Source organism: Talpa europaea (assembly GCF_964194135.1).
Source record: "Talpa europaea genome assembly, chromosome: 9".
NCBI classification, from domain to species: Eukaryota; Metazoa; Chordata; class Mammalia; order Eulipotyphla; family Talpidae; genus Talpa; species Talpa europaea.
In genome coordinates this window covers 10,112,104-10,233,999 of record NC_140076.1, presented here as the reverse complement: position 1 = coordinate 10,233,999, position 121,896 = coordinate 10,112,104, and the positions used below count along the sequence as shown (strand labels likewise).

Genomic DNA, 121,896 nt, shown 5'->3' with positions numbered 1-121,896 from the left:
AACCATTCGGCTATCACTGCTTAATTCCTCCCCCCCCCCCATACTGCATTTCTTCTAACATGGCTGCAGCATCTTTCTTGTATCAGTTCAGACAAGTCACAGGGTTCAGAGCTTGACGCCGTCCACCATCCAGATCGCACACCCAAGCATGTCCTGAAAGCACGCATAGCATGCCTTTCCTTGAGTCAAACCGCTTTGTCCCCTTACCTCTGGCAGCCAGATCTTTTTATCGGCAAAAACCTAGTCCCAGCCTCCCTTCAAACAAACGCTTATCTTCTTTCTTTGCTGGAAGAAAACGGAAAATGAAACTTCGTGACAAATTGCAAAGAGCGATGCAAATGCGAGCTAGAAACACTAAAGCGGGTAACACATCTAGGAGAATCTCGGGGCGCGAAGTAGAAGCTGTTCTGAAGCTTGTGCGGAGTCCAAGGGCCGGCACGTCCTGCGGAAACGCGCGCTGATTAAAGCAGCCGCGGGCGCTGCGGCGCCGCTCTCGGGGAACGCGCGGAGGCGCGGCGGGTTAGGTTTCGGCGGCCTCTTCTCGTCCTCGGTAGCCTCGGGCCTGGCCCGTGTGCGCCGACGCCCCGTCCGCCCCGCCCTGGTCTCGCCAACTGAAACTGAATCCCAGACTCACCTTTGCCGGGCGCCAGGGGCCGCAGAGCGACAAACGTCGCGACCGACGCCCAGCGCGCAGGCGCGGGGGGGGTAAAGCGCCCCGCCCTTCCCTGGGGCGCCGAGCCGCGCAGGCGCAGATCCACGCCGGCGCAGCGCTTCCGGCCCCCCGCCCCCCGCGGCGCCACGCTCTTCTGGGAGAGCCGAGAGGTCGTCCCCGCGTCGAGGGCTGGGGCGGCGACCGAGTCGCGCAGTCTGACGCAGGGCCGCGTCACTTCCGCCCCTCCCGGGAGGCGGCGCTGCGCCGGTGGCAAGCCCCGGAGGAGCCGCAGGAGCGCGACGGAAGATGGCGACGAGCGGCGGGGAGGCGGCGGCGGCGCCCGGGGCCCCGGCGGCGGGGCCGGAGCCGGGCCCGGGCTGGGAGGTGGCGGTGCGGCCGCTGCTGTCCGCGTCCTACTCCGCCTTCGAGATGAAGGAGCTGCCGCAGCTGGTGGCCGCGGTGATCGAGAGGTACCGGCGGCGGCGGGGGAGGGGCGCGGCCGGGCTCCCCCGCGGTCCCGGGCCTCGGGCCCCTCGGGCGTGGCGGGCGCCGGGCGCGGAGCGGGGGCGCCCCGAGGCGGCGCCGGCGGGTCCGCGTTCTGGCCGCTCTCGCGCCCGGCCCGGCGATCTCGGGGCGCCCCCGCCGCTGCCCCCCGAGTCCCGGGGCCGCGGCCGGCTCCGCGGCGGCGGCGTCGGGTCGGGCGGTTCGGGCCGGGCCGCGCGGGGCGTCGGGGCGCGCGGGGCTGGGTCCGCGCAGGGCCGAGCTCGGGCTGCGGCGGGGAGGCGCCCCCCGCCCCCCGGGAGCCCCCCCGGGACCCCCCCCGGGAGCCCCCCCGGGAGCCCCCAGCCCAGCGGGGGCCGCGCTGGACGCCGCGCCCCCCGACCCGGCCGGCTCCCGCGGGACGGGGCTGCGGCGGGAGGGGAAGGTCGGGCGGCGGCTCCGCGGCGGCGCCTGTCGGGGTCGCGCTGCTGGGGGCGCCTCCGGGAGTAACCGTGGACGGCGGGGCTCCCGGCTTAACCGGGACCTTCACAGACGGACTTTCCCGGCCCGTCAGCAGCCACGGCGGCTCCTGTGCCAGCAGGTATCAGAGCTGCTGCTCTCCAAGGATGAGCCGCTTTTATCTCAAGCCCTGGGATTACTGGTGTTTCGCAGGAATTGTACTCGTCGTGTTACTGGTCTTTCCACTTTTTTTATTTTTCAAAGAACATTTGCTTTTGTGTTACCAGGGGCAGCAGCTCAGTAGGTTAAAAAGCCATTTGTTGACACCCTCTCAGACATCTGGTGTCAGGATCTGCGCCTTTTATTCTCTAATAGCCAACTGCATCTTAGCCTTCTGGCCGAGCTTAAGTGTAGTTATTTGCTCTTATCAGTTTAAGCTACATCAGTGGGTCCGACCTACTGTGGGAGGAACCAAACCAAGTACCTAAAACCGGGTTTGAGTTTTGCTTTGTGTTAGTGGCCCATCCTTCCCCGGAATCAGCTAAAGGAATGAGGAGTTGCCTGTGTTTGTAGACACTAGTAAGACCGCTCAGTGGTTTAGAAAAGAGGTTCAGACTGATAATTGTGCAGTAACACATGCTTTTATTGCAAGGTAAGATCCTTGAAATCTGTTCTGGTTTTTGTGCCTTAGTTAACTTTGAAAGCCTGTTATGTGACCTCAGGCTCTGTAGGAAGAGTATGATCTTAGGAAACATTCCAGAAGAAATACCTGGCTTACAAGTTCTTTATGGTTTAAAGAACCAAACATATCAAGTGTTCGTTTTGGTGTAGAGTGGAGGTTGGCGCAGTGGAGGGCCAGATAGTAAATATTTGCTGACCATGTAGTTTCTCTGTGGACTCGTTGGCTTGGCCATTGATTGGTGGAAACAGTCATGCACAGTATATAAAAGAACAGGCATGGTTGTGTTCCAAAATTTTATTTAGGGACACTGAGATGTAAATTTCATATTATATTTCATATCACAAGATAAGTTATTTTTGATTTTTTTTCAGTTCTCCTTAAATGTGGGCTATGCAAAGCTCGTGGCCCTGTCATTTGTCCTTACAGGCCATAGTTTGCCAGCTCCTCGTTTAGAGGTAAAAAATTAGTATTTGGCCATTAATATTTCTCAAAAGCTCTGTTTGCCTCCCCCCCCCCCAAAAAAAAAATGAAATAAGAGTGTGAGAATTGTGGAAGTATTTCTTGAATGTCAAGTTACAGTCACTGGATATAGTACCAGGTTAGAGCCTGCCCAGTGCGGGTGCTATGAGGGGCTAGGTGCCCCAGCTCTACTTTACTTTTGTGGTTATTCTGTTTCTTTCCAATGCCTGCTCCGTTTTTCCTCCTTGCCTCCAGGGACCTTCTCTTTTCTGTTGAGTCTTTTATTCTGTTTCCCTTGCTGATGTCCTGTCTCCCTCATGCCAGCTCTCACTTTCTTCTTGGCATCGTGCTCATCCGTTGAATTTCTTTTTGACTATTGGGGATGATGACACATACCCCAAGAGACTCTTCAGTATCCACCTTTTCTGTTTTCTGACTTGATTATTTTCATAATTTCTTATTTGAAATTAACCTTTTGGTTTGAGGAAAAGGTAGATAAAAAAATTCTTAGGTTCAGAGGCTGCTCTTTAAGGTTGACCTTGTAACCAAATTGTAAAACAAAGGTGATATAGATTAGCATGGATAAATTGGGAAACATAGTCTCAAAAGTATCCTTAGATTTTCAAAAGAAAAAGATACTTGAGTTTACTTATAGGCAGTTCATTTTCATTTCTGCTTCCTGTTGCTAGCTTGCTTTTGGTAATAAAGCTTTAAACTTCACCTTTCCTGACCAAAAATGGACCTAGAACTAGTTTGATAGAACACATACATGTTTAATCCCACAACATACATGTGGAGTTAATTAATATAATTGCTGGATATAGCCATGATTAAGGGTACTATTTGTTTTTTTTTAAAGATTTATTTATTTATATAAGAACCGGGGTACAGGCTAGATGCGCGGGAGGGTGAGAGGATTCACCAGAGACAGAAAAGGGAACAGAACAGGCAGACTGACGAAATACACTGCTGAGGGGAGCAGCGGGCGAGACAGGAGAGGTCTGCTCGCCATGTGGGACCCTCTCCAGCCGGCGGGGATCGAACCTGTGCTGCTGCAGAGGCTGTGGAGAGCTTCACAGTGCTGCGCTCAATCACCTGCACCACCAGGGAAGGCCCGATTAAGGGCACTATTAAACGGTTTTCTTTATTAACTGCAGGATATGTTGCTGAGCATGGTTGTCACTGAATAATTTGACTGTTGTGCCAAAAAAATAGTCCCTTTTAGGGCCTCCCCGGTGGCGCAGCGGTTGAGCGCTGGGTTGCGAAGCTGCCCGCGGCCTCTGCGGCGCCGGTTCGATCCCCGGCTGCTCCCCGTCCACCGGAGGAGGATCCCACATGGTGCGCAGACCTCTCCTGCCGCCCGCTGCTCCCCTCAGCAGTGTACTTCGGTCCTTCTGCCTGCTCTGCTCCCCGCTCTGGCTCTGGTGAATTCTCTCACCCTCCCGCTCTTCTGACTGTGCCCAGTGCATGTATAAACAAAACAAAAAACAAACAAACCAGCAAACAAATAACTAAAGCATGCCTCTATAAAAAAAAAAAAAAAAAAAAAAATAGTCCCTTTTATCCGGAGCCAGCCCTTCCCAGGTTATCTTTGCTTCATTGGTGATAAAGCCTCTTTGAGAGACTGCTTCCTCACTGTTCGATAAAATTTAGGCCAAAGAGAGGTACTTGGGAAGGCAGAAGTTGTTACGTCATCCCCATTAGATTATGCACAGTCATCTCCTAAAAATCCTGAAAAGGAGAGGCACTGATGCCACAATCCTTTTTTTGTGATTGACCTACAGAAAAAGAAATGCCTCCCACCATGCAGTAGGGTCTAACTGTGAGATTAGGCCTCATGTTAATGTTTCCATGTCTCAGTGTCACGGTTATCATAGGTTTGTCAAGCATGTGATGTATCAGAAAGCTTTCCTTTGCCTGGTATGTATTAGATTCTCTGACACAGGAGGGGTGTGTCTGTGTGTATAAATGAATGTAATTCATTATGCTTGCGTGTTTCATGACTATAGCGTTAGTGGATTCTGTACTTGGGAATTTATGAATCTGATCAGGGGAAAGTAGTTTGTGGAGTTTCCACAGTACACAAAAAAATATGAGTGGTATGTTATCTACGAGGGAGAAGGGAGGCAGTCCTCAGTCTTTTGTTTTGCCCTCTCAGATTTCTTTCTTGTCCTTATAGAAGATATTTCTGGACCCTAACTGGTTCTTTTTTTTTTTTAAGCTTAGATGTCAGGGCCTCCCTGGTGGCTCAGTGGTTGAGCGCCGGGTTGCGAAGCTGCCCGAAGCCTCTGCGGCGCCGGTTTGATCCCCGGCTGCTCCCCGGCCACCGGAGGAGGGTCCCACATGGCGCGCAGACCTCTCCTGCCGCCCGCTGCTCCCCTCTGCAGTGTACTTCGGTCCTTCTGCCTGCTCTGCTCCCCGCTCTGGCTCTGGTGAATTCTCTCACCCTCCCGCGCTTCTGACTGTACCCAGTGCTTGTATAAATAAATAAATAAATAAATAAATCTTAATAAAATGTAAAAAAAAAAATTAAAAAAAAATTAACTTAGATGTCAAATTGGATTTTTCTGACCTGGCTGCTTAGCTGCTGTTTCCTGTTGTACTCTGCATCACATTGCTTTAGTATGGAATAGAAAAACTTCAGATTCCATATATTTCAGCAGCATTTTAGGTTCAGTGGTGCCGTTGAAAAGTTGGTTAGAGTCAGCAGGTGTCTGAGGAAGATAGCTTGATTGACCAGAGGAGAGGCATTATTATTTTTTTAAAAAAGATTTATTTATTTATGCATACGAGAGCTGGGGTGCAGGCCAGAGGTGTGGAGTTGAGAGGATTCACCAGAGACTGATTGAAGTACACTGGTGAGGGGAGCAGCAGGCGAGGCAGGAGAGGTCTGCTGTGCCTTGTGGGTCAGCTCCCTGGCTGGGGAACGCATTAGTGCTGCAGTGGCTGCTGATAGCTTCACAGTGCTGAGACTTCACCAGTTGCACCACCAGGGAGGCCCTGAGGCATTATTTTTTAACCTTTAAGTTTCCCTATTTTTCTTCCTCTGTGTTTTATCTTTGCCTTCAGTTTCTTCATTCTTACCCTTTATACTTGACTTCTTGCCTTTGCTCTGTTTTTTTCTGATCTATGCATCCTTTGGTATTTGTCCGATTCCTGAGGAACGAGGGGTGGGGTAAGGGAGTGCAGAAGTACATCTTTTTTTGGTGACTCATGCACACGTTTGTTTAAAATCAAGAGAAACACTGTTGTTCTTTGGGTCACAGGACCACATCTCTCCATCCTTCAAGTCATATTAACAGCCAGTTTTCCCAGGTTTATCTTGAGTTGCCTTAAGTAGAACTCAGGATTGCTCCATTTTTTTTCCCTATGCTGTCCATCTTTCTGCAAAGTGCATTCTTCTGGTTTCTTTACTGGAGTAAGGTAGTGGTGTACTTCCAGGGCAGGAAATGGGAGTTGTTTAGTCAGTGGAGCAGTAGTGCACCAGGCAGCTAATAGAGTTTATTCCTATATTTTGGATATATTTTCATTTTCTGAATGGGAATGAAAGCGGCAGAATAAGTTCATCCTTTGGGGAGTTTTTCTTAGTTTTGGTAAATCTGTCTAGTTGAAAAAAGTGTAAGTACTCTGAGTATTTGAAATCAGAGAAGGTAAACAACTCATTAATTACAATGTGAAAGTACAGGATGAGACAGCCGGATGGGGATAATACATGAGAAAATGCAAGGATGGCAGGAAAGGAGTGACTAAGAATACCAGGTAGAAACAAGGGGATTTAGTGCAGGGAGTTCTCTGCTGATAGGATGTGCCCCTTGCCAGTGTGATGGCCGCCAGAAACTGAGTTCTACTTGGTGTTCAGAGGTTTTGTTTCCTCCCTCTGCAAAATAGGGAACCATGATCTTCGGTGGGCAGGAGGCATGTAATAAGGGCCACATAAATATTTTTTCTTGGCGAAAGATAATTCCAAAGTAAGAAACTGATCTTTAACATATACTCATTTATCCTTGATAAATCCCCAAATAGCAAAGTGTTTGCAGTCCTAGACTCTCAAATGTTGTTTGAGGTGTGTTGCCACTGATGTTGGCACCTTCTGAATGTTGAAGTTGTCTTTTGACTCCTGTATTGGTAGGTTGTAGGTGGATGGGTAGTCTGCCTTTAGTGACTCCTGACTATGTTTGTATTTCTCTTCCTAGGCTGACACTTCCTGCCGGAGAATTAACTCACCTAGAAAACTGGTTACCTACATCTCTCTTGCCATTTAATAAATACTTCTTAGTCTTGTCCTTGTCTACTTTCATGGATTGTAGATTAACATCTGATGTTAGCAGAGAAAGAAGTAAATATCCAGCCCTTAGACCTAGTCAGGCTCCAGATTTTCACAGACGGAGGCTTTTCCTTAGCTGAAGATAAGAGGCATCGTTAATTTGTCCTGATCTGACTGTAATCCCACGTCAGAAAGTGGAAGCCCTGGTAGCTAGTGAATTTTGGATTTTTGCATTGATGAGATGAAATCACTTGAGTTGTTTCTTTCACTTTTTTGCATCATGGGCTGGACTGTTTTTGGCCTTCAGAATGGGCTGCTATACTTCAGAACTTTGAAAATAGTCTCTTTTCTTTTGGCCAGCACATAGCATTATGAGCTTTTGGTCTTTGCAATCAGTAATATTGAATGCACTGGTAACCTGTTACATCTTTACTTGCATTTCCTTAATTCTAAGTGAGTTTGCAAATGTTTCCCGTTTATTAGCCCCTACCATTTATTAAGCCTTTATACCTTGAATAATGTGTTTAATTTTAATTATTCTCCTAAACTTTATTTTCCCAGTCTTGAATATAGGGATGATAACAGTGTTAACAAGTAGGATTGCTGCAAGGATTCAATGAGGTCCTGCCTATGAAGTGGCATCTGGCACACAGTAAACACAGTAAATGCTGATGGGATTACTTTCTTTGCAGTGAATCAGAAATCCTGCATCATGAGAAGCAGTACGAGCCCTTCTACTCATCTTTTGTTGCACTTTCCACGCACTATATTACTACAGTTTGCAGCCTCAGTATGTATCCACTCTTGTCATTCTCTTCCTAGGGCTGGTGTGTGTGTGTGTGGGGGAAGGGGTGGTGTATGGGTAGCCTTGTGTTAGGGTGCCTGAACACTTAGTTAATAGTCTGCATTTTAGCGCTCCTGCCTGTGCACCCAGAGTGGAGACGGGTCCCTGAAGTTCCCTTGCCTCAGGGAACCAAGCAAGAGGAATTTAAAAACTACTAGGTTTGGACACTTGCTTCATTGAGTTAACTTTCCTTGTCTTCTTAATGAATTTTATTTCATTGAGTTCATGCATGTAATTACTAGTGTGCTAATTTCTTTGGCGGTGGGGTTGGGTAGATACTGACCTGGAGTTGCAGCCATTAACCAAGGCGCTGTCCCTTATTTGTTTTTCGTGAGAAGGTGAATTCTCTTTGTTCTTTGGTATGTGAAGGGATTTCAAAACCAGGTCCCCGTTTTTAGAAAGTTTTATACCCCAAAAATGTCCAAGCCCTTAAAAATTTTTGTGTTTTCAGTTTATATTTTAGTCTCCAGATAATGCTGAAGAATTCTGATTATTGGCTTACTTAGTTTGCTAAGCAAGTAAACGGAAAGGAAATTGTAATGTTGCTGAGTAGTTTTTCAGTGTCCAGTGCTGTTTATTTTAGGCACTGGTTACTAATGAAAGAATCATTTTTATCTTGAATAAACTTTGTATAGGAAATCCCTTGCAGAAAGGCTTTTAGAACCTATGAGAAAGGGAATTGCTACCGTGGTTAAGAGCTTGACCTCTAGAGCCAGATTTTCTGGATTTGAATTAACTCTGTGATCTTGGACAAGTCTTTTAGTACTCTGTTCTTAGATCCATGTGTTTTTTTTTAAAAAGAGGGCCTGCCCGGTGGCGCAGCAGGTTGAGCGCAGCGCGGTGGAACTGTCCGCAGCCTCTCCAGCGCAGGTTCGATCCCGGCAGGCCAGGGAGCAACCCACATGGTGTGGCAGACCTCTCCTGCCTTGCCCGCTGCTCCCCTCAGCAGTGCATTTCGTCAGTCTGCCTGTTCTGCTCCCTGCTCTATCTCTGGCGAATCCTCTCAACCTCCCCCCGCACCTCTGACCTGTACCCCAGTTCTTGTATAAAAAAAAAACTCTTTAAAAAAAAAAAGTACAAGGGGAGTGATGATAATAACATAGAATTGATTTAAGGATTTAGTGAGTAAATATATTTGAAGTGTTTGGTACTTACCGTCATATAAGTATCTTGTTATATTTATTTATTTTTTTAAGATTGATTTATTTATACAAGAACTGGGGTACAGACCAGAGGCGCGGGAGGTTGAGATAATTCACCAGAGACAGAGCAGGGAGCAGAACAGGCAGAGTGACTGAAATACACTGCTGAGGGGAGCAGCGGGTGAGACAGGCGAGGTCTGCCGTGCCTTGTGGGTATCATCCTGGCTGGCTGGGAATCGAACCCGCGCTGCAGAGGCTGCGGACAGCTTCACAGCACTGCACTCAACTTGCTGCACCAGTGGGGAGGCCCTATACTTATTTTGATGTCTAGTAAATATAAATTGATCTAGAATAAATTGATGCTCATCAATGCCAAGATGCCTTTGTTTACCCCTTGGGTAGTTGGTCCTGGGAATGTTGGACAAAATACATCCTGGTGCTTGTTTGATGTATTGAATTTTAGCAGTCCGTAGTTAAGTCAAGCTTATTACTTTCTCAGTTCCCCGGAATCAGCTTCAGTCCGTAGCAGCCGCCTGTAAAGTCCTGATTGAATTTTCTCTCCTGCGTCTGGAGAATCCAGATGAGGCTTGTGCTGTGTCCCAGGTGAGTGATGGCCCCATTTCTGGCCCTTATCTTGAGGTAGGAAAATGACTGATTAGTGGAATTGATGGAAGAGGATTGACATAGAGTAAGAATGGGTAAACATTTGCTGTTATGGGCCAGATAGTAAATCCTTTGTGGGTTGTCCAGTCTCTGTTGTGACTAGTCTCTATCTTTTAAGCTCTTCCTTTGTACTGTGAAGGCATCACAGAAAATATGTAAATGAATGAATGTAACACTGATTCAGAAACTTTTTGAATGGAGACTATAGTTTGCTACCCTTGAGAGGGCTGTAGAAGCTATTTCAAGGATTGTGGAGTCTCACGTCTACAAGTGAGAGGCAGGTCAAATGAAGGGAGTACAGTTTTGAGAAGGGGGCGTGACTCGCCTGAAAGGGCTAGTCACCACTTACTTACACTACTTTCACCACTTACTTACACTACTTTCACCACTTACTTACACTACTTTCACCACTTACTTACACTACTTTCACCACTTACTTAAACTACTTACACCACTTACTTACTTAACACCACTTACTTACACCACTTACTTACACACTTACTTGCACCACTTACTTATACCACTTACTTACACTACCTAGTGTGTTGCATCTTAGTCACTACTTAGTGACTTTTGCCATTGGGGTGGAGGCTATTCTAGTGAATTGTTGAGATACATAAAAAATCTGGATTTGGATGTAAAACCTTCCATAACTTCAAATAAAGAAAAAACCCATCAGAATAAGACAAATACGTGAGCCACGTACAGGGTGAGGACCATCAGCTTATAGTCTCTACTTCAGTGCTTTTTCTTGATTTACAGCTTTGACATGAACTGTGACCCTGTGCCATTTACAATTCCCAAAAGGGCAGAATCTTCTAAAAGGCATATTTGAATTTTTCTTTTCAGAAACACTTGATTCTTTTGATCAAGGGCTTATGCACTGGCTGTAGCCGGCTAGACAGAACTGAAATAATCACATTTACAGCAATGATGAAATCAGCCAAGCTGCCTCAAACAGTGAAGACACTCTCAGATGGTGGGTGATCTTTTGCCAGACCTGGTTACTTGGCTCCTTTCTCTGCTCAGCTTTTTCCTGTTTTGCCTTTGGTGGCACTTTCCTCATCTTTTTTTTTGTGTTTGTGTTTTCCAGTGGAAGATCAGAAAGAGCTGGCCTCCCCAGTTAGCCCCGAGCTGAGGCAGAAGGAAGTACAGATGAATTTTTTGAACCAACTGACGTCAGTTTTTAACCCTAGAACTGTAGCATCACCACCTGTTGGTCCACAGACTCCTGTGAGTTATTTCAGCTGCATGTTCTCATCTTGTGGGGCTTGTTAAGATAATATTAGAAAAAATAAGTAACAGATATATTTTATATTGGTGATATTGAATGGTCTTACCAGCCTATGTTAGAAAACAGATTGAAGAATACAAAGCAAAAGAAAGTAAAACCACAGCTCCTTTTGTCCAGTGACTACAGTTTTTTTTTCCCAAAGATTTATTTATGCATACAAGAGCTGGAATACAGGCCAGGGGGGTGAGGGGTGTGTGTGTGTGTGTGTGTGTGTGTGTGTGTGTTCGTTCACCAGAGACAGAGTGGGGAACAGAACAGGCAGGCAGACTGAAATACACTGCGGAGGGGAGCAGTGGGCGAGACAGGAGAGGTCTGCTGCGCCATGCGGATTGCTCCCAGGCTGGCCGGGGATTGACCTCATGCTGCATAGTGTGGTGTTTAACCCCTTGCGCCACCAGGGAGGCCCCAGTGACTAGTTTTGATGACCATTCCTATGGCATTTTTCAGTGCAGATAAATAATAAGGAACATCTTCCCTTTCCACAGAAGGAATTATTCTACCAGTTATGGACACTCTCCGCACACACACACTCACACATACACATACTTTTAAAAGTATATATTTTCTTTTCTCTTGGGGAAAATAACTTGTATTTTACATTCTCCCATGTTCAAGAGCAATTTGCCCCACATTAACTGGGGAGCATGACAAGTGCCCATGGAGCTGCCGCTTATTTGGGATAGTTTGTGTCTGAAGTCCAGGGACGCAGCCCTAGATAGAATGTCTTATGGGCCTTTCACATTCTTTGTTTCTCTTCAGGTGGAAGGAGAAAATGATGAACAGTCATCCACAGATCAAGCCTCTGCTATCAAAACCAAGAATGTATTCATAGCTCAGAATGTGGCTAGTCTTCAAGAGCTTGGTAAGACTGATCATTGTCAAAAGGCTCGTTTTCTTTTTATTTTTTTTCCTCTCTCTCTTTTTTTTTTTAAAAAGATTTATTTATTGATTTATACATACATACAAGCACTGGGTACAAGTCAGAAGCGCGGGTGGGTGAGAGAATTCACCAGAGCCAGAGCGGGGAGCAGAGCAGGCAGAAGGACCGAGGTACACTGCTGAGGGGAGCAGCGGGCGGCAGGAGAGGTCTGTGCGCCATGTGGGACCCTCCTCTGGTGGCTGGGGAGCAGCTGGGGATCGAACCGGCGCTGCAGAGGCTGCGGGCAGCTTCGCAACCCAGCGCTCAACCGCTGCGCCACTGGGGAGGCCCTAAAAGGCTCATTTTCTCTCTTTTCAAAAATTCCTTAAGTGGAAAAGACTCAAGCAGCAGCCAGAATCCTGTTTGTAAGGTCGAGCCTTTTCATTACTCCAGGTGGCTCTGAGAAGCTACTGCGTGTGTGCTTGAACCTGCCGTATTTCTTGCGCTACATCAATCGGTTTCAGGATGCAGTGCTGGCCAATTCCTTCTTCATCATGCCAGCGACAGTAGCAGATGCCACTGCTGTCCGTAATGGGTAAGGTACTCTAGGGTGCATGTGCTTTACATTCTGATGCTGCTCTTAAAAAGAGAAGCTGGTTCGTTTTGATGTCATGCTGATTTTCTTTATCACGTTATAGAAGACATGATTCAAAGGCATTTTTTAATCTTCTGCTGTGTTATGTTCCAGTTTTCATTCACTGGTGATTGATGTAACCATGGCATTGGATACCCTTTCTCTACCTGTGTTGGAACCTCTCAATCCTTCTCGTCTGCAAGATGTGACAGTGCTTAGCCTAAGTTGTCTCTATGCAGGTGAGAAGTTATGTCTTTTCATTTTCGTAGTCAAGCACATGTATGCTTTTTGGAAGCCATGTGATCCTTCTGAGTACTCTCGCTCTCTTCTGTTCACTGTTTTCCCCCAAGGATCATCTGTATGTCTTCTAGGTACCATGCGGTACCAGTAGTGATCTTCACTGCCCTGTTGTTGAGCTGCTGGCATTGTGTTATGTGTACATGTGATTTCATAGTATGTGCATGTAATGTCTATGAAAAGCAAAATGTTAACTGCTGATGCAACATTGAGATGAACACTCTGTACTTGCTGCCCTCCAGAAGCAGTAGAGACCAGAACCGCACAGTGTAGGTATCTGAAATAGGAGATGGTAAAGGCAGTGAGAGAAGTATAGAACGTTGTGGGCACACAAAGAAGGGAGAGACTGACTCTTAACCGTGTGACGAGGGTTGAAGAAGATTTAGTGAACAGGTGGTGTCTGTACAGGTAAATACAGTGACTTACCATTCATGTTCCTTCAAGATTTCCCCTTCCTGTTGATTGTGCTCCCTGTGAAGTGGGCCCGTTTACATTAGGGTTCATTCAGTACTATGGCTTTTGATAAACGCTTAATGATGTGTATCAATCATCACTGTATCATATAGAATGATTTTACTGCCTTAAAGTCCAAGTGCTCCACCTAGTAATCTCACTCCTCCCACTATCCCCTAGTGACCCTTGATTTTTCCATTCTGTGGTTTTACCTTTTCTAGAATGTTGTATAGGTAGAATCAACTTTAGAGTGTGTAACCTTTTCAGATGGGCTACTTTGGTTTGGAATGTGTATTATGGTTCCTCCCTGTGTTTTCATGGCTTGATTGCTCACCTCTTTTTTTTTTAATGATATTCCAGTGTGTGAATGCCCCACAGCTTGTCCTTGCATCTCTTGGAGGGGATCATGATTGTTTCCATTTGTTGGCAGTTATGAATAAAGTTGCAGTAAATATTTAAGTGTGGGATTTTGTAGATGGCAGTTTTCAGCTCATTTGGGTAGATGCCTAGGAGTATGATTGCTGGATCATATGGTAACACCATGTCTTGCCTTTATGGAATTTACTTTCAGTAATGAAATCATGGAATTGCTTGTGGGTGGATTGTGTTTCAATTTTAATGGGTTCTTGGGAGAATGCCCTGATTGGAATCTACATCTTTTTTTTTTCCAGGTGTGAGTGTGGCCACCTGCATGGCCATCCTTCATGTGGGTAGTGCCCAGCAAGTGCGCACAGGGTCCACGAGCTCCAAAGAAGAAGACTATGAGAGCGATGCGGCTACAATTGTCCAGAAATGTGTAAGCCAAGCCTCTGGAAACACCAGAGCCTGGAGTGTTCAAATGCGGGAGTCTGGACAGTTCCACTATTACCTTGACAGAGGGAAGGACTTGGAGTTTTCTCCATACTTCTTCCCCTGGGGTAGAAGGCCTGAGAGGTGGACACATAGCTTGTTTGTTTGGCAGATAGGTTATTCCTGTAGGAGACAGTGGAACTTTGTGGTAGCAGTGGACCTGGTAGAAGATAAGTCATTCAATCAGCAAATACACTTGAAAGCATGTCACTGCGCTTGGTGGAGACACGCAATGAACAAGATAATGTCAGATGAGTGTGTAGGCAGAATAAATCGGTCATAGGTATTCTGATGTGCACCTGGTGTGTTGCTTTCAGTTGGGTGACTGGAATGCCTCCGAGAAGATGACAGGGTAGCACTGACAGGGGAATTAGTGCCACGTGGCATGTGATGGGGGTGCGTTACTGGGAAGTGACTTGAGGACATTGAACTCCTAAAGCCAAGTTAATTTGTGTAAGATATAGCATAATGAAATATGTCAACTTGCTTAGATGATTGTATGTTTTATATTGGATAGCTGGAAATCTATGACATGATTGGACAAGCAATCAGCAATTCCCGCCGAGCTGGTGGTGAGGTAAGAAGCTTGGCTGTGCTCTGTTCCTGTCTTATAGCCTCTAAAATGTGAATATTTTTATCTTTATATTTTTCTTTTGTGCCTTCAACAGCACTATCAGAACTTCCAGTTGCTGGGTGCCTGGTGTTTGTTAAACAGCCTTTTCCTCATATTGAATCTCAGTCCTACGGCCTTGGCTGATAAGGGAAAAGAGAAAGACCCACTGGCTGCACTCCGAGTCAGAGACATCCTTTCACGTACAAAAGAGGGAGTGGGCTCGCCTAAGCTGGGGCCTGGAAAGGGGTATGTGTCTTCTTGACTGCCACGCATACCTTGCTGTGTTCTCTTCTTTGTATTGATGGGAGCTAATGGGACGCCACTTCTCCACCTAAGTACGGTGATTTGCTCAGTAGCTGGTTGAAGGTAACAGCTGTGGTAATGGCAGTCAACCATCTGGTGGCTGGAGTGGATCCCGTGTTCTCTCCAATCTGATTTCCTCTGAAGGAGAAAGTAACTGTGTAATATATATATATATATATATATATATATATATATATATATATATATATAAATTAGGATTTTTATGAAGTTCAAATCAGGAAAATAGCTTCTGTTTTCTAAAATGAACTCATTTGAATTGGAGTTCCATACTCACTTGCGTGTTTAACCTGTAAAGTGAGGAGTCTGTCATGTCCTCTTGGCCTTCTTGCTAAAAAATTTGCTGTTGTCTTGATGAAGTCTGGAGAATACTGCTTGCTGGGCAAGAAGCTAGACCTATGACTTGTGCTGTTCAAGGTTTTGTTTTTTAAGCCAAACGAAGCAGTGTCCTTGCCTTTATGGAGTTTTCTTTCTTTTCTTCGTCGTTGTCTTCTTTTTTTTTTTTTTTTTTTTTTAACATTTTAAAAGGATGGGTTTATTAGGAAAAGGAGAAAGAGAAGGAGAAATAAAGGTACCTGCATAGTCATAGGCGGACAAGAGAGCGGCTATGGAGTTTATTTTCTAATAGGATCAACAAAGAGCAAATATACTAAAGGGGTCATGATAGATTATTATTTGAGTATTGTGAATAAAATTAATCCAGAGCAAGGTGCTTGATGGCGACAGGCTGTTATTTCAGCTTGGATGGTCAGGAAGGGCCCTGGAGACATGTTGTGGAAGTGCAGTGACAAAGTGAGCAGTGCACATATTTGGGGTAGGATTGTTCCGGTTCTGAGCCGGGAGGTGGGAGTATGATTGGTATTTTTAAGGAATAGCAAAGTCAGGGTAGCTAGGATGGTGAAGTGGAGGCGGAAGAGTGGTGGAAAATTAGGTCAGAGAGGTAACCCGGGCCAGATCACCTAGGGCCAAGTAATCTGTAGGTGTTAGGGGGTTTTCAGCTGTGAGGTGACATGATCTGATTTACTCGCAATTTCAGAACCCAGCTGCTGTGTGGAGGGTAGACTATAGGATCATAGACAAGAAAGGAAATGGGTCAGGAAGCTTGGTGGTACCCCAAATGATGGGGGAGACTTGGGGCACGGTGGTCAAGACAGAGGAGAGTCAAACTAGGAATATATTTTGAAGGTAAGCTGACAGGATTTACTGATGGCTCAGATGTTGAGTGTTATAAATATGACAGGAAAAGTTTTTGGCATGAGCAACTGGGTTGTGTCCTTTCCTGAGATAGGGAACACCAGTTTAGGAGTAGATTGGCTGCCAGGAAGGGAAAGAAAGAAACAACTTAAGACCTGGGTTTGAGATCTTTGCTCTCTATGTGAGATGTGGAATGGTGACTGGGAATGCAAGCATAGAATGCAAGAAGGAAGTCAACTTCAACAAATTAGTCACTAAGTATCTTTTCTGTAGCAGACTTCGTGTTTGTACAGTGCTGTGATGAACAGAAAAAGTAGACATTTCTGAGCCATGAGGTTGATATTCATATAAATCTATGTCAAATTGTATCTAGAAAGTATTATAATAGGGAAATTTCACCTGGTCAGAGAAATCATGGCAGACTTCCCTGAGAAGTGGTAATTTAGCAGAAATTTGAAACAGACATTGGGATGGTAGGCATTTGATACCAAAGTAGGGAGTAGCGAGAGTATTCCAGAGAGATGAACAATTTGTTATTTAGAATGTCTGTTTGCATGCCTGCTGTTGTAAAGGGAAGTATGAGAATGCCAAAAGACATAACCTCAGAATAAGTTATGTTTTTTAAAATGGTGCAGTTTCTTCAGATTCAGAAAGAACACATGTGTACCGTGTAAGTTATAAACCATGAGAAAGCAAAAAGAATCATCCACATAGGGAAACATTCTACCAGACATTTCATTTTACTGGGTACACATGTGAAATACATATATTTACAAAAAATAAGATCACTATGTAGAAATATTACAGCTATCCTTTTAGTGACAGGTGTCATTTCTATAAAATTTTTTAATGCCTGACAATAGGCTCCTATATAAATGTGCTGTAGTTGCCTGATGACCCCAGTGTATACATTCATCTGCTCCATGGCTCTTGTTTTGGTAAACCATGCAGTGACAAACCTAAAAAAAATCTTTGTGACCATTTACAAAATTATCCCCTTAGGGTAAATTCCTAGACGTGTAATGTTCAGGACAAAGGGCACCCTACTTTAGCATTTGAACTGTTCCCTCAAACTGCTTCGTCTGCACTTGCGCCAGCGGTGTGCCTGTTGCCGTTTCCGCAGCTCCCTTAGGCTCTCCTGGGCTTTCAGCAGCCCGCACGGTGCTGGTGTTAGACCGGAGAGGCTAGCAGTTGTGTTGCACGTGTTTGTGTTTCTCTGGTTACTCGTGTGATTAGGGTCATTGTCACATTTTGGTCACTTGTGCTTCTTCTTTTATAAACTGCTGATGGCGCTTTGTCCCACTTTTCTCTTCGGTAGTTGTCTTCCCTGCCCCCCCTCCCCGTACTGATTATGTGAGCTTGTATGTTAGATGTGCTGACCTTTGTCATATGGTTGTTTTGAAAGAAGAGGTTTTTTTTTTAATATAATTTTTTTTTAAATTTTTATATTCCCCATACAATTGCGACCGCCTTATTTTGACCCCAATCCCTCCCCTCCCCATCCCCCACCCTCCATAGAGTGTCTCTGGTTCATGGTTGTTTGTTGACTTTGATTTTTACTTTCTTATAGTTATTCATTTTCCTGGTCCCTTATTTAAGTTTTCTAGATTCCTGCTATGAGTGAGACCATCCGGTATTTTTCTTTTTCTTTCTGGCTTATTTCGCTGAGCATGATCCCTTCCAGCGCCGTCCATGTTGCTGCAGGTTGCATGTGTTAATCTTTTTTTGAATGCTGAGTAATATTCCATGAAAGAAGAGGTTTATGCATCTTCATTGTAAAACTATGTAGTTTTAGGTTTGAGCCCAGATTTTTGTATAGAAGCCGGTAATTTTTAACCTCAAACAAATAACTCTTTAGTGTTCAAGCAACATTGAAATGTCAGCATGTTCGCTTGATCCCACGGCTTGGACTTGATAGTTTAAATGGCAGAATTTCGTAGGTTTAAAAGTTTCCAGTTCGGAAATTCTTAACCTGAAGTCAGTCTGTGGTCAACTTCAGGGAGGTTGTGAACTTCTGCAATGATAGGCCTGTTTCTTGTATCTACAGTTTGGGAGGGGGAGGTCTCCAAGGGGTCTGGAATGCGGAGGCAGCATGATCCACTGTTTGTAGGTTTTCATTCATTGCATTTTCCTTTTTCTTTGTGTAGGCATCAGGGATTTGGGGTGCTCTCAGTAATATTGGCGAACCATGCTGTCAAACTGTTAACATCTCTCTTTCAAGACCTGCAAGTGGAGGCTCTGCATAAGGTGAGGAGGTTGTACTCAAGGAATAGCAATTGATTGCTGGTCCACTTCTGGGTAAGCTAGCTTGAGCTGTCAGGTCAAGGAATTTCGTGCTCAGAGTATCTCAATCTCTTTGTTATTTCCAGGGTTGGGAGACCGATGGTCCCCCTGCGGTCTTGAGCATTATGGCGCAGAGCACCTCCATACAGAGGATCCAACGACTGATTGACTCTGTCCCGCTCACGAACCTGCTATTGACCTTACTCTCAACTTCCTACAGAAAGGTGGGTGAGGTCTCGTCCAAACAAATCATTGGGAAGGTTTATGTAACATCATCAACAAAATGAATAAGACTGTGCAGCATGACCTTTAAAAACTCAAAATTTATGGTAATGGTTTTAAAAATGAGAGGAATTCTTACCTGATTCCAGATATTTGAATCAGTTATTGAGAGTGATACATGTTGCTTCTTAGAGATTTGTGGCAATTTGGCATGCTGAAACAGACGTAGGAGCTGCTATGGAAACATTCCTTTTGCAATTCTTGTCCCTAGCTCTAGTTTTGGAGTCTTTCACAGGGTAAAGTGATGCGAGTCCTAAAGGGAGCTGTTAGGCATAATACTTGAAGAAAGAATTTTTTATGTCACTGAGATGAAGTAGGACGGCTCCACTGTGTGATCAGCAGTCACAGAAACCTTGTGTTTTCAGGCCTGCGTCCTGCAGCGGCAGAGGAAAGGCTCCATGAGCAGTGACGCCAGCGCCTCCACTGACTCCAACACCTACTACGAGGATGATTTCAGCAGCACGGAGGAGGACAGCAGCCAAGGTAGCGGCCACTCTCATCTCCTTCCCAGGAGATGAGCTGTAGAGTGAAGCAGGCAATTTCCCTGTAGGTTCCTTGAGTTTCCAAGTCACCATTTTCTTTCACCTTGGGTCTTGGCTGTCTTTGCCCTTAGAGATGACATGTTATTTAAGAGCAAGCCAAGTTCTTGAGGATTGGGTGGTGGAGACTACTGTCCGCAAAGCCCAGGTTGTTTTTCCTTCCTCTCCCCAAAATCAGAGTCCATCTTGACTTGTTCATCTTTCCTTCCATGTTGGCCCATTTGTGCACTCTGCTCTGAGTTTTCCCAGTGGAACTCAGAAGATTGTGTGTGAGGTGTTTGTTTGGCTGGGGTCAGAGATTTGTCATAGATTTCCTGGGGTGGGAACATAGGGAACATAGGGAAAGAAACTCCAGACTCTGTTGTAGTGAGCACCAAGACAGAACTGACATCCCTTCTGTTTACAGAGTCTGAATAGAGAGAAAAATCTCAGATTCTTCATAATCAGGTTTGTGGGAGCAATGTACAGTGTCACGAGTCTCACCCTCAAGTCTTACCCTTGGAGTTTACTGTTGGCAGACAAGTAGTAATTTACTCTTGAAAATGTTTGGGCTCTCTGCCAGTAAAATGAAGTCAAGTTGTTTCTCTTCGTTCTTTGGGCTCCTTTTAAAAAATAACAGTTTTACTGAGGTCCGATTTCCATACAATAAAGTGCTCCTATTTTATGTATACATTTTAATGAGTTTTGACAGATGTATGCTATAACTATCACTACATCAAGATATCCTTGTGTTCTCTTGCTCTGTTCAGATGATGACAGTGAGCCGATTTTGGGACAGTGGTTTGAGGAGACCATCTCCCCCAGTAAAGAGAAAGCGGCCCCTCCGCCTCCTCCCCCACCCCCTCCACTGGAGAGCTCACCCCGAGTTAAAAGCCCCAGTAAGCATGCCCCTGGAGAGAAGGGCAATATTTTGGCTAGTCGCAAAGATCCTGAATTGGTAAGTGTGGGTTTCTGAGGTTTTGGGGAAGGAGAAATGGAAGGGTTGAAAAACAGATCATTTGAGCTGTAACAATTTATAGGCTGGAAAACTGAATGCGGTAGTTTTTGCTTAGGACTTCGTTGTATTGATTGTCTGATTAAATAGTTTATACCCCTCGTGTTGTTTCCTTGATTGAAGGTTAGTAGCCTAGAGACTTTGGAATTAGAAGTGTGTTTGAATCCTACTTCTGCCTCTTGCTATGTGACCAGGGGCAAGAATTTGAACTTCTCCAAAGTTCCATTTTGTCTCAGATCATATTGGAGTGATTGTACCTGCCTCCAAGGATGTGGTGAAGAAATAAAGAGCTATTAGCATACATCAGAAGTGTTTGCTAACTATTTGTTCAACCAGTATTTGTTAATGACACACTGTGTCCCGCCCCCACATACTAATAGAAGCTCTGTCAATGAAAGAATCGGACACAAACCTTGATTTCATGCAGCTTAGTCTAGCTGTGGGTGTGCCATAAAACATTTGAATAATAATTCAATTTAATAAAGAAGTAAATTAGGAATTCAGTAATGTATAATGATGATATAGGCCTCAGAATTAAACGTATTAGTATTTTAAGCTGGACAGAGACAGGGCTATAAAGGAACAAAAGGAATGAATCGATTTACTTGAAAATCGTCTCTTCATACAGTACTTCATGAAGTCTTATATTAAAATGGCTTACCACTTTGTATAACTGGTACAGTTACATGGGAAAGGTGATCGTAATTAAACTTTACTCCTGCTGTAGGGCATTTAAAACATGATTCTCTAATTCATTGTTACTTACTGCATGAGACTGGTGGGCATGTTTTCTTTACTTTTTGTATTTAGGGTTTGTAGGCATTCTGGCTTTATGAACCTGAGATGAACTTCTTTGTCTTCCTTTTAGTTTTTAGGTTTGGCTTCCAACATTTTGAACTTCATCACCTCTTCCATGCTGAATTCTCGGAACAATTTTATCCGAAACTATCTGAGTGTATCTCTTTCAGAACACCATATGGCCACTCTGGCCAGCATCATTAAGGAAGTGGACAAAGATGGACTCAAGGGTCAGTAGACAGGACATATGCCTGGTGGAGTTTTGCTGTTGGCAGGGTGGTGAGATGTATCAAGTAGCTGCTTTTATAATTAGTTTTCCTGTTGTCGTCAAGGTTCATCAGATGAAGAGTTTGCTGGTGCTCTCTATCACTTCAACCACTCTCTGGTCACTTCCGACCTCCAGTCACCCAACCTGCAGGTTTGTGCACGACAACCCTTTAGGCCGAGAGCTCCCTGCGTGACCTCTCAGTAGGCTGATTGCTGAGGAACACAGTTTGTCATGGAATCCCCTCACTGGAGAGAGTGTTGAGAGATTCTTCTCATGTTGCTCTGCCTTCATTGGATCATTTCAAGGAAAAGAAAATGTATTCCCAGATCCCCAGTAAGCTTAAAGAAAAGGAAAAGCCATAAAAACAACTCCTGATGAGTATGCTGGTAGAAAAGTGGACAAATCCTCAACAAAGCAATTGCTAAAAGATAAAGAAATAGCAAGTGGCCAACGAACCTAGGGAAAGTTCAGCAGCATTAGTAGTCTATGTGATACAAGTTAAAAAATGTGTGTTTTAAAAGAATTCTAGCAGATAGATGATCTTTTACATACTCCTAATTGCAGAACCGCCACCAAACGGAGACCTGGGTTCTTGACTGAGGATTTTTAAATATTTTGGTTCTCTCTCTTCGACTGAAGCAGTTGATACCACTGAAATTTCCTAAATTGGAAATTTTCATTTCATTAGTGTTTATATATATAATATATATGTCATATATATTGAATATATAACATAAAAGTGTGATTGATGTAATATACATATTTTGCATTTATATGCCTTAAATTTTAAAAATATATATTTTTAAAGATTTATTTGTATTTATGCATACAAGAACTGGGGTATAGGTTAGGGGTGCTAAGGGATGAGGGACTCACCAGAGACACAGTGGGGAGCAGAAAAGGAGGATCCACTGAAATAACACTGCTGAGGGGAGCAGTCGGCGAGACAGGAGAATAGGAATGCACCATGTGGGTCGGCTCCCTGGCTGGGGATTAAACTCATGCCTCAGTGGCTGGCAATAGCTTGATAGCGTTGAGACTTTAATACCTTTGCCACCAGAGAGGCCCCCTAGTGGGTTTTAAATGGTGTAGATCTCCCATAATTTATTCTAAGATTGTTTTGAAAATATTTTTTGTTTATTCTTAAGATTATTTCTGTGGCTTCTCAGAATCCAGACACAATTCAAGGGCTTGCACTTGTACCTAAAAGGGAAGAAACCCAGGAAGCTATTTTAAGAGGTTAAAATGGATTCTCATAATCCCAAGCCATTTGAGAAATTCTGTTTAAAAAAGATAATTTAAAGCCGCCTTATGCTTACCTACTGTTAAATATATATACATATATATATATATATATTTTTTTTTTTTGGTGGAAAAGGGACTATAAATTGACTAGGAAAGTTGTTTCCTGATCTAAGAGAAGATTGGAAAATGCTTCAGTTAATACACAGCTTTCTTATTTTGTTACTGATCTATGTTCATAGCCCATAGAACTTCCTTAGACTATATAGTTAGGGTATCCTACCAAAGTTACCAGTTCCTTGCCCAGATCTAAGTTTATTTAGGAAAGTTTCAAAGCTCATAGACTTGGCCTTTTCTTGTCCAAACTTGTCCAACCAGCGACAGAGCTATGCTTTTCTAGAGAGTAGGAATTCTTAAGGCTCAGCAAGGATGTTCCTCTTAGCATTTAGAGCTAATTACAGACCTTGCAGCCTGGTGGCCTGTAACTGCTAATTTTGGCTGATCACAGCAGAGAATTCCATTCCATCTCCAAACATGGGACTTTAATTCTTTCCTTCAATTTCTTTGCTGTGATGGAAGAGACTGAAGAGTGGTCAGTGCATCCTGTCTGCTGCTGTTCTCCGACCTCGGATGTTGTTGCAAGACATACATTCTTCTCCAAGGAAAGTTAATAAACAGTAAACATTGTTTACTGTGAAAGTAAACAACATCAGTTATGTCCAACAAATTGTTTTCAACTGTCAAGGCAATAAATTCTGAATTAGTAAGACCAGTAACCTATTCCCTATTTAGAGAAGAAATTGGAACCTATTTATTAATGACTTTGGAATATTTTGGGAGATGTTTTTGTTTGGCATGTCCCCTCTTTTCCTTTGCATTTGTCTGATAAAGCAGTCTACTAAGATACTGTAGCTTCTGAAGGCAAATGAGAAAGTTATTTGTCGATTTTCTGTTGGCATCTTGCTCTATTGGCCTTTGGTGATTAACTCAATCCCTAGCTGCCTTTCTGGAATCTGGGGTGGGACCGAAAGGTCCAACCCTTTAATCGCATGGTTGGTTCCTTTGGCAGCCAGCCCCCATCCTGAGGCTGTCGGGGGGGGCCCCCCAAGAGATCATTGGCATAATCTTAGGTATAGTTGAAAGGGGATTTTTATGAATACAAAAGACATTCCTGTCATCTCACCATGCCGGGAATTGTAAGAGTTTTAAGAGCGCTATGCCAGGAATGGGACAACGACCAAATACATATTTCTTATTCTGTCACAGTCTCAGGGAGTTAGAGTTCAATGGGTACAGACTTTCTGTGGGGAGAATTAAAAGGTGCTAAAGATCGGGGTGATGATTGCACAATGTGTGTTCTTAATACAGCAAAACTGTACACTTCACATGGTAAATTTTATCACCAAAAAACGAAAGTGCCTGTCACACAGTACAAGTCCCTGCTAGATGGTAACTGCCCTGTATTTGTTACTGTTGTTGCAGCAGTGACCTCGGCTCATTCATTCAGTGCATGGGCGTTGAGCCCTAAGCTATGTGTCATGGGTGCTGTTGTGGGCGCCGAGGAAATAAAAATGACTTGAATCTGTAGGATCATGAGAAAAGGGATGAAAAAAAGGACCTCTAGCAGGGATTATAGGAAACAGAAAGGAGGAGTCTTAAGACATTGCAAGGGCTTAAAACCCAAATGAGACTGGAAGGACATTATTGTCTTTAATAGAAATAGGAAGTGAGAAAAGAGAGTTGGTCTGGGGGTAGGAGGAGATATACTTGGATTTATTTTAAATATGAAATTTTGAGAAGCCAGTAGGATGAATGAAATGTCTAGAAATTAGGTGGAAATGTGAGTCTGAAATTCAGGAGTTAAAAAGTTAAGATTGATAGCATAGGTTTGGGGACTATCCTCTAAGATAGTTCTCTTCTAAGATTTCTAAGATCTCTTCTGCTATTGAAGAAAATGAGAAACAGTGAGGTGGGCAGAGGATGGAGAGATGAAGGTGAACACAGGAGTCTCAGGCTGCCTGCTGTGCCGAGGGTGGGAGCAGGGGTGGTGGTTCAGGCCAGGGCGTGCTGCTGAGTGCTGGCTCAGCTTCTAAGAAAGTCAGCTGCTCTTACTTAGAACTGGTCAGAGTTGGACTGGCAGGAAAAACCAGGCTTCTGAGGAATGTTAGCTCATTATGTCTCAGGGGCTGAAAATGTCACCACATCAACTACAAAAAGTCTCACAGAAAAAAATGTGTAAATACCATTATAAAAATATATGTTAACCATGAGCCTCCCACGAAATTCATTTTAATTTTTCGTGTTTCCATCTAGTGCCTGGACCTGTAGAAGCGTAGTTTTACAGTTATAATCACAACTTAAGTCTTGGTTTCTGCTTTTTCACATGTTACTGTTTTGTGTACACACCACACACATACACGCGCGCACACACACACACTTGCTTTACTTTTTCAATGATTTTTACTGTTACAGTAGCTTCCATTACAACTGCACATTCCTTGTTTTGAACATTTAGATGTTTTCTAAATTATAATAGTGCTACAGTTTTTGGGACATAGGTCAGGCATGTTATTTTTTTGTTGTTTTGGAGTCAGGAGTTAAGAAGTCAGTTATGCTGTGCTGAGCATAGTGATTAAGAATGTGAGCTTTAGTTCTAAACCTGGTTTCTCCCATGGTAATCTTGTGACTGTGTTTATGTTCGTCAACCTCTCTGAGCTGTGTTTCCCTCATTAGTAAGGTGGCGCGCATACCCACTTAATGCCACTGTCTGAACATATGAGTCTGTGTACAGAGCTCAGCCTGTGGTTACTGCCCGTATTGTACACTACCCTTGATATTGGTGCCATTTTGGATAATATTTGCAAGGAAGGGGCTCTTCTGGAATGTTTTATAAGACTATAATTTAATTTGACAGACTTGGAGATTTATTTTATATCCCGAGGTGACCGTGATTTGTGTTTTCTGAAGCCAAATGAGAAGACGGGCTTTTGTCTGGTTTTCCATTGGCATCCTGCTCGGTTTGTGTATGTTTAGGAAGATAAGTTGTAGCTTAGTTAACTGTGCTGAAAGTAAAGCTCATTTGAAAGACGTACTACATCTAGAGGCAAAGAACGGCCTTAATTCTAGATGCCTTAACATCTTGCAGGCAAAATTTTTGTGCTGTTAATATGAGTTGTTGGAGCTTCCTCTCGAGTGTTACTGTATCATATAACTGATTGTGAGAGAAAAAACCATTAGCTCGCACAATTGTTCAAGAGTTTTCTTTTGACGGCACAGACTTTTTATGATTCATCCATTTAGACAGATTTCCTGATTCTGTCATCACATGTGGTTTTCCTTCTCAGGACTGCATTTCTCACACTAACCGCAAGCTGTTAATGGGGGCTATATTAGTAATTTTCTTGTTGATATATTTGTTACGTGAATAAACTCTTTCTCCAAGCCACTTCTATATCTGAATTTCTGGGTTGCTCTTTCTTTAAAGTGCAGAAGCAGCACTGGAGAGCAACCTCGCTGTCTTTCCTAATGGTCATTTGTCTGTCTTTCATGTCAGAACACACTGCTGCAGCAGCTGGGAGTGGCTCCTTTTTCTGAGGGCCCCTGGCCCTTGTACATCCATCCTCAAAGCCTCTCTGTGCTTTCACGCCTCCTGCTCATCTGGCAGCATAAAGCCGGCGTTCAAGGTGACCCCGATGTCCCGGAATGCCTGAAAGTTTGGGACAGGTAAGAGAGTGCCAAGAGCAGCCCAATGGAGAAGGTTATTTGCTTTTTTTGTGTGACTTTGGCATTTACCTGTGACTCTGTGATGGTTCTCTGATGGCAGTGTTTAAAGTGGGGTGGGTGGGGGAGGATGTGTTGCTTATATTAAACGGAGTCTTTAATATATGGGGGATTTGGTTATAATTATGAGGCAGAACCTGACTCCTGAATGTATCCTGATGTGGTTTGAAAGAGAGGGCAGGGAAGCCTGCTCTTATTTTACTTTCAGAGTCACACCACTTAGAGTGACTTGCAGTCTTGTTTGGATAACTTCTAAAGAATTTTATACTGGGGAATGCTCAGATTAGTGATCTAAATCCTCTTTATTTTTATTTTTTTTTAAGATTTATGTATTTATTTATTTATACATACATACATACATACATACATACATACAAGCACTGGGTACAGTCAGAAGCGCAGGAGGGTGAGAGAATTCACTAGAGCCAGAGCGGAGAGTAGAACAGGCAGTGACGAAGTACACTGCTGAGGGGAGCAGCGGGCGGCAGGGGAGGTCTGCTCGCCATGTGGGACCCTCCTCCGGTGGCCAGGGAGCAGCTGGGGATCGAACCAGCGCTTCAGAGGCCGCGGGCAGCCTCGCAACCCAGCGCTCAACCGCTGCGCCACCGGGGAGGCCCTAAATCTCTTTAGATGGACCTATATTTGCCATTTTTGTTTGCATGGTTAGGAGTCTTCAAAGCAGTTTGTTTTCCTAAGACTTGCTTTTCTGTTCCCCTTTTGTGATCCAATATTGTTCTAATGCTGGATTTGAGGAACCATAAACCTCTTGAATGCCAAAGACCCACTGTGTTTTTCTGGTGGAGCCTTGCAAAAAGGGAAGGAGGTAGGGGGGGATATTTTGAGCGAAACCCTTATTAAAACACAAATCTCTTCCCTTAATAGCAAAGATAGTAATATGTAGCTACATTTCTTTCTTTTTTGCTTAAAAGCTCTTCTGACAAGCTTTCTGAATAGTTATTTTTTTGTTGCTTTATAGTGCATTATTTTTGATTTAGTCATTTAACCTGTAGGCTAAACACAAAATAAGAATTAAACTATAGAAATAAGTATAGGGAAAAGTAATCGAATTATTTTTACCTGTCCAGGTTTATGAGTTTGAAAAACTCACACTTTTCGGGGAATTTGCAATTCTCGCCCCGCTCAGAAATGGCAGGATAGGTGTTGAACTGCCGAGGCTGCAGACGATAGAGCCGAAGCATTCTTGGGACTGCTTCTGTGACCACATCTAACTTTTTTTGCAGCCGAGGTTTAGTTTCTTCTTTAGGCTTTTTGTCTTCCTTAAATTGTTGCCTTAATGCTTGGGGTTAAGTAGTTTAGCTCTTCCACAACTTGACATTATAACTCTAGGGCCTATCCTGACTTTTTCCCGCCAGACATAGTCTCCTTTTGTCTGTGGTAGGTTTTTGTCAACAATGAAGCAGAATGCCCTGCAAGGGGTGGTGCCCAACGAGACGGAAGATTTGAATGTAGAACACCTGCAGCTGCTGCTTCTCATTTTCCACAACTTCACCGAGAAGGGCCGGCGAGCCATATTGACCCTTTTTGTGCAGATCATCCAGGAGCTGAGTGCCAACATGGATACCCAAATGCGCTCCGTGCCACTTATCTTGGCTCGACTCCTGTTGATCTTTGATTACCTGCTTCATCAGTACTCCAAGGCCCCTGTGTATCTGTTTGAACAGGTACAGATGAACACATTCTTTTTCCTTTACTCGCTGTTATTGAGAGCTTTGTTCTTAGGAGTTAACATGATCCAAAATGACCTACTCACCTGAGATTTTAGGTGTGCTTGTGGTCAGAAGACCACTGGGACTTTGTGTGTGCACCTACAGTTTATGCTTAGCCAGAAGCAATAAATGTAGATTATTTGCTTTGAAGCACTTGTTAAAATGGATTTGAGGCACTGTGCACGGTGTTCTTTCTGAAATCACCGTTTCACCTGTGTCTACCCCTTGGGCCTTTGGTGACTACAGTTGACCCTTAAACAATGTGTGGTTAGGGGAGCTAACCCCAATGCAATGAAATCTGAGTAGAACTTTTGACTCTATCAAAACTTAAACATAACTGCATCTGTCCCTTGGTATCCTTGGGAATTGGTTTTAGGAAACCCCGCCCCCTGTTGCTGCCCCTATCAGATAGCAAAACCCGAGGATGCTCAAGTCCCTTATAGTGGCCCCTCTGGATCTGGGATTCCTCACCTGTGCATTCAACTAACCAACATCTGTGACTGGTTGGATCTGTGAAGGCAGAACCTGAGGATTTTCTCATATAAATGAACTCATGAAGTTCAAGCCTATCTTTTGTGTTCAGCTGCTTCTTAGTTGTTGGATGGTGGTTGAGCAGTAAGTTTTATGGACTAGTAAATTTCTTTATTTTAAGGGTCCAAAATGAGGGCCAGTGAATGGTTATTTTATTCAGGGTTTCTTAAGATGTTTCATCTTAAAAATGAAAAACACTATACTTTTACATATTCTAGCAGAAATTCCATTCTAAGAGAAGTCACAGAAAAATCTAAAATTTAACTGTGGTTTGCGAGTTACCCAAACTTTCATATAGCAGTCTATTATGTCTGGAGTGAGAAGCAAAATGGTGACTATGAATCTCTTCTAATTTGAGTGTATATGTTTTAAAAGGTGCAGCATAACCTGCTAAGTCCTCCTTTTGGGTGGGCCAGTGGATCCCAGGACAGCACCAGCCGCCGGGCAACCACCCCTCTCTATCATGGGTTCAAAGAAGTAGAAGAGAACTGGTCGAAGCATTTTTCATCAGGTCAGAAAGAGGATTGTCATTTAGAAACTGACTCAGTGATTATCCGGGGGGGGGGGGGGGGGTAGGAGGTTTGAATTTAGAGATCTTTGTTATTTGACTTAGTCTACTCAAAATGGGTGGCACATTCTTACAGATTTGAAGCATTTTCAGAACTAGAGTCCACGTATGCCATAGTAATTTAGGAACAACAACCAAAAAAAAACCCATTGAGACACAAGAATTAGGGATCTTTGTGTCTGTGGGTGATTAAGTATAATTTTTGCTTAGGGATATAGTTCTAATCCACCAACTGATTTTCCTTTTGGGTTTTGGTGAAATTAATGGGAGAAAACTTGGCAGTTTTCTGTTTTTTTGATGAGGCAACTCTCTTGCTTATTTTTAACATGTTTGCTTTCATCCTGAGGATTGTTAGATGTCAGATGTATTTTGTGGAAATATATCAAGCCTCTGTGTGAGTTACTAGCCCCTTTGATGTTGGGGACGTAGCTTTAGGGCTTAATGCAGTCAATTTTATGTGACAATTTGTTGATTAACTTGGTGATCATATTATACCTTAGTTTACCTTCTAGCGGTGGTTCTTAAACTGTCCCAAAGGTCATTTGGCTATGTCAGGGGATATTTGGTTGTCACAGGTGGAAGGGAGGATACTACTGGCATTCACTGGGTAGAAGCTGCTAAACATCCTGTAGTGCACAGGACAGCCCCCCAAGCAAAGAATTATCTGGTCCAAAATTTCAGTATACTGAGTTTGGGGAACTCTTGTTCTAATGTGTCCGTTGTTTCTACATTTTATGTTTCTTAACCAGAATTAAAAAGGAAAGCATTGTTTTACTAAGCACATTGTTTTTCAGATGCAGTCCCACAACCCAGATTCTACTGTGTCCTGTCCCCAGAAGCCTCAGAGGATGATTTGAACCGACTCGATTCTGTGGTATCAGGAATTTTATTTTTATTTATTTATTTATTTTTAAAGATTTATTTATTTATGTATAAAAGAGCTGGGGTTCACGCCAGAGATGCTGGGGGTAAGAGGATTCACCAGAGACAGAGTGGGAAGAGAATAGGCAGACTGACTGAAGTACGTTGCTGAGGGGAGCAACGGGCGAGACAGGAGAGATCTGCCTTGCCATGTGGGTTGCTGCCTGCCCAGTGGGGGATCGAAGTCATGCTGCCGAGGCTGCAGATTGCTTCATAGTGCGGTGCTTTAACCCCTTGCGCCAACAGGGAGGCCCAGTATTAGGAATTTTAAAACCCCATCTTAAATATGGGTCAGATGACCTCCACCAAAGTCAGCTTGTGTCAAGAGGTGGGGGGAATGACTTGTTCTGTAATAAGGGAATTTGGTTTATATTAGAGTTTGAACTTCCTCTAAAAGAAAAGTGTTATTTTAGTATTTATTTGCTGGTCTCTACTTTGTTGTCGGGGATATACTCCCTGCTAATTGATACCTTTGACACATTATTCCTGAAGGCTGGCTCTTTTTAAGCATTTGTCACTTGTGGTTATTTTAATAGACAAAAATATATTGCCTCATTCTAAAGCCGACACTTATGTATTCATAATTGCTCATAAACTGAGCTTCCTGAGTGGGGATCTGCTGCAAGGAGAATAACTGACTTGAAGAGCTGTTTTGTTTGTCATGACGTTAAGAGGATAGTGTATGGGATAGGAAAAAATGCTTTTAGAAAAAAGAAAAAAATGATTCTTTCTTGATATTAGGCATGTGACGTTCTCTTCTCCAAGCTTGTCAAGTACGACGAGCTTTATACTGCACTGACATCCCTGCTTGCAGCTGGATCCCAGCTTGATACAGTCAGGAGAAAGGAAAACAAGAACATAACAGCCCTGGTAAGAACACGGGAGCCTAGACTGATTAGGAACAGTTGGGATGTGTTTGATAATTGGGTAGGAGTTTACCAGAAATTTCCTTCTAGACCTGTTCAATTCATTAAATAAATTGAATCTGTGTGGTTTGGGGGGGGGGTTATTCACCTTAGAGATAATTTTTATCATTTTTGTGTTACTTTTTTAGCATTGAGAGAGATGATCTTTGCGAATTAATGGCCTCTTAAGTACTGTTTCTCCTCTGACTGTTGGTTGATGGCTTATGTTGCAAGCCTCACACTTGAGCATTTTCTCTGGTCCTATGAATGTATCTCTATCCCTAAAAGCTGTAACATCAGTTCAGGTCACAGAAAGGACCAGGTCATTATAGGGGCCTGCTGAAGAGAGTCTCCTGCTCTCTTTTGGTTACTTGAATTATCAGGTAGTCACGGTTGTCTTAGAGCAGCTTTTTTTGGCCTGTGACATGTACAGAACATGGAGTGAATTATCAGATTATTAGGTGTGTGTTCACAAGAAAGATCTAGAGAGAAGACTTGAGAGTCAAATCTCAGTTGAGAATTTGGACTTTACACAATTCTGCTTTAAGCTGTATTTGGAAGAGTCCTTAACTGTTAGGGAGGTCTGAGGCTGTTGGAGTCCTGCTTTCCTTGTGACCATTTTTTTGCTTCTTCCAGGAGGCCTGTGCCCTTCAATACTACTTTTTGATACTTTGGAGGATCCTAGGTATTTTGCCGCCCTCCAAGACTTACATGAACCAGCTGGCCATGAACTCGCCTGAGATGAGTGAATGTGACATCTTACACACTCTGCGCTGGTCTTCCCGCCTTCGGATCAGCTCCTATGTCAACTGGATAAAGGTACCATTGTGTAACAGAGCTTGCTACTAAGAGGTCTTAGAGCCTGCATCCTCTACACCTCTGGGAACTTTAATTTAAAGGTAATGAAAGCATTATACTCTGTCTGTATTGATTACCTGAACATGTTTCTCTGTCCAAATAGGATCACCTTATCAAACAGGGAATGAAGGCTGAACATGCAGGGTCTCTCCTAGAGCTGGCATCCACCAAGTGCAGCTCAGTGAAGTACGATGTTGAAATTGTAGAGGAATACTTTGCTCGACAGGTATGTTAGATTTGGAGTTGTAATGACAGAACCTGGCTTCTACCACAGCCTTTGCCATAGCTAATTAACATCTTATGTGTTTTGCAAGATCTCGTCGTTCTGTAGTATCGACTGTACCACCATCTTGCAGCTCCATGAAATCCCCAGTCTGCAATCCATCTACACCCTGGATGCCGCTATCTCGAAGGTCCAGGTCTCTTTGGATGAACACTTTTCTAAGATGGCTGCCGAGACTGATCCTCACAAGTCATCTGAGATCACCAAGAACCTGCTTCCCGCCACGCTGCAGCTTATTGACACCTATGCATCATTCACCAGGTGTGGCCGGCTGCCTGTGTGGAGACCTTGGACGTGGGCACTTCCATCTTTGGGTGGTGCTTTCTTTAGGAGCCTGAATGTTCTTCAAACTGAACTTTGTAATTCTAAGCACTGTTCACTCCGTAGATCCCCAATGACTCAGAATTTTATATTTTTTCCTTTTTATCAGTTTGGGTTGCGTGCTCCCTCTCTCGCCACATTTAACTTGTAGGAAACAAAAAAGATAATGTAGTCTTTCCAAACACTGCCATTTCTGTTCACTGAGATGAAGTACTTTAAATTTCATGGCATATAGTTTGAGGAAAAAAATTGTTTTATGAGTTAGAATATATTTTGAAATTCAGCTCTTTCTATTATAAACATTGCACAATGCATAAATGATGTTTAGGTACTTTAGGATTCATGTTCAGTATATAAAAGTTGGGAATTTATTCAAAAATTGAAATCTCTGGATTTTCTTAAATTGGAAGAGCTGTCAAAACTGGACCTGGCTTCCCACATGGAAGCTTGAGGAGTAGCTGGCCTTGTCCCAGTTCCCACTGGGCCCCCTTAGCTGGTTTGTTTTATCTGGTCCCTGTAGGACTGTACTGATCAGCTCCTGTTCTAGTGTGCTTTTCTGCCGAATTGGACCTGGATCGTTGTCGTTTAACTACATATTTTAGTATGAATGTCTTGCAGTAAAAAAAAAAAAGACCATTGCTTGAATGGAAAGTTTTGAACAGAAAAGAGCAGTCAAAATGAATAGTAAATCTGAGTGTTTGTGATGTGCTCAGTGCTTTTCTAGGTGCTGGGAAGAGGGCAGTAACACAGCTGACCAAGTCACTGCCCTCTGACGGCCCACACGCTCTACTGGGCCTGTTATGGCAGAGCCTCCTGAGCTGAGGTGTTTGATGGGTTAGTTTTTCTTGTGAGGGTTATAGATTCCTTCAGCTTTTTTTTTTTTTTGCAAATCAAGTGTTTTATTTTGTTTTTGTTTATTATTATTATTTTTTTATTTTAACATGTATCTTTTTTTAGACAATATTTGCATCCCCAAGGCTCCCTGCACCATCACCACAGTCCCCTGTGCTCCTCCCTCCCTCCCTCTCATCCCTCTCCCGCCTCCTCCCCTGCAATATATCTCTGTTTATAATTGTCTGTTTTTGTTTTGTACTGTTATTATATATATATTTTTTACACTGATATCTTACTTGGTTCCTCTATATTCCTGTTATAAGTGAAACCATCCGATATTTTTCCTTCCGGCTTATTTCACTGAGCATAATTCCTTCTAGTTCCAACCACTTTCCTGCGAATGGCATGAGTTTGAACAATCTTTTGATTGCTGAATAATATTCCATTGTGTATATATACCACATCTTTTTGATCCAGTCGTCTATTTTTGGGCATTTGGGTTGTTTTCCTTCAGCTTTTATATCTCCCCTTATTTTTTCCTTTAGAGCCTATTTGCTACAGAACTTTAATGAAGAGGGAGCCACTGAAAAACCTTCCCAGGAGAAACTGCATGGATTTGCTGCTGTTTTGGCTATTGGCTCCAGTAGGTGCAAAGCGAACACTCTTGGTAAGTGAATATACTTCTTTGAGTAACACTATTACTACTGGTATTACTGCTACCACTTCTGTCCCCCTTGTAGCTGCTGGAACCTTTCTGTGTGGCAAGCATTGACATAGGTGTATCTGTTTTGACTTTCAAAATCACCCTTTGAGGCAAGTGTCATCGTCATCCCTGCTTACTAATTAGGACACTGAGGCTTAGAGAGAAGTTATTGGCCCCAAGTCCTTTATCTTTCAAGTGGGAGCTGGGATCCAAACCAAAATCGGTTGGTGTCAAAGTGCGAGATCTCTCGCCATCTGCACAGATCTTTATTCTTTTCACTTGCAGAGAGCAGAAAGACCAGCAAGCTACTGCCTTGTACTTGGGAAAGCCTCTTCCCCATGTTAGGAATGGTGGAAATTTAGGCTGGGAAATCAAAAGGACTTGAGTAGAATTGGAGTTAAATTTATAGCCATTTGTATTTCCTTTAATTTCGGTATTCCCACTTTCAGAAATTGAATTCCACTACCTCACTGAATGCTGTTCTCAATGTGCACGAATGACCCCTGCCCTTAAGGTTTCTCTTCAGGAGAAGAGATTGCAGCACCACTTAGTGTTCAGGGGTAGCGGCGGGTTAGGGGTGATTTTGGCCTGATCTTAATATTGCCCTCACAGTGCATCTTGTTTTCAGTTGTCTTCTTTACATGCAAGATTACGAAGTGAGTGTGATGGACGTGAGAATTTTACAGTTGAGAGCATTGACTCTTACGCAGCTAGCTGAGTCTTGGACAGAACATTGCTGTTGGAAGACCCACTTTCGCTCTCTCAGTAATCATTTCAGCAGTCTGGGCTTTGGTGTTTCTTCCTGCACTGGGACTTGGCTTTTAAATGTGTGTCATTCCTGCTTTTCTGTGATGGTCCCTTCTCCTTTTGTCACTTCAAGGCCCAACACTGGTTCAGAATTTACCATCGTCGGTGCAGGCTGTGTGTGACTCCTGGAACAACATCAGCACCAATGAGTTTCCCAACATTGGGTCCTGGGTGAGTTTCTGTCTCCTCCAAGAGTAGAAATGGGGAGGGCTGGCCATTCTATGTTCTAGTCTCAGTTCTTTAGGTTTTAACTAGCTCTCAAGAGACTTTCATATATTGTAACAGTGCTTGCCGTGCTTTGACTCACCCACATGGTAGCCTGTGGTCCTTTAATCACAGACAACCCCTTTATTTCTTTTAGTCTCAGTTTCGTCAGCGTTAATGAAGTTTACTGAAGTTTACTAATGTAAAGTGCCTGTCACATGGGTTTTCTGTTTCCTTTTCTTCTTAAGTGCTATGTCAGGAACCTGCTCCTTTGACCTAACTTGTTTAGGCTTTTAGAGAAGACTGTTGAGTCTTCGTATGTACTCTATGCCTGTTATTCATTGTTATACGTCTTTGGAAAAGTCAAGAATTGCCGTCTTGTTACTCCTGCTTTGTAATCATGACCTCTGTTTACGTCTCCTGGAGCTACAGTGTAAGAATATTTAAAATTTAAAACAGCCCTTGCTGTATGGGAAAATCCAGACCCTCCTAAATTACTAGAGACAAACGATAGTTTTAATGTTAAATATAGTATATAGCAATTATATGAAAAGTGGTTGTGAGTGTATTAACTTTGTATTAAGTAAAATTTGTTAGCTGCTGCTTTAATCCCATTCCGCTTTCCTTCTCAGGATGGATAATAGTGCATGTTGAGGGTCGGCCATCGTCTATAAATCACCATGGGATCTTTATGCCAGTTTGGTTTCTTTTTTGTCCATGTGAGAATTTTATCCTGGTAGATCAGTGTTCTATCCACTTACGTCTGTTTTGTGGCCTTTCAGCGCAATGCCTTTGCCAATGACACCATCCCTTCAGAGAGTTACATCAGCGCTGTGCAGGCTGCTCACTTGGGGACTCTGTGTGGCCAGAGTCTGTCCCTGGCTGCTTCCCTGAAGCATACCCTCCTCTCCCTGGTCAGGTTGACTGGAGATCTTATTGTGTGAGTACCTGCTATGTAGCCCTAAGTGGGCTCTAAACTTGTGTTCTGTCATAGCTAGTGTAGGACAAGGAGACTTTTATAACTCTATAATAATGCTTTTCTTACATGATTCTGTAGCAGAGAGAACCTGTTGCTTTAAAGCAGGATATGAGTACTTACCTAGGATGATTTTTACTTAGATCTGAAGGGCAGCAAAGTATTTACTCCCCTTATTTTGTGTACTGTTTTTCAGAAAAGGCATGTTAACTTTAAATCATACTATGATTTGGGTTTAAATTTTTGTGTAGGAAAACTGGGGTGTAGGCCAGAGGTTTGGGGATGAGAGGATTCACTAGAGACAGAGTAGGGAGCAGAACAAGTAGATTTACTGAAATCTTCTGCTCAGGGGCGCATCGGGAGAGGCAGGAGAGGTCTGCTGTGCCAAGTGGGTTAGCTCCCTGGCCAGGAATCAAACTCAGGCTGTAGTGGTGATAGTGCTGAGACTTTTTTTTTTTAAGATTTATTTATACACGCACTGGTGTACAGGCCATTGGCATGGGAGGGTGAGAGAATCCACACGAGACAGAGCAGGGAGAGAACAGGCAGAAGGACCAAAATACACTGCTGAGGGGAATGGCGGGCGAGACAGGAGAGGTCTGACACGCCATGTGGGAATCTCCCTGGCCGGCTGGGAATTGAACCAGTGGCACCACAGAGGCTGCGGACAGCCTCGCAGCGCTGCACTCAACTTGCTGTGCCACCGGGGAGGTCTGATAGTGCTGAGAATTAAATCCTAGGCCACCAGGGAAGCCAGGGTTTAAATTTTAAAAAGACCATGATTTATTTAAAATATTTCTTTAGCATCATTGCCGGACTTGGACACTGTCATTGTCAGTAGCAGGGCCAGTCAGAGGAGGGACTAGTTTTTCCTTCCTGTGCATAGGTCATGGGTAAAGTCCTTTATCACATTGCCTTAAAAGTGATCCACATTCCTGGAATTCTTCCTAGAAAAGTTGTCTGGGGCAGTTTACTAGCTTAAGTTTCAGCTATTTTCTTTCCTGAATATTTTAAAATATGTCTCATTAACAAATGTAACATTGTCAAAAATGTTTTTTTTTAATACGGGAATTATTTTTGCTCCTGACTTAATAACGAAAAAAGAATATGAATTGAATATAGATAATAACTGAAGGGGGAGAAGACTGGGATAAAAGCCCTTCTTCACAATAAATGATTGAATTGCCCTAGCCTTCCCTTGTAACTAACTACTTGGAGTATGCACAGTAACTTGGTTCTGTTTTCTTTGCTGAAGTTGGTCCGATGAGATGAACCCACCACAGGTAATTCGGACCCTTCTCCCCCTTCTTTTGGAGTCGAGCACTGAGAGTGTTGCTGAGATCAGCAGTAACTCACTGGAGCGCATCCTGGGCCCTGCAGAGTCTGACGAGTTCTTGGCTCGTGTTTATGAGAAGCTGATCACTGGCTGTTACAACATCCTGGCCAATCATGCAGATCCCAACAGGTGAGCCCCACTGAAGAGAGGTTTCTGTCATTTGCTACCATCCGTGAGATGGGGCCACTTCCTTATGTCATTTATGAATAACTTACAGTTATTCTTTTAACAGGTAGTTCTGTGCTTGCGTGCATTAAGTATTGTGGGCATGCATGCAAGCAAGGTTATCAGGAATCGTCTTGTGATTAAGTTTTAGGAATAAATGTTATTGGAAGGCTTAAATGTTCAGATTTGGAAGCTTTAAATAACTTAACATGTGTATTAAGTACTCTACTAGATGTGATAAAATGTGCAGAGGAAATTGGTAAAATTACTTTCTAATATTTTGTGACCCTGGTTCCCATATGGGTCATCTGTGGACTAGATTAGGGCGGTCCCACAGCAATGTTTCACCTTGGTGATTTTGGCCATATTGATGTGGGCAAGCCGACAATTGAGCTATGGAGGAATTTTTCTCTGACAGGCCAACTACATTTCATTTTATTCATTGAATATTTTCTTGAATGCCTGCTGGAAGCAAGTTACTATGAATTCATTATTCTATCTCAGTGTAGCGGCAGGAATGGGCACGGAGCAGATTCTCTGTGACCTGAGCAGATGGGGTAAAGGAGGAGAGAGCCCTGGAGCCCTCGGTGGCTTTTTCAGGCTTTTATTGGTATTTACCAGGTACACAGCAGGCAGGAGTGCTGGGGGACCAGGAGGCTGGCAGGCCTCCCAGCCCCCAGCAAGTCTTCACTCTTTTGGGCTCTCTCTGCTTCTCTCGTGGTTCTTCTCGTGATTCTCTGCTCTTCCATTCGTTCTGCTGGCATCCCTATGACACCGCCCTTATAAGCCCAGTCTCTCAGCTCAGGTGAATCCCATCTACGCATGCCCACATCCTACTCCAGGTGTCCGCCATCAGGCATGCATTCAGGACCGAAAGGATCCATCATCAATCCTAATGGCGGGAGGGCGGAAAAGCCTGATACTTTACTTACCCTACACTCAGGGAATACATAAGGCCTTCTTAGGTGTTTGTGCCTTGAAGGACTTAATAGGTGATTTATATTGATCCACTTGTAGTTGATAACTACAAATAAAAATTTCAAGTATTGAAATTTCCTGTTTTTTTGTGGGGGTGGTGGTGGTGGTGGTGGTGGTTGAGTCCAGGTTTTCATCAGATGATCCTTTTTTTCTTTTTTGTATTGTCCTTCTCTTTTTTAAAGCAGATACGGGAATTTGAGACAATTTAGCTCTGCAGAAATGAAGTGTCTGAAGAGTTCAATCCTCATTTCCCTGCCCCCCACAAAATAAACACTAGCAGAATCAGGTTTAGGCCTCTGAGCTTTAGACACTTTGTTTAATTTTCTAGCAGAATGGGCAATAAGATAAATTAAAGTGCTGTTAATTAGAAATAGTTTGAAATAAAAGCAGTGATCATTTGGATTCTTAGCCAATGATTCTCAGTTATATCAGATTTTAAGAGTTTATTTTGAAAAATGAAGCTTAAGTCATCAAACATTTATTGAGTACTTTCTGTATGTCAAGCTTTATGCTAAGGTTGGGCAAAGTAAAAATTGAATATTGCCTGTAAGGTTTAGTTATAAACAAACTTTGGATTTAAAAAAATAAAGGTTGGAGGACATTGAAACAGACCTTATCTCTAGTAGTTACTCTTTACTTTTGCTCCTCAGTGGACTGGATGAATCCATCTTGGAGGAATGTCTCCAGTATTTGGAAAAGCAGCTGGAAAGCAGCCAGGCTCGTAAAGCTATGGAGGAATTTTTCTCTGACAGGTGAGCTGTATTTCATTTGATTCATTGATTATTTTCTTGAATGCCTCCTGGTAGCAGGTTACTGTGCATGTTTAATTTGGTATTCTTTCTCAGGGAATACTTAAGACCTGCTTAGGTGTTTGTACCTTGACAGGACTTAAGTTAATTGGTGATTTGAGGTTATTGATGAGGGGACTGATTTCATGAATATCTTTTTTTGTTGACTTGTGAATGACCAATTCCTCTAGAGGTGATGAGATTTTGGAGAACTAGAAATGGATGCCTTTTATGTGAGGCTTAATGTGATTCTTCCATTTTCTCCCCTCTCCTGCCTCCCAGTGGAGAACTTGTGCAGATCATGATGGCAACAGCCAATGAGAACCTCTCTGCTAAATTCTGTAACCGAGTTTTGAAATTCTTCACCAAACTCTTCCAGCTGAGTGAGTGACAGCTTTTAGTAATCTTCTTGTGGTAACTTTGATGTCTGGCTAATACTGTGTACATCCTCTGCCCGAGTATAACTACTGTGTGAAATGCTAACAAGTGGAGAGAATCCCTCTGAGAAAGTTGGGAAGGAAGTTGAAAACTTAATTGAAGTCTTTTCCCTTTTCCTGGCCCACAATTGGCACCTGCCTTCCTTTCCCGTGGCCTGCCCTCACTGACCATAGCCTCTTGGTCTGTCCGTAGCTGAGAAGAGCCCTAACCCGAGCCTTCTGCATCTCTGTGGCTCTCTGGCACAGCTGGCTTGTGTAGAGCCTGTGCGTCTTCAGGCGTGGCTCACTCGCATGACCACCTCACCCCCCAAAGATTCCGATCAGCTGGATATGATTCAGGAGAACCGGCAGCTGTTGCAGTCATTGACGACATACATTGTTCGGGAAAACAGGTGAAACAACCGCTTTCATGTATTGTCCCTAACAACCCCAGAAATAGGTTGAGAGCATCTGGGGCTGTCTTTCCTTTAAGCGTCAGTCCAGCATTTTCAACGATTCCCTATTCCTCTCTCTCTAGACTCAAGCAATCTAGTAGAGCTCCTTGATGTTTTCCATAGAAAACTTTTCCAAAGACTTGACCCTGTTAGTTGCAACATGGATGAATGTTTTGTGCTGCAGTAGCCCTGGTTCAAACAAAACAACATGCAGTCATGTTTTTATGTTTAATATAAAACTTCTCTTAATTGCTCTCACAAGGTTAGATGTACAGAGACTTAGGTTCCTGTTGGTCACTTCCCAACTTGCTGTTTGTTTTCTGCCAGCCAAGTTGGAGAAGGTGTATGTGCTGTGCTTCTGGGCACCCTGATCCCCATGGCAACAGAGATGCTGGCCAACGGTGATGGAACCGGTTTCCCTGAGCTCATGGTTGTGATGGCTACCCTGGCCAGCGCAGGTCAAGGCGCTGGCCATCTTCAGCTACATAATGCTGCTGTGGACTGGCTGAGTAGATGGTGAGATGATGAACTTGAAGGGACCCCATGTGTAGGTCACATTAGTCTTGGAGAAGAAGGGGCAATTAGCTGCAGGTTTTCTTTATCACTCAGCATGTATCTAAAGGAAACTTGAGTCTTCATTATTTTTTAGAGATTTGTTTATTTATACATACAAGAACAGGTATAGGCGAGAGGTGTGGGGGGTGAGAGGATTCTCCAGAGACAGAGTGGGGAACAGAACAGACAGACTGACTGAAATACACTGCTGAGGGGATCAGCGGGCGAGACAGGAGAGGTCTGCTGTGCCATGTGAGTCTCTTCCTTGGCTGGATTGAACTCATGCTGCAGTGGCTGTGGACGGCTTCATAGTGCTGCATCTTAACCCCTTGTGCCACCAAGGAGGCCCAGAATCTTTATTTTTATTGGTGATTGAGGGAGTAACCGATACCCCTGTTCACTGTAGACTTAATCTTCATTATTATAGACTTTCCTATTAGAAAGTGTACCAAGTGTTTGTGATAAGATACGAGCAACCCAAACCTGATTACCTGTCAGTTTTATAAGAATGCCTTTGCTTTATATTTTTCACAAATTGATATGAGGTTCATGAAATTGCTTCCTTTTTTATTCTTTAGATGATTTTATGTCTCTCCTTACCCCCTCTTTTTTCTTTTGGGACAGCAAGAAATACCTGTCACAGAAGAATGTGGTTGAAAAACTGAATGCCAACGTAATGCATGGAAAGGTAAGAAAAATAAAGAGTGACCGTAGTCAGGGTGATGAGGATTGTCTTTGTGGCCAGGTGCAAGTCTTTGCTTCCTGTTGACTTCTGTCCCTGGCTCAACTCAGGAGGACAAGGTCCACAGTGTCAAAGACCCAGAAGTGTGTAATTAACTCTCACTGCATGCCCTCAGGCCTATCCTGGGTGGTAGGAAGAGTTAGGAAGGAAGTGTTCTGGTAAACAACCAACAGAATCCTTTAGACAGTGACTTCCTACTATTTTGAGATACTGGTATATGGTGGAAAATTGTTCCTTTCTCCTGAAGTAGAACTGTGCACTCTTGACTGGGTATTACATGGGGCTATAGACTACCTTCTCAGCTCTAGTACGCATGCCAGAATTGTTTGTTAGCGGAAGGTTCAGGTCACTGTGCTGAGAAAAGGATTTAAAAATATCTTGAATTTGTGTATTTTCCCCACCTTCCCAGCTCATGACTCTGACTTAGGTGGCTAAAGGCAGATAACTGCCCTGTGATCTACCTCAGTACTGTTCATTTCCTTTTTTCTTGCTAATTTTGATCCTTTCAGCACCAAATTGTTAGAGCACAGAGTGAAGGAACTTGGGAGTCTGAGGCTTTGATGCCAGACTGTTGGGTTTTTTTAGGCGGGAACTACCTGCAATGATTGGCTGGGAAATTTTTTTCAATTAATAGATGGAACCGTCCTCACTAATGGTTGGGAAAATGCTAATGGGAGTCCAGTCTTACTTTTAATCTAGACTTTTGAAAGATTTTTATTTCCATCTTCATTTTCCTGATTTTGATTTTACTTCATTGCAGAAGATGTGTAAAGCGTTGTTTTCATGCTTTGAATGAATGAATGCGTGCCTGCATACTAACTCAGTAAAATTCACTGACCTATCGTCATAGTGCTAAAAGCTGGGAAATAGATAACTAAACCATGTTATTGTTTTTTTTCTGCTTCTATACCACTCCTCTGATCTTGAGTTTTGCTGGGAAAAGCTTAAGAAGGTATAGTTTGTATAATCAAATACGGAAAACTGAGGTTCCTGTGGTGGTCTTCTCTTGTAGCATGTGACCGTCCTGGAGTGCACATGCCATATTATGTCTTACTTGGCTGATGTCACCAATGCCTTGAGCCAGAGCAATGGTCAAGGTCCAAGTCATCTCTCGGTGGATGGGGAAGAGCGGGCCATTGAGGTGGACTCAGACTGGGTGGAGGAGTTGGCGGTGGAAGAGGAAGACTCACAGGCTGAGGACTCAGTGAGTAACAAGTGTCTGCCAGGGTAACAGCTGACAGGCACTGGCCGAATTCTTGTCAGCAGGTCTTTTGCTAGTGCTTGTGAGCTTTGAAACTCTTCCTGGTCTTTGTTGCTTTCTCCCGGCTTATGTGACAGACACCAGACTGATTTTCCAGGCCGGCAGGGAGGACTGTTTAATAAGCATATATGCTTTTTCCATCCATACCTGTGATTCCTCCAGTTTTTGCATCCCAAATGGGGTTTCAGGCATGAGTTCTTGAGGATGATGGTGAACCCCTTTGTAGAAGATCCATGAGATTTTTTTTTCCTTATCCACAAAACCCCAAGGTCTTACCTGAAGTCATAGCACACTTACAGCCTGCGAGCTGTTTCCACTTGGAATAGGTTTCTACTCGTCATTTGTGAGTGTACTGTTTACCCTGCATAATTGTTGAAGTGGAAACGTATTTTTGTGAGTGCCTGTGTGTGGGGATGTATTTCTGATTAAAAAGGCTTATTATCTCTGAAGGATGAAGATTCTCTTTGCAATAAATTGTGCACTTTTACCATCACTCAGAAGGAATTCATGAACCAGCATTGGTAAGAGTCTTTCTTTTAGGTAAGTGTTTGCTGGGCCTTGATTGTTGGTACTTCTGGGCTCATTTGTTGGTTCTTGGTCTTTGTAGGTACCACTGTCACACCTGCAAAATGGTTGATGGGGTGGGCGTGTGCACAGTCTGTGCCAAGGTGTGCCATAAGGATCATGAGATCTCCTATGCCAAGTATGGGTCCTTCTTCTGTGACTGTGGAGCCAAGGAAGATGGTAGCTGCTTGGTGAGAGATTCGGACATTTGCTGTGCTGTATAAAGGGTGGCTGGCTAGTGACATGGAATGCTTAGCCAAACTGGAAAATTCTGGTAGCGTGGGTGTGGTAGCGTGGGTGTGGGAGTAAGTTCTGGTTCTCTCACTGATCAGCTGTACGACCATGGTTTGAGAACTTCTCTTAGAATAGTTGGACTTGCAGGTTCCTTAGAGATCTTGAGGTTAGTTTTTTTCCATGACCTCCAGTCAAGTTCAGATGCTATAGTTCAGATCTGTTGCTGTGAATGGGTAAAGAACTAGATGTCAGGTGAATGTTGTAAGATCAGAATTCAGGCTTTTCAATATCAGTTAAATGCGCAATCACTTTTTCTTTTGGTCAGATTCCCCTCTGCAGTCTTAGGCAGCATTTCAGATGTGTTTGTGGCAAGATCGTAGAGCCTCTTGACTTTTTCTGTCCCTAGGCATTGGTGAAGCGAACTCCTAGCAGTGGCATGAGCTCCACCATGAAGGAGTCAGCGTTTCAGAGTGAACCCAGGGTCTCAGAGAGTTTGGTACGTCACACCAGCACGTCGCCTGCTGACAAGGCCAAAGTCACCATCAGCGACGGGAAGGTTGCTGATGAGGAGAAGCCCAAGAAGAGCAGTCTGTGCCGGACAGTGGAGGGCTGCCGGGAGGAACTACAGAACCAGGTGGGGCTCTGCTGGTGCCTGCACCATGTGTAGAGTGGGCCTGGCAAGTGGGCTTGCGGGCAGACTGCAAGGACTCTCCCTGCAGTTCTGCTAGTGGGACTTGGAGTCTCCTTTCTCTGAGTCTGCCCATTGACAGTGTGCACACATACAGTGTATGTCAGTCACTGCTCGGGGGTGGGCTTATGACTGAGGAGTGTGGTGAGGGGTTTTGGAGGGTAAATTAATTGTGCAATGCTCTCGTATACCCTTTATGGGCCAGGATTCTTCATCCAAAGCTCAGAAAATTTTTTGAGTGATCATTTTTCTCAATTTTCCCAAGGATAGTACATATTAGATCCATTTGTTGATGCATAGGAGAGAAGTCAACTGATTGTACTTGGTGGGTGCATTTGAATGGCAGGGTGTCTACTTGGGACCCCTGGTTTAGAAAGATCTAGAGTTAGCACAAATAACTGGAATCAAATCCAGTGTTGGGGGAGAATGGCTAGAACATCAAGTTGGAAATGAGAAAGCTGGATTCTGTTAAGAATTATACTGGCAAGATTATCATGATGAGTATGACCCATTGTTTTTGTCTTCCCCTCCCACTTGTGTATTTGGGTTTTTCTCAGGCCAATTTCTCCTTCGCTCCTCTCGTGTTAGACATGCTCAGTTTCCTCATGGATGCCATTCAGACCAACTTTCAGCAGGCTTCGGCTGTGGGGAGCAGCAGCCGGGCTCAGCAAGCCCTCCGCGAGCTGCACACGGTGGAGAAGGTGGTTGAGATGACAGACCAGCTGATGGTGAGTGTGCCAGAGTCCCGAAGTTAGGTGTGTGTAGGGACCAGCAAGTTTTCCGTGGCCACATACTCTAAGTGCTGTCTTCCAGACAGTCAGTCCCTGGGCACTCAGAACTTGAGAATATACAGTCTAAGCTCTCAAGACATTTAGTGTAAAAATCAGCATATGAGGTATGTCCTCTAAAGAAGGGAAATCCAGGGATCATTGTATCCCCAGTGGATAAGTCCTTTTTAGTTCATGTAACTATGTGAACCACCAAGATGTGAGGAACTCTGTTTCTAGAAGATAGTTTATCATCTTTTGCTGTATCCCATTTTGGTCATGTTCCTTTATTTTTTTAAAAAAGATGTATTTATGCATACAAGAGCTGGGGTGTAGGGCTAGAGATTCTCGGGAGGGTGAGAGGATTCACTAGAGACAGAGTGGGGAGCAGAACAGGCAGATCTACTGAAATACACTGCTGAGGGGAGCAGTGGGCGAGAAAGGAGAGGTCTGCTGCGCCATGTGGGTCAGCTCCCTGGCCAGGGATCGAACTCATGCTGCAGTGGTTGTAGATAGCTTCACAGTGCTGAGACTTAATCCCTTGTGCCACTCGGGAGGCCCTGGTCATGTTCCTTTAGCTCTTTCTGTGACTGGGGTGACAGTTGTAAGCCAGGACCCACTGTGAGCCCTGCTGCTCAGCACTGGACCCAGGCTGCTGGCATGGTCCACCTGCCCTGTGAGCAGCATAGCAAGTGGAGGGAAGGAAAGTCCAGCGCTTCTGAAAGGGAAGGGTAAAGAGGAATGAGGAATGTGAATAACCTCATGACTGTTTCTAAGGGGAAATACTCACTTGGAAACACGTATTCTGGTATTTTGTTAAAAATTAGTTTTAGAGCTATGGTTTTTAGACTTAGATAATAAAAATGAGGCTAAAAAGTATTGGGGTGGCACTGGCGATCTATAGAGCTGTTGACTTTTAATTTTTCCAGTAGATCCATGAAAAAAAAATTCATCTGTCATCACCATCTTTTTTTACGAAAAGGATGTAACATTTAAAAAATAAGTTTTTATTAAATTTAGCTTTACGACACATTTACTACATAATTCGGCTCAGACTGACAATAACTTTGATCAGTTACCTAACAGTCCATGGTTTAGCCATGGGAATCCATTGTTTTTGAATGACTGAATTGTGCTTTGTTTTAGTCATACAAATGACTAAGCACGTGTGTCCTCTTGATCTTTTTTGCCTTATTTCTGCCTATTCTGTCTGCTTCTCTTTTTCAGGTCCCTACCTTAGGTTCCCAGGAAGGTGCTTTTGAAAACGTTCGGATGAACTACAGTGGAGACCAGGGCCAGACCATTCGACAACTCATCAGTGCCCATGTTCTTAGGCGGGTGGCGATGTGTGTGCTCTCCTCGCCCCACGGGCGCCGCCAGCATTTGGCTGTCAGCCACGAGAAAGGCAAGGTGGGTCCTCCAGTTCCTTCACACTCGCTTTAGGTCATGTTTATCTTAAGTGCTCAGCAAGATGGCCGGATGACTGCTCTCAGATTGGCCCTAGAGAGTCTGTTGGATTCCAGGAATGCTTTAGGGACAGAGTATGAGCTTTCCTCCTGGAGCTCTGTGTTATGTAATTAGATGTAGAATAATGTGGTTCTAGTTAGTACATTCTCTAAACAGACTCTCCGGGGAACAGTGACCTAAGATGGCACAGTTGCGGGTCTTGCCAGTGTGGTCACTCTGGGAGGCACAAGCTGAGAGCGAGCATCTTTGTAGGGAGACATGGGTCTTCCCTTCCCTCCCAGCCCTCTAAGGACACAGGGACGCATGTATCACCTTACAGAACTAGAAGGGATGGGGGGGTGGTGGTTATCTTTAATGCTTTATCAGCATTAAAGTTGTTTTAACCTTATCTCAAGTGAAAAACAAACTAGAGATACAAATTGTCTTTAAAATAGCTCTGAAATACTTAGGAAAATGTTGTCATAGAAAACTAGAGACTAGCACATATTTCACTATTTTTGTGAAGTGATTTCACAAAGAGTAGTTGGTTTCATTACTAATCTGTTTTTCCTGTCTGCAAAGAGGCATTTCTTTTGGCCAGGAGAAAAATCTTGGATTTTTCATAAGAAACTTACCTGCATTACACTCCCCATTTTGAATGAACTTTCATTTCTCCTCTATGTTCTCTGAGAGGAGAATGAAGGGTTAAATACAAACCAGTGTTTGTTCCTTTTTAGATCACTGTCCTGCAACTCTCTGCACTCCTGAAGCAAGCAGATTCCAGCAAAAGGAAGTTGACTCTGACCCGCTTGGCTTCTGCACCAGTCCCCTTTACTGTGTTGAGCCTTACTGGGAATCCTTGCAAGGAGGACTACCTTGCTGTTTGTGGGCTGAAGGTAACCATCTGATGTAGTTTCAATTGAGTTGTGGATCCAGGTCCTAGTCACCTTCTCTCCCCTCATTTCAGGGAAAGCAACACTTTTTCTTAGTCACTGTCAGATTAAAACAAAAGCCATTGGAACACAAAAGAAATCGCTCTGAATTTCTTTCAGATGTTCTACGTTCTAGATTTTTTTTCAAAAATATTTTCTTTAAGATTTATTTCATTTATACAAGAACTGGGGTGCAGGCCAGATGTGCGGGAGGGCGAGAGGATTCACCAGAAACAGCGGGGAACAGAACAGGCAGAATGACCGAAATACACTGCTGAGGGGAGCAGCAGGCGAGACAGGAGAGGTCTGCCACGCCATGTGGGCTGCTCCGCGGCCAGTGGGGATCAAACTAGCACTGCAGAGGCTGTGGACAGCTTCACAGCGCTGTGCTCTACCGCCTGTGCCACCAGGGAGGCCCAGATGTTCCAGATTTTTATTGGAAATAATCTGTATGTATTTTTGAAGTCTGAATATGTGACTAATCTGAATACTAACTGAAGGCATGTAAGCAGAGAACATTAGGGAAAAGAAGAAAGCATTAGGACTTTGAAGTGAATTACCCTATCTACATTCTGAATATTATGCTTTTAAAAGATTTATTTATGCATACAAGAGTAGGGGTGTAGACCAGAGGTGCAGGAGGTGAGAGGATTCATCAGAGACAGTGTGATCAGAACAGGCAGATTGACTGAAATACACTGTTGAGAGGAGGAGCAGGCGAGGCAGGAGAGGTCTGCTGCACCATATGGGTTGCTCCCTGGCCAGCCAGGGATCGCACTTATGCTGCAGTGGCTGGCAATAACTTGATAGCGCTGTGTTTTTAACCCCTATGCCACCAGGGAGGCCCCCATTCTGACTAATTTTTTCCACTCTCTGCTCCTTGACTTGTGTGCAGGACTGCCACGTGCTGACCTTCAGCAGCTCAGGCTCAGTTTCAGATCATTTGGTGTTGCACCCCCAGTTGGCGACAGGGAACTTCATCATCAAAGCCGTGTGGTTACCTGGTTCACAGACTGAGTTAGCAATTGTCACTGCAGACTTTGTCAAGGTACAGTTCCATTCTTTGAAATGGTACTTGGTGATTTTACTCTATTATGTGCTTGCTTCACCCAGAATTAAATAAAATGTCCCAGCATTTTGTTACGTTATGTAGGTTGCTGTACAGGATTTTGTGTGTGTTGGCAGTACGGAATTGATTCTGGTTCTGCCCCCACGGACCAAGCATACAGCTGTTACTGTACTTGTTACAAAACTCCTAATTGGGTATCTCTCCTACTCATTCCTTGACAGGGATTAGTAATCTTTAGCTACTGGTGCCTAACACTTGGGTGCTTGTTGTTTGGGCAGTGAATGCCCATGAGTCACCAGTGGCAGCCCTTTGGATTTGCCAGGATATTTTGGGGATGGAACTGCAAGAGATCTCCCTTATTTTGTCTTTTCTTTTGCAGATTTATGACCTATCTATTGATGCCTTGAGTCCAACCTTCTACTTCCTCCTGCCGAGCTCTAAGATCAGAGATGTTACCTTCCTGTTCAATGAGGAAGGAAAGAACATCATTGTTATCATGTCTTCAGCGGGGTACATTTACACGCAGCTCATGGAGGAGGCCAGCAGTGCTCAGCAGGGTCCTTTCTATGTCACCAACGTACTGGAAATCAATCATGAGGACCTGAAGGTGGGGCACGTTGCTGTTCCCTTCTCCAGATTTACATAGTTCAGTAACTCATCTGTGTGCCGCAAACTTTCTCCCTAGCAGCAAAAATGTGTCCTTTAGGACCACGCTGGTTCAAATTGAAGTGCCTTTATCCTTTTATCAAGATTTATCCACAGGTTTCATATCTCACGCTTTGAATATGGGTGCACATAATCATGATTTCAGATGAATAACTCACAAACCTGGAAGCCACACGAGAATTCAATGCAAATGTTCTTTGTTCCAACAGGACAGTAACAGTCAGGTGGCGGGCGGTGGCGTGTCCGTCTACTATTCTCATGTGCTGCAGATGCTGTTCTTCAGCTATTCACAAGGCAAGTCCTTCGCTGCCACCATCAGCAGGACCACTCTGGAGGTGCTGCAGCTCTTCTCCATCAACATCAAAAGGTGGGACTGAGTACTTACCTTACCGTTCACCCTTCACAGTGCCCATGTTCAGCGGCTCTCTGCCCTGCACCCAAGAGCTGGTGTCTTTTGTGAATCTGGTGAAACTTGCTTTTCCCCAGTAACCGTCTCCCTTCCCTGCTAGGCCTCTTGAAAATCAAGCAGCACCCAGTGTTGGCAGGTGGGGCTATCTCCATGGTTTGTACCCACTGCCTGCTGCCTAGGGAGACCTCAGACTGTCTCCAAGAGGTGGTTTTTGGGACCCACTGCAGCTCAGAGGAAAAGCTATATCATGGCAGCAAACATACATTTTGAGAAGGGATTCTAAGCCTCACCCACTAAAATGCTCTGTCAGAATCCCTTGGGAGGACTTACATTAAGCAGACTGGGTGTCCGCATGGTGCGGTTGGGGATGAGAGGGCTCCAATAAGGTTTCCCGATGATAGAAGTATGTCAGGTTAGGAGGGTTTATTTAGGGAGGAGGAAGAAGAGGTTTAGGGTCTCCCCATTTTCTCACTTGCTATTGAGGAGCCATTATAGTGCTTTCTCTCTGGCCTCTTTTGTAAATCACCCGATTCGAGATGAAATAAAATGGACACCATTCATGTGTAACTTGGATACTCTTTGAGATCTTTAATAGCACGGAGACTCCTCAGCCACAGGCAGCTCCAGTCTCTAGGCCGTTGATAGCCTCTAGGCATGTGGGACCACCTGCTCCCCAGACAGGGGAACTCGGCAGTGTAGTGCGAGCGAGGGTGCCTGCGCACAGCGGGCGGTGTGAGCGTCCAGCATGGCTTAGGATGAAACTCATGAATATTTTGGCCCCCTGGACTAGTATATTGCTCTGGGAGTCGAGTTTTTCGTGTGAGGATGGCTTTTAGGTCAAGAAAGAACTATTAGAATGTGGTCAATGACCTAACTGTGGCCAGTTTTGCTTATTTGCAGTTCCAATGGTGGAAGTAAGACATCTCCCGCCCTGTGCCAGTGGTCTGAGGTGATGAACCACCCTGGCTTGGTGTGTTGTGTCCAGCAAACCACCGGTGTGCCACTGGTAGTTATGGTGAAACCAGACACTTTCCTCATCCAGGAGATTAAGACTCTTCCTGCTAAAGCTAAGGTCAGTGTCAGATTCTCCCATCTCTTGGCTATGAACCCACTCTTTTTTTTTTTGTTTGTATATTATGTCACTTTCCCAGTTCTCTCCTTGAAGGCTTGTAAAAGAATTCCCATCCATTTTGTCCTGGGTGCCTTTTCTTTGCCACCATTCTGCACATTCCCCAGCTGACCTCGAAAGCCGCTCTGCCACGTGCCACAGTTTCTGCTTTGCAGGTGTGGCAGCGAATGCCTTCCTTTGTCCCCTCCTCCTAGATCCAAGACATGGTTGCCATTAGGCACACAGCCTGCAATGAGCAGCAGCGGACAACGATGATCTTGCTGTGTGAGGATGGCAGCCTGCGCATCTACATGGCCAACGTGGAGAACACCTCCTACTGGCTTCAGCCATCCCTGCAGCCCAGCAGTGTCATCAGCATCATGAAGCCGGTTCGAAAGCGCAAAACAGCTACCATCAGTGAGGCCTCTCTTCAGTGGGTTGTGGGGAGGGCTCCCGTGGAGAAGCAGCCGCTGTCTTAAGTGTTTTTTAAAGATTTATTTATTTATACAAGAACTGGGGTACAGTCTAGAGGTGTAGTAGGGTGAGAGGATTCACCAGAGACAGAGTGGGGTGCAGAACAGCCAGATCTACTGAAATACACTGCTGAGGGGAGGAGCAGGTGAGACAGGAGAGGTCTGCTGTGCCATGTGGGAATCTTCCTGACCAGCCGGGAATTAGAACCCGCGCTGCAGAGGCTGCGGACAGCTTCACAGCACTGTGCTCAACCCTCTGCGCCACCTGGGAGTCCCTGTTTGAGCGTTTTATGAAGGCAGAGATGAGATAGCTAATTCTCCAAGAGCAGAGGCAAGGTTTTCAGGGCACCTGTGTTCCCTGTGGCTGTCAGCGACACTGCATGAATGGCAGGCGTGTGGGCTGCACTTCAGTCTCAGCAGTTCGTAGGAACCCAATAAAGAAGGATATTTTGACCTGATGTTTCAGAGATTTTTTTCTGGGTTTAGGGAAAATGACTTGCCTGGTGGGATGTGCAGGATGGAACTACTGAGGAGTAGGTTCCTTCCGTTGGCCACTTTCTCACCAAGTAGTGATGAGCCATTGGCAGCCTCTGAGCTGGGAATCTGGCTGCCGCCCAGTGGAGGACACCTTGGGGTGGGGCAGTGACATTTAGGAGTGAGGCACCCTGGCTCAGCAGAGACCATTGCAGGGGCTACCGCATTAACCTAGGCTTGTGCTAGAGACTATGTTTGAAGTCTTGGAGCGGCACATCCTCCTATAAAGTAATAGTTTCTGTTGCTCGCTGAGGTCAGCTAGCTACAAGAGCGCCTGTTGTTATTAACTGTCGCTAACACTGGCCCCGCTTCCTTTGCCAGGTCATGCTGTGGCTAGGGTAGTGACTCTTGGGTAGCTAACCGCCCGCTGATGCAAGCACTGTCATCCGGGCTTTGCCTCGAAAGTCTAGAGTGTACGAGTGTGGGCTTAGTTGGGGAGGGGTCTTAGGCTGTGGAGTGGAGGCAGAGCTGTCGCGACCACTCTTAACCTGTGCTCTGGCATTCTGGTGCTACTCTCCACAGCCACCCGCACGTCTAGCCAGGTGACCTTCCCCATTGACTTCTTTGAGCACAACCAGCAGCTGACAGATGTGGAGTTTGGTGGCAATGACCTCTTGCAGGTCTACAATGCTCAACAGATAAAGCACCGACTGAATTCCACTGGCATGTACGTGGCCAACACCAAGGTGAGCACTGGGCCGGGCCGGGTTCGGTCCCTGAGTAGAAGGACTCAAACAGGGTGGTTTAAGAACATGTCTCCTTTTAGAGTGCGGGTGTAAGGGATATACTCACAGTTAAATGGCCCCTGGAAGGAATGAAGATTTAATTCCCATGCAGAAGGGTTCCTGTTCCAATATTACCTGATTATTGTAAGGGCAGCAGGAAGTGGTTATGCTCGAGAGAAGAAAGCCTAAAATTGAAGAGGGTCTACTCCCTGCCTGTTTTTCCATTCTTGGGCGTAAGGCAGTCATTACTGAGGGTTAAAATGGAAAGGGTTTTGTCTGGGATCACACTTGAGAGGGGGGATTAAAAGTTTGCCCTTAAGAACTTGTAATTTTTGGGCCTCCCCTGGTGGCGCAGCGGTTGAGTGCTGGGCTACGAGGCTGCCCGCAGCCTCTGCAGCGCCGGTTTGTTCCCAGGCCACCGGCGAGGGTCCCACCCAAAAAAAAAAAAAAAGAACTTGTAACTGTTGGCTGATGTGTGCTTTTCTTCCCGCCAGCCCGGGGGCTTCACCATTGAGATCACTAACAACAACAGCACAATGGTGATGACAGGCATGCGGATTCAGATTGGGACGCAGGCCATTGAGCGGGCCCCTTCATACATTGAGATCTTCGGGAGAACTATGCAGCTTAACCTGAGTCGCTCCCGCTGGTTTGACTTCCCCTTCACCCGAGAGGAAGCCCTGCAGGCTGATAAGAAGCTGAACCTCTTCAGTGAGTCCCCACCTGGCACAATGTCCTCCCCGTGTGACGGCGGCTTGGGGGCCCTTCTCTGTGTTCCGCATTGTTCTGGAGACCCTCTGTGGGCTTGGCCCTCATGGAAAGTTGAGCTTCATTTGACATATGAAGGAAGCCAGGGACAGGACAGGGGTCTCCATGCGGTTGGAGGGCTAAGGACAGAGACGCTGCTCCAGTGTTTACTTCTGTAGGGTTGGGCCTTGCTGGCGGGGCTGCCTGAGTGTTCAGGCAGAGAAGGGGCAAGGTCAGAGGCTGTCCCAGGGCTTCCTTGCAGCCACCGACGAGGACCTGGGCAGGCAGTCACTGAGAGATGTTTAGCACCTCCTTGCCTTGCCATGCTGTTGGGATCTTCAGACCCTCGAAGTACAAATCCTTGAGCCTTTCATGAGGTTGGCATCCTCTCTGCTCTTTACTGGCCACCTTCAGCTGCTCTTTCTCCCAGTAATGCTGTTGCTAGTGCGGGTGATGTGCCTCTGCTTGGAGACCCCTGGGGGTGACAATAGGAAGACAGCACGGTGATGTTGAGGGGCTTCTGATAGGCGACTCCATGGGCTTTGGGGTCACAGAGCTGTCTCTGCACACATGCAGCTTACATCTGTGATGATGTCAGTGCTGCTGGGGGCTCAGGAGACACAGTCCTTCTGTGACTATAAAATCCAGGCAATTTGCTGCTTTGCCTCAACTAGTGGTCTTCGCTTTGGAGGCAGTGGGGTTAGCCTTCTCCAGAACGTGCTTCCCAAAGGCTTCTTTTGCTCATTGCAGTCGGTGCATCGGTGGATCCAGCGGGAGTCACCATGATTGATGCTGTAAAAATTTACGGCAAGACTAAGGAACAGTTTGGCTGGCCTGATGAGCCCCCGGAAGAATTTCCTTCTGCTTCTGTCAGCAACATCTGTCCTTCAAATTTGAACCAGAGCAATGGCACCGGAGACAGTGACTCAGCTGCCCCCGCTACCACCAGTGGGACTGTCCTGGAGAGGTACCGGCACCGGCAGGGCTTGGCTGCAGTTCTCACCAGTTTTCACTCTCCCCGCAGAGCCTATGTCTTGACAGTCAACCTTTAGTAACAGCCCCACGTCTAGCATGTGATTTTCAAGTTGACACACAGTTTGCCCTTACTCCGTGTCTCCTGAGTGTGCAGACAGTCCCCGAAAGTGCACTCAGAGCTGCCTGACTCCAGGGTCTGCCTGGGGCCTCCTGTGCCTTCTCTTAGTGCTCAGTACCCTTTGGAGTAGCCAGAGGCTGCTGACTGGCAGATGCTTAAGCCAGTGTTGTAGTTGAGGATCCAGTCTTGAAATTATAGGGGAAAGTCTTCCCTTTCATTCTGATTTCATCCTCATCTCATCTTTCTCTGCAGTGGCTACTACATATGTGGTATTAACATTGCTGGCAAGAGGCTGTCTGCTGCATCTGGTAGCAGAGTTCAGTCTCCTAAGGGCTCCTTCCAGTGGCCTTCTTAAGCATTGCGCTTGGCTTCTCTGTGCTAGGTAGCTGCTGGTTTGCCATGGTGATGAAGTAACTCATGATGTAAGATGTTGAGTTTCTTACATTATAAGTCCTAAGAAGAGCCTGGCTTGGCATCATTGCCGCCCACCAGCAGCCTTAAGCCCTTCCTCTTCTCTCTCTCTCTCTCTCTCTCCCCCTCTCTCTCTCTCTCTCTGTCTCTCCCCCTCCCCCCCACCCTACTCTTATATTGTTTGCTTAGGATGTGTTTCCAGGTTTTTCTGAGCTTCACATTTGTTTCCTTTTTTTTTTCCTTTGCTTCTTCCCCAAGTTCTGAAACTGAGTCCCTAACCAAGCTGGACCGGTTAGTATGCCCTCTTTCTTTCTCTGCACGAGTGAGTGTGTGTCAGAGAGTAGTGTAATCCATGGCGTGGCTTTGCGTTGCTCCTGCTTCTGTGGACAAATCCTGCTTCTTTCCGTTCTGGTCATGCATGGGCGCGGAGCTACTCTTCGCAAAGCCGAGTCTGCAGGGGCTGAACGTGCACTGGGTGGTGGCCGCTTCAGACTCGCTTAGCTTTTCGTCCTCACCCCTCCCTCTCTGCTCCCTCTGCAGGGGACGGGAAGGGGTGTGGGTGGTGGGGCAGCTGAAAAAGTCCTCTGAAAACCCCCTGGAGAGTGTGTTCTGCCTAGCTTTGTTGTATGCCTCCATTCCCGCTTCCCTGGTCTTCATCACCTTCCTCTGCCCCTTGACCTTTTCCTCTCCAGCTGCTTTCTCAATGCTTTTCCCTTTTGGTCCAGAGTATCAGACCTCGGGATGTTGCTCTTACTCCTGTGCCACATGATACTTCAGGAGCAAGCCCTGGGTTCAGCACTTGGGTTTCCTGTTCCTTCCCTAAGGGAAAATGGCTCAGTTTTCTCAGCAGCTTTGTAGTACCCTTTGAATACTGGCAATTGGCATGTACCTGACGATACAGTTTGTTCTTTTCCCCAGGTGTAGGGACTCATAGGAAGGGCCCTTGTGCATTTTCTTGGAGGAAGTGTAAGTAAAACACAGTCTTAACCTCCTGGTATGAAAAGAAGATTTTCACTTTCCCCTTTGGGTGTCCCTTTGCCTACTGATGTCTGGGCACCTGAGCTTTGGGTATCATTGCTTCAGGACCATTAAGCCTATCTCAGTGATTCCTGCCACAGGCAGCAGAAGGAAGCACATTTATCCTCTTTGAGGAAGAAAAGCCTGTCTTTGAGTTAAGGATTATGACACGACTTCAGGTTGATCTCCAAGCAGGAGCCGGTGTCTTCTGGCCCGTAATATGAGGAAACGATATGCATGGTGCCCGTGGCACGTCTTAATTGTGCTTTGATTTTGTACTTGGCATTCATTAGCAGTCCCCAAGGTCTTCCCGGCTGTGGTTTGCACAGACTAAAGCATAAGGCGGAGACAGGGGTGGTGGTTGTACTCAAGCCAGCTTTTCTGTCTCCCTAGGCTGGTTGTGAGTTCTTTAGAAGCCCTGGAAAGCTGCTTTGCTGTTGGCCCAATCATCGAGAAGGCAAGTTACTTTTTCAAAGCACATGGGGCTTTCTGAAGAGGCAGGAAGTCAGTGGGTTCACCAGAGACCCTGAGGCCTCGCAGCAAAAGGATATTTATAGCATAATCTTGATGTGCTAAGACGCTCCAGAGGAGTCTTCATCTTCAGGCCTTATGTCCTATTTTGGGGGACCCAACCCATAGTGAGAGAGTGCTTTATAGAATAGGATGAGTGCTGATGAAAGATCTCTGTTCTGGGTGTCACAAGCTTAGACTCACTTTCTGCACCTGTCATGTGAGGAAGATTGTAAGTTTTGAAGTTCTGTGTTCTCTGCAGTTCTTGGCCCTAACAACCTAGGTGGGAGCATAGGGGAGGGCAGGGTGCAGACAGCTGATTCTGCCTGAATTTGGTGGACTAGTGCTAACCCTGCTGTCTTCTCCATCAGGAGAAAAACAAGAATGCAGCTCAGGAGCTGGCCACTTTGCTGCTGTCCCTGCCGGCACCTGCCAGTGTCCAGCAGCAGTCCAAGAGCCTTCTGGCCAGCCTGCACACCAGCCGCTCGGCCTATCACAGTCACAAGGTAACCGCTTCCTCTCAGGGGCACCTTCTGTGGAATGACTGCTGTGGGACTGGCAGTGACTCAGGAAAGTTCACTTTTCCTATGTGGAACAGGCGCGGGGCGAAGTGAACTGGGGCAAGGGTAGCACTGAGATTAGATACAGCCTCATGTTTCTCCTGAGGACTAATGAAGTTTCCTTAGAATGGAGGATGAGCCCACTGATGGAACACTGCTTTGCAGTTACTTTTTGGTGTGTGTCAGTAAGACTTAGAGAGGGAGGGACCTCTGGGTGTGGGCGGCTTCTCACTGGAAAAGCGTGAGGGGTGGGGACTCCCTCCAGAAGTCAGGACTGCTGTGTTTGACTCTTCCCGCTGCGGGATAGTGTGTGCTGGCATGTGAGGACGGTTCTGAATGGTGGTTGAGAGACGTGGACGCGGACTCCTGGGGAGAGGTCTCACCTATAAAAGTAAGTAGTGGTCAAAGGTGAAAAGTTGGGCCAGCTTCTGTCAATGGAAGAGACAACAGTTCAGACCCATGAGGGAGAAGTTACCAGCCGAGACACCTGGTCAGCTTTTGTACCTCCATCCTGGGGAACTGAGAAATGCGAGCTTCTTAAGGAAGAGCCGTTTCAGAATGGAATCTTTGGGTAATGTGAGCTTGCAGAGGTGTCACTCTTCCACCATAGGAAAGAGATCTGGGATGCTGCAGCTCTGGGAGATTGGTTTCTGATTTTCCTGTCACACTTTGGTACTGATTTCATTGGTTTTGATTTTTTTGTGTCTTTAATACTTTATGCATTTAGATGTTTAACTGTCTCGGGTGGTTTTGAAGATTTGTTTTGGGTCGTTGGTGTAATTTAATTCACATGTTACTTTGAGAGGAGGCAGCAATCCTACTGGTCTGCCTGCTTCTCTGTCCTTTCTGCTGTCGTACCCAGCCCTTACTTGGGGTCATTCTCTCTGATCCGTTCGTTGTAGGATCAGGCCTTGCTGAGCAAAGCTGTGCAGTGTCTCAACACATCCAGCAAAGAAGGCAAGGATTTGGACCCTGAGGTCTTCCAGAGGCTGGTGATCACAGCTCGCTCCATTGCTATCATGCGCCCTAACAACCTTGTCCACTTTACGGAGTCAAAGCTGCCCCAGATGGAAACAGGTGAACTTGGCCTATGGGGCCGTGGTCCTGAAATCTGCTTAGTACACTTTTTCTACCCTCTTTACCTCTCACTGTTCATGTTGGCCTCCGACCGACCTCACATTCTAAGTCAGGGATTTTACTCCCTGGTCTTTATACCTTATAGGACGTTTGACATTAGGATTGTGCCATTTTCAGTAAATACCCTTTCCAGTGTTTACACTCCTTGGATTACCCTTGAGTTTATTTATTGCTCTGGAAACCAGATGTAATCTGTCTCCGAAGCTGCTACCTCTTATGATCTTCAGGGTAATGTTAAGCTTGGGCCCTGGTTGCTATAAAGTAATAGGGTCATATCTTTTGCTTTTATGCTGTTCTTTTGCCAGTATCTTATTAACATGTTTAGTGCTTTATTCTGTTTCCTCATCTCTCCTCATGTTGACAGGATACCAAACTTGTTTGACCTTTATTAAATATAGTTTGTTGATGCCTTTAGAATTCTGTTATTTACATGCACCCATATGCTGTCATCATTCTGTTCCTCCTTCTAATACTAGAATCCAGGAATCATTCAAGAAACATCTCAGCTGTTCCTTTAGTTTTTAGAGGTTAACTGTTGGACCTGAGATCTCTGAATCTGCTGCAAAGATCCTGAATGCTCCCCCTCTACTCACTTCTAACATACAATGTTTTCTGTGATATTCCTTTCCCAGACTGTTTTTTTCCTAGATGTGCCTGCTGGAGTCTAGGGATAGTTGGCATATTGATTGGGGCCCCACTTGAAACTCCCTCCCCAGGCAAGCTTCCTTGACCTGAGTTAACCTTCAAACAAATTAAATTCTATCTCAGATTTACCGTCGTTAACAACTTTCTTTCTCCTACCTAGAAGGAGTGGATGAGGGAAGAGAACCTCAGAAGCAGTTGGAAGGAGACTGCTGTAGTTTCCTCTCCCAGCTGGTTAACCACTTCTGGAAACTCCATGCATCTAAGCCCAAAAACGCCTTCTTGGCACCTGCCTGCCTGCCAGGTAAGTGTCAAAAGGGATGCGTCAACCTTGATACATAGTGAAGCTTGAGCTGCGTCTTACGTCTTTGAATCGATTGAACCCTTAGCCTTCATCATCCATTTCTTCCAGAATTAATAGGGGATGGAGCTCTGTGAGACCAATACTGTTCCTGATACAGGAATTTAGCAGTGTGGTGGCAGAGAAAGGGGGTTTTCTTGTGCCTTCTCTTTTTATGTGGCGTTGAATGTTTCACATAAAGAGATGGGTGTGTGTGCACATGTGCTTGTGCATGTATGTGTGATGATTTTTTTTTTTAAACTTTGAAAGCTTGATTAAAGCCAGTTCAAAAGGTAGAAGTTAGGCTTCAGCCTTGAGAATTACTGTATTTCTAATCCACTGCTTCCTTTGTTATCTAACTTCTCTCACTGTCTAAAGTTTAGATGGAGAGAAGGCTCTAAATAGTAACCTAGAAAAGTAGAATGCCTTGGTACTTATTTGTGTTTGGAAATGGCTTGGGCAGTAAAGCTAAAGGGCATGTCAAGGTCATGTGTGCTGTCACCTAAGGTGTGAGAACAGTAGGGAGCATATTGGATCTGCTTACCTTGTCACACTTTTCTGCCCTGTCTTTTGAGGTCCATAGACAATAGTTAACTGCTTACTTCTATGACGTAGGATATCTAGAAAGGCTTCTGAGGATAGTTTGGGAAATTAGGAGATTATTAATAGAATAAATTAGATATAATCTAATTGTAATCTACATTCTGTGTGTTTTGTTTGTTTTGCTGTGTGTGCGTGTCGTTGTTTTGTTAGCTTGACCCTTGTGTGGGGATAAGAATTTGTGCCTTTTCTTAGACTCTCAGGTCGTTAGAAATTTTTCCTCTATATTTCTCCCATTTTAGGCCTAACTCATATTGAAGCTACTGTCAATGCTCTGGTAGACATTATCCATGGCTACTGTACTTGTGAGCTGGACTGTATTAATACCGCGTCCAAGATCTACATGCAGATGTTGTTGTGTCCGGTATGTGTATCTTCACAGCCTCAGATGTCCTTTATAAACCTGGATTTGCCTGAGAATAGTTTGCTTTTATAAATTTGCTAACCTGATAAAATGAAACGGACTTATAGGAAGGAAATGGGAAGTAAGAGTTTTGGACATCAGTAATAAAAGCTTTAAGATCTTACTCATTTCCGGGCCTCCCCGGTGGCGCAGCGGTTGAGCGCTGGGTTGCGAAGCTGCCGGCGGCCTCTGCGGCGCTGGTTCGATCCCCGGCTGCTCCCCGGCCACCGGGTGAGGGTCCCACATGGCGCGCAGACCTCTCCTGCCGCCCGCTGCTCCCCTCAGCAGTGTACTTTGGTCCTTCTGCCTGCTCTGCTCCCCGCTCTGGCTCTGGTGAATTCTCTCGCCCTCCCGCGCTTCTGACTGTACCCAGTGCATGTATAAACAAAACAAAAACAAACAAACAAATAAAAAAAGATCTTACTCATTTCCATAGAAGAGAAAGGTTGGAAAGGGGGGTGAAGTCCGTCTTTGCTGTTCAACCTTATATCCTCAGGGAATATATAAATACATTGGTGGTTGCTACAGGTAATTTGTGTGAAGTAAGTGTTGATTAAATGAGTGCATGAATGAGCTTTATTCAGTTCTGTTTCCAGTGACTGTCAGAGCAGCTCAGTGTCAGACATGCTGACTGGAGCACAGAGCTAAGATGAGTCTTCTCATCTGATAAAAGCCAAAACTCATTTAGATGGTCAGAGTGAGACAGGGGCAGATAACCCACCATTCTGTTACCAGGAAGTGAGAGATAAGAATGCAGCGCCCTGTTCTTATGTGTCATAGATCAGGAAATGGGATTAATTGCTCAACTTGGTCTGTGGGGTTGCAATTGAGAATAGATAGATCTTCCATGTGCATTTAAGGGGTTGGCCAAGAAAGGAAAGGATTTGGAGATAGTTTCAGGGATAATAGAAAAATGAAAGCATGACAACTTCTTGTTCAACCTCAGGATCCTGCTGTGAGCTTCTCTTGTAAACAAGCTCTAATTCGAGTCCTAAGGCCCAGGAACAAGCGGAGACATGTGACATTGCCCTCCTCCCCTCGAAGCAACACTCCCATGGGTAACGTGTGGTCTGGGCTAGGGTGTGTGAGTGTGTGCCTGAGTGTGTTCATGTGTGCCTGAGTGTGTGTGGGCATGCGCGGGAGGTGGGCAGGGGCAGAAAGCAGATACAGCATTAGGATGTGTTGCTTGTGTTGACCAGAGTCTTGGAGACGTGTGTGTGTAACATGTGTTATGTATACATACAGCTGTTGCATCAACCTACCTGATTTCAGAAGGAATTTAAGGTGGCTGTATGGTAAATAGCATAAATGTAAAGGAAATCAGGTCAGGGGAAAATAAAGATAATAATAGTAGAATCAAGCCAAGAATATAAGCTGTGTGTAACACTGGGTCCTCTTCCTTCTGGTTCCCTTTTGTTGCCCTTTAAGGAGTGTGTCCTTGTGGACGTACCTGAAGTCTGACAGCAGATTTCATGAGCAACTTCCCTCATGACACACTGGACATGGGTCATTTTGTTTAGCATTTTTATGTTCTAATGGTTTGCATTTAACACTTATTTTAATAAAAGCAGTTCTGTGACATCTAAATATTAGCATTGTATTGTGGAACTGATTACTTGGTTTGACTCAAAGTTTCCAGTGAAAGTCACATTTGTAACTTAAAATGTTCTGTTAGCCACTTTATAGAGAGTACAATGAAATATATAAGGTTAACTTACTAATTAATCCAGTATGTCAAAAATATTTTAATGTGTAGTCAGTATAAAAAATGATTAATGAATTATTTTACATTCTTGAAAAATATTTTTGGCACTATTTTCAACATGTAGTGTGTAGTTTACAGTAGTATCATGTCTCTATTTGCACTGGCCACATTTTCAGGGTTCTGTAGGCACAGCTGGCTGGTGACTGCTTTGTGGTTCAGTGCCCATCCAGAGGCATATGTGCCACTTCCTTAGGACATCATTTATGTTGTCTAATCTCTTGAAGAGTTGGGTTAGAACACATGCCTCTCTCGTCTTTTGAGAAGGCAGTTTCTGTTATGTCACATCTGTTAGAGCCGTATTCATGTGCTGTCACAACCTGAGGGGAAGGCAAGGCCTCTGTCCTCTTCTGGCAGGTAGGAGTCTGACCTGACTTCTCCCATCTTTGAAGTCTTTGCTTCTCACACAGAAGTGGACTTGGGCTGGGCGTCAGCTTCTGTTTGATGTGTTTGTGTTCCAGTTCTGTGTCTTCTCATAATGACCCCGTTGTTTTGGGGAAAGGCAGTGAATACCCTCCAGGCTGCCATGACAGATAACAGACATATCTTTCAATTAAATAATGTCTGTTTCACCCAAGGTTTCCTGAGAACTGGTGGGAATTTGGGGGGGAGGGGCTACTCATCTTAAATTTATATGTTATGTGGAAATTCCTTGGGATTCCGAGGTTTTTCGTTTTTGTTTTTTCCCCTTCAGCAGCTGGAAAAGTCTTTCCCTGGGGTGGGGGCACGTTGTCACTTCAGCCCTGTCTCCCCAGTTCCTGCTAGGTCCAGGAAATAAGACAACAAGGCTCTGGAGCTTGCTCTGAAGGACAGGGTGTCTTGGGTTTTGTCGCTTATGTGGCTTCTTAAATTGAATGCCGAGGAAGGAAAGAGCAAGCATCTCAGGTGACTGGGGTTTCTTTGACCCAGGAGACAAGGATGATGATGATGATGATGATGCAGATGAGAAAATGCAGTCATCAGGGATCCCGAACGGTGGTCACATTCGTCAGGAAAGCCAGGAGCAGAGTGAGGTGGACCATGGAGATTTTGAGATGGTGGTGAGTTTCTGGCAGCAGGAGAGGGGAGGAGGAGCCTGGTTTGGCTCTGCTCCTCTGCCTCTTACTCAGTCAACTTCTGAAAGCTACTATTTACCATGGGACACTGACAGGGCTTTCTCTCTGCAGTCTGAGTCGATGGTCCTGGAGACAGCTGAAAATGTCAACAATGGCAATCCCTCTCCCCTGGAGGCCCTGCTAGCAGGTGCAGAGGGGTTCCCCCCCATGCTGGACATCCCGCCTGATGCAGATGACGAGACCATGGTTGAACTAGCCATTGCCCTGAGCCTGCAGCAGGACCAACAAGGTAGAAGGCCATGCCAAAAGCACAGCGGCCCATTGGCCTTGCACGGAGAGAGGGTTTGGAGTTACTGATATCCAGCTGACTTAGCTTGTCCCCAGATTTGGGGAGAGGTTGATCTGAGTGAGAGCTGTTGGAGATACAGGTGGAGAGTGAGAGGAATTGTGGTGGGATTTTTCAGACTCGGAGCCAATCTCATAGTTTCTGTTAGTTTGGTCTTTGGATTACTTCCCCCTGAAACCTGTTAGATTCCTCCAGCCTGTGTCCTGCCTGAGCTGGAGGAAACCTTCTCTGTAACCAAACTTGGTGGGTGGACAGCAATGGCTGTTGATTAACTTCCTCTAGGCCAGAGGGGTCACATGCTGGTGAGTTTAGACTCCTGAGGGCAGCAGGTGGCCAAAGCAGCGCTGTGCATGGGGCCTGGGGCGGATGTCGTGCTCACTCTCCACTTGTTTCCCAGGCAGCAGCAGCAGTGCCCTGGGCCTGCAGAGCCTGGGGCTGTCCGGCCAGGCACCCAGCTCTTCCTCTCTGGACGCAGGAACCCTCTCTGACACCACAGCATCAGGTAACTGTCCACAGCAAGGAGCACGGCTCAGGCCCAGGACCCTCAGGCCTGTCTCCAGTGCTGTGAGAGTATAACGGGCAGCTGCTTTGACAGGCCATTCTGGACTTCCTGCTTCTGCCTTGGCTTCAGAAATCCGATGTGGAAGGCGTAGTGACACGGCCTGGCAAAGGCGTTCATGGCTCTACTACCCCGCACTGCATGCTGCCTGGCTTTTGCTAATTCTCCAAGGACAGGCGAGAGTACAGCGTGCAGGTTGACTAGCTCTAGGCTTCAGTCACTTTAGACAGTATTAAAAGGAAGTCAAGAAATAGAGTTCATACCTTCGAACTTTTTTGCTCTTCATTTGCAAATAAGAGTAAAGCTTTAAGAGGCTTAATCACCCCTCAGGTTGGTGTTGCTAACCAGCAGGGATCTGTGAGCTTGGGGAGTCGAGGTTTTGTGGACAATCCAGATACATAGGAAATCTTCAAGCCTCGTTTTATCTTTGTTTTCACTCTCTTTACCAGTAAGAAAACAATATTTCCTGAACAGAGATTTGGACCAAGTAGAGGAATAATCCACTGGAAAATGTACCCCGGAGTAATTTTAGGGTTGCTGTAGTTTGTTTCAGACTGAGGCTTCCCTGAATTTGGTTTTTTTCTTTTCAGTTGGGAGTTTCACCCTGATTAGATAAGCAAGGGAGAAATTGGCTGTCCCCTCTCACCTGCTGCCATGGCTTGTCGCTTTTCTTAGGTCTCTTTAGTTGCTGTCATTTCAGGCTGAGAGGTCACCGTTGTGCTGTGCCAGTTGTGTTTCTACTGTGCTCTGTGGCTGTCTTGGCTTTCCTCCCCCATGTACCTCATCCAGCATTTTCTTCCTGTCTCAGCTCAGCCCTGATCCTGGATGCTGTGGCTGTCTCTGGGGAATTTCCTTGCTTCATTATTAGCATCTGATGAGGATGATTAGGGGGTATGAAATTTTCCCATGAGCTTCCCTCTGGACCACCTGATTTAAAAAAAAAAAAAAAAACAGGGTTGATTCAAGAGCTCATGATAAGTGATTTCCTAACATAAGCACAAATTGATCACGAAACAAATTTCACTAAATTCGGAGTTCTCTGCTTTGAATGCTAATGGATAGTATCTGATCTCAGCAGGTGTCAGTAACACCTAGACATTGGTGACCATGAAGCATTTCAGCTAGAAAACTGAGTTTCCATGTCACAGATTCGCACTGAATCTCTGCCCTGTTCTACTTGCTCTGTGATGTAACAGCGAAGGAAATGCCCAGTGAACTGGGTTTTCACTTCTGTCCAAGTACTGTTTGCAATGCACCATGTATAGTGTTTGTTCCTGTTAACCAGCAAAGCAAATCTTTCCCTCTTTCCTTTGATGATAGGATATATAAACTGCATTGTGTCCTCTGCACTATGTGGTTTGATGCTTTCGCCCCAAGGAGGGGTTTTTTACCTGTAACAGCTCTTGTTACTCTCTCAGCTCCAGCCTCAGACGATGAGGGCAGCACAGCAGCAACTGATGGTTCCACCCTTCGGACCTCTCCTGCTGACCACGGTGGGAGTGTGGGCTCGGAGAGCGGGGGAAGTGCAGTGGACTCAGTGGCTGGCGAGCACAGTGGTAACGTGACTCGGGGGGCAGGGGAGTCCTCTCCTTGGGTGAGGGTGGGGACAGAAATTGAAGTTTCTGCCCAAACTGGGATTGTTTCGGCAAAGGGAGGTTTTGCAGACTCATTTGAAAGTCTTACGTCACACATGCGGCCTCATGCCTGGAGTCTCAGGCATTCAGTGATAAGCTTAAACTCAGTGAGGTTAATTTTATAGGGGGGCTTTTAATGATCTGTTAGAAGAAGAAGCAATGACATGTATAATCTCAAATCATGCTTCATTTAAAATAATTGTGGTATGACCTTGAAATCCATCGTCCTGTGGTTTTTGCCCCTCTCTTGGGGGACGATCCACTGGGCAATTCTTTTGTCAGTACTCTGATGGGTTAACATAGCAGGCCATCTTAGCTGGTAGGGTGGAGCTCTGAACGAGGGAGCATGACAGAGCCGTTGTGATTTGACCTTGTAAATCAGTCTGCGATTAAAGATTGGATTTTGAAGTTTTTTATGGAGGAGGATAATAAGAGTAGTTGATAATTTCTAGATTACTCAAATCAGTGTACATTTTCTCTGGAGTATGAGATGGAAATTTATCAGCAGCGAGGTTCGGGTTGTTTTCATAGGTGGCTCATGTATACTCCCGAAGGATGCGTGGCTGCCATGAGTGATTTTAGCATAGTGCTGTGGGGCCAAAATCTTGACTGCGAGTCAGTCTTTATTTAGCTTCACACAGTCTTTATTTAGCTTTACACAGAAGAAAAGGATTTTCTAACTCCTGCCCACTTTAGAAGGCACTGGATTCCGTCATGCTTTGGAGTTGATTTGTACTTTTTTTTAACCATTTCTCTCTAGTGTCTGGCCGGAGCAGTGCTTATGGTGATGCCACAGCAGAGGGGCATCCAGCTGGACCAGGAAGTGTCAGCTCCAGCACTGGCGCCATCAGCACCACCACCGGCCACCAGGAAGGAGATGGCTCTGAGGGAGAAGGAGAAGGGGAAGGAGATGTTCACACTAGCAACAGGTCATGACCGGCCACTGGCTGTCCAGAGGCTTTCCCCTGTGAAAATATTTCAGGAGTAGGGTGATGGCTCAGGAGCAAGATGTGGTGGAGGATAACACTGTTTTCTCTTCTGAAATCTCAAGGCAGTACACTCAAGAAACACTTTAATAAACTTGTCAGTGAGATCCTAGTTGATTTTCATATTGATCAGCATATTAAGTAACGCTCCAGAGGCCCACATTTAGTACAGAAGTGCAGCTGCGTGTCAGTAGTTGAAGAAGGCTGAGTAGTGGCCATCTGAGTTTATGGGGGGAACTCTTGGCTCCAGTATGGAAAGGGAGGTGATGAGATTGAAAAATGTTGGACGAGGTAGGAACAGGTAAAGCAGTGACTGGTCTTCCACAAGATTTGGAAAGGCTGAAAAAGAAAGGGTTGGTTTACTATATAATGGATGATACAGAATTTGTAGGTAGAAAAATTCTAGAAAATGTCTGGAGACACTAGGACCATGTACTTGCAAAAAGGCATAAAGCTTATTATGTTTAGTTCTAAGAAAGTTTAGTTCTTAGACTGAGAACAGCTAGATCCTGATTGCCTGAGCAGTACTTAAATGTGCTTGTAGTAGGTTTTCAGTTGTATTTTGAAATTACTTTGCTCCCTTTCAACAGAGTGAGATTTCAAATTCCTTGTCTCTTGTTGGTCTACCAAATAGGCATTGCGTAACATTTTTTAATGCTGGGATTGTCCTAAGCAGTTGGCTGCTTGTTTACCATGGTGGTAGGAGTTGAGAATCGTATTCACTCGTTTAGTGTTTGTGTCCTAAACTCATGTTTTGTGTACTTTCCTTGACCTTTCAGGCTGCACATGGTTCGTCTGATGCTGTTGGAGAGACTACTGCAGACCTTGCCGCAGTTACGAAATGTCGGAGGCGTGCGGGCCATCCCCTATATGCAGGTAGACTCCCGTTTCCTTGGGCCTCTCATGTCGTAGCTGGACTGTCCTGAAGCACACTCATATCGCTCTCCCAGAGCTCTGTGAGGCTGGGCTTGGTATCAGGTCTTAGATAATTGATGTGCACTTTTGAACTACGCTTCTCACAGCCTTTCATTTTATAGATTAAAAAAAGCTGACAGAATTTTTTTTTCCCCCTTCATTGTCACCCAGCCTAGTTATTGACTAGGAGCAAAAGCCTGCTCCAGGGATTCTTTGTAGTATGTCTGTTAGGGTTAGAATGAGAGTGTGAGCTAATAGGTACCCTTGCACTAGCTGCTTTCCTCTCAGGCAGCATTCTATAATTTTTAGATCAGCACACTGCCCTATCTTAAGCCAGGTTAATTTGCTATAATGTAGGTTAATCAATTAGTTTTGCAAATCTTAGGCAAAACATTTTCTGTGATGCCGAATGTGGCATATACCAAAATTTGATTCTTCTGACTCTGGACACTTAAACGTCGAAGATTTGCAAGTCTTCCATGGATTATAGTTCTAACAGAGAAATCAGGAAGCCTGGGATTTTCTTCTGAAACACTCTAGAGTTGTTACTCTTTAGAGAATTGGCTTTCATGTTTTATCACTCTGTTGGCTTCTAGGTCATTCTGATGCTCACAACAGATCTGGATGGAGAAGATGAGAAGGACAAGGGAGCCTTAGACAACCTACTCTCCCAGCTTATTGCTGAATTGGGCATGGATAAAAAGGTGACATTTGAGAGTCAGTCTGTGAGAGTGAGAGGCAGGGATTGGCTGAGATCAGTTCTTAGGTTTTCATTCCTCTTTTTGAGAAGCATCTATCTTTGGGGGTAATATCTACTGAAGGCTCTAATTTTATTGATTCAAAAAATACGTTTTTGGTGCCTGTTTTGGCCCAGGTCTCTTTGGATCTGGGCATGAATGAGGAGCAGGACACTGTCCCTGAACCCCACGGACCTTTCGAAGCGTCAGTAGTTCTTTGTATCTTATGGTCGCCTACATGTATCGGGTCTAGGTAGTGTCCACAGATACTTTGAAACTTGGTTTTTTGTCTAATTCCATCTGAGCACATTTAGTGATGATAGGTTTGAGGGAATTTGTGGAGAGATGCCTCAAGCTTAAAGTGAGGACTCTGCTTCTGCCTGCAGGACGTCTCCAAGAAGAATGAGCGCAGTGCCCTGAATGAGGTCCATCTGGTGGTGATGAGACTCCTCAGTGTGTTCATGTCCCGGACCAAATCCGGATCCAAGTCTTCCACATGTGAGGTATCCTTGCTTTGAGCCTTATTGGTGTGGGGCTGCGGGATGGTAAGAGGACGTCTGGCCATTGCCAGGGCCAAGGGCCTAGGGGACAGTCCTTAGTTACTCTGGTAGGATAAGGCCTCTGTTGCCTGAGAGGAGAACATCCAAAGCTGTCACCTCTTCAAGAGCAGGGACTCCGGCTTTTTCAGAATCCTTCCAAGTCTTGATCTCTGGCAACAGTCCCTCCAGTGAGGGTTCCCGAAAGCAATGGCTGATTCTAGGACTGAGACGCTAATAGGTTCAGAAGTCCCGTTATTGCAAAGCAGGACTGTTTCTGCAAGGCACAGGGTGGCTAAGCGGATTCCCTTACTGTATGTTGCTATAAGGTATGGTAATAAAGCAGAGAGAAAGCAGTGTGTGCATGGTGGAAAGGAGATTAACACAAAGCAGAGAAGGTAGAAATGGAGGATGAACTGCATCCAATCCTAATGAGCTTAGGAGCTGTGGGGTTTGTTGGGATTTGCAAGCCTCTCCTAATGGTTTTATTTACAGTGGCTTTTCTCCCACTTTTTTATTCATGTGATCACCCCCCTCCCATCTCCTTCGGAAGCTGGCTCTGTGGGAATAGTAGTCCCTATTGGGAGGGTGGGGTTCTGTGAAGTCCCGGCAGTGAAGTGTTTTCTCTCCTTGAAATGGGCTCCTTTTCTAGTAGCCCAAGGAAAAAGAAAACCCATATCCCCTCCTAGGTGGAAAGGGTCTCTAATCCTCGCCTTCTGGGCCTCTGGCACATGTGCGTAGGAGATTAGGCTGACAACTGGTGTTTCCTTATTTTCTCTTACCACGTGGTGGTTCCAAAGAGTTGGGAAAGTTTCTGAGCTAGTTGGGAAACTCAACACAAGAAACTGAATAAACTCACTTCGTTGACAACTAATTCTGAAACTGTTGTGTGTTTGCACACCCCCCACCCCCAACACCCAGTTGGATTTCTCCATGTTTCACAAGCTGTTCTTACCTTCTCCCTCCCAGTCATCTTCCCTCATCTCCAGTGCCACAGCAGCAGCCTTGCTGAGCTCTGGCGCTGTGGACTACTGCCTGCACGTGCTCAAATCCCTGCTGGAGTACTGGAAGAGCCAACAGAATGATGAGGAGCCTGTGGCTACCAGCCAGTTGTTGAAACCACATACATCTTCCTCCCCACCTGACATGAGCCCGTTCTTTCTCCGCCAGTATGTGAAGGTGAGGTCTTTCCCTGCAAAGAGCCTCTCCTGTTTCTCATGCAGAGCAAAGCACTCCTTACTCTCAGGAATGGGCTGAGGGAGCCAAGGGCAAAGAGCTGTGGGAGGTAGCCCGATTCCTTGGTGGGCCTTACTCTTGGTGAGATTGAATAAATAACCACTCTTCCCAGCCTTGTGCTGGGATTCCGATTCCTGCCTTTCAGTGATCCTGAGAAATTGATGGAATTCAGACATTCATGTACTTTTGTATTAAGTCCCTTCAAGAAAAGAACAGAGAAGGTACAAGGAACATTGTCCTCTTGTGTGTGCCAGACCGGCCCCCTCCTGTCATAGGGGCACTTTAAGAGTTAAGATGGGCTTCTTCTTGATCCCATGCCTGTGGGAGCACGTCCCTGGTTCTCCCTTAACCAGCCAGCCTGGGAGAATTCTAACTTCAGTAAGCCTCACTTGATATGCCTGGAGTACAGTGTCTGTTTTATAGGACTGTTGTGAACACTGAATGAGGTGAGCACAGTGCTTCCAACATGCTTGTCCTCAGCAAATCTTTGTCATTATCTTCCCTTCTGTTCCATTTGAGACCATATAGTGGATCTAGAGAGGTTGGATTAGTTGTGCTTTGAAAAGCATAGGAGCTGTTATTCAGTTACAGGAATTAATAGGCAAAAAATATGAATCTGACATTCCTCTTTTTTTATAACCCTTTGGTGGTTTTCCGTAATTTTTAGACCAAACAGTTCTTAAGAGGATCCAACTACCTACACTGCTGCCACTGCATGCAGCTCAGCCACCCCTTGAGTTTCCCCAGGTGTGGCATATTGTCTTGGGACTTACTGGCCCTTTTGATGGTCTTTGTTCTCCCTCTGCCTCCCCTCTTTCCCCATCTACATAGTCCCTAGTCTTTCTTTAGGACCCAGCTTAAGCGTTAGGTCCTTGGGGGAACCTCCCCCAAGACACACTGCCCTCCTATCAGAGGTGATTGGGGTGGGTTCCAAGAGTGTCCTTTGCACAAGGTCTTCCCCTCCAGACTGTTAGCAGAGACTATATTATTCTTGTTTCCATCCCTTATGCTCACCACAGAGTATGCGAGTCATGTGTCCCTGAAACTCCCACGGACTCTACCTGGAGGAACACACACAGCTTGTGGGATAGCCATTGTTTCCACTGTCCTCAGGTCTCAGTATCCCTGCTTGTTTGTGTGTGGGAAACCCAGGATCTCAACCGAGTTTAGTGATCGATCCTGCTCCCCTTGGTTTATTTAAATGTTTCTTACTACTGTACAGCGTTTTGGTTCTTGGGAATGGAATATCTGTCATTGAAAGTCAGAAGACTTTCTCCAATGCCATTTTGTGCATTTTTGCCCATTCTAACTCTGTACATTTATGTGTCAATAGAGAACATTCAATCCAGTGTCAAAAGCAAGAGTGAAATATTAGAATTTTTAAGAGCAGTGAGATCCATCTCAACAGTAACCTTTGTATGTAATTAAATTGCCCTTGATGCTTGCAACCTTGCTGGGTTGTGGACTTCAAAGGCAGCATCTGCCAACTTCAACATTAGGTGCTCAGAGGGCAGTAGGCTAATCCTTCTATTTGTGATAATGGAAAGCTGGTACTTACAGGCTCTCACACCAATACTCTTCCCCTAGGGTCATGCTGCTGATGTGTTTGAGGCCTATACTCAGCTTCTAACAGAGATGGTGCTGAGACTTCCATACCAGATCAAAAAGATTGCTGATACCAATTCTCGAATCCCACCTCCTGTCTTCGATCATTCCTGGTTTTACTTTCTCTCAGAGGTAAGTGAAGGTCCCAAGCAGTGTGCCAGTCAAGGAGAGAGGACACAGGGGCTCTGGCTGTGTCAAAGCAAAGCCATTTGCTTACGTTTCTGATTCTGCACATTACTTTTTTTTTTATTTAAATTTTATTTTTATATTCCCCATACAATTACAACCCCCTTATTTTGACCCCAATCCCCCCCTTTCCCCGCCCCCCACCCCCCCATAGTCTCTGGTTCATAGTTGTTTGTTGATTTTGATTTTCACTTTCTTATAGTTATTCTTTTTCCTGGTCCCTTATTTAAGTTTTCTAGATTCCTGCTATGAGTGAGACCATCCGGTGTTTTTCTTTTTCTTTCTGGCTTATTTCGCTGAGCATGATCCCTTCCAGCTCCACCCATGTTGCTGCAAATTGCATGTGTTTATCTTTTTTGAAGGCTGAGTAATATTCCATGGTATATACGTACCACATCTTCTTGATCCAGTCATCTATTTTTGGGCATTTGGGTTGTTTCCGAAACTTAGCTATTGTAAACAGTGCTGCTATAAACATAGGGGTGCAGGTCCTCTTTCTGCACATTACTTTGACTCCCTCCCACTGGTAATAACAGGCATGTTGAATAATTTGGACTCTGCTAGGAAAACAAAGTACACTAACTTAACAGATTTTAATATAGGGAATTGTTAAGCATCTACTGGAAAACCAGAACATTAAAGAGGTAACCCAGAAGGTAACCTCAGGAAGCAGCGTCCAACAGCCCTGTATGTAAGAGGAGTGACGTGTGTCTGCAGAGGGATAGCTGATGCTGCCTGCACCTCAGCTCCCAGGGCATGTGCTGTGGTTGAGTGAGGGAGTCCTCAGAGAAGCTGGTGGTTGGAACTGACTAGCTGCTGGGTAAAGGACTGTTGCTGGGATAGCAGCGCAGAGGAAGGAGCAAGTCCCTTCTTTCCCTTCTGCTTTCCAGTATCCGTCTTGCTCCCTGTAGGCAGAACCTAAGAGAGAGCCAGCTGGCAAAGAAGCAATGCAGTTAGCCTAATCTGGAGTGGGCATCACAACAGGAGGTGGTGGGTGGTTTGAGCTGAGAGTAGCTTAATAAGTGGTACAGCAAGTGTGAGGTGATCTCTAGGGAGGATCATCTGTTAACAAATCCATTTAGGCCATTGCAGGTTGCATTGATAGAGTAACCCAGCCTTTCCCCAGCTGTTTCACCTGGGAAAGAGATTCTGTATGTTTTTTCCTTTATAGTTTCACTGTGGATAGGACCGAGTGGACGGCACCTTCCCTGTAAATTCCTAAGTACTGAGGAAGGGGAGCAGAAACATGGCTATTTTTTTCCTCGTTGGCTTCTTTCTTTCTGTGGTTTTCCTTCTTCTGGTCTCTGTAAGAATTCCTCATATTCACTCCAGGCTGTCTGTGCCTTGAGGAGAGGGCTTGGCTTGTTTATTAACAGTTCTCACTGGCAGATCCTGAAACCCAGGGAGCCATGACTGATAGGGATACAGTCTCAGGGTCAGTCTCAGTATCTGAGGGATACAGTCTCAGTCTCTGTCCTTCCTTCCTTTAAGTACCTGATGATCCAGCAAACCCCGTTTGTGCGCCGTCAAGTCCGCAAGCTGCTGCTTTTCATCTGTGGGTCAAAGGAGAAGTACCGCCAGCTCCGGGACCTGCACACCCTGGACTCGCACGTGCGCGGGATCAAGAAGCTGCTGGAGGAGCAGGGGATATTCCTCCGAGCAAGTGTGGTCACAGCCAGCTCAGGCTCCGCCTTACAGTATGACACACTCATCAGCCTGGTACGGGCAGGGTGGGGTCTGATGGGGGGAGGGACACCTCAGGGCAGGGAGCAGGAGGAGCAGCTGAGTAGGTGAGGTACAGGGCTTTTAACTGTTTAGAGAAGTCGTGGCCAGGGTTGAGATCCACGTAGATCCATGATACCTGACCAGTAGTGTTCCCTAGTCAGCTTTGGGTGTGGGATTTCCCTCTCACCAGTCCAGTGCCCACCTGGCATTGCTTCCTCCACTTTGAGGAGACAGGCTGGAGCTTCTGTCCACTCTCATTTGCTCGTATCATGGATACGAGGATCAACCTGAAATTTTTGCACTACTGATATTTGTCTTTGAATGCTCTTAGATAAATGGTTGAAGCTGGTGTATAAAAATAGCATACTGCTTCAAGAGAAATTATTTGGATTTTGAGGAGTGAATTGAATGTATTAATGGAGGCGTCTAGAAAGAATATCTGAGTAGTAACAACTCTAACCTGGTGTCTTTGCTGTTGTGCCGGTGGAAAGAAAGCATAAACTTCAGTATAGTTTCTTAGCTCATGGCTGACCTGCATGCCTTGTGGAGCAGGCTGGAGGATTCCTGAAAGCAAAGGACCATTGTGTGGTGTGGGTTGAGTGTACAAATTTTGTTACGAGCTACAGAGCTTGTGTGGGCCTTGGCCCCAGCTTCACGGGTGCTGGACCACCTGCATAGAGGGCCGTGTTCGTTTTGCACTCCAAAGCGAGGGTGGTGTCCCCACTAGGCAGCAGGTATGATGTTGTCTGGGCGGCATGGCAGGGATACTCGTTTCAGTGATCGGCTTCTCTTTCAGATGGAGCACCTAAAAGCCTGTGCAGAGATTGCTGCCCAGCGAACCATCAACTGGCAGAAATTCTGCATCAAAGATGACTGTAAGCAGTGCTGCTCCACTTGGTTACTGTTCTTCATTCCCAGAACTCCTTACCGTGGCCCCCCACATCTGCTCTGTCGCCACTGGATTCTCATGGTACAGCCATGGGCACAATACATTGGCGGACTCTGCCGAGCAAAGACAACAAGGAGAATCTTAAGGGAGTGATAAGGGCCATGGGAAAAATTTATGGTTTTTGGGAGGACAAAGTCAGAGTATCTGACTTCCAGATTATGGTGGCGAAGCTGAAAAAGAGTGTACAGATTCTTGAGACTTGTCTTTTGCAAATGAGTGGGGGTGGACCACCAGTCTCTGTCTGGCTAAATGTTTCCACAGAGGGTATTTATTCTCCTCGGCACCATCCAGCAGAGAGAACGTGCACGAGGAGGCCTGTGGGAATAGGGCAGTCCGACTTAATGGTGAAGTTGCTCCTGTCCTCGAATGTAAGTCTGGCTGTGGTCGCCTTGGAGCTGAGCCACTCTCTCCTTTGCCGACAGCTGTCCTGTACTTCCTCCTCCAAGTCAGCTTCCTGGTGGATGAGGGGGTGTCCCCCGTGTTGCTGCAGCTGCTCTCCTGTGCACTGTGTGGCAGCAAAGTGCTCGCTGCACTGGCGGCCTCGGCAGGTTCCTCCAGTGCTTCCTCCACCTCAGCCCCTGTGGCCACCAGTTCTGGACAGGCCGCCACACAGTCCAAGTCATCCACTAAGAAGAGCAAGAAAGAAGAAAAGGAAAAGGAGAAAGAGGGTAAGAGTCTCCCTCTCGTCTGGGTCACCAGTGTATTGTGTTCTGACCGTCCCTTGGAACACTAAAGTCTCTTGTTTGGAAAGGTCTTTTATCCTCATATATAGGGGACCTAAAAGCCAAAGGCCCTGTAAGGTCTCTTTCTCAGCAGCGTGGAAGGTGACACCATAAGCAGTGTGACTGCACTGGAGAGTCAGGGTGCATGGAACATTTTAGTAGGTCACGTTTCTCCTATAAAATACTAGCCCCCGCTGTGTGGAGCGGTTGTCAGCATGATGTGAAACGGTGCTCCGCGTGCACCTTGGGGGTGTTGACATAGGCTGCCCAGCCAGCCCTTCCCATCACACAGCAGCAGCCTTCCTGCTTCACTGCTCTCCGTGGTGCTCGGACAGCTAGCTGAGAGGTGACGGGCGTGCTGGCCAGTGGAGGTGGCTCACGTTCTCTTGTTCTCCAGGTGCCTCTGCAGGTATCTGGTAACATATCTCTGTTTTAGATAGCAGACCTTTTAAAAGGAAATTCCTCCTCCAGTGTGACTCTGTTTAATTTAATGCTAGGCCTTTATAGGTACTTTGTCCTGTGCTTTTTGGGGTTGCTTATTATATGTTTCACTTGGGGCAGACCTTCTGTCTCCCAGTAAACAGTTGTTTTCCAGTGATAGCCATTTAGTAGAAAACTTCTAGAAATGGACAGATTTTTTCCCTCCCGCCCACCTGGAAGCATGATGTAGGACCCTAGATTATGTCTTGCTATTCAGTCTCAGCCCTGTCCTGTTCTTGCAGGTGAAAGCTCAGGCAGCCAGGAGGACCAGCTGTGCACAGCTCTGGTGAGCCAACTGAACAAATTTGCAGATAAGGAGACCTTGGTCCAGTTTCTGCGTTGCTTCCTCCTAGAGTCCAATTCTTCCTCAGTCCGCTGGCAGGCCCACTGCCTGACTCTGCACATCTACAGGTAGGGGCCTGCCTGATTTTGGCAAACTGTGTGGATCTGGAACCAGTGCAAGCGATGCAGCTCCCGGGGTTTCACGTTGCGTACTCTTGACACCATGTCAGTATACCAGCCCATGTCCTCTTAACTATTAGATTGTTATCTGCTTTTCAGTTGTTAAACTGATGCCATAAGCAAGAGGTGATCTGTTTTTTACTAAGAAGACTGAGTTATAGTTTGTAAAGTGACTGGCCTTGCCTCTTAGGCTAACAAAGCTGTTTCTACCATTGAGAAATGCTGGATGGTGGGAGTGGACCACCTCCCGAAGGTGGGAGGGGACCGGCTGCCACATCTGGCGGCAGCGACAGTCAGAAGAGCCGAAGAACCACTCAGACTTACTGCAGAGCTGTGGGGAAATAGATACACTCACAAAAACACTGGGGCTGTATTGGTAATTATTCCATCTTGGAGGTTCTCTGCTGTTTGGTAACACGAATTGTTTGTCTACAGAAACTCGAACAAATCGCAGCAGGAGCTTCTACTAGATCTAATGTGGTCCATATGGCCAGAGCTCCCAGCCTATGGTCGTAAGGCTGCCCAGTTTGTGGATCTACTAGGATATTTCTCTTTGAAGACCCCACAAACAGAAAAGAAGGTAACAGTTGATTTATGGTGAATGGAACGAATTTGCCATATTCAATCGTTTCCCCCTTGAGTTAGTCCATTGTGACCAACCCACATAGGAGGTGCAATATGAAATCTGTTTTAGGTTATTTTAAGTGCTCTCTATCAGCAAATATGTACATTCTGAACTTGACTTAGCCACTAAGTGAGCAAGTGGGGAAATAAAAGTAACTCATTAAATTTGCTTGGGGCGCCTCCCTGGTGGCGCAAGGGGTTAAGCATCAGCACTATGAAGCTATCTGCAGCTACTGCAGCACGAGTCAGGGAGCTGACCCACACAACGCAGCAGACCTCTCCTGTCTTGCCCTGCTGCTCCCCTCAGCAATGTATTTCAGTCAATCCGCCCGTTCTGCTCCCCACTCTGTCTCTGGTGAATCTTCTTACCACCCCCCGCACCTCTGTCCTATATACCCCAGCTCTTATGTGCATAAATAAATAAATCTTTAAAAGCCCAAAAATTTGCTTGGCAAAGAAGGTGCTGCTCTGGCTCCCTGATCATGAACGCAGAAGGGTTTCTGCTGGTAGATAACCAGTGCATGGCTTTTCCATAAGAGTAAGAATTGTCTCCCTCCAGTGTCTGAAAAGGTGGAGCTGCCACTGAAGATCGTGGATGTGGAGTCCCTTAAGTGATTAGGAATTAGACCCTGCTCTGTGTGATTTTGAAAGGGGGTAGAGAAGTCTGGTATTTTTGGGTCAGTCTCAGCTAGAAAGCAGAAGACAGAAGCCCTCAGTAGGACTTTACCTCTTCCCCGTTAACTCTGGTGTTTCTGTTGTAGCTGAAGGAGTATTCACAGAAGGCAGTGGAGATTCTGCGCACTCAAAACCACATTCTCACCAACCACCCCAACTCCAACATTTATAAGTGAGTGTCATTCCGCCTTTTCCTATTTGATGCTCAGTCAGCGGGCTGAGTGGCCATTGCCACATTGACAGGCTCTTACCTGTGAATCAGTAAGTCCCCATCTAGTTGATGTTTGACTCTCTTGCATATAGGAGGTATTCAAAGTGTCTGGTATGCAGTCCCTTCAGAAGGTTTCTAGTTTCAAGAGTCTAAATCCCCTTAGTTTATATAACACGACTGTGTTTCCAAAAAACACATTGGATAGCATTGGCTAAGCTGACAATTTATCATTTCTCTGGCTTAATCTTACCTCCCCCCACCTCCCGACTTTATTGAACTATGGTTGATATGCCATCAAACTTATCTATTTTAAAATTCAGTGGTTTTTAGAAAAAAATTGTGACTCTTAGAGTCAGGTTTTAACTTAACTTTTTAGGTTTCCATTGACCTCAGGACAGCTCAGAAATCATAAATGTCTATGGTCAATGAGCTGAAATTCTTTCCTGTGACTTCTAGACCCTGTTGGGCTTTCTCACATTCTCTGTGTACTCCGGGGTGGAATTTGGGGGGATTTGAACCATGGCTTTTTCATGACTACTTTGTGAAAAGCTGTGCTTTCACAGTGAAAACTTCTTTATGCTGAGACTGATTTCTTCCCTAGCACCTTGTCTGGCTTAGTGGAGTTTGATGGCTATTACCTGGAGAGTGATCCCTGTCTCGTGTGTAATAATCCAGAAGTGCCGTTTTGTGTAAGTGACATCTGGAATGTGGACAGTCCTGGGGCTTAGAGGGCCAGCGGGTTTCTTGCTTTAGAGACTGATAATTACTGCATAGGTGTCCTCTCCTAAGTGGCTGTTCATCAGTGGCATGAGTCCTTACCTGCCACTCTTGTTACCCTAAGTATTCATCCATGGAAAAAGAGTTGGTTGCTTTGATGAATTTTGAAGAAGGCAGGATGAGACTTTAGCCCTGAACTAATACAGTGTTTTTTGTGTGTGCTCTTGTGTTTAGTATATCAAGCTTTCTTCCATTAAAGTGGACACACGGTACACCACCACCCAGCAGGTTGTGAAGCTCATTGGCAGCCACACCATCAGCAAAGTGACAGTGAAAATTGGGGACCTGAAACGAACTAAGATGGTGCGAACCATCAACCTCTATTACAACAACCGAACTGTGCAGGCCATCGTGGAGTTGAAAAACAAGTACGTGCTTTTCAGACTTGGGGGTGGGCGGCAGGCTTGTAAGACTCAGCACCAGTTGTTGGCTTTGGTTGCTAGCTCAGGTAAAGCAGCACCTCCCCAGAGGCCCACTGTGTCCTCTTACTCTACTCAGTCGTGACTGAGGGATCACCTTGGAACACCAGCTCCCGAGGGTGCTACTGGAGCTCGTTGTCAATGATGTAGTGAGCCTGAGGGACCTGCGGCTGCTGTTCAGCAACCTGCCTCGGGAGAGAGGAAACTAAGTGAGAGGGCTCCAGGCTTTCCACCAGAGCGGTTACACTTCCATATAAAACATATGTTGGGAAAAGTTATCATTTCTTGGATTGAGACAGCGCTTCCCTTGCTCACAGAGCAGGACGTATACTTCTCAGGAAGCTTCTTTAGTCCACATTCCTTCCTTTTCTGCCTGGTGCTTTTCCTCTATATTTGTTATGTTGGCTCTTCCTGGCTTTCACGTCCCACTGTCTAGATGTGAGCCGGCCATGTGGGCCAGAGAGGACCCTGGCATGGGTTGTGGTTGTTGGCTTTCACGCCACAGCTCTCTGGTTGAAGTCCCAGGCAGTGCTGTTAGAGAACACAGACATAGATGCTACTTGAATGTTAAGATTTGAAAGTGTTGCTGTTATTCCATGAGAATAAAGTCTGTCAACAAATGGCCACCAGGACTTCTGTTTAAGGCCAGTTTTCCTCCTTTGAAAAGCAGAGTTCACATTGGTAACCTGTAAATTGAAGCTGTTCATTGGGAAAACACTTTTCCTTCTGGAGGAGGTAGATTTGGCTTCTGCTGTGTAGTTAGCACGGCTCCTAGTGAGGCTCTCAGTCCCGGCTCCACTGCCTGTCTCTTCGACCTTGGGGAAGGTCTGCAGTTTCTGTGTCCTCAGCTGCAAAATGGAGATAAATTCACATACACGATGTTAGTTTAAGGGTTAATGAGTTAGCACATATAAAGTGCTGGGAGCAGGCTAGCACATAGTAAGTGCTCAATAATTTTTGCTCTGATTGCATGAATACAGTTACTTCTAAATTATGACGCACCTTTTTTCCTGACTCTGTTGGCACTTGGTTCACATCCTGGCATGGCATTCTGCCTCTCCATGGCAGCCTGAGTTTCATCCTTTCAAGGTGGTGGCTGTGATGGGAACTTAGTGCAGTTGTCAGCACTGTACCTTGGGTTACAGGCTTCGGTGTGCTGTGCTTTTGGAATAATGTCTTTACTTGATACTTACTTATGTTGTTTTCTGGAATCTCAAAAGTTACCATATATAACATCTTAGCACTTGATATGAACTCTACTTATTTTACAGAGAAAGGGCAGTAGTAACATTTCTTTCAGAATTAGGTAGCAACCTAATTTGTTTGTCAGATTTCTTTCTTGAGAGTAGACACTTCATTGCCTTAGTAAAATAATTTTTTTTTTTCTCCAAAGATTTATTCATTTTTATACAAGAGCTGGGGTACAGGCCAGAGGCCTGTAGGAGGGTGAGAGGATTCACCAGAGACAGAGCAGGGAGCAGAACAGGCAGACCACTGAAATACACTGCTGAGGGGAGCAGCGGGTGCTAAAGAAGAGGTCTGCTGCGCCTTGTAGGAATCTCCCTGGCTGGCCGGGAATTGAACCCGTGCTGCAGAGGCTGCGGACAGCTTCACAGCGCTGTGCTCAACCCACTGCACCACCGGGGAGGCCCTTTAATAAAATACTTTGGACAGTCTTTGGACAGTCTCATCAGGCTGCCATCCCTGAGGGTTAAATGAGAGGCTCTCAGGGACCCCCCGCCTTTCTATCTGACACTATCTCTCCTAGGCCGGCTCGCTGGCATAAGGCCAAGAAGGTTCAGCTGACCCCTGGGCAGACAGAGGTGAAGATCGACCTCCCCCTGCCCATTGTGGCCTCTAACCTGATGATTGAATTTGCGGACTTCTATGAAAACTACCAGGCCTCTTCAGAGACCCTGCAGTGCCCACGCTGTAGTGCCTCAGTTCCCGCCAATCCGGGGGTCTGCGGCAACTGCGGAGAAAATGTTTATCAGTGTCACAAATGCCGGTACGTGAGTGTTGTCACCCAGGCCTGCGCCATGTCCAATCCTTGTGTTTTTCCCAGGAGTCTCCGTTTGGGCAATTTTAGAGCCTGTGTCCAAAAATAATTAGAAGATTAAAGAAATGAAGTCTAAAGAGAGAGGGGGAGGGAAGAAGATGAGTGGGGGGGTGTGTATGTGTGTGTTGGTGTGCACACACGCACTTGGCTATCCTGTGGTGGGGCAAGGGATAGAAGAAGTCCTTAGTTTAGTTCTGAGTCTTTCTTATTAACTGGTTGCTTGAGTCTTCCTGGCCTGTTCGTTATTGTCCCTCTGGTGGTGCCTACACTAGTTGCCAAAGCATAGATGTGGCAGGGTTCGTCTCCACAGGGCCCTGACCCCACCAAACTTCTGCTCCTTCTGACACAAACCCTTTGGTTCTTCAGGTCCATCAACTATGACGAGAAGGACCCCTTCCTCTGTAATGCCTGTGGCTTCTGTAAATATGCTCGCTTCGACTTCATGCTCTATGCCAAGCCTTGCTGTGCAGTGGATCCCATTGAGAATGAAGAAGACCGGAAGAAGGTGAGGCCAGAGCCAGCCTGGTTACAGGGCAGTGATCTGAACTTGGGGCAGAGTAGGTGAAGTCATTCTCAGTTGAGCATTATTTTCAGGGCGCAGTTTTGGCGAGGGAGCAGATAACAGTGTAAGGCTGGCATGGATTGCTGGCTTTGTTGGTAATGCATTCAAGGGGCCAATACCTTTGGATTTGGAAAGGCAGAAAGAAGTTGGATGACTTACCTTGAAGCTGTTGGCTAATATTAGCTTGTCTTGGAGGGATGTGTTAGAGGAGAATGAGAAGAGGGGACCTCTTGGGGCAGCTACCAGAAGTAGCACGGGGACGCAGAGGACCAGGTAGCTCTGCACTCAGGACCGCTGTTCCGTATCAGCTGTGTTCCCTAATACTGTGTGACAAAAACTCTTTTTTTTCCTCAGCATTGTATGTTATGTGTGTATTGTATTCTCGCTATGTGCCCACAGCATATTACTGAAAATAATATACCCACTTCAGAGAGTTATTGTGAGGAATAGAAACAACATGAAATGCACTGTGTGTGGGAAACATTTCAGTAGATGGCTAGCAGTTCAGTTTCCTCAGGGAAGTCTTCATGCTGAAAGCCCTCACTCCTGTCCTGCCTAGGCGGTTTCCAACATCAACACACTGCTGGACAAAGCAGACCGGGTGTACCATCAGCTGATGGGACATCGGCCGCAGCTGGAGAACCTGCTCTGCAAAGTCAACGAGGCAGCTCCTGAGAAGCCACAGGTAACCCTGGGCCGGAAGGGGCCTGTCGAGAGGGCACTAGATCTGATTCAGGAACAAAGACTGTCCCCGGGGGGAGAACGATGGCAGTTGGCTGACCCCTTACCTCTTGGTTTGCAGGATGACTCGGGCACGGCTGGGGGCATCAGTTCCACTTCTGCCAGCGTGAATCGGTACATCCTGCAGTTGGCCCAGGAGTACTGTGGAGATTGCAAGAACTCTTTCGATGAACTCTCCAAAATCATCCAGGTAGTGAGACGAGAGTAGCTTTAGAGTATGCGCCTTGAGTGTCACTGATATAGTTTTCATAGTAGTCCTGCGCTCTCAGCCAGCAGTTCAGCTCTTGGGCGCTGCCCTTGCCCGCCCAGCTGAAGGGCCCGCATCACAGCTCTGGTGTGCGGTAGAGAAGCAGAATACTGAGAGTAGTGGGGGTAATTATTAAACTGGGTTTTTTTGGACCATTAACCACCTATCTTTTAGGAGAGAGGTTACTGGTTTAAAAAAAAAATTGGGTGCCTTGTTTTCCAATAAGCCCTGTTTGCAGGCTCGAAGTGTAGGGCACCCCCATTCCACTCAGCCAGCATGGGGTGTATGGTGGATGGAACCTTACAGCTCTGATTGCCATGGCACAGAGGCTGGGTCAGACAACAGAGGAGCCAGTCTCTTGGCCTGCCCCCCCCCCCCCCAACTGCCAGCGTGTGCCTGTTCTGACCTCTGCCTTTGTTTCTCATTTGGGAGTTAAGGGCGTGTGTCTGCCAGCAGAGACTGAGTTCTGACTCTGCCTCTCACATCTGGGTCACGCCAAACCCTCAGCTTGTTTCCTCTGTAACATGGGAACAACATACTACTAGGCAGAGCTACCAAGAAGCTTAAATTATATGATGCACATAAAGTTTTTATTTTAAACCAAAGCTAGTTTTCCAGTTAACTTTCTCTTTCTCCTTAGTTTAAATTGCACATTTCTTTCCCATTTGTCTTGATTTCTTCTTAGAAAGTCTTTGCCTCACGCAAAGAGTTGTTGGAATATGACCTGCAGCAGAGGGAAGCAGCCACCAAATCGTCCCGAACCTCCGTGCAGCCCACCTTCACTGCCAGCCAGTACCGCGCCTTATCTGTCCTGGGCTGTGGCCACACGTCCTCCACCAAGTGCTACGGCTGTGCCTCGGCCGTCACGGAACACTGCATCACTCTCCTCCGGGCCCTGGCCTCCAACCCAGCGCTGAGACACATCCTTGTCTCCCAGGGCCTTATCCGCGAGCTCTTTGACTACAATCTTCGCCGAGGCTCTGCAGCAATGCGGGAGGAGGTCCGCCAGCTCATGTGCCTCCTCACTAGGTCAGAGCCGGCGCCCTCCTTCCTCTACTGTTGGGGTTGGTGGCGGCAGTGGTGCTGGGAGCACTGGAGGGTGCAGTGTTCAGAGTAGAGACGAAAGGGGAAGATGGCCAGGGCGTAGGTGAGCAGACTTGGGGAGTGTGGGAAACGCGATTTCATTCTAGTGTCTTGGCTTGTTCAGTGGTTGCCCCTGGTTTTGCTTTCCACAATTTTAGACACCCATGCCAGCTGCCGACTGAAAATATTACATGTTCTTCAGACACTCTTTTGACTGGGGATGGAGGAAACACCACAGTCTCGTACCTTTATTACAGTATATTGCTGTAACGGTTTGATTTAATGAATTGATACTGTCATTCTCTTACTATGTCAGATTCATAAATTAAACTTTATCATAAGTATGTATAGGGAAAGCATAGTTTATAGTAGTGTTCAGTATTAACTGTGGCTTCAGGCTTCCTGGGGTCTTGAAATGTATCCCCTGTGGATAAAGGGAGACTAAGAGCAGTTCCAGTGAGATTCCCTGAGTGCTGGTGAGGGAGGGGAGGGAGTGACTGGACTCACATGAAAGAAGACAGAAAAGCCTAGTGATTAAGGGTGAACTGTGGGCCAGAGAGACCCAGCCCGGTACTGTGTCCGTGTGCCTTGGACCAATTACTCCACTTCTCTGAGCCTAAATTTTCTTCATCTGAAAAACACTGATAATGGTAAACATATAAAAGGCTATGGTGAGGGTGGAATGAAATAGTTCGTGTAAGTAATAACTCAGTTTGGTGGGGCACTTAGCCTGTGCCAGATACCCAGAGCTGTTTGGATTTATCTGTTTATTTATTAATTAAAAGATTTATTTATTTATTTATACAAGCACTGGGTACAGTCAGAATTCACCAGAGGGTGAGAGAATTCACCAGAGCCAGAGTGGGTTGCAGAACAGGCAGACTGATGAAATACACTGCTGAGGGGAGCAGTGGGCGGCAGGAGAGGTCCGCGCGCCATGTGGGACCCTCTCCGGTGGCGGCCGGGGATCGAACCGGCGCTGCAGAGGCTGCGGGCAGCTTCGCAACCCAGTGCTCAGCCACTGCGTCACCAGGGAAGCCCATGTCTGGATTTATTTAATGAGCTTGTGCCATAGATTTCTGGAACATGCTGGTGGTCGGTAAATACTTCTTGCTGTATTTTTTATTCACCAAATTAACAAGTATTTACTGAGCATCTACTGAATGCCAGGCATTGTTCTAGACTCTGAAAAATAGTGGTAAATGGAACAGTCCCTACCCTCTGTCCCCTACTGTCTAGATGGGGAGAAGTAACAGATCCTTCATTGCAAGTACAACATCGGGAAACTAAGAGTAGTTCAGTAGTTCAGCTTCACTTCTCTTGAGAAGTGAAGAGAAGTGAAGCTGATGGGCCTTGATTATGGAGGGGCTGCTGCTCAAGGTGACACGGTCAAGGGAGGGGCCAGACTTGCACAGAGACCTGTATCATGTAATGGGATGATCCAGGCAGACGTTGAAGACGAGGGTGGCATGCATTGAAAACAGCAGGGGACCTGAGGGATGGTGTGGGCATTGTTGGGAAAAGCAAGGTGGAGTGGGGTGAAGGACACCATGGGGAGCAGAGGGAGGGAGAATCAGTGAGAGCTCGCTAGGGACTTTACTCAGAATGTTTTGGGAAGCAAAGACACGAGAGAATATGTGCTTTTTGCTATCACTCATGTAGACTTGTTTACCGATGAGCACAGACAGGGAAAGTGGTGGAGGCAGAAGGCAGTGAGGAAAGAGATGTGGCCACGGCTGAGAGAGGTATTGGACTCTGTGATACGCCCAGTAGTGCCTGGGGCCTCTGCAGTCTGCAGCCGATCGGGGAGAGACTGGCCCGGATGTTGATGCTGCTCTTCTCTCAGTGCCTGACTGGGCACTGTGATGGACCTTTTCATAATGCAGGGGTGTGTGAGGCTGGAACTTTAGTCTTGCCCATGGAAGACCATTGATTTCCTTCTGCCTAGGCTCCTTCACGTGGAGAGGAGAGACCCAACTGATGGGTGAATAACAGGACTATTTCTTTGCTTCCCCAGAGATAATCCAGAAGCCACTCAGCAAATGAATGACCTGATTATTGGCAAAGTCTCCACAGCCCTGAAGGGCCACTGGGCCAATCCTGATCTGGTGAGCAGGCCAGCTTCCCCTCTGACTCCCCACGTTTCCTGGGCTTCCTCACGGCGGGCTTCTGTGATGGCAGAGGGAGGAGCAGCCCCTTTGCAGAGCTCACATCTTAGATGATTTTCCCAGGTCAAGCCCATTTCTTAGGGAAGGAGAAATGGGTGATGGGCTGTACGTACAAGAGTCTTCTCCCCTTCCTCTGGTATTGCCACTTGGAGTGGATGTTTTTAGTTCTGAGTCTCCAGATCATCAGCCCCAGACCTGGGACTGACCCTTCAGAGCCTTCTCTACTCATGTCTCTTGGCCTTTCAGGCAAGTAGCCTTCAGTACGAAATGCTGTTGCTGACGGATTCAATCTCAAAGGAGGACAGCTGCTGGGAGCTCCGGCTGCGCTGTGGTGAGTTTAGGGAACATCTGGCTAGGAGGTTTTTGGAGCGGGGAAAGGTGCAGTCCTGGCCACGGAGGAGAGAAGCAGGGTAAACTATGCTTGGCCAACCTGGCAGGACAGGTCGGGGGAGTTTTCTGGCTGTGACTGTTATCCTTCCCATTCCCAGCGCTCAGTCTTTTCCTCATGGCTGTGAACATTAAGACTCCTGTGGTTGTTGAGAACATTACCCTCATGTGCCTGCGGATCTTGCAGAAGCTGATTAAACCACCTGCTCCAACCAGCAAGAAGAACAAGGTACTGGGCCAAGCTGGGGTCTAAGAGGGAAGAACAGAGGCTCATGCCCCACCAGCCTGGGCCCTGCCTCCTAACAGCCTCTTCCTGAACTCATTTGGGGGTCACCAACACTGCCTTCACTGAACATTTTAAGAATTTCTCAGCCTTTATTTTTAATAAAGTAAATATTTAAAGCTCTTTAGAGTCCTCAAGTGGTATGAGAGTTTGAGGCCAAAAAGTGTAAAATCCACTAGCTGGAGGTGGGTTCTGGTTACTAAGGGCTCTATGCTTATGGGTGTTCTCAGGGACCCTTGAAATTGCATGTTTGGGAAACTGCAGATCAGCCTTGGAATAGGAGCTAGTGTGTGTGGCTCTAGGATGGTCTGTAGGAAGCCAGCTACATCTTAGCTGTGCTGCTAAGGTTGGACACCTTAAAGCTCAGCGTCGAGAGGCTGCTGCCAGGCTGGGTCAGAGTGCTTTAGTGGGAGCATGTATTTGAGCATGAAAGATGGGAATGTTGTTCCTTCTGATTTTCTTGCCCGTTGCTGGTGTCTCCTTGGGGCGTCAGTGCCATGGTGCTGCAGCACTGGCTCAGGTGTGCTCGCAGAGACTGTCACCCTGTCCTGTCTCCTCTAGGATGTTCCTGTTGAGGCCCTCACGACGGTGAAGCCATACTGCAATGAGATCCATGCCCAGGCTCAGCTGTGGCTCAAGAGAGACCCCAAAGCATCGTATGAAGCCTGGAAGAAGTGTCTTCCTATTAGAGGTGCATCTGTCAGTCCTACCCCTGATCTGAGAGCCCTGCAGTGCCCCTCCCCCTTTTCTAGTACTTTCCTTACCCCTCCCTGCACCCCTTTGCCTGGCAGGTTTAGATGGCAACGGGAAGTCCTCCAGCAAATCAGAGCTCCGCCACCTCTACTTGACTGAGAAGTACGTGTGGAGGTGGAAGCAGTTCCTGAGTCGCCGGGGGAAGAGGACCTCCCCCTTGGATCTCAAGCTGGGCCACAACAACTGGCTGCGGCAGGTGAGCGAGCACCCGATCCTGAGCGTGTGTGGCTGCCCCCGCACAGGCTGCTCGGCTTTCTCTTGGCTGTTCTTGCTTCCTTTCAGATAGGAGGTAGAGTAGTGTCCTGTGGCGGGCTGGTCAGATCAGGAGTCTCCGCAGCTTGTCTGCTCTCTGCTCTCCTCCCCGACCACTCGGTGCTACTGGGCTCACTGCCTGTGCTCCGCTTTTCTCCATCTTCTGTTGTCCTGCCCCTGGCCTTTCTAGCTGATGTTTTAAAAGACTAAATGTAGAACAGTTAAGTTTTAGAGCATCTGCTTGTCAGCTGATACATAAAATAAGAGAGACTTGGTTTACATAGCCCGTAAGTGCTCCGCATGTAGGTGTCCCCTGTGGGAGACTTTGCAGAGGAGAATACCGGCTTCTCTTTTACCACGGTTCATCATCTTAGATGCCTTCTCCAAATTACTTGGTGGAGAAGATCTCCAAGAGAAGCAGCTCCTAAGCAGCCTCTTTCCTAGTCTGCACTAGTCAAATCTTATGTTAGCTGGTGATTTTTTTACCTTGAACCTGGTTCTGAAGAGGTGCCAGACTTCTGGATAAGTGGAGGTTGATGGGTGGCTGGGGTCTGTTGAGATGGGCTGTTCCTGAGCCAGGCTTCTCTCCCGTGGCCTGTAGGTGCTCTTCACGCCGGCGACGCAGGCTGCGCGGCAGGCAGCCTGCACCATTGTGGAAGCTCTGGCCACCATTCCCAGCCGCAAGCAGCAGGTCCTCGACCTTCTCACCAGGTATACCATTGGGGTGGGGTGGGAGGGTGCTCAGACTTCATCTAGCCTCTCCCTCTTTCCCGGGGGAATCTGTAGTCCAGGCTGAGGGGGCACACTGGGGTCTGGAACCACCTGTTCCCTGTGAAGATCACGGAACACAGAGGCATTAAAAGCTGTGGTGAGCGCAGCAGCAGCAGCTGGTGTTCACTGAATGCTGCATGCACCAGCCTGCATTTCCTCACTTAGTCCTCACTTAAGCAGCACAGGCTTGAAGGGCTTAATTAGCTGATCTGCCAGAACACATGATTTGAAACCAGGCAGTACAATTCCAGAGCCCACGTTGTGGCACTAAGTATGTGGGGCCTGCCTTACAGTGATTCTGTAACTGCAGTCTCGCTGCCTGCATAACCATTGTGTACTTTTCCATGCTTGTTGTTTCATGCCCTTAGTGGTTTTCTTATTGCATTTCCTGACTTGTGCTCTGAGTTCTTACAAGTGTTGGGGTTCCAAAGTGGGAAGTTTGGGGTTTTCTTGAGTGCCTGCCCTCCATCTTTTAGAGGAAAGGGCGGGGGTGGGGAGAAGACAGCAGGAGATGTGAAGAAAGGGGCTGTTAGAATTGTTGGTGCACCGAGCCTCCTCACACTGCTGTCTCTCGGGGCAGTTACCTAGATGAACTGAGTGTGGCCGGGGAGTGTGCCGCCGAGTACCTGGCTCTCTACCAGAAGCTCATCAGCTCAGCTCACTGGAAGGTCTACCTGGCAGCGCGGGGAGTTCTGCCCTATGTGGGCAACCTCATCACCAAGGTATCCTTCACCCAGCCCGGGGACCTCTCCCTAATTCTCCTTTCAGTGTACGCATTCTCTGATAGAATTCATGGTATTCCATTTTAGTAAAAATAGCTGAAAATGTTTTTATGACTGTATTATATTTGTCGCAGAGATGTAGCATTCTATAGGGGGCGTTTAGGTGGTGGCTAATTTGTAAGCAAGTCCTTGACATCCTAGTGACTGTCCTGGGAAAGGAATCCTGCAGAGTCCTAGTTGGAGAGGGCTTGTAGACCACAGCGTCGGCCCCTGTGGAGTGTCTGGTGCTGCCAACTCCTGGGCCAGTGGTGGAGGCGACTGTCCTTGCCAGGCCTTCACACTCACTGTGCTTATCATTCTGTTTAGGAAATTGCGCGCTTGCTAGCCCTGGAGGAGGCCACCCTGAGTACTGATCTGCAGCAGGGCTATGCCCTCAAAAGTCTCACAGGTACTGTGAGGGGTGCCTGCCTATCTTTTTTGGACCTTGACTCTAGTTTGGGCCTGACGCTTTGTTCTTTGGTTGCTGGGCTTGACTCTCCCCTCCTGTGCTGACCAAGGTGCAGATAGGAGCCCTGCATTAATGCTCCTCATCCACGGGGCACACTTCCCAGTGCCAGTCTGCAGTTGGCCAGTTCCCTGGGCCTGTTCCATGCAAGCACAGAGATAGTTTTTCCCTGCTTTTGAGTTGCTCATTGATCTTTTGAAGACGCAAACATTTCTTGCTTACATTCATACCCAGAGCCTTGCACCAATTTTTTCCTGTTTCCACAGGCCTTCTCTCCTCCTTTGTTGAGGTGGAATCCATCAAAAGGCACTTTAAGAGTCGTTTGGTAGGCACCGTGTTGAACGGGTACCTGTGCTTGCGGAAGCTGGTGGTGCAGAGGACCAAGCTCATCGACGAGACCCAGGATATGCTGCTAGAGATGCTGGAGGACATGACCACAGGTAGCCCTGCCCAGCGTGGGCCTCCTGTCTCCCGAGTCCGCCTTGGTGCCTTAGTCTGATTTCCCTCAAGGCCCGCAGAGCCTGAGAATGGGCGGCAAATGTCTCCCTACATACAGTTGAGGAAAGAAGAGATTCTTCTCAAGTATTCGTTCTTGGGGCTTTTAAATTCCAGAGCTGGGCACAGTTTGTTTGGACTTTTTATATTGAGCTCATAGAGCACAAAAAAGTCAAGTGTTCTCAGATTGGTGTTTCATTGGTTCTGGAAAATTCTTAGCCTTTACCTCATTAATGGCTTGTCCATTTCCCCTTTTCCTTGTGGAATTCCACTCTGTCGCCAGTGTCTCTCACCTCCCTTCCATAGTTCCTCGCATTTTATCTTTTGCTGATTTTGAATAATTTCATTAGCTTTTATTCAGTTCATAAACGTTTTCTTCATGTGTATGATTTGCTTAATCTACCCATTGAGTTCTTATAGTTCTAGTAGACTTTACAGTCTCTTCTTTTACTCACATTTCCCATCTCTCTTTTGTCTTTAAACATCTCACACATGTTTCTGTGTCTGGTAATTGTAGAATTTGAAATATATATGGATCTGATGTTGTAATTTGTTACTCTGGCTGTTGCTTATGGTGCCTTCCAGTCTTTGTATTTTGTGGTTCTTGGCTGGGAGCTCCAGTTTTGGACTTTATTTCTAGAAATTTGTTAGGACCCAAGTCAAAGATGGGTTTCTCCAGAGGGCATTTGTGGCTGCTTCTGTGAGGCGTCTGCCATCTCAGGGGCCGCCTTAGTGCCGTGTGACTTTCAGGTGACAGCAGTAAGTGCTGTGACCCTGGCTGAGCCCCTGCAAGAGGCAGCGTGTCAGGGCATCTCTCATAGGTTCCTCCCCCCCCCCCCCCCCCCACACACACACACTCAATGCCAAATACTAAAGGAAGATAATTTCCTCTCAGTAATTTGCTTGGGGGAAGGGAGGGTTATCTGTAGTGTACTCCTTCCATCAAAGGTGTAGCTCTTTCAGGGGACCAAATTTACATATGTGGGGACGTGTGTCCTGCTAGACTCCTCACTCTGCACAATTTGGGGCTTTGCATATGGCTCTCAAATCCTGGACACCAAAGACCAAGGCAAAAACCAGCCTCATTGTTCTGTTAACTTCCCTGGACTCAGTTTAGCTTTTGATTTTTCTTTGCTAGTGTGGCGGTTCCCTGATGATTCTTTATTACATATTTAAAGTTATTTTTAAGTGCTGAGGAGTGGGGAGTAAGTCAGGGAATATATATAGTCTGCTTCGTGCCAGGAGTGGAAGTTCTTCTCGATATTGTTTTCATCAGGCCTTGCTGAGATGGCTTGTGGCTTTGTCAGTTGGATTTTTAATTTTAAAGAGCATATTTCTTCCTCCTCCTCCTCTGTCTTAAAGTTGTCTCTTTGGCTTAAAGACAGCAGGCTGCCTAATCTTTCAGAATGGAGCTTAAAACTTCAACTTCTATTGATTTGACTGGAATACAGTTTGGATCATCATTTGATATTTTCGAGTGCCAGTGCTGGGCAGGGATGCTCAGTTGAAAGCATAGTTCCTTCTCTTAAGGAGGTTATACTTCCGAGAGGGAGCAGACTTGTACACCACTAACCATGATGTGCTGTGTTGACCTTGGCATTAAGGCTTTGAGTAGACTGTTTCAGTGTAAAAATCAGCTTCAGTTTCCTAGTTGAATGTTGATATCACCATGTAAGGCATTTAAAGACTTCCCAGGCAGAAAGAGTTGTCAGTGATGGAACTCCATTCAGAACTGCCTCCTGGTTTCTGTGTGTGAAGCTCTTACCTAATTGACTCGGCCACTTTGATTTCTGGCAGGTACAGAATCAGAAACCAAAGCCTTCATGGCTGTGTGCATCGAGACCGCCAAGCGCTACAATCTGGATGACTACCGGACTCCTGTCTTCATCTTTGAGCGACTCTGCAGCATCATCTATCCAGTGAGTAGGGGTGCTCTTGAGTGAGCAGGCGTGTCAGCATGAGCTGTTTGGCCGTGAAGCTTCTTACTGATTGATTGTAGTCCAGGCGTGGGTGGGCCCGTTCCCCGACATCTTAGAAAGCTTCACTGCCGTAAAACAAATCAGCCTCATAACTTCCCTGTTCCTGTGACGGGAGATCTATGACTTTCCTGTCAAGATCAGTTTTGCTTTGTTCTAAACTAAGTCTAACCTCCTATTGCCCAAACCCCATTGCTTGTTAATCCACTGTGCTTTGGACAAAGCAGTGATGAGCTCAAGTATAGCGAAGTCTCCCCGCACCCAGCTGCTCCCTGCAGAGAAGCATGATCTGATCCAAAGACCTTCCCCTGTGGTTGAGAAGGATGAGCGACCCTGCGTCACACCCATTAGTGATGAGATACCTTGTGCTGTGAGAGAGGAGCCCTTTCTCTTGACCCTACCCACGTCTTGATATCTGCCTTCTGATGCAGCCTTCTTTCTGTTCATTAGGAGGAGAATGAAGTCACCGAGTTTTTTGTGACCCTGGAGAAGGATCCCCAGCAAGAAGACTTCCTACAGGGCAGGATGCCCGGAAACCCGTATAGCAGCAACGAGCCAGGCATCGGGCCACTTATGAGGGATATCAAGAACAAGATTTGCCAGGACTGTGACTTGGTGGCACTCCTGGAAGATGACAGTGGGATGGAGGTAACAAACTCGGGACGGTGCTGCCGTGATTACGGGCTTGGGCTGCCATCAAAGATAGGTTCTTCCTCTGAGTAGCTGGTTAGCCTGGGCAGGTAGCTTGCTTCAGTTCCTCATCCAAAAATGGGGCTGGTTAGTCCCACCTACCTTCTTCACCTGGTGTTAAAATTAATCGCTTATAAGGGACTCTGCCCAGTTCCTGGCACCTGGTGAGCACACATTAGTGACTGTTGCTGGTCCTGGCACGAGCTTTATCATGGTTCCTCTGGCACTGGTTTTCCAAGTTAATGACACTCCCTAAGTACTGGCACTTTAGCCCCTATGCAGATGTTTGGCCAGTACCTAATACCTCTGGCAGACAACCTCTGTGGTCTAGCTTTGCTAGCATGTGTAGAGTGAAAAGCCTGTCAGGTGAAAGAGAGAAAATTGCTTTTTTTGGGTTCTGAGCCTGAAGTGACTCAGAATAGGCGAAGGTCCTTAGCAGAGGTTGTTCATCTCAGAGTCCATGGTTTGGGTTAAGGGTATTTATAAGCCCTGAATTATGCACAAAATTCTGTGTTGGTCATATGTGTAGTTTTCAGGGGGGAAGAGTCATAGGTCCACGACTCATTAGAATTATGGATCACGAGCCACTGCCATAAAGTGCCCTTGATCTTGACATTTACTTGCCCTACAATTATTTGGAATAACAGCCTCACCTCCTCTTCTGTTCAGCTTCTAGTGAACAATAAAATCATTAGTCTGGACCTTCCTGTGGCTGAGGTGTACAAGAAGGTTTGGTGTACCACGAATGAGGTATGTGCTTGATCTCTTCTTTCCTGACTTAATGTGAACTGTACCAGAGAGCTGCTGTTCATCACCATGTAGCTAGCAGAGCTTCTGGAGGTTTCTTTCCCCCCTTTGCGGTTGTGTGGGGAAAATAGCCACCTTGTTCACCTTCTGTGTATCTGCTGAGTGAAGGTAGAAGAGCTTCAGGGGAGAGAGAACGGATTATCTGGCTGTACAGCTCATACTAAGCAGTGTGAGGAAGCTCTGTGGTGGAGACCCTTGCTGTCTTGTACCTTTTAGTGGGCGCCCTCTGAGGAGCTTCTCAGAACACTGTTCCAGTGGCTTGTTATCAAAGAGAGCACAGCTTCTCTTTTACAAGTTGGGGAACTGAGACTCAACCAGGCAGTTATTCCTGAGGAGAGGAAAAAGAAAATGAAGGAAGTATGTGTTCTGGCCCTTTGGGTCGTCTTGCTGCTCTTTGTCCACTCCTCTTAGTCTCAGGTAGTCTGCCTTCCTCTTCCTGCTCCTGATCTCTCTCCTGGCTTCCTTCCTTTTTTATCTTACGCTCTCCTTTCTCTTCAGTTCTTTCTCTCCTTCCCGTCGCTTCACTAGGGGGATGTTTGATAAAGGAATCAAATAAATAGTTTACTTATGGCAAACTAACAGGAAACTTTTCTAGACTTCACCCCAAATATTTCTGTAGAGTTTAAAAACCTAAATTGGCAGCATACTTGGTACATTTTGGCCTTTAATATATTACATATTTTGCTTCTCTTTTCTGCTCTCTCACTGTGCTGGGGTTCCTGGTCGCTGCTCACTGCTGGGAGAGCGCTGGTAGTTGGGTAGCTGCAGGCAGCGGGACACACAGTGCAGAAGGCAGCCTTGTCCAGTGCGTCTTCTCCCCACCTTTCGTTATTAAAGCAGAATGATACAGATTTCCTCCCTGATCACATAAAAAATTGAGAACAAAGGTCTGTGGGCACCATTTTAAATGAAGTCCAGAGAAAGCACCCAAAACACCTCTCCTTTTGGACGGTGAGGCAAGGTAGATGTTGGGATCATGCCACATGTTTGTGTGCTCACTCACTCAGAGCTGGGTTACTCTGGAAAAGTCCGGTTTGTCGCAGCCTTCTTTGGCTTCCCTTCTTTCTTAATTTCCCTGGTAGTAGCCTCCCTGTTTAGCTACTGACTAGAGCCTCTTCTGTTTTCTTTATCTCTTTCTGTCCATGGTCTATGGCCATTCTCTCTCTCGGGAAGTCCCATTGAACCTCTGTGGCTGGAAATTCTTCTGGAGCTGGCCCTCCGGCAGGGTCCCTCCCTCCATCTGGGCTTCGTCTCCTGAAACCAAGCAGGACTTAGAGGCACGCAGCTTGAATTCTCTCCACTTACTTTTCCCAGCGAGGACCTCCAGGCCTTCATTTCACATCTCTAGAATGATGGTGGTGCCTAAGTGCCAGAGTACCTCACTCAGCACTGGCATATGATGAACTCGCAGGATCCTCCCAGTTTAGTGATTGAATGCATCCTCTCTCTGTTGCGTGTTGTATGGCGACCTCAGGATCTTCAGAGGCCAAGATTGGTGTTATTTCTTTTCTGTGTTTGTCCTGACTCTTTGAGTGTGGCCTCCCTTGCCCTGAGAGAGCTTCTATTCCTGAAGGAGGCTCAGGCTTGGATAGGCCTGGATTCATATCTGGGTAACTTTGAACAAGCTGTTTGTCCATATGTGAGGTTATATGAAGTGCTTGAGCAGCATAGGACCCAACATATGGTAAAACATTCCATGCATAATCTTACAGTCACTACATAGTTATAATCAAATTAGATGAAATAGTGTCTACAGAATGCTTCACACAATTCCTGTCCTGTAGTAGACACTAAATAAAATTGGCTTCCTTTCCCCTAAGTGAATGGCAGAATATTTAGGTTCTGGGTGTTGTGATTAAGACCTTGTAGAGAAATAGAAGTGGCCACATGACTGAGACTCTGAGCAAGACCAGAGCCTTTGCATTTGCTGGACTTGTTTACAAGCAGCTTTCTCCAACTCAGGGAGAGCCCATGAGGATCGTTTACCGGATGCGGGGGCTGCTGGGCGATGCCACTGAGGAGTTTATCGAGTCCCTGGACTCCACCACAGGTAAGACACTCTTCACAGATAATGCTACGCATTGGGTTCACGGCTTGAGGTCAATGAACAGTTCATATCCTAGGACTTAGGAGTATTGGGGGCATTTTACCCCAGGGCAGAACTGAGGGGCGATTACTTCTCCTCCAACTGAGGAAGATTTTCTGAAAGCTGATTCAGACACCCCTGAGGACGGGGGGAAAAAAACCTTGGGAAAAAATAAAGTCAGCAGCAAACTTGAGTTGAGATTCACATTAGCTTAGTTTTTTATTTCATTGGTGGATGTGGTACGTGCTTTTATTTTCACATGTGTGAGTAAGTGTAATTGATTAAAGCGCCTACTGGGCATGAGAGAGTGTACTTCAATAGCCGGTGTTGGCCCGTGTTACTGTCCCGTGGGAAAGGGGGTGGTCAGCCTGGAAGAGCTCTCTCCAGTCCCCTCGCCACCGTCCCCTTCATTTCTGTTACCTTCCCTTCTTCCCAGATGAAGAAGAAGATGAAGAAGAAGTATATAAGATGGCTAGTGTGATGGCCCAGTGTGGGGGCCTGGAGTGCATGCTTAACAGACTCGCTGGGATCAAAGATTTCAAGCAGGGACGTCACCTTCTAACAGTGAGTTGAAGGCAGTAAGGTGGACCAGCCCCTCTGCTTTGGGAAAGGCCTCTGTGTAAGGAGACTCGTGGTCACTGTGCCTTTAAGCCCTAGAGGGCAGCATGGTGCCATGAGCCAGTGCAAGCCCGTGAAGGACTTGGCAGCTTCGCTGAGTTTTCTACACTTTAGACTGGTTTCCTCCACTTCCCTCTTCCTGGTCCATACCCCCCAGAAAAGCCAGTGTGATGACCGCATTCTGCTCTGTCTGTCTAGTTACCTGCAGAATCAGTGTGTAATTGTCTTTTCCCAAAAAGCTGCACTTGTCTTTCAGTAGCAGCAGCAGCAGCAGCAGCAGCAGCAGCAGTGGAAGTGGTATAGTTTTTAAAATAGGCTTTGTAAGCAGCTCTTTCTTGCATGACTGTGTCCAGTTGTTCATCTACCTGTTAGTAAGGAGTAGAGGATTCCAAATACTGTGCTATCATTTTGTCCTCCAGGAAATTAGAGAATGTGCATCCTTGTATCCATGTCCTAAATGATCTTTGTGGTTCTGTGTTCCCACAAGTTATGAGCTTTGGAATCTGCTTGCTGTTAGTTTGGAGTTAGGATAGCAACTTCCCCCAAGAGAACAGAGTGCCACCTGTTTCATTAGGAATTGCTGTCACTGTTTTAGAGGTGGCGCTAGCACTGGAGAACATTGTTATTTAAACTGCCAAGCTGGTTTGAGTTTGTCTCCACCTTCCCATGTCCCCTTTAGTATGTCTGTCCCTGCCGACCTCTGGCTATCAGGGGTGGAATCTGCTGATTGTATGTGGCTCTTCCCTTTGACTTTCTCTCCTTGTTTGTCCCCACAGCTTTTGCTCTCAGATGGTCTCATGGGTTTTGACTGCCTTTTCTTGTCAGGTGCTGTTGAAACTGTTCAGTTACTGTGTGAAGGTGAAAGTCAACCGGCAGCAGCTGGTCAAACTGGAAATGAACACTTTGAACGTCATGCTGGGGACTTTAAACTTGGTAAGAGTGTTGGCTGCAAAAGATAAAGAATGAGCCTTAGAAATCCTTAATTGGGGAAAGACATCTTAATTCTGGACTCAGATGAAATGGATTTCCTCTTAAGACCCTTCGTGTGTCTGGCTGACTGGCCCCAAGGCTCAAGCATTCAGGCTGTCCCTTCCTATGCAGCCTTCTCCCTGTGCTGCTGCCATGGCACCCTTTTTCTGACTTCAGATCAGAGACAAGAGGAAGTTAGTCCCTAAAACAGTCCATACTCACACCAATGGGAGGTGTTCTTGAAAACCCACACAAACACACACGGGGTCTCTGGGAAGTAAGATCATGAGGAGCAGCAGACCCCTCCCTGGAGAAGCATATCCCATCATTGGTGAGTGGTTGTGTCTTATCCTCAGAATGACTGGGTCTCCCTCTCCGGTAGGCACTGGTAGCTGAACAAGAAAGCAAGGACAGCGGTGGTGCAGCTGTGGCCGAACAGGTGCTTAGCATCATGGAGATCATTCTGGATGAGTCCAATGCTGAGCCCCTGAGTGAAGACAAGGTGAGCAGGGCCCAGACCCCTCCATCTGCCGTCACACTGAAACCTGCACTCTCCATTGCTAGTGGGGATGGGAGGAAAACTATATTGGTGTATTTTGAGCCCCCAAGACTATTAACAAAACCATCCCAGAAACCTGGGAATAACCAGGGACTCATCCTGTTGACTGTCCACAGCAAGTGCTGAGGCAGTTTTTCTAGGACTTCCATCTGGTGGCTCTGATAGGTCAGGTAAATGTTAGCGGCTGCTGAAGTCCTGACCCAGTTAATGGGCCATCCTTTTTCCTACTGCAGGGCAACCTCTTGCTGACGGGTGACAAAGATCAGCTCGTGATGCTCTTGGACCAGATCAATAGCACTTTTGTTCGCTCCAATCCCAGTGTGCTCCAGGGCCTGCTTCGCATCATCCCATACCTTTCCTTTGGAGAGGTGGAGAAAATGCAAATCTTGGTGGAGCGGTTCAAACCATACTGCAGCTTTGACAAGTATGTTGCTTGGATTTCATGTGAATAAATGATGGTCCGCACAAAAACTCTGGACTGTTTTGTGAGAAGAAAGACTTTGTGTTCCTTAAGGGACTCAAATCGTAAAGCCGAGGATGAAAAGATACTATGTTATATTAGCTTGGCAGAGATGGTGATGTGGTTGGTGAGGTGGGGAGTGTGATGGAGGGTGTTACGTGGGACGGCCGGAGCATGACCACACAGGGGAGCTGGGGAGATGGGAGATGGCAGATGGCAGAGGGGCTCTGTCGTGCTAAGGAGTTTAGGTAGGTGTGGTCCTATAGGCTCCTGAAGGTTGCTAGCCACGAGAATGACATGCTCAGCTTAGGTTCTTACTCCTTCCACCCTCAGACTCTACTTTTCCCCTCAGGTATGATGAAGACCACAGCGGTGATGATAAAGTATTCCTGGACTGCTTCTGTAAAATAGCAGCTGGCATCAAGAACAACAGCAATGGACATCAGCTGAAGGATCTGATTCTCCAGAAGGGAATTACCCAGAGTGCACTTGACTACATGAAAAAGCACATTCCCAGTGCCAAGAAGTAAGAAGCAGTCCTGTCAGTGGCTCCTCTCCTGGCCTCTGTCACCTTGGCATGGAGTTTCAGTTTTCCTTTGTTGTCCTTGGCGTCTCCCTCCCAAGCTGGCGACTCAGCCTTGCAGAGTTCTTGGGGGCTGCGATTTCTGTTTACAGGACCCATTTCCACCTGACTTCCTAGCTGAGCCGAGTGATCCTTTGTGATTTGTCCTGGTCCACTCGGAGGGGTGTGTTTAACAAGCCGGAACCAGCAACTGGTTTCCAAGTAGCCTTTGCCTCTCTGGCCTGCTAATAAATCTTCCTTTGCTTTGCAGTTTGGATGCGGACATCTGGAAAAAGTTTTTGTCTCGTCCAGCCCTGCCGTTTATCTTGAGACTTCTTCGAGGACTGGCCATCCAGCACCCTGCCACCCAGGTGTGTAGTCGGCTGCCCATGGACCGGCTCGGGAGATGGCATATGTGTGAAGGAACCATATACTTGCTCTCCTCTCCTGCAACCAGATGAAGAGAATCACCTTGATTAGCTTTGAGCCATGACTTGCCCTGGTATATGAGAATTCTAGAGAAGACAAGACTTGGCAGTCATCTCATTTATCTCGTGTTTGTAGAGAGGTGTACATCGTATTTGTGATTTTCTCATTCAAATCATTCTTTCACAGAGGCTTCATTATCTCACAAGCCAGCCAAGCAGCAGTTGAACTGTGAGGGAGTGGCAGGCTGGTTAAGCAGAGTGTCTGTTAGTTTTGATTTCTGGCCACAGTGACTGGGACGTTTGTAATACCATCGCTGCCATCTTCTGCTCTGCTTCACGCAGCTGAAAGCTTTGTGCTCAGAGAGGCCTACCCATTCCACTCTGCGCCCGTCCTGCTCTCCTTCCCACGGCTAAGGTCTCTGCTGCCCTCACACATTCTAACCAGCCTAGGTGACCAGGTGTATATACTTTTTAAATTAAACTTTTGACGTTAAGCTTTTATTTGACGTAACTGCAGAGTCACATGCATTTGCTAAGGAATAACATAGGGAAACCATGTAGACCACTACCCAGTTTCTCCTCCGGTAACGTCTGGGGCCTGCCATGTGCCTGGTGCTGTGTTGGGTGGCAGTGACACTGGTGATGATCAAGGCAGTCACAGCCTGTGCCTCTGTAGCTTACTCTGTGGCGGAAGATACAGCCACATAGAGTGAGCACTGCACAGTCAGCCCATCAAAGTGTAGAGGGACTTTAGAAGGGAATGTGGCATCTACAAAGGCTCAGGCAAAAGCTTAAAGCGCTCCGGGGTTTGGAAGCAATTGCATGTTGGAGGTGAGCTGTGGCAAGAGCTGATGGTGGAGACATAAGCACTGGTCCAATCTCATTCTCTGAGGAGACAAGTGCAGATTTTCAGCTGAAGACCGTGCCTCTGGCCAATGGTGACATTGGGAAAACAGTTGGTAAGCTTTTATTACCTCAGTGTGGGACGATCACAGCCAGCACCAGGCAGTGAAGTGGACAGTGGCTGGATTCCACAGAGACCTGGGAGGTCGAATGAATGGGATTGGGAGATTGACTGAATCTGGGGGGCGTGTGCGCACAGGCACACAGTAAACACCCAGCTTGTTGAGTTTGGGGTGCCTGGGGAAGAGTGCACTAGGCAGTCAAACTCTGGGTTCAGCATTTTGGAGTGTGAGACATGAGATAGCATGTAATTTTGCTGAGGTACAAAATTGGGGCGTACCTGCTATGAGAATGGATTTATGAGCTAGTGAGTGATCTGAGGTGAGTGCTGAGCTTTGGCATTGCAAGTTGGCGCTGTTGTCCGCAGTTTGTGGTCAGATGCGCAGTGATTGTCCTCTGCTCACTTATGCTAGAAGGGTGGGGACTCTGGTGACGCTGGGCGCTCTCTGCCTTCAGTGTTCTCAGCTTCCCTGTTGAGCTCAGGGCTGCACAGCCGTGACTGCCAGTGGCTTCAAGCACAGGGCTTCTTGTTCCTGTCTACTTTATGAAAAAGGTTTTGCTTAGCCCACTCCCGCTTGTACTTACACTTCTGGGTTAGCATTGTCTGCACGCCTGTCTTGCTAGGCCCAGAGGAGGAACGTCCCCAGACGCAGAGCTTAGCTGGGACCCTGTGGATGTCACGGGCTGCTGGGCTTCCTTGGTGCTGCTTCTCCAGGGTATCTCACCTGAGCCCCCCTCCTTTTCGCTGAGCTGGAGGCTTTACATCGGACTGATGGTTGTCCACTTTAACCCTTGCCGCAGTCCTGCCATCGCCCCCATTTTATAGATAGGGACCCTGAAGCTGAAGATTGTAGTGATTGGTCAAAGGTCAGGGGCAGAGCCGGACCCTCGCCCATTTGTCCAGATCGCTTGAAGTGTAGAATCAAAGGGTCATGTTGAAACTGAGTATATGCTGGGGCTGTCCACATCTGGTTGATGTTTCCAGCCCTTTAAGCTCTTGGGAAGAAGGCTTGTCCACCTGGTTGCGGCATGCGTGTCTCCTCTCTCACGAGCAGGTTCTGATAGGCACGGACTCCATCACAAACCTGCACAAGCTGGAGCAGGTGTCCAGCGATGAGGGCATCGGGACCCTGGCTGAGAACCTGCTGGAGGCTCTGAGGGAGCACCCTGATGTGAACAAGAAGATTGATGCAGCCCGCAGGGAGACCCGGGCAGAGAAGAAGCGAATGGCCATGGCGATGCGGCAGAAGGCGCTGGGCACCCTGGGCATGACGGTAAAGCCACTCCTGAGCCCTGCATTCTTGCACACACTGCTGACGGAGCCCCAGACACAGTTAGCCGCGCATCCCAACAGCTGGGATGGGGGCACGGTCCACAGAGGAGGAGGGAAGCGGGTTGCCTGGCACAGTGTTCCATGCTTCACTGTCTTTAATTTTCCCAGCAACCCTCAAGGTAGGGCTGTTCTTACTTTGCTGTATAGGCGAGACTCTTGTGAAATGACTTCACAGGGGACAAACAGTGAAAGTGGTGATGATAACGATAGTTTAGCCAGGATTTGCTCTGCCATATGCTGTGCTTAGGCATTTTGTCAAATTTTGTCAAAACCTCGTCTTTCTGTGAGGTTGCTGTCATTATATCCACTTTTCAGGTAAACTGAAGCTCAGAGGTGCAGTCAGTTGGCCAACACTCAAAACTAATAAATGGTTGACAGGATTTTGAACCCAGGACTGCTTGATCTGAGGCTCCACTCTTAGCACTGTCGCCACCGTGGAGGAGGCAGCAGTCCTACGGAGTCTCCTGCAGACCAGCAAATGGGTGTCAGCGGTTTTAGAGCTTCCATGGGGACAGTAAATAAGTCTGTGCAGCAGCCCTTGGCATCGGAGACTGGGGGTGGTAGCACAAAGAAAGGGGGCTTTTTTTGGTGGCAAGTGGTAACTTGGCAAGGGTCCCAGCTAGCTGGTTTCACCTGCTTCACTGGTTCCTGTGAGAGAAGAACAGAGGAATCTGGGCCTTCATCCTCATTAGAAACCAACTTAAGAGGGCCTCCCCGGTGGCGCAGCGGTTGAGCTCTGGGTTGCAAAGCTGCCCGCAGCCTCTGCAGTGCCGGTTCGATCCCCGGCTGCTCCCCGGCCACCAGAGGAGGGTCCCACATGGCGCGCAGACCTCTCCTGCCACCCGCTGCTCCCCTCAGCAGTGTACTTCGGTCCTTCTGCCTGCTCTGCTCCCCGCTCTGGCTCTGGTGAATTCTCTCACCCTCCCGCGCTTCTGACTGTATCCAGTGCTTGAATGAATGAATGAATCAATCAATCAATCAATCAATCTTTTAAAAAAAAAAAAAAAGAAAGAAAACAAAGAGATGCCCTTTCCTTGCAGCAGCCCCCACAGTGGTGGGTCAGCCCTGTCCTGAGTGGCCACAAGCTGGGGCAGGGAGCGTGGAAATCTCTAACGTGCCCCCGGGGTTTTCCCACAGACAAATGAAAAGGGCCAGGTCGTGACCAAGACGGCGCTCCTGAAGCAGATGGAGGAGCTGATTGAGGAGCCGGGCCTCACGTGCTGCATCTGCAGGGAAGGCTACAAGTTCCAGGTACGACGCGCTCCAGCAGCATCCCTCCCTGCAGCAGGCCTGTGTTCTTAGATAGGTCTGCATCTCGACCAGCTGTTCTCTTTGGAGGCACAAAGGCAAACTGGCTGAACATTGTCATTATTGTCATCATCTTCGATGAACTCTCTCTCCTTGGATGTCTTCTCTGTGCTAGGCCTCATGCCAAGAGCTTATGAAAATTTATGTCCTTAAACCTTAAAAAGCCCCAATTTATGAATGAGAAAACATAGGTCATGTGACAGAATCAGAACCCTGGTGCAGGCCCCTCTGACTCCATGCCTGGTCTTTTAGTCACACACCTTGCTGCTGCCAGGAGAGCAGGACCTTGCTTCCTCGGAACACTGTCTTGATAGCCTGAAAGGTGTCCTTTTCCTCCCCAACACTTGGAGGGCTAGAGTCCTGGGCTGCAGCCTTTAGAGTCCTGCTGCCACAGGCTCCTGGTGGCTGCCAGCTAAGTTTTTTGAGATGTAAGACATTTCCCACGGAGGCATTTTCCCTCTTCATTTTCAGATGAGGCAAAAAGAGTGACAATTAAGGTTTACATTTTGCCTTGGCATCTGCGTGGCACTTGCCTGATTTTGGTTGCTTCTCATTTCTTTAGGGCTGTGCCCAGCCAGGTGCTGACTATCACCCACTCCCCTGAATGCATCCTTCCTAGGAAGGCAAATGCTTGGTTCCCTCTGCTCTGCTTCACCTGCCTTCCAGAGCTGCCTTCCCTCATCTCTGATTTTTGTGTTGAATGTGCAGCCCACAAAGGTCCTGGGCATTTATACCTTCACCAAGCGGGTGGCCTTGGAGGAGATGGAGAATAAGCCCCGGAAACAGCAGGGCTACAGCACTGTGTCCCACTTCAACATTGTGCACTACGACTGCCACTTGGCTGCTGTCAGGTAGGCCCTCGTGATGTGGCTCTGCCAGTAGACTGCTCCCTCACACCTGCTACACCTGACCTGTGTCAGAGGAGTGGGCAGCCTGCCCGAGACCCAGGGTTTGGGGGTGGTGGGGCCCAGATCCTATGGTGTGAAGGCTGTTCCTTGGTTTCTGGGCCTCATAGTGTTGTGCTCTGAGCCACAAAGTGCTGCCGTCTGGCTTGCCGGGCTTTTGGCCCAGGGCTGATGAAAGCAGTCTTGCTTCCTCGAAGCAGTGAAGCTGGCATTTACCAAGGCCGGGTTGCAAATGGCGCAAGTCTGTTTAGTCTGGAGCCTCGGCTAATTTACTTCCTCAGTGTTGGCAAACCTCCTCCACCCCCACATGCCCAGGTGCCCGATTGCCAGATTAATTCCAGCAGTCACTTGTCCATGCTCTCCTCCCAATCCAGGTTGGCTCGAGGCCGGGAAGAGTGGGAAAGTGCCGCCCTCCAGAACGCCAACACTAAGTGCAATGGGCTCCTTCCAGTCTGGGGGCCCCACGTCCCTGAATCAGCTTTTGCCACTTGCTTGGCAAGGTGAGTGTTGGGCACTTGCCTGTTAGAAGAGAGGATTCCCAGGAAAAGGGGAGATCTGCTCTCAGCTCAGCCATAGTGACACCATTCCCTGTTACCTTCATTGGAGTCTGTGACTTGCTCTCTGCTTGCTGCCAGGGAGCTGCCCAGAGAAGAAAGGAGCCAGCACCCTCAGCATCTGGTGCTCCACTTAGAACTAATTGTCGCTCTCTCTCCTTTGTTGCTCTTAGGACGGGCCTGACTTGGTCCTTGCAGCTGGGCTTTTCCAGAGTGCACTGTACACTGTGTGGCAGCCTCTGAGGCTGAAACTACAAACATAACTTAGGTGCCTGGGGGATATTGGGCTCTTTCAAAGTTGCCTCATCCTGAACTCTAGATTCTAGTAGCTACAGCTTCTGGGAAGGGTGACCCATGCTCAACCCTCAAAGCTCAAGAGTAAAAAAGGTGCTTACGTCAAGCAGGGACCTGGCAGCGGCAGTGATAATAGCACCTAGGGCAACACTGGGGGTCTGGCACACATTCTACAGAGGAAGAAACCGAGGCACAGAGAGGTGCCCCCTGGAGGCCACACAGTTCATAAGGAATGGAGACCAGTCATGGTTGACATACATTGATAAAGGAAAAAACTTTTGGAGCATGAAAAGATGGTTCTTATGGGTAGATCACCTTGTCAGTCAGAATGGAGAAGTTCTCCATTTTTCCTCCCAAAATGTACTCCCAGATACGGCCACAGTACAGTCTGTGTGACATTGGTCCACGAGGAACTACAAACCCCCCTACCCCCGCCCCTGCAAAGCAGCAGGTTCTCATCAAAGCTTGGAGAGCACCACATCCGTTCACAGCAGAACGGAACGCCCTCTGCTCCTGTCTGCTGCGGGCCCAGCCCTTGTTCTTACCTCTCCCCCTCATCCCTCTGTCAGTCTGTGTGCCTTTTGCAGCTCTCAGCCAAGAGGGGTGTCGAGGGGGCTTCCAGACTGGGATTTCACCAGGAAACCGATCCATTTCAGCACCTGGTCTGCTTCTCCCCAGGCACAACACTTACCTCCAGGAATGTACGGGCCAGCGGGAGCCCACATACCAACTCAACATCCACGACATCAAGCTGCTCTTCCTGCGCTTCGCCATGGAGCAGTCGTTCAGTGCCGACACCGGCGGGGGTGGCCGGGAGAGCAACATCCACCTGATCCCGTACATCGTTCACACTGTGCTTTACGTCCTGAACACGTCAGTACCGCACTTCCCGGTGGGCAGCATCTGCCTCACCCAACCTGTGCCCCTGCCCACCAAGCCTTCTGGCTCTTCCACTTCCACCCATGTTAGCTCTAGAGCAGATGTCTGCCCTCAGCCCGTCTTACCAACGTGCAGCTTTTTAGTATCACACTGGATAAAGTGATAGGCGAGGCTTCCTTCCCAAAACTCTGCCATCCTCCATCATGGGACAGGGGCTGCATCCTGGGACGGACCTTCGGCCCAGTGGGAAGCAGGCAGTGGGAGGAGCTAGACCCCGAAGCTTCCATGTCACCTCTTTTTGGGCTTTTGGGACTGGCGGAGGCTGTGGGCCAGACCCAGGCACAGTTGCTGTCAAGGGCGCACAGTGTAGATGTGAAGGTCCTTGCTGGGGTTGTGGCAGAACCAAGTTCCCATCTCATGACTGAGTAGTTCATGACTGAACTTGTTAAGCCCTTTTCTGTCCAGGAGTAAAGCCTCTGGCCAAGTGTGAGGAGAAAGAGGGAGATCAAGATCTTCTGGGAAAGTGAGCTGGGTAGGAGGATAGCCAGGAATAAATAGATGAGTATTTTTCATCTGCATGTGCATTATGGAACGTTAGCTCGATACTTAAAAAGTGTAATTTTAAAGAAGAGCTTAGGAAGGTGGAAGATAATATTCTTCATTCCACCCTGATTTTAAAAGCAAATAAAGTGACTGGGAGTACATTAGCTCTTAGATATGATTTAAAGGGCTTCATGCTTTTAGTCCCCACCTTCTTCAAAAGTCAGGTCTCTTGGGCAAAGTTGCCAGGCTGGTGAACAGCTGTGCAGTCTGCCCACGGCACCTGCCATTCAGTGTGGGCAGCGGGACAACTGTGTCTTGTCTCTTCTGGTTTTCTCTCTCCAACATTTCATTCCCTCCCATTTCCTCATGAGATACAGGCTGGCCTAGAGACCACAGACTTCATTGTTAAAAGCTGCCCAGACAGGGCTCCGTCAGCGCATTACATCATCAGCTACCATGTGTAGACTGTCAGGACAAACATCTGTGCCACTAACGCAGATGATCCCACTGTCCAGCTATGCTTCAGGCCCAAACGGTGCTGCTCACCAGTATCCTGGGCCGCTCACCAGGCCTGTGCTTTTGTAGACTTGTCTCTGTTGGCAGCCGTGAGGTAGAGTGGGCTGCGCCTTCGTCCAGGGAGGCCAGCAGACCCAGAGAGGGAGCCTGATTTGCCCAGCAGAATGGAGCTGGTGACTTCATATGTCCCTGGGCTTCTTCCAGACGTTTGTAACGTATGCTCAAGGCCTTAGCTGGGGAGGGGGCTGGCTGTGTCATGGTCATCCCTGTCAGGGGCCCTCCTGGAAGCTTCATGAAGGGGCACTGCTTCCCAGCACCAGTGGCCACCCCAGCTAGCTTCATGTTGGTGTGCGTGTGGCCGTGGAGCCTGCCTTCAGGAGAACGTATGTGAAGGCAGATATGTCACAGCATGAGCCAGAGCTGAGCTGTGCAGTGCAGGTTCTGGAATGGCAAACGCTTTGGAATCCCAGTTCTGGAAAGTCGAGTATATCTGCCTGTGCCACCTGGGCCCCCTCTTCGGGAAGCAGAAGGAAGCAGGATGTCTGTACCGTCCCGCCTGATTTCCCTCAGGCCAGCATCTGGCTGTGCTTATGCAGAGCTGGTGGCTTTGATTCTGGTGGCTACTAGTGTTGTTTTCTTTTTCCCCCACAGACCAGGGATGGGTCCTCAGGCACTCTTGCTTGAGAGCGTGACCCAGGTTAGAGGAGAGCATGTAGCTGGGACTAGAGGGTCAGCAGGGACTCCAGTAGCGTCTCAGTGCTGGCTCAGAGGCTGCCTGTCGGAGCTTCCTCATGGCAGGAAAATTGAGAGTTCATGATGGTTCAAAGCCCAGTTCTTTCTCTCCTCAGGCATTTGGGGTAAAATATTTTCTTAGTACTGTGGTTTCCTTTTGTATAAAACTGGGATAGGCGAGTGCCTGTGTCCTGGGGTTACTGTGAGGTTGAGTGAGGTATTCCACAGGAAACTCAGAACGGTGCCTGAGCTAAAGTGTATGATCGTCATGACCATCACAGTTGAGGCAGGAGCGAGAATGAGCAGCACTTGCCTGGGGCAACAGTCCTGGTGGAGGGGAGAGGGCACAGAAAACAAACCAAAATGGCCCAGAAAGGGAACCGGAGGCCAGTGGAGTGCGAACAACACGGAGTCGGGGCAGCTGAGGCTGTCTGCCTTCACCTCCTCTCCGTGGCTTGGCTGGCTTTGGGCATGTCGCTTCACTTCTCTGGGCTTCCACAGTTGTTAAGACACGTAGATGGTGGAGTGGCCATGGCTGTGAATGTGCCCGACACACACACAGTGCTCAAGACACGGTAGATGTTGGGAATTGAGTTGAGCCAAGGCAGGAGAGGGCCAAGGAAGATGCTGCTAGGGAGGAAGGAAAGAAACAGGGAGGATTGCTGGAGAGGAGGTGAGAGGGGCAGTGGCCGAAGTGTCCGAGAAACTTTTAAAAGAAGACAGTGAGCAGACCACCTCCCCTCTTGCGTAGGGCCAGCGTCCCTCTGGTTTCACTGTGCCCGTTTTGTTTCAGAACCCGAGCAACCTCCCGTGAGGAGAAGAACCTCCAGGGTTTTCTGGAGCAGCCCAAAGAGAAGTGGGTGGAGAGTGCCTTTGAAGTGGATGGGCCCCACTATTTCACAGTCCTGGCCCTCCATATCCTTCCCCCCGAGAAGTGGAGAACCATACGTGTGGAAATCCTGCGGAGGCTGCTGGTGACCTCTCAGGCCCGGGCCGTGGCTCCAGGGGGAGCTACCAGGTCAGTACTTAGGAAAGTACCCACTCAAGAAAGCCATCTCCTTGGCCGCCAGTGGCCAGCCTGGTTATTCCCGGTGTGTCGCCTAGCAACATTTGTGCTCCGGGAAGTGTGCGCATCTGATGGGGTGATTGACACTGACCCTTCTCAGCCGGTCACCCCAAGAGGCCAGGCCCAATGGCTGGTGGGGCCAGGCCACGGCAGGAGTTGGTGCTCAGCTCCAGACGAGGAACCAGGCTCACCTCTGTAGAAAGTTTCAGAGAAGCCAGTCAGGCACAGAGGCTCGAATAATTGAGAATAACGCCAACAAGGGGCTCGGACAGGTAACCAGGTTTTCCCAGTCTCGCTGGTCTGGGCACACACCAGGTGTTTCCTCATGACTGTGCCTGGGGTTTTCTTTTCGGAGAATGGAAAGTTCCCCATCTCCTCTTCGGTCACATTTCTGTCCTGTCGTCCCATGTCCCACGAGCCCTTCTTCTTCCACGAGCTCCTTCTATTCACGTGGACACCTCCCAAAGAGGGGCTTGCACTGTAGGAAGAGCGTGTGCTTGTTTTCATGACCCTCTCGCTGCACACAGCATGCACTCGCGCCTCTCGTGGCCCTGCGCACTCGGGCAAGGAGCTGCCAGCTTGCTTCTGCCTTGAGGGAAATGGGCTTGAGGGGCTGCGCAGAGCAGGAGCTTTCCCGCCCCTGACATTGAAAGATGAAGTAAAAATAGCACGCGCCTGAATTGGCAAATCTGGCACCTTCACCTCCCTCAGCTCATTCATCGGGCCTTGCTGGTGGGTGGGCACTTGGGCCCCCAGATGGACGGGCTTGGGAGCTCTGCCGTTGAGTCCAGCCAGGACCAGCTTCTTTGTGTGGAGGAGGATCCCTGCCTAAACCATGCCACATTCCAAATGTAGCTTTTTTATTATTTCCTGAGTCCAAAGCATAAGCAGTTACTAGCCACTAAAAATCCGATATTCGATCTGGAGGTGCTAGGTGGCCGGCCAGGTGAGCCTGCATCCGTGGCACACAACATGGCTGCTTACTTGGCACAGGCTCACAGTGGCAGGTGTGAAATCCGAAGCCGCAGAAGCTGTTTGGCCATCATTTAGGAGACAAGAATTCACTCTTGTCCCAGGCAGTTAAGGAAAAGCCCACTTGGTTACAGCTTAATTCGAAAACCAGTGGGAGCCACTCTCAGGAGTTTTCTCTGAAGCAGTTTAGTCGCTTCACTAATTAACCTTGACTGTTCGGTGGGGCAGGGGCACTCAGGATTCCTGCTTGTCAAGCAAAACAGAAGGAGAAGAGCCAAGCTGATGTGGTGTGAGGCACGAGCTGGTGCCCAGGAAGCAGACGGGAGGTGTGCTGGGTGTGGGCATCGGGCTGGGGCACCCTACGAGGAGAGACCGGGGCTCGAGGATGTTTAGAGGGGTCACCCCGGTAGCAGGGCCAGAGTGCTGGCAGCAGGCTCTGTCCTGAGTTGTCCCTGGGTGGGAGGCCGCAGCAGATGCCCAACAGCAGAACTCCGGGAATACGGAATACGCGCAGAGGGCCTCTCTGCATGGTTGCCATGAGGCAAGGGCTTCCTGCTGGGAGCTTGCAAGTATTTAAACATGGGACTGTCTTGGGCGTCTGTCAGAGCCTGTCTGTCGTCTCACCTGCCAACAGGTGAGTTGCAGAAAAATAAATGGAGTAGAGCCCTCACCTGCAGGCCCACCTCCCAGTAATGTTCACTTCAGGTTGCGGCACCCACATTTGTGGCAGGGAAGAAAGAACTGGGTGTTTTTGAGGATATTGGGGTTGAGGGAGGTTGAAGGGCTAGGAAGCATATTTTAGCCAATAGAATTGCCCCATTTTATATTTTCACTTTTGTTAGTTACTAGCATGTATTGAATGTGGGTGTGGGTGCCCTGTTCTGTGCTAGGCAGTGCCTTCACTTAAGGGCCATATAGCGTGGCTTCAACTTCCGTAATCACTGTTATCTCGTTGTCTTATTTTCTTATGATGCTTGCACACGCGCATACTCACACACACACACACACTTTCACTCTAAATTATAGTCCATTTAGTTATGGGGTCTGTTCTGGTGTGTTCCAAGGCGTAGACTCTCCATGACAAGGGTTCATCTGGCCTTTCCTTGGTACAGCTATGAGGGAAGTTTGCAAACAAAAACTCTAGCGGATGGTGGGTGGTGGAAACTGAAGCTGAGCCCTGATGTTCACTCCCTGTGCGGGGAGCTGCCTATTTCAGAGGCTCTGCCGGGATCGTCACTTCTCATCCGAGGTGTGTGTTATCAGGGCCCGGCTGTTGGCACACGGGTTCCCAAGTGCGCCAGAGCCCTGCTGGGCTTCCATCCTGATCTGAATCACCGGATTAAGTAGAGAGAATACTGGTTAGCAATCAAGGGGTGTGGTGAGCAGCTCAGGATTACCCCAGGATTTAGGAGGTGTTGAGGTGGTTGTGTCTTCCATCACAGAGCTGACTCTTGCTCAACACCAGTTTTCCACCAACTGGCTGTTTTTTAATGCAGCGTGTGTTGATAAACTATTGTTTGACTGGTTTAGGTCTGCTGACTGTTAGTAAAAATTCTCCCAGGGAGAATGTAAAGGCTGAAGTGCGCTTTGTTTCTGACGTCATTCCCACCAAGAGCTTGTGAGGGGCTGAGCCCCTGCAGATGTGGGCCTTCTGGGCGTTTCTTTTGGGCAGTATCCTTTGATGACCATGTCACCACTTGTGTCTCCCCCACCCCCATTTTGCTTCCCCCTGGTTTTGAAGAGGGTCAGTACTAAGGACATATTGTGAAGCATTTTCGTAGTAAATGATCTCTGTGGGTCTGACGCCTTCAGAAGTCCTTGCTCACTGCTGCTTTTCTCCACGAAGATGGCTGAGCGCCAGGAACTGGTGATGGGTAGCTTGCCTTGCCTCTTCCCTCGCTCCTGGTGCTTTGCTCTGTTCCGTGCGTCCTTCTGGGGTCTCAGTAAACATGGAATTTGATTTCTCTTCCAGGCTAACAGACAAGGCTGTGAGGGACTATTCTGCTTACCGCTCTTCCCTTCTCTTTTGGGCCCTCGTCGATCTCATTTACAACATGTTTAAGGTAAGGAAGCGATGGGGGCTTTCTGCAGGGAGGGAACGTCTGGGCTGCCGGCTCAGCCCTGCTCAGCAGCCAGGCAGTGGCTTCTTGGTCGACCTGCCCTGAGAAGAGCCCACAGCTGGAGGTCACTCAGCCCGGCACGGCGATGTGCACTGTAGCCGGGAGTGCGCCCGGCTCCTGGTCTCGGGCCTGCTGCTGACCTCCTTCTACTGGAGATGCCTCCCGCCATCCTTCCCACCCCCCCTGCCCCCACTCACCCTCTATTTGCATAAATTCTCTGACTTGGGGGGCTCAGGGTTTTGGCTGATTGCTTGTATTAGCTGAATGAAGCAGCTCAGCTGAAGCCTGTTCACCCTGCTTTTCCTTTGGGAAACGCAGATGTGAAGTGTCTGGGGATGAAAGGACACAGGGGTTTGTTGTAGCTTGTAGAGTGCGGTGACATGGTGCCAAATAAGAGCCTGTATGAGGAATGAAGTGAAAATTTGTTGTTCCTGGAAGTGAAACACATGTTCTAAGGAAAACTTTGATGGCAGTGGGGGCTCTCCCTCCTTCATGGATGGAAACGTCCTGAGTTAAGGCACAAGACAGGCATTAAGTAATCCACCCCCGGCCTGTCTCCTGTTGGTTCTTGTAGAAGGTGCCTACCAGCAACACGGAGGGAGGCTGGTCCTGCTCTCTAGCGGAGTACATCCGCCACAACGACATGCCCATCTACGAAGCTGCTGACAAAGCCCTGAAGACCTTCCAGGAGGAGTTCATGCCAGTGGAGACCTTCTCGGAGTTCCTTGACGTGGCTGGTCAGTGTTGAGGTTTTATCTTTCAGAGATTGGCAGCAAAGCCCGTGTCAGCCTTAGAGGGGCTGCTATAACGTTCATCTTCACGTGTCAGCCTGTTGGCCACCAGCAGGAGATCTGGGCGGAAGGTGTGAATAGCGGCCAGTCCAGGAATAGTGCCGTGGCCAGCGTGTGTGCTTCTTGCGCCGGGCGTGGTGCTGCTCCTTGTCCGGGCATTTCTTGTTGCGGGACAACCTTGTGTGAGTTCGGTCTGTAGTGCCCCCTCCACCCCCCCATTTATAGAGGGGTAACTGAGGCTTTGAAGACAGAAGAGTTTCCAACAGGAGAACTGCTGAAGCCCCTTTTTGATGCGTAGTGTTCTGTGATCATTCAGAGAATCACCTGGAGCTTATCTGTCTTCCTCTTGGGGACTGAAACCTCTGTTGTCGCAGCTGCCCCAGGGAGATGTGAGAGATTTCAACTGATTCCTAGAAAAGTAAATGCAAAACTGAGCAAAGAGCCGCTGTGACGGTAAAACAGGGCAATGCTTTGATCTGGGTCGTGGGAGGCCTTCTCGGCCAGCTCCGCTCCTGTGTGGATTCATTACACAGCAAATTGGTCACCCTAACTGCAAACGTATTAAATGTACATTTCATAAGCAAGTGTTGGGTGATGGCAGGGAGGTGACTTGGGCCAGTCACCAGAGCAGATTCTGTGCCCTCGCGGGCGTGGCTGCCTTTCCCCTCATGTTCATTGTGGGGATTTTGTAAGGTGTAAAGAAGCAGGAAAAAAAATCCTTCCTAGATCCCATTAGCAAGCAAAAGCTTCTTCCCTTTATTTGGTCTCTGTCTTCTGGGAGCTAAACTCTCGTGAGTGATGCTCAGTGTGAGTTCCTTCCCTCCCCACCCCCTCTGCACCAGCTGATAGTTTTCTGGAAGCCTTGGGGTTTCCTGTTTGGCCATCCTTTAAAGGTCATGGTGGAAGCCCTGTACTGGGCTGGGCCTTTGGTGACTGGTGTCTCCCTGCCGATACCTGGTGGGCGCGAGCAGACACTGCTCACTCACTGTCTTTGCTGAGCTCACTAACTCTTGACTGCTCTGCGGGTGTCTGCGTGCAGATGGCCTGTTGGCTGGTGCCCTCTGTCCTGAGCACTGCGCCTGTCCCCAGGTCTTGGGAATGCCTGAATAAAGGCTTTCCAAGAAAGAGAAGGTGGCAGGCAAGAAAGGAAGGGGGTGGCCTCCTTTTGGGACTTTGCATCAGCAACCCCACCTACAGCAGGGGAGAGTGAGAGCATCAGGCGGGGAGCCTCCCAGGTCAGGTGTTTACAGCATGACTTTATTACTTTGTTTAAGCTGTTAGAAAATTCCAGAATACCAGACACACCCTATTCAAATGCAAGGTACAAGATCACCTTCCAAAACCAACAAGAGTGTGTCTCTCTACCTTTCCCTCCATTAGCACAGGCGCTGGGGAGTGACTTCAGTGTCTCGTCAGGTGCTGGGGTTAGCAACTCCACGTGTGTTAAGTGTGAGCTGGGGCATCTGACCCTGATGCAGCACCTGCTGTGCAGAGGACATGTCCACGTAAATGGCCGCATTTTGTCCCGGTTGACAACTGCGGAAAGGGAGTGCCTGAGCTTTGGCTCATAGCTCTTAGTCCTGGACCAGTGGTTGGGTTGAAGTTCCTCTGCACCTCCCAGGCCGCGAGGGCAGTGGTATTAACCTTTCCTTGGCCCCAGGTCCCTTCGGTAATATGCTGCGGGCTGTGGACACTGCCTGCAGGAGCCCCCTCCATTCCCCATGCAGCCTCAGTGGACACCTCACGTGCCACCATCATGCCCAAGCCTCTACAGCAGTGCCAGTCCTGACGCCTCTTACCCACTGTGCGTCTGCTTGAGACTGTCTGCCCAGGCCCCGTGGGGCCCCCGTGAGCAGTTGCAGCCGAGCCTGCAGAGCAGTGTGTTCTCGGTGGGGTGAACTCGGGGACTGGGCACTGCACTGGCCTGCTCCTAACCAACCTCCGCCTCTGTTTTCCAGGTCTGTTATCAGAAATCACGGATCCAGAGAGCTTCCTGAAGGACCTGTTGAACTCAGTCCCCTGACCCTCACACAGAACCGCGGTGACGAAGAGTGAGACTAGCTTGCCCTCCTTCTCTCTGTGTCCTGCCCTCCTGTGCGTCCAACCCCCACGGGGGGGGGGGGGTGCTGCATCATTACTCTTCCCTCCCCCCTCCTCGTTTATTCTCGGAGTGGCTTGGGGTTTTTAGGCTTCCTGTTTTCTCTCGTGTGTGTGTGGTGCGCTGTGACATCACCTGTGACCCCGGCCATCGGAGGACCTGTACACACCTCGGAGCCACGCGCTGTCCTTGGTCAGCTTAATACTTGAGTGTGCACATCTTGAGAAATAAATGAATGACTTAATACACATTGAAAACGAAGGTGTGACCACTGCCTAACCGTCTGTGATTGGGTGATTCTGGCCAAGTACATGCCCAGGAAGACTGGTGTCTCGGCCGCTTCTCTGGGCCTGTGTCGGCTCAAACAGAGCCTGCCTGTCTGTCCTTGGCCCTCCAGCTGGGGTGCTGATTTGATGAATGAGTTTCCTAAACAGAACCCTTGGTGTCTCCTCACATTTTGGCCTTATAGATGGAACCTGAAGGGCATGTAGAACTCCAATCCTCGAGTCTCCGACTGAAGGCAGGCTGGGTGGCAGGACTCCAGTTTTTCTGTGACAGAGGCATTTGCTGTTCCCCCTTGGGCCTAGCTTGGGGTCCCCAGGGACTCCAGGCTGCCATGGAAGGCGGGCCTGGCACAGACTTAAAGGAGCCAGAGTGGCTGTGCTTTCCTGACGGCCTAAGAGAGGGCCTGTGAACCTGGGTCGCGGCCCCAGGCTTCCGCCCTTCGCCACTGGAGCTGGTGGGTTTGTGCCTCCGAAGCCGGTCCTGAGGCACCGTGGCTGCCTTGGAGACCCAAGCTCAGCCGGGGCCGGGCAGGTGCACGCACTCTCACGTGCGTGAGGTCCTTAGAGGCAGCAGGGTTTCTGAGGAACTGCTTGGCTCTAGGGAGGGGGCATCGCTCAGACCCCACAGTCTCCTCGCCCGTAATCTGCAGGGTAAGGTGGTTGCAAGGTTCACTTGAGAATTTGCCTGCCACATGTGACAGAGGGGCCGCTTTTCTTACTAATGAATCCATTTTCCGTCTTTGAAAGTATGCCTTTCTCTTTTACTGGAACCCCGGCCCCAGGTGAAGGAGGATGGAGGACCGTGGTCTCAGGGACACTTCTCACCGCACACTACAAAGTCATCCCCTGTCCATGTCTCGTCTCCCCAAGAGGCCGTTCTGGGCACATGTTAGACTGGAGCTGCTGTTACATAACGTCTTGGCAGGCAGTGGATGGGCGCAGCTTCCTCTGGAACAGCAGAGCAACGAGGAAGGGGGGATGGTGCCAGTGTAAACAGCCAAGACTACACCTCTGGTCGGGTGTCAGCCTTGCTTTTCGTGTGGTACCCGTGTGGGCTGAGCCATGCTTGTAGCATCACCCGGGGCACTGAGTGTGGCCATGGCCTCTGCAGAATCCAAACCACCGCCTGGTTTCTTTGGCCTGCAGAGCTGGCGCTGCTGAAGTCCTCACATGGTGCTCCCTTGTCTGCCCTTTGATTTTTATTTCTTGCAAAAGCAAGAATTTTGTCCCAGGCCAAATACCAAAAACCAAGCCTCTTGTTTTCCCTGCCACAGCTTTTCCTGGTGTCTGCACAGTGCCCTCCGGGTCTTTGGTGGGTCCCGCCTGGACAATGCCTTTGGCAGCAGTGGCAGCTGCTTGCGGGAGAGATGTCTGCCTCCCACCCCTCTACCACAGCTGGGCATGATGACCACAGACTGGCTGCAGCTAGTGATGGCGGCCCTCCCTCCGCCTGAAGCCCGCCTTCAGCACTGTCCTAGAATTGCTGAAACCTCTTGTGTCCTCATCGGATCTATATCTCTCGGGCCTCCAGCTTTCCAAGTTCAGTTTTCTGGTAGGGGCTGAAGGGAGGCTGGGTGGGGCTAGGTGGTCTCCTTCACCAGGCCCACTATGTGCCCCTTACCCACCAGCCCCCCGCTATGTATATTGAGACATAGGGGCTGGGTTTAATTCTCAACCCCACAATGCCAGCTAACTGGTGTTTCCCCACCTTACGGATGAGCAAGTGACTCTTCTTTGCTAGGGGGCCAGGAGCTGGTGGGTGTGTGGACCTCAGAGCCGGTGCCCAGCACCAAAGGCACAGCAGTATGTCAGCAGTGTCCTGGAGGTCAGTTTGCCATGAAGGGCTACAGGGCACGAAGGCGTGAACAGGGTGGAAGGTGGTGGTAGGGCCCCTGGGCTGTGGCAATGGGTGGGCTCTGACTGCCCACCCCAGACTCTGGTCTGTGTTTGACTCCTGGACATAATTAATGGTGCTTGGCCGGGCAGGCACCTCCCTCAGCTGGCAGAGGAGATTCACTGCTTTCCAGGCTTCAGTATAGTTTCTTGGCACCTCTGTACCCCGATTCTAAGTCTGCAGAGACCCAAGTGGGTCCTGCTTCCTCGCTCACCCTTGAGGATTCCTGATTTCCCCTTTCAAACTCAATTTACACATTACGTTTCTAGTGGGGCCAAGTCTCCCATCACAGCCTCCAGGCTGTACATAGCAGGCCTCCTGCCTCGCCCCCTTGGCCTCATCTCCCTCTGTCTGACGCTCCACACCTCACCTCCTGCAAACCCAGGCTCTGGCGACGGGCAGGACGGGGATGGGCCCGTGGGCACCTTCCTCCCCTCCCCTTTGCTGCTGCCGCCAAAGGAATTGGACTAAGCCTGGGTCAGATTAAGCTGGACTGTTCCCAGCAGCTGGACACCAGGTGGACAAGGTAAATCTCCCTGGAGCTGGCTCCCCCGGGCAAGGCCAGGACCAAGTCCTCTTGCCTCAGGACTGGTTGCTCAGATGCAGAGGAGGGAGCAGGACCGGCAAGGGCCGAGGGGCCAGTCTTTGCCAATGCCTGGTCGAAGCAGGCGCTTCACCTGCAGTGCCACCTTCAGCCCCCTTCTCGGGGCAGATGGCAGCCCCCCTTCTGTCCTCATCGCTGGGCCAGAGAGGCTAATAGCCAGCCTAGACACCCACAGCCAGGAAGGGCGGGCAAGCTCGGAACCCAGTTCTGGCTGGACTCCCAGCCCCTCGCAGGCCCGGGGAGAGCTGGTGGCTCATGCTGGGGTGGAAGGACAGGAGGGCGGGAAGGAGAATGGGGGTGTGAAAGGTAACTTTGGGGTGTGATCCGGCTCATTCCTTCCTGTCCTTGAGGCCTAGGGAGACACCCTCAGGGCGCTGCCTGATGTAACTGGGGACGGCGCGTTTCCCAAGATGGGACGCCTCCCGCCCTTGAGCTCTGAGCTGCGGCGCCGCTCACCAGACGAGGGGCAGCGTGGTGCGTGGGACGAGCTCTGGAAGGGCCTGGCAGGGCAAGTTTCCTCACTTGTCTGTGGGCAGATTAAGTGAACTCACACAGGAGGAAGGCTCTAGACCCTGACAGCTCAGGCCCAGTTCACCTTGGCTGCGACTATCAGCGTGTTATCGAAGGACTCACAATGTCTGAGACAAAGTGTTCTGGGAGGCACATCTCTTCATCTCGTGCCGTCGGGGCGGGCTGCCACCCGGCGAGATTAGACACGTGTGCACGGGCTCACACTTTCCATGGGTGCACACGACCGTTGCTTTGGTGATGCCTCTGTTTGTCCCCCACCACTTCTTTCTGTTGCTGCTGCTCTGCCCTGGGGGCACTCTCTTCCTACCCATCCTGTCTGTTGCCCAATCTTGGGTCTGGCCCAGTCTCGTGTGCAGCTGGCTTGCCCCCTTGGCCTCCTGAAAGCCTGGGGCTGTTTCTCCGCTGCTCACTATGCTGGACCTCGCCCTCCGGCCTGCGGATGCAAGTGCTGCTGCAACTGGCCTTAGGACTGGGGCAGCACTGGCCCACTCCTGCCTCTCCCCCGTGCTGACTTTGAACTTCCATGATGCTCTGTGGCCCTTCGCTGTAGGGCTGGGACAGCAGGGCGTGGAGAGAAGGGAGGACTTGCCCAGGGCCCTGACTTGTAGCCCTTCGCCACGTTCCAGACCAGCAGGGCCCTGGGCTCTCGTCTGAGGGGCGCTCCAGGCCTGTCACCCGCCGTGTGAAGAATGAGTTCCACATCAGGTCTGACGTTGAGAGGAAAGGGGGAAGAGATGGGGCTGGAGGAGGGGCACTGGAAATAAGAGATGTGTAGCCTCCAGCACTTTCCTCCATCCTGCTGCCTCACCTCGCCCGTGCTGGCACTCAAGCTGCTTCACTGCCTACCGTGGCCACTGCCTACTCGCACCGGTGACCTTCAGGCTCTGGAACAGTCCTTGTGCTTCTGCCTAAGGGAGGGTTAACCGGGCCTCGCAGGAGCAGGAGGTGTAAGTTCCTAGGACAACCTGGAGGAGAAACAGATGTTGAGCTTGCAGCCAGCTCCCGGGACAGCTCGTGCCTGCAGCTTCCTTCCAGGGCCAGTGCCCTTGGCTCCCAGCACTTGCCACTCCTGGGGCAGCCTAATTCCCTGTTCCTGCTGCCTCAACTCATCGCTGCTGGCGGGTGCTGCACCTCCCCCTGCAGTGACCTTTAGGGCTAATGGCTTTTGCCACGGTCCCTAGGTCCGGCTGGGCAAGGAACCAGGGGGAGAACAGCAAAACTCCCTGAAGCAGGGGGAGAACAACAAAACCCCCTAAAGACGTAGATAAGACAAACGCCTGTTAAAAAAACGCCTGTTAAAAAAATAACGACCCCCATGAGCCACTACAGGAATGCTAACCACACAAAACCTTATCTCGCCTTCTCAAGGCCCACAAACTTTATTCTAATACAACTGTCTCTCTAAAATCTTTTCTCTTTCTAAAATCTTTTCTCTTTCTCTGTCTAAAAAGGTCATTGGTTACTAATTAAAAAAAAAACATACAAAATCTAAGAACTAGGCTAATTCAAATAAAACGTTACTAAACACTGTATTAATAAAACTTAATAATTTCTCTGTTGTATACTTAGCCTTGTTAGCATTAATCTTAATAATAAAAATATTACATTGTAAAAAGTAAAACTCACCCATGCTAATTAATAGTAATTCAGTGGTAGTAAGTAATTAAAACAAAAAAGTAATCACATAAAACAAACAAAAAAAATTAATAGCCTAACTACTTAAAAATACGCCTGGGTCCAAATGTAAATCACTGCCCTGTCAATAATAAACTAAACCTATAAACAAACTAATTTCTTCACTAATGTTCGCCATTCCTATACCTTTAAAACAACATATATATACTGGTCACCAACTCAAAAAAAATTACACTCAAATTTTCACTCTCTCAAAGTGTGTCTGTCATTTCTTTCGCCAAATCCCTGACCACCCTGCACAGTCTCTCAACCCTGAGACGGCCTCATCGTTCCCTGCTGTGCTGGTCCACGACAGCAGGGTCCTCCAGCAGCCACCCTGGGTTTGCTCTCATGCACTGACCACTGTGGTCATCATGCAGTTGCCACTGTCACAGCCAATGCCAGCAGAGCACCCTATGCCAAGACCTGCAACCTTCGTTTCTAACACAAGATCAGTACTTCAAAGCTAGGAGACAGCAGTTTAGCTTAACATATAAAAATAAAAAATCAAAGCAAATGAGACCATCATATACCTAAATGACAGAACAGGATGAAATCCTGCGGAAAAACCCTAATAAAACAAGTAAACTACTGATGAGGAGTCCAAAGCAGTGGTCCTAAAGATGCTCGCTGAACTCGGGGGAAGATTGGGTGAACAAGAACTATGGTGACAACAGAAAATAGATGGCAAAGTTCCCCCCACAATCTTAGCACTAAGGAATAAAGAATGGGAACTAAGATTTACAGCAAAGGGGTTCAAGAGCAGACAAGGTGAAGCAGCAGGGTCAACGAGCTGGAACACAGGCTGGTGGGAGGCAGCCACACACCCAGCAGGAAGGAAGAGGAACTGAAGAAATGAAGGTAGCTTAGGAGGCTAAAGAGGGGTACCGGGCGGAGAGAGAACGAAAGTTTCTCTAAGGAAACCGATACCCAGATCTAGAAAGCTCAAAAAGTTCCAAATAAGATGAACCCAAAGAGACCCACACCAAGACACATTATTTTTTTTTCCTTTAAAGATTCATTTATGCATACAAGAGCTGGGGCACAGGCCAGAGACGCGGGGGGTGAGAGGACTCGCCAGAGACAGTGGGGAGCAGAACAGGCAGACTGAAACACACTGCTGAGGGGAGCAGCGGGTGAGACAGGAGAGGTCTGCTCGCCGTGTGGGTAGCTCCCTGGCTGGCTGGGGATCGCTTCATAGAACGGTGCTCAACCCCTTGCGCTACCAGGGAGGCCCAAGACACGTTATAATTAAAATCACACACACAGTGACAGAGATTCTAAAAGAACCAAGAGAAAAACACATTACATACAAGGGAGCCCCCCGAGACTGTGAGTGGATTTCTCAACAGAAACCTTTTGGGACAGAAAGGAATGGCAGCTGCCTGATGATTGACCTTGCCACCCTCATCTGCCCTAAATGGCCCCAACTTGCTCTCCACAGAGTTGCCACTAGACCCCCCACCCAAGCTTTCATTGGTTTAGGTGTTTGGGGACCCCACCTGTAGGGTAAATGAGTTAAAAATCAGGTTTTCACGCCCTCCCGCCATTAGCCTCTTCGATCGGCACCTGCATTCTTGCACGCGCACCTGTAATTATGGACACCTGTGCCCGGAGAGCATGGGCTGTGTCTGTGTAAATGGAGACACCTGTGCCCAGGCGAGGGGCTATAAAGGCGGCGTCACTCGGAGGCAGCCGGAGAAATGCTGAGAGAGAAAGCTGGTCTGTCCCTTATTCAGCATTTAAGGTCTGTAATAATCTACTGAAGGCTCCAAAATTATCTTTTTGCCTGCGAGAACTGACGATGAACCTGCCCGGCCTGGGCTAGTTCAAAACACCACATGCCCCTACTTCCCCAGCACCTGCTCTGACCCGAGCACTGTGCCATGCGTGGCTTCCCCCCGCTGGTTACCATTGATCTTCCTGTTTTACAGATGAGGAGCCAGAGGCCCGGAGAGGCAAACTCACCTGTCCAAGGCTGCACAGCCCAGAAGCAGGGTGCCCCTCTGGCTGGCTGAGCCCTGCTCATTCACCTCTCCTGGCTACCTGAGCTCTGGGCATGGATTAGGCACAGCTCCCAGCAGGAGGCCCAGCTTTGGGGGTTAGGGCTTGGCCCAGTGCCAGCAAGCAGGCAGGGCAGCCGCAGCCAAAGGGTCACCTGTACAGCCCTGGGAACCGGCTATAGGCTGGGGTGCCTGGCAGACGTGGGGGGCAGTGTCTGAATGCCAGGACAAGTAGCAATTAAGAGGCTTTTGTTTGGTGGGGCTTGGCGCTGCGGCCGGTGCCCTGGCCCGTCACGTGGCTGCCTCGGCTCCAGCCTCTTCATGGGGCAGGAATCTGCTGGATCCTGGGGCCTGGCTCACAGTCCCGCGACGCGTGACCGCACACAGGGAGACAATGCTGCTCTGTGCCCCGCAGGGCGGTGGCTGGTGGGCTGGTTCTTCTCACAGCACGGGACGCCAATCCTTCCCTGCTCTTCTGCTTGGCCTCCTGCTGCCTCCAAAGTGAACCCAGGAGTGCACCGGCCTCAGGGAAAGAGCCCTGAACCCCACACATTCCCCCCTCTGCCTTCACAGCCGGCCCAGCTCCAGGTCTGCCGGGTGCAGGCTGTGCTCAGTACCCACCATCACCCCCTCAGTCCACAGCCCAAGGGGCAGACAGCCCTGAGTGCTGTTAGACGAGGGAAGAGACGCTCAAGGCTGGGGAGCCTCACCTGAAGTAGGCACTCTGGTTGGGGAGACCCGAGGAAAATCTGGGTGTCACTACAACTGGATTTCAGGTAAAAAATTTTTACAAAGCATTTCCCGACTACTGCATGGGGTAATTTTTAAGTATAAGTACATCCAGGCAATAGTCCGGATAGGCTAAAAAATTACGCATCATTTATCTAGAATTCAAATCTAATTGCGTGGCCCGCATTGTTTGCTTGCTTCGTCTCTTCCTTGATCAGGCCTTTGCAAGCACCACGTTTAAGCAAACTTCTGACTTGGAGACCAGGCCTGGTGCGTTGGGGATTTCAAGGAATTTCCAGGGCCCAGCACAGGGCTGGGGCGGGCCGAGGAGAGGCTGCTCCTGGGGCTGGAGAGGCCTGCAGCGCTGCTCCGCGGGCTCTGGAAACATCTGCTCTGGCCTTCCGCAGTGGCTTCCCCTCCCTGGGCTGCGCTGAGACCCCCCAGGCTGGCTCCTGGCCCTCGGCCACTCCACCAAGTCTGCTCAGCGCTGGGTGGCCCCGGGGCCGGCTGGGCGGCGAGGCAATGGCGTCAGAGTGGTCGGGGCTGAGGTCAGGGCTCGGAGCTG

At 47.5% G+C, this 121,896-nt stretch overlaps 1 protein-coding gene across 1 annotated transcript; it reads left to right on the top strand.

Moving 5' to 3' along the window:
* Positions 1-958: 958 nt before the first annotated feature.
* UBR4 (ubiquitin protein ligase E3 component n-recognin 4) lies at positions 959-113,537 on the top strand (the record flags this gene model as incomplete). The annotated part of the gene is made up of 106 exons (XM_084242876.1): positions 959-1,122; positions 7,689-7,786; positions 9,482-9,585; positions 10,495-10,624; positions 10,739-10,878; positions 11,699-11,801; positions 12,252-12,393; positions 12,547-12,671; positions 13,854-13,978; positions 14,549-14,608; positions 14,700-14,890; positions 18,307-18,406; positions 18,529-18,666; positions 19,090-19,207; positions 20,013-20,200; positions 21,126-21,285; positions 21,388-21,473; positions 26,119-26,288; positions 27,745-28,027; positions 28,979-29,114; positions 29,966-30,045; positions 30,834-30,962; positions 31,634-31,816; positions 31,959-32,081; positions 32,170-32,399; positions 33,839-33,960; positions 34,877-34,974; positions 35,790-35,947; positions 37,239-37,448; positions 39,113-39,214; positions 39,533-39,633; positions 39,881-40,079; positions 40,449-40,637; positions 41,301-41,364; positions 42,431-42,622; positions 43,130-43,200; positions 43,287-43,434; positions 43,884-44,111; positions 44,723-44,893; positions 46,160-46,342; positions 47,116-47,274; positions 48,206-48,358; positions 48,759-48,986; positions 49,255-49,412; positions 50,355-50,526; positions 50,778-50,979; positions 52,092-52,255; positions 52,789-53,005; positions 53,792-54,008; positions 55,956-56,019; positions 56,444-56,578; positions 57,535-57,709; positions 58,575-58,715; positions 59,594-59,715; positions 60,701-60,812; positions 62,426-62,556; positions 62,683-62,860; positions 63,315-63,419; positions 64,895-65,032; positions 65,871-66,039; positions 66,876-66,972; positions 67,608-67,715; positions 68,135-68,251; positions 69,254-69,463; positions 71,108-71,257; positions 72,803-73,030; positions 73,833-73,911; positions 74,408-74,653; positions 75,430-75,598; positions 76,085-76,229; positions 77,035-77,120; positions 77,761-77,848; positions 78,111-78,304; positions 80,124-80,363; positions 80,781-80,919; positions 81,536-81,661; positions 81,779-81,907; positions 82,650-82,993; positions 85,065-85,155; positions 85,462-85,546; positions 85,704-85,831; positions 86,447-86,576; positions 86,677-86,834; positions 87,492-87,601; positions 88,242-88,383; positions 88,750-88,831; positions 89,155-89,328; positions 91,181-91,302; positions 91,810-92,007; positions 92,719-92,799; positions 94,819-94,906; positions 95,379-95,506; positions 96,386-96,493; positions 96,912-97,031; positions 97,322-97,512; positions 97,901-98,074; positions 98,382-98,481; positions 100,557-100,775; positions 101,972-102,085; positions 102,851-102,993; positions 103,422-103,547; positions 104,574-104,768; positions 107,359-107,583; positions 110,576-110,666; positions 111,298-111,460; positions 113,473-113,537. 106 exons carry the CDS (start codon positions 959-961, stop codon positions 113,535-113,537), a joined length of 15,528 nt encoding a protein of 5,175 aa, XP_084099002.1.
* Between the last annotated feature and the right edge of the window lie 8,359 nt (positions 113,538-121,896).